This window comes from Balaenoptera borealis (assembly GCF_965194805.1).
Source record: "Balaenoptera borealis genome assembly, chromosome: 10".
NCBI classification, from domain to species: Eukaryota; Metazoa; Chordata; class Mammalia; order Artiodactyla; family Balaenopteridae; genus Balaenoptera; species Balaenoptera borealis.
This window is the reverse complement of record NC_138874.1, coordinates 31,515,142-31,657,762: the sequence shown is the minus strand read 5'-3', so window position 1 is coordinate 31,657,762 and position 142,621 is coordinate 31,515,142. Positions and strand designations below refer to the sequence as shown.

Sequence of the window (142,621 nt, the reverse complement as noted above, 5' to 3'; positions counted from 1 at the left end):
CTTATGTCTCAATCAGCTGTGGGTCTAGATATGGTCAATCCAGGTGGCATCGCAGCCCCTGAACGAATTTTGTAAGAATTTCTCTCTCTTTCACTGTCTTTGGTTCATGGGTTTTTAAAAGTAATTGATTTTTAGAATGGGGTTTAGCTGCTTTACACTGCTGTGTTTATGCCGCTTTACACCCACTTGACTCACTTACAGAGAGATAGCAATACATAGGTTTTAAGATTCTTACTAGTCAAATATATTCTTGGGTGGTGAATAGGGGGTGTTGAGTCCAGTAAACTGAGCAAGGAGTAGGTCTTGTCTATTACATATTGGGTTTATGGAACGGTATCTGAGCTAATTTGAAACCCTTGTTTTATGCATCACCCCACCTCACCTTTCCCGTTAAGCAGCCATAGTGTGTTTTCTAAACGTGCGACTCTGTTCTGTTTTGTAATTCAGTTCAAGGGTAGCGGTTTTTACATTCCCTCTATAAGTGATATCTTATGATAAGTGTCTTTTTCTGTGTGACTTATTTCACTTAGAATCGTCGTACCTAAATCCACTCATCATGCTGCTCCTAGCCTTATGACGTTGATTTCATGGCTGAGTGATATTCCATTGTACATAAGGACCACAACTTCTTTATCCATTCTTCTCTTTCTTGGGATGTTTCAGGTGTAACGAAGTGGAGGTTCTTGTCAACAGAGCAGCCCTAAACTTTGGGGTGCCTGTGTCTTGCTGATTTTTAGTTTTCCCAATTTATACGCCCATGAGTGGAAGTCCCCTATGCTCTCTAAGCTGAGTTTTTTAGATGTTTCAGGACACACCGTACACTTCTCCAGAGTGGCTGTTGGCCATTTACAGCCCGCCCATCAGCGTAGCAAGGCTCCCATTTCTCCATGGCCTGTCCTGCATTTCTGGTTTTGACACTTTATTCAGCATGGCCCTTTTGACCGATGGGAAGCGAGACTTCTTTGTAGCGCTGATTTGCCTTTCCAGGTTGCTTGGTTGGCCAAAAAGGGCGTATGCGTTTTTTCCTGAATATATTCAGGAAAAAACGCATACGCCCTTTTTGGCCAAGGGCATCATAGTCGAGGTTTTGCCGCTTTTCCTGTGCTTTAAAGGCGATTCGAATCTACCTCCTGAAATCTGTTTCCTGCAATTCTGCCTTGCTTTCAAATTCTCTTCGTTGCCTTCCCTCAATATATTTGTGGACGAGAGTTATCATTTCTAACTGTGCAGGTCTGTGAATTGCACTGACCCTGAGCTCCATTTCTCAACTCGCTTTCTTGGGAGCTGGCCGCAAAAGCGCAGGATTGCTTCAGGCCCTCTTCTGGCTCCGGGCGGCAGGCTGAGCCTGTGGTTAATTCATCTTCCTGATGGGAAAATAGAGTGACCTGTGCCTGTCCCAACACCTAGAGCTAGTCTCTCATTGGTTCCCCCTCTTCCCGTTCATCCTCAGGACAAATTGCAACCTGTACGGATCAGGAGGTTAAAGGTGTTGATTCTCCAAGGAGGGAGATTGCTAGTAAAGCGGCTGGAATGGCGAACCGGAGCACAAGGAGATGAGAAATGAGGTGCGTTTTAGAAACCTTTCCCGATCACACGGTGTACCATCTTCTGGGTTTCTCATGCATGTTTTCGATGTAGGAAGATGCCCTTGAACCTGGAGATTTGGGACCCAATGGATGGGTACCACGCCGTATTACTTTACAGGGTCTGCGTTAGCTCACCCAACCTCACCAAACCTCTCAGCCCCAAGAGTGTCCACCCTTATGTCTCAGTCAGCTGTGGGTCTAGATATGGTCAATCCAGGTGGCATCGCAGCCCCTGAACGAATTTTGTAAGAATTTCTCTCTCTTTCACTTTTTTTGTTTCACGGGTCTTTAAAAGTAATTGATTTTTAGAATGGGGTTTAGCTGCTTTGCACTGCTGTGTTTATGCCGCTTTACACCCACTTGACTCACTTACAGAGAGATAGCAATACATAGGTTTTAAGATTCTTACTAGTCAAATATATTCTTGGGCGGTGAATAGGGGGTGTTGAGTCCAGTAAACTGAGCAAGGAGTAGGTCTTGTCTATTACATATTGGGTTTATGGAACGGTATCTGAGCTAATTTGAAACCCTTGTTTTATGCATCACCCCACCTCACCTTTCCCGTTAAGCAGCCATAGTGTGTTTTCTAAACGTGCGACTCTGTTCTGTTTTGTAATTCAGTTCAAGGGTACCGGTTTTTACATTCCCTCTATAAGTGATATCTTATGATAAGTGTCTTTTTCTGTGTGACTTATTTCACTTAGAATCGTCGTACCTAAATCCACTCATCATGCTGCTCCTAGCCTTATGACGTTGATTTCATGGCTGAGTGATATTCCATTGTACATAAGGACCACAACTTCTTTATCCATTCTTCTCTTTCCTGGGATGTTTCAGGTGTAACGAAGTGGAGGTTCTTGTCAACAGAGCAGCCCTAAACTTTGGGGTGCCTGTGTCTTGCTGATTTTTAGTTTTCCCAATTTATACGCCCATGAGTGGAAGTGCCCTATGCTCTCTAAGCTGAGTTTTTTAGATGTTTCAGGACACACCGTACACTTCTCCAGAGTGGCTGTTGGCCATTTACAGCCCGCCCATCAGCGTAGCAAAGCTCCCATTTCTCCATGGCCTGTCCTGCATTTCTGGTTTTGACCCTTTATTCAGCATGGCCCTTTTGACCGATGGGAAGCGAGACTTCTTTGTAGCGCTGATTTGCCTTTCCAGGTTGCTTGGTTGGCCAAAAAGGGCGTATGCGTTTTTTCCTGAATATATTCAGGAAAAAACGCATACGCCCTTTTTGGCCAAGGGCATCATTGTCGAGGTTTTGCCGCTTTTCCTGTGCTTTAAAGGCGATTCGAATCTACCTCCTGAAATCTGTTTCCTGCAATTCTGCCTTGCTTTCAAATTCTCTTCGTTGCCTTCCCTCAATATATTTGTGGACGAGAGTTATCATTTCTAACTGTGCAGGTCTGTGAATTGCAGTGCCCCTGAGCTCCATTTCTCAACTCGCTTTCTTGGGAGCTGGCCGCAAAAGCGCAGGATTGCTTCAGGCCCTATTCTGGCTCCGGGCGGCAGGCTGAGCCTGTGGTTAATTCTTCTTCCTGATGGGAAAATAGAGTGACCTGTGCCTGTCCCAACACCTAGAGCTAGTCTCTCATTGGTTCCCCCTCTTCCCGTTCATCCTCAGGACAAATTGCAACCTGTACGGAACAGGAGGTTAAAGGTGCTGATTCTCCAAGGAGGGAGATTGCTAGTAAAGCGGCTGGAATGGCGAACCGGAGCACAAGGAGATGAGAAATGAGGTGCGTTTTAGAAACCTTTCCCAATCACACGGTGTACCATCTTCTGGGTTTCTCATGCATGTTTTCGATGTAGGAAGATGCCCTTGAACCTGGAGATTTGGGACCCATGGGATGGGTACCACGCCGTATTACTTTACAGGGTCTGCATTAGCTCACCCAACCTCACCAAACCTTTCAGCACCAAGAGTGTCCACCCTTATGTCTCAATCAGCTGTGGGTCTAGATATGGTCAATCCAGGTGGCATCGCAGCCCCTGAACGAATTTTGTAAGAATTTCTCTCTCTTTCACTGTCTTTGGTTCATGGGTTTTTAAAAGTAATTGATTTTTAGAATGGGGTTTAGCTGCTTTACACTGCTGTGTTTATGCCGCTTTACACCCACTTGACTCACTTACAGAGAGATAGCAATACATAGGTTTTAAGATTCTTACTAGTCAAATATATTCTTGGGTGGTGAATAGGGGGTGTTGAGTCCAGTAAACTGAGCAAGGAGTAGGTCTTGTCTATTACATATTGGGTTTATGGAACGGTATCTGAGCTAATTTGAAACCCTTGTTTTATGCATCACCCCACCTCACCTTTCCCGTTAAGCAGCCATAGTGTGTTTTCTAAACGTGCGACTCTGTTCTGTTTTGTAATTCAGTTCAAGGGTAGCGGTTTTTACATTCCCTCTATAAGTGATATCTTATGATAAGTGTCTTTTTCTGTGTGACTTATTTCACTTAGAATCGTCGTACCTAAATCCACTCATCATGCTGCTCCTAGCCTTATGACGTTGATTTCATGGCTGAGTGATATTCCATTGTACATAAGGACCACAACTTCTTTATCCATTCTTCTCTTTCTTGGGATGTTTCAGGTGTAACGAAGTGGAGGTTCTTGTCAACAGAGCAGCCCTAAACTTTGGGGTGCCTGTGTCTTGCTGATTTTTAGTTTTCCCAATTTATACGCCCATGAGTGGAAGTCCCCTATGCTCTCTAAGCTGAGTTTTTTAGATGTTTCAGGACACACCGTACACTTCTCCAGAGTGGCTGTTGGCCATTTACAGCCCGCCCATCAGCGTAGCAAGGCTCCCATTTCTCCATGGCCTGTCCTGCATTTCTGGTTTTGACACTTTATTCAGCATGGCCCTTTTGACCGATGGGAAGCGAGACTTCTTTGTAGCGCTGATTTGCCTTTCCAGGTTGCTTGGTTGGCCAAAAAGGGCGTATGCGTTTTTTCCTGAATATATTCAGGAAAAAACGCATACGCCCTTTTTGGCCAAGGGCATCATAGTCGAGGTTTTGCCGCTTTTCCTGTGCTTTAAAGGCGATTCGAATCTACCTCCTGAAATCTGTTTCCTGCAATTCTGCCTTGCTTTCAAATTCTCTTCGTTGCCTTCCCTCAATATATTTGTGGACGAGAGTTATCATTTCTAACTGTGCAGGTCTGTGAATTGCACTGACCCTGAGCTCCATTTCTCAACTCGCTTTCTTGGGAGCTGGCCGCAAAAGCGCAGGATTGCTTCAGGCCCTCTTCTGGCTCCGGGCGGCAGGCTGAGCCTGTGGTTAATTCATCTTCCTGATGGGAAAATAGAGTGACCTGTGCCTGTCCCAACACCTAGAGCTAGTCTCTCATTGGTTCCCCCTCTTCCCGTTCATCCTCAGGACAAATTGCAACCTGTACGGATCAGGAGGTTAAAGGTGTTGATTCTCCAAGGAGGGAGATTGCTAGTAAAGCGGCTGGAATGGCGAACCGGAGCACAAGGAGATGAGAAATGAGGTGCGTTTTAGAAACCTTTCCCGATCACACGGTGTACCATCTTCTGGGTTTCTCATGCATGTTTTCGATGTAGGAAGATGCCCTTGAACCTGGAGATTTGGGACCCAATGGATGGGTACCACGCCGTATTACTTTACAGGGTCTGCGTTAGCTCACCCAACCTCACCAAAACTCTCAGCCCCAAGAGTGTCCACCCTTATGTCTCAGTCAGCTGTGGGTCTAGATATGGTCAATCCAGGTGGCATCGCAGCCCCTGAACGAATTTTGTAAGAATTTCTCTCTCTTTCACTTTTTTTGTTTCACGGGTCTTTAAAAGTAATTGATTTTTAGAATGGGGTTTAGCTGCTTTGCACTGCTGTGTTTATGCCGCTTTACACCCACTTGACTCACTTACAGAGAGATAGCAATACATAGGTTTTAAGATTCTTACTAGTCAAATATATTCTTGGGCGGTGAATAGGGGGTGTTGAGTCCAGTAAACTGAGCAAGGAGTAGGTCTTGTCTATTACATATTGGGTTTATGGAACGGTATCTGAGCTAATTTGAAACCCTTGTTTTATGCATCACCCCACCTCACCTTTCCCGTTAAGCAGCCATAGTGTGTTTTCTAAACGTGCGACTCTGTTCTGTTTTGTAATTCAGTTCAAGGGTAGCGGTTTTTACATTCCCTCTATAAGTGATATCTTATGATAAGTGTCTTTTTCTGTGTGACTTATTTCACTTAGAATCGTCGTACCTAAATCCACTCATCATGCTGCTCCTAGCCTTATGACGTTGATTTCATGGCTGAGTGATATTCCATTGTACATAAGGACCACAACTTCTTTATCCATTCTTCTCTTTCCTGGGATATTTCAGGTGGAACGAAGTGGAGTTTCTTGTCAACAGAGCAGCCCTAAACTTTGGGGTGCCTGTGTCTTGCTGATTTTTAGTTTTCCCAATTTATACGCCCATGAGTGGAAGTGCCCTTTGCTCTCTAAGCTGAGTTTTTTAGATGTTTCAGGACACACCGTACACTTCTCCAGAGTGGCTGTTGGCCATTTACAGCCCGCCCATCAGTGTAGCAAGGCTCCCATTTCTCCATGGCCTGTCCTGCATTTCTGGTTTTGACCCTTTATTCAGCATGGCCCTTTTGACCGATGGGAAGCGAGACTTCTTTGTAGCGCTGATTTGCCTTTCCAGGTTGCTTGGTTGGCCAAAAAGGGCGTATGCGTTTTTTCCTGAATATATTCAGGAAAAAACGCATACGCCCTTTTTGGCCAAGGGCATCATTGTCGAGGTTTTGCCGCTTTTCCTGTGCTTTAAAGGCGATTCGAATCTACCTCCTGAAATCTGTTTCCTGCAATTCTTCCTTGCTTTCAAATCCTCTTCGTTGCCTTCCCTCAATATATTTGTGGACGAGAGTTATCATTTCTAACTCTGCAGGTTTGTGAATTGCAGTGCCCCTGAGGTCCATTTTTCAACTCGCTTTCTTGGGAGCTGGCTGCAAAAGCGCAGGATTGCTTCAGGCCCTATTCTGGCTCCGGGCGGCAGGCTGATCCTGTGCTTGGTTCTTCTTCCTGATAGGAAAATAGAGTGACCTGTGCCTGTCCCAACACCTAGAGCTAGTCTCTCATTGGTTCCCCCTCTTCCTGTTCATCCTCAGGACAAATTGCAACCTGTACGGAACAGGAGGTTAAAGGTGCTGATTCTCCAAGGAGGGAGATTGCTAGTAAAGCGGCTGGAATGGCGAACCGGAGCACAAGGAGATGAGAAATGAGGTGCGTTTTAGAAACCTTTCCCGATCACACGGTGTACCATCTTCTGGGTTTCTCATGCATGTTTTCGATGTAGGAAGATGCCCTTGAACCTGGAGATTTGGGACCCATGGGATGGGTACCACGCCGTATTACTTTACAGGGTCTGCGTTAGCTCACCCAACCTCACCAAACCTCTCAGCCCCAAGAGTGTCCACCCTTATGTCTCAGTCAGCTGTGGGTCTAGATATGGTCAATCCAGGTGGCATCGCAGCCCCTGAACGAATTTTGTAAGAATTTCTCTCTCTTTCACTGTCTTTGGTTCATGGGTTTTTAAAAGTAATTGATTTTTAGAATGGGGTTTAGCTGCTTTGCACTGCTGTGTTTATGCCGCTTTACACCCACTTGACTCACTTACAGAGAGATAGCAATACATAGGTTTTAAGATTCTTACTAGTCAAATATATTCTTGGGCGGTGAATAGGGGGTGTTGAGTCCAGTAAACTGAGCAAGGAGTAGGTCTTGTCTATTACATATTGGGTTTATGGAACGGTATCTGAGCTAATTTGAAACCCTTGTTTTATGCATCACCCCACCTCACCTTTCCCGTTAAGCAGCCATAGTGTGTTTTCTAAACGTGCGACTCTGTTCTGTTTTGTAATTCAGTTCAAGGGTAGCGGTTTTTACATTCCCTCTATAAGTGATATCTTATGATAAGTGTCTTTTTCTGTGTGACTTATTTCACTTAGAATCGTCGTACCTAAATCCACTCATCATGCTGCTCCTAGCCTTATGACGTTGATTTCATGGCTGAGTGATATTCCATTGTACATAAGGACCACAACTTCTTTATCCATTCTTCTCTTTCTTGGGATGTTTCAGGTGTAACGAAGTGGAGGTTCTTGTCAACAGAGCAGCCCTAAACTTTGGGGTGCCTGTGTCTTGCTGATTTTTAGTTTTCCCAATTTATACGCCCATGAGTGGAAGTCCCCTATGCTCTCTAAGCTGAGTTTTTTAGATGTTTCAGGACACACCGTACACTTCTCCAGAGTGGCTGTTGGCCATTTACAGCCCGCCCATCAGCGTAGCAAGGCTCCCATTTCTCCATGGCCTGTCCTGCATTTCTGGTTTTGACACTTTATTCAGCATGGCCCTTTTGACCGATGGGAAGCGAGACTTCTTTGTAGCGCTGATTTGCCTTTCCAGGTTGCTTGGTTGGCCAAAAAGGGCGTATGCGTTTTTTCCTGAAAATATTCAGGAAAAAACGCATACGCCCTTTTTGGCCAAGGGCATCATTGTCGAGGTTTTGCCGCTTTTCCTGTGCTTTAAAGGCGATTCGAATCTACCTCCTGAAATCTGTTTCCTGCAATTCTGCCTTGCTTTCAAATTCTCTTCGTTGCCTTCCCTCAATATATTTGTGGACGAGAGTTATCATTTCTAACTGTGCAGGTCTGTGAATTGCAGTGCCCCTGAGCTCCATTTCTCAACTCGCTTTCTTGGGAGCTGGCCGCAAAAGCGCAGGATTGCTTCAGGCCCTATTCTGGCTCCGGGCGGCAGGCTGAGCCTGTGGTTAATTCTTCTTCCTGATGGGAAAATAGAGTGACCTGTGCCTGTCCCAACACCTAGAGCTAGTCTCTCATTGGTTCCCCCTCTTCCCGTTCATCCTCAGGACAAATTGCAACCTGTACGGAACAGGAGGTTAAAGGTGCTGATTCTCCAAGGAGGGAGATTGCTAGTAAAGCGGCTGGAATGGCGAACCGGAGCACAAGGAGATGAGAAATGAGGTGCGTTTTAGAAACCTTTCCCAATCACACGGTGTACCATCTTCTGGGTTTCTCATGCATGTTTTCGATGTAGGAAGATGCCCTTGAACCTGGAGATTTGGGACCCATGGGATGGGTACCACGCCGTATTACTTTACAGGGTCTGCATTAGCTCACCCAACCTCACCAAACCTTTCAGCACCAAGAGTGTCCACCCTTATGTCTCAATCAGCTGTGGGTCTAGATATGGTCAATCCAGGTGGCATCGCAGCCCCTGAACGAATTTTGTAAGAATTTCTCTCTCTTTCACTGTCTTTGGTTCATGGGTTTTTAAAAGTAACTGATTTTTAGAATGGGGTTTAGCTGCTTTGCACTGCTGTGTTTATGCCGCTTTACACCCACTTGACTCACTTACAGAGAGATAGCAATACATAGGTTTTAAGATTCTTACTAGTCAAATATATTCTTGGGTGGTGAATAGGGGGTGTTGAGTCCAGTAAACTGAGCAAGGAGTAGGTCTTGTCTATTACATATTGGGTTTATGGAACGGTATCTGAGCTAATTTGAAACCCTTGTTTTATGCATCACCCCACCTCACCTTTCCCGTTAAGCAGCCATAGTGTGTTTTCTAAACGTGCGACTCTGTTCTGTTTTGTAATTCAGTTCAAGGGTAGCGGTTTTTACATTCCCTCTATAAGTGATATCTTATGATAAGTGTCTTTTTCTGTGTGACTTATTTCACTTAGAATCGTCGTACCTAAATCCACTCATCATGCTGCTCCTAGCCTTATGACGTTGATTTCATGGCTGAGTGATATTCCATTGTACATAAGGACCACAACTTCTTTATCCATTCTTCTCTTTCTTGGGATGTTTCAGGTGTAACGAAGTGGAGGTTCTTGTCAACAGAGCAGCCCTAAACTTTGGGGTGCCTGTGTCTTGCTGATTTTTAGTTTTCCCAATTTATACGCCCATGAGTGGAAGTCCCCTATGCTCTCTAAGCTGAGTTTTTTAGATGTTTCAGGACACACCGTACACTTCTCCAGAGTGGCTGTTGGCCATTTACAGCCCGCCCATCAGCGTAGCAAGGCTCCCATTTCTCCATGGCCTGTCCTGCATTTCTGGTTTTGACACTTTATTCAGCATGGCCCTTTTGACCGATGGGAAGCGAGACTTCTTTGTAGCGCTGATTTGCCTTTCCAGGTTGCTTGGTTGGCCAAAAAGGGCGTATGCGTTTTTTCCTGAATATATTCAGGAAAAAACGCATACGCCCTTTTTGGCCAAGGGCATCATAGTCGAGGTTTTGCCGCTTTTCCTGTGCTTTAAAGGCGATTCGAATCTACCTCCTGAAATCTGTTTCCTGCAATTCTGCCTTGCTTTCAAATTCTCTTCGTTGCCTTCCCTCAATATATTTGTGGACGAGAGTTATCATTTCTAACTGTGTAGGTCTGTGAATTGCACTGCCCCTGAGCTCCATTTCTCAACTCGCTTTCTTGGGAGCTGGCCGCAAAAGCGCAGGATTGCTTCAGGCCCTCTTCTGGCTCCGGGCGGCAGGCTGAGCCTGTGGTTAATTCATCTTCCTGATGGGAAAATAGAGTGACCTGTGCCTGTCCCAACACCTAGAGCTAGTCTCTCATTGGTTCCCCCTCTTCCCGTTCATCCTCAGGACAAATTGCAACCTGTACGGATCAGGAGGTTAAAGGTGTTGATTCTCCAAGGAGGGAGATTGCTAGTAAAGCGGCTGGAATGGCGAACCGGAGCACAAGGAGATGAGAAATGAGGTGCGTTTTAGAAACCTTTCCCGATCACACGGTGTACCATCTTCTGGGTTTCTCATGCATGTTTTCGATGTAGGAAGATGCCCTTGAACCTGGAGATTTGGGACCCATGGGATGGGTACCACGCCGTATTACTTTACAGGGTCTGCGTTAGCTCACCCAACCTCACCAAACCTCTCAGCCCCAAGAGTGTCCACCCTTATGTCTCAGTCAGCTGTGGGTCTAGATATGGTCAATCCAGGTGGCATCGCAGCCCCTGAACGAATTTTGTAAGAATTTCTCTCTCTTTCACTTTTTTTGTTTCACGGGTCTTTAAAAGTAATTGATTTTTAGAATGGGGTTTAGCTGCTTTGCACTGCTGTGTTTATGCCGCTTTACACCCACTTGACTCACTTACAGAGAGATAGCAATACATAGGTTTTAAGATTCTTACTAGTCAAATATATTCTTGGGCGGTGAATAGGGGGTGTTGAGTCCAGTAAACTGAGCAAGGAGTAGGTCTTGTCTATTACATATTGGGTTTATGGAACGGTATCTGAGCTAATTTGAAACCCTTGTTTTATGCATCACCCCACCTCACCTTTCCCGTTAAGCAGCCATAGTGTGTTTTCTAAACGTGCGACTCTGTTCTGTTTTGTAATTCAGTTCAAGGGTAGCGGTTTTTACATTCCCTCTATAAGTGATATCTTATGATAAGTGTCTTTTTCTGTGTGACTTATTTCACTTAGAATCGTCGTACCTAAATCCACTCATCATGCTGCTCCTAGCCTTATGACGTTGATTTCATGGCTGAGTGATATTCCATTGTACATAAGGACCACAACTTCTTTATCCATTCTTCTCTTTCCTGGGATATTTCAGGTGGAACGAAGTGGAGTTTCTTGTCAACACAGCAGCCCTAAACTTTGGGGTGCCTGTGTCTTGCTGATTTTTAGTTTTCCCAATTTATACGCCCATGAGTGGAAGTGCCCTTTGCTCTCTAAGCTGAGTTTTTTAGATGTTTCAGGACACACCGTACACTTCTCCAGAGTGGCTGTTGGCCATTTACAGCCCGCCCATCAGTGTAGCAAGGCTCCCATTTCTCCATGGCCTGTCCTGCATTTCTGGTTTTGACCCTTTATTCAGCATGGCCCTTTTGACCGATGGGAAGCGAGACTTCTTTGTAGCGCTGATTTGCCTTTCCAGGTTGCTTGGTTGGCCAAAAAGGGCGTATGCGTTTTTTCCTGAATATATTCAGGAAAAAACGCATACGCCCTTTTTGGCCAAGGGCATCATTGTCGAGGTTTTGCCGCTTTTCCTGTGCTTTAAAGGCGATTCGAATCTACCTCCTGAAATCTGTTTCCTGCAATTCTTCCTTGCTTTCAAATCCTCTTCGTTGCCTTCCCTCAATATATTTGTGGACGAGAGTTATCATTTCTAACTCTGCAGGTTTGTGAATTGCAGTGCCCCTGAGGTCCATTTTTCAACTCGCTTTCTTGGGAGCTGGCTGCAAAAGCGCAGGATTGCTTCAGGCCCTATTCTGGCTCCGGGCGGCAGGCTGAGCCTGTGGTTAATTCTTCTTCCTGATGGGAAAATAGAGTGACCTGTGCCTGTCCCAACACCTAGAGCTAGTCTCTCATTGGTTCCCCCTCTTCCCGTTCATCCTCAGGACAAATTGCAACCTGTATGGATCAGGAGGTTAAAGGTGTTGATTCTCCAAGGAGGGAGATTGCTAGTAAAGCGGCTGGAATGGCGAACCGGAGCACAAGGAGATGAGAAATGAGGTGCGTTTTAGAAACCTTTCCCGATCACACGGTGTACCATCTTCTGGGTTTCTCATGCATGTTTTCGATGTAGGAAGATGCCCTTGAACCTGGAGATTTGGGACCCATGGGATGGGTACCACGCCGTATTACTTTACAGGGTCTGCGTTAGCTCACCCAACCTCACCAAAACTCTCAGCCCCAAGAGTGTCCACCCTTATGTCTCAGTCAGCTGTGGGTCTAGATATGTTCAATCCAGGTGGCATCGCAGCCCCTGAACGAATTTTGTAAGAATTTCTCTCTCTTTCACTTTTTTTGTTTCGCGGGTCTTTAAAAGTAATTGATTTTTTTAATGGGGTTTAGCTGCTTTGCACTGCTGTGTTTATGCCGCTTTACACCCACTTACAGAGAGATAGCAATACATAGGTTTTAAGATTCTTACTAGTCAAATATATTCTTGGGCGGTGAATAGGGGGTGTTGAGTCCAGTAAACTGAGCAAGGAGTAGGTCTTGTCTATTACATATTGGGTTTATGGAACGGTATCTGAGCTAATTTGAAACCCTTGTTTTATGCATCACCCCACCTCACCTTTCCCGTTAAGCAGCCATAGTGTGTTTTCTAAACGTGCGACTCTGTTCTGTTTTGTAATTCAGTTCAAGGGTAGCGGTTTTTACATTCCCTCTATAAGTGATATCTTATGATAAGTGTCTTTTTCTGTGTGACTTATTTCACTTAGAATCGTCGTACCTAAATCCACTCATCATGCTGCTCCTAGCCTTATGACGTTGATTTCATGGCTGAGTGATATTCCATTGTACATAAGGACCACAACTTCTTTATCCATTCTTCTCTTTCCTGGGATATTTCAGGTGGAACAAAGTGGAGTTTCTTGTCAACACAGCAGCCCTAAACTTTGGGGTGCCTGTGTCTTGCTGATTTTTAGTTTTCCCAATTTATACGCCCATGAGTGGAAGTGCCCTTTGCTCTCTAAGCTGAGTTTTTTAGATGTTTCAGGACACACCATACACTTCTCCAGAGTGGCTGTTGGCCATTTACAGCCCGCCCATCAGTGTAGCAAGGCTCCCATTTCTCCATGGCCTGTCCTGCATTTCTGGTTTTGACCCTTTATTCAGCATGGCCCTTTTGACCGATGGGAAGCGAGACTTCTTTGTAGCGCTGATTTGCCTTTCCAGGTTGCTTGGTTGGCCAAAAAGGGCGTATGCGTTTTTTCCTGAATATATTCAGGAAAAAACGCATACGCCCTTTTTGGCCAAGGGCATCATTGTCGAGGTTTTGCCGCTTTTCCTGTGCTTTAAAGGCGATTCGAATCTACCTCCTGAAATCTGTTTCCTGCAATTCTTCCTTGCTTTCAAATCCTCTTCGTTGCCTTCCCTCAATATATTTGTGGACGAGAGTTATCATTTCTAACTCTGCAGGTTTGTGAATTGCAGTGCCCCTGAGGTCCATTTTTCAACTCGCTTTCTTGGGAGCTGGCTGCAAAAGCGCAGGATTGCTTCAGGCCCTATTCTGGCTCCGGGCGGCAGGCTGATCCTGTGCTTGGTTCTTCTTCCTGATAGGAAAATAGAGTGACCTGTGCCTGTCCCAACACCTAGAGCTAGTCTCTCATTGGTTCCCCCTCTTCCTGTTCATCCTCAGGACAAATTGCAACCTGTACGGAACAGGAGGTTAAAGGTGCTGATTCTCCAAGGAGGGAGATTGCTAGTAAAGCGGCTGGAATGGCGAACCGGAGCACAAGGAGATGAGAAATGAGGTGCGTTTTAGAAACCTTTCCCGATCACACGGTGTACCATCTTCTGGGTTTCTCATGCATGTTTTCGATGTAGGAAGATGCCCTTGAACCTGGAGATTTGGGACCCATGGGATGGGTACCACGCCGTATTACTTTACAGGGTCTGCGTTAGCTCACCCAACCTCACCAAAACTCTCAGCCCCAAGAGTGTCCACCCTTATGTCTCAGTCAGCTGTGGGTCTAGATATGTTCAATCCAGGTGGCATCGCAGCCCCTGAACGAATTTTGTAAGAATTTCTCTCTCTTTCACTTTTTTTGTTTCGCGGGTCTTTAAAAGTAATTGATTTTTTTAATGGGGTTTAGCTGCTTTGCACTGCTGTGTTTATGCCGCTTTACACCCACTTACAGAGAGATAGCAATACATAGGTTTTAAGATTCTTACTAGTCAAATATATTCTTGGGCGGTGAATAGGGGGTGTTGAGTCCAGTAAACTGAGCAAGGAGTAGGTCTTGTCTATTACATATTGGGTTTATGGAACGGTATCTGAGCTAATTTGAAACCCTTGTTTTATGCATCACCCCACCTCACCTTTCCCGTTAAGCAGCCATAGTGTGTTTTCTAAACGTGCGACTCTGTTCTGTTTTGTAATTCAGTTCAAGGGTAGCGGTTTTTACATTCCCTCTATAAGTGATATCTTATGATAAGTGTCTTTTTCTGTGTGACTTATTTCACTTAGAATCGTCGTACCTAAATCCACTCATCATGCTGCTCCTAGCCTTATGACGTTGATTTCATGGCTGAGTGATATTCCATTGTACATAAGGACCACAACTTCTTTATCCATTCTTCTCTTTCCTGGGATATTTCAGGTGGAACAAAGTGGAGTTTCTTGTCAACACAGCAGCCCTAAACTTTGGGGTGCCTGTGTCTTGCTGATTTTTAGTTTTCCCAATTTATACGCCCATGAGTGGAAGTGCCCTTTGCTCTCTAAGCTGAGTTTTTTAGATGTTTCAGGACACACCATACACTTCTCCAGAGTGGCTGTTGGCCATTTACAGCCCGCCCATCAGTGTAGCAAGGCTCCCATTTCTCCATGGCCTGTCCTGCATTTCTGGTTTTGACCCTTTATTCAGCATGGCCCTTTTGACCGATGGGAAGCGAGACTTCTTTGTAGCGCTGATTTGCCTTTCCAGGTTGCTTGGTTGGCCAAAAAGGGCGTATGCGTTTTTTCCTGAATATATTCAGGAAAAAACGCATACGCCCTTTTTGGCCAAGGGCATCATTGTCGAGGTTTTGCCGCTTTTCCTGTGCTTTAAAGGCGATTCGAATCTACCTCCTGAAATCTGTTTCCTGCAATTCTTCCTTGCTTTCAAATCCTCTTCGTTGCCTTCCCTCAATATATTTGTGGACGAGAGTTATCATTTCTAACTCTGCAGGTTTGTGAATTGCAGTGCCCCTGAGGTCCATTTTTCAACTCGCTTTCTTGGGAGCTGGCTGCAAAAGCGCAGGATTGCTTCAGGCCCTATTCTGGCTCCGGGCGGCAGGCTGATCCTGTGCTTGGTTCTTCTTCCTGATAGGAAAATAGAGTGACCTGTGCCTGTCCCAACACCTAGAGCTAGTCTCTCATTGGTTCCCCCTCTTCCTGTTCATCCTCAGGACAAATTGCAACCTGTACGGAACAGGAGGTTAAAGGTGCTGATTCTCCAAGGAGGGAGATTGCTAGTAAAGCGGCTGGAATGGCGAACCGGAGCACAAGGAGATGAGAAATGAGGTGCGTTTTAGAAACCTTTCCCGATCACACGGTGTACCATCTTCTGGGTTTCTCATGCATGTTTTCGATGTAGGAAGATGCCCTTGAACCTGGAGATTTGGGACCCATGGGATGGGTACCACGCCGTATTACTTTACAGGGTCTGCGTTAGCTCACCCAACCTCACCAAACCTCTCAGCCCCAAGAGTGTCCACCCTTATGTCTCAATCAGCTGTGGGTCTAGATATGGTCAATCCAGGTGGCATCGCAGCCCCTGAACGAATTTTGTAAGAATTTCTCTCTCTTTCACTGTCTTTGGTTCATGGGTTTTTAAAAGTAATTGATTTTTAGAATGGGGTTTAGCTGCTTTGCACTGCTGTGTTTATACCGCTTTACACCCACTTGACTCACTTACAGAGAGATAGCAATACATAGGTTTTAAGATTCTTACTAGTCAAATATATTCTTGGGCGGTGAATATGGGGTGTTGAGTCCAGTAAACTGAGCAAGGAGTAGGTCTTGTCTATTACATATTGGGTTTATGGAACGGTATCTGAGCTAATTTGAAACCCTTGTTTTATGCATCACCCCACCTCACCTTTCCCGTTAAGCAGCCATAGTGTGTTTTCTAAACGTGCGACTCTGTTCTGTTTTGTAATTCAGTTCAAGGGTAGCGGTTTTTACATTCCCTCTATAAGTGATATCTTATGATAAGTGTCTTTTTCTGTGTGACTTATTTCACTTAGAATCGTCGTACCTAAATCCACTCATCATGCTGCTCCTAGCCTTATGACGTTGATTTCATGGCTGAGTGATATTCCATTGTACATAAGGACCACAACTTCTTTATCCATTCTTCTCTTTCTTGGGATGTTTCAGGTGGAACGAAGTGGAGGTTCTTGTCAACAGAGCAGCCCTAAACTTTGGGGTGCCTGTGTCTTGCTGATTTTTAGTTTTCCCAATTTATACGCCCATGAGTGGAAGTCCCCTATGCTCTCTAAGCTGAGTTTTTTAGATGTTTCAGGACACACCGTACACTTCTCCAGAGTGGCTGTTGGCCATTTACAGCCCGCCCATCAGCGTAGCAAGGCTCCCATTTCTCCATGGCCTGTCCTGCATTTCTGGTTTTGACACTTTATTCAGCATGGCCCTTTTGACCGATGGGAAGCGAGACTTCTTTGTAGCGCTGATTTGCCTTTCCAGGTTGCTTGGTTGGCCAAAAAGGGCGTATGCGTTTTTTCCTGAATATATTCAGGAAAAAACGCATACGCCCTTTTTGGCAAAGGGCATCATAGTCGAGGTTTTGCCGCTTTTCCTGTGCTTTAAAGGCGATTCGAATCTACCTCCTGAAATCTGTTTCCTGCAATTCTGCCTTGCTTTCAAATTCTCTTCGTTGCCTTCCCTCAATATATTTGTGGACGAGAGTTATCATTTCTAACTGTGCAGGTCTGTGAATTGCACTGCCCCTGAGCTCCATTTCTCAACTCGCTTTCTTGGGAGCTGGCCGCAAAAGCGCAGGATTGCTTCAGGCCCTCTTCTGGCTCCGGGCGGCAGGCTGAGCCTGTGGTTAATTCTTCTTCCTGATGGGAAAATAGAGTGACCTGTGCCTGTCCCAACACCTAGAGCTAGTCTCTCATTGGTTCCCCCTCTTCCCGTTCATCCTCAGGACAAATTGCAACCTGTATGGATCAGGAGGTTAAAGGTGTTGATTCTCCAAGGAGGGAGATTGCTAGTAAAGCGGCTGGAATGGCGAACCGGAGCACAAGGAGATGAGAAATGAGGTGCGTTTTAGAAACCTTTCCCGATCACACGGTGTACCATCTTCTGGGTTTCTCATGCATGTTTTCGATGTAGGAAGATGCCCTTGAACCTGGAGATTTGGGACCCATGGGATGGGTACCACGCCGTATTACTTTACAGGGTCTGCGTTAGCTCACCCAACCTCACCAAAACTCTCAGCCCCAAGAGTGTCCACCCTTATGTCTCAGTCAGCTGTGGGTCTAGATATGTTCAATCCAGGTGGCATCGCAGCCCCTGAACGAATTTTGTAAGAATTTCTCTCTCTTTCACTTTTTTTGTTTCGCGGGTCTTTAAAAGTAATTGATTTTTTTAATGGGGTTTAGCTGCTTTGCACTGCTGTGTTTATGCCGCTTTACACCCACTTACAGAGAGATAGCAATACATAGGTTTTAAGATTCTTACTAGTCAAATATATTCTTGGGCGGTGAATAGGGGGTGTTGAGTCCAGTAAACTGAGCAAGGAGTAGGTCTTGTCTATTACATATTGGGTTTATGGAACGGTATCTGAGCTAATTTGAAACCCTTGTTTTATGCATCACCCCACCTCACCTTTCCCGTTAAGCAGCCATAGTGTGTTTTCTAAACGTGCGACTCTGTTCTGTTTTGTAATTCAGTTCAAGGGTAGCGGTTTTTACATTCCCTCTATAAGTGATATCTTATGATAAGTGTCTTTTTCTGTGTGACTTATTTCACTTAGAATCGTCGTACCTAAATCCACTCATCATGCTGCTCCTAGCCTTATGACGTTGATTTCATGGCTGAGTGATATTCCATTGTACATAAGGACCACAACTTCTTTATCCATTCTTCTCTTTCCTGGGATATTTCAGGTGGAACAAAGTGGAGTTTCTTGTCAACACAGCAGCCCTAAACTTTGGGGTGCCTGTGTCTTGCTGATTTTTAGTTTTCCCAATTTATACGCCCATGAGTGGAAGTCCCCTATGCTCTCTAAGCTGAGTTTTTTAGATGTTTCAGGACACACCGTACACTTCTCCAGAGTGGCTGTTGGCCATTTACAGCCCGCCCATCAGCGTAGCAAGGCTCCCATTTCTCCATGGCCTGTCCTGCATTTCTGGTTTTGACACTTTATTCAGCATGGCCCTTTTGACCGATGGGAAGCGAGACTTCTTTGTAGCGCTGATTTGCCTTTCCAGGTTGCTTGGTTGGCCAAAAAGGGCGTATGCGTTTTTTCCTGAATATATTCAGGAAAAAACGCATACGCCCTTTTTGGCAAAGGGCATCATAGTCGAGGTTTTGCCGCTTTTCCTGTGCTTTAAAGGCGATTCGAATCTACCTCCTGAAATCTGTTTCCTGCAATTCTGCCTTGCTTTCAAATTCTCTTCGTTGCCTTCCCTCAATATATTTGTGGACGAGAGTTATCATTTCTAACTGTGCAGGTCTGTGAATTGCACTGCCCCTGAGCTCCATTTCTCAACTCGCTTTCTTGGGAGCTGGCCGCAAAAGCGCAGGATTGCTTCAGGCCCTCTTCTGGCTCCGGGCGGCAGGCTGAGCCTGTGGTTAATTCTTCTTCCTGATGGGAAAATAGAGTGACCTGTGCCTGTCCCAACACCTAGAGCTAGTCTCTCATTGGTTCCCCCTCTTCCTGTTCATCCTCAGGACAAATTGCAACCTGTACGGAACAGGAGGTTAAAGGTGCTGATTCTCCAAGGAGGGAGATTGCTAGTAAAGCGGCTGGAATGGCGAACCGGAGCACAAGGAGATGAGAAATGAGGTGCGTTTTAGAAACCTTTCCCGATCACACGGTGTACCATCTTCTGGGTTTCTCATGCATGTTTTCGATGTAGGAAGATGCCCTTGAACCTGGAGATTTGGGACCCATGGGATGGGTACCACGCCGTATTACTTTACAGGGTCTGCGTTAGCTCACCCAACCTCACCAAACCTCTCAGCCCCAAGAGTGTCCACCCTTATGTCTCAATCAGCTGTGGGTCTAGATATGGTCAATCCAGGTGGCATCGCAGCCCCTGAACGAATTTTGTAAGAATTTCTCTCTCTTTCACTGTCTTTGGTTCATGGGTTTTTAAAAGTAATTGATTTTTAGAATGGGGTTTAGCTGCTTTGCACTGCTGTGTTTATACCGCTTTACACCCACTTGACTCACTTACAGAGAGATAGCAATACATAGGTTTTAAGATTCTTACTAGTCAAATATATTCTTGGGCGGTGAATATGGGGTGTTGAGTCCAGTAAACTGAGCAAGGAGTAGGTCTTGTCTATTACATATTGGGTTTATGGAACGGTATCTGAGCTAATTTGAAACCCTTGTTTTATGCATCACCCCACCTCACCTTTCCCGTTAAGCAGCCATAGTGTGTTTTCTAAACGTGCGACTCTGTTCTGTTTTGTAATTCAGTTCAAGGGTAGCGGTTTTTACATTCCCTCTATAAGTGATATCTTATGATAAGTGTCTTTTTCTGTGTGACTTATTTCACTTAGAATCGTCGTACCTAAATCCACTCATCATGCTGCTCCTAGCCTTATGACGTTGATTTCATGGCTGAGTGATATTCCATTGTACATAAGGACCACAACTTCTTTATCCATTCTTCTCTTTCTTGGGATGTTTCAGGTGGAACGAAGTGGAGGTTCTTGTCAACAGAGCAGCCCTAAACTTTGGGGTGCCTGTGTCTTGCTGATTTTTAGTTTTCCCAATTTATACGCCCATGAGTGGAAGTCCCCTATGCTCTCTAAGCTGAGTTTTTTAGATGTTTCAGGACACACCGTACACTTCTCCAGAGTGGCTGTTGGCCATTTACAGCCTGCCCATCAGCGTAGCAAGGCTCCCATTTCTCCATGGCCTGTCCTGCATTTCTGGTTTTGACACTTTATTCAGCATGGCCCTTTTGACCGATGGGAAGCGAGACTTCTTTGTAGCGCTGATTTGCCTTTCCAGGTTGCTTGGTTGGCCAAAAAGGGCGTATGCGTTTTTTCCTGAATATATTCAGGAAAAAACGCATACGCCCTTTTTGGCAAAGGGCATCATAGTCGAGGTTTTGCCGCTTTTCCTGTGCTTTAAAGGCGATTCGAATCTACCTCCTGAAATCTGTTTCCTGCAATTCTGCCTTGCTTTCAAATTCTCTTCGTTGCCTTCCCTCAATATATTTGTGGACGAGAGTTATCATTTCTAACTGTGCAGGTCTGTGAATTGCACTGCCCCTGAGCTCCATTTCTCAACTCGCTTTCTTGGGAGCTGGCCGCAAAAGCGCAGGATTGCTTCAGGCCCTCTTCTGGCTCCGGGCGGCAGGCTGAGCCTGTGGTTAATTCTTCTTCCTGATGGGAAAATAGAGTGACCTGTGCCTGTCCCAACACCTAGAGCTAGTCTCTCATTGGTTCCCCCTCTTCCCGTTCATCCTCAGGACAAATTGCAACCTGTATGGATCAGGAGGTTAAAGGTGTTGATTCTCCAAGGAGGGAGATTGCTAGTAAAGCGGCTGGAATGGCGAACCGGAGCACAAGGAGATGAGAAATGAGGTGCGTTTTAGAAACCTTTCCCGATCACACGGTGTACCATCTTCTGGGTTTCTCATGCATGTTTTCGATGTAGGAAGATGCCCTTGAACCTGGAGATTTGGGACCCATGGGATGGGTACCACGCCGTATTACTTTACAGGGTCTGCGTTAGCTCACCCAACCTCACCAAAACTCTCAGCCCCAAGAGTGTCCACCCTTATGTCTCAGTCAGCTGTGGGTCTAGATATGTTCAATCCAGGTGGCATCGCAGCCCCTGAACGAATTTTGTAAGAATTTCTCTCTCTTTCACTTTTTTTGTTTCGCGGGTCTTTAAAAGTAATTGATTTTTTTAATGGGGTTTAGCTGCTTTGCACTGCTGTGTTTATGCCGCTTTACACCCACTTACAGAGAGATAGCAATACATAGGTTTTAAGATTCTTACTAGTCAAATATATTCTTGGGCGGTGAATAGGGGGTGTTGAGTCCAGTAAACTGAGCAAGGAGTAGGTCTTGTCTATTACATATTGGGTTTATGGAACGGTATCTGAGCTAATTTGAAACCCTTGTTTTATGCATCACCCCACCTCACCTTTCCCGTTAAGCAGCCATAGTGTGTTTTCTAAACGTGCGACTCTGTTCTGTTTTGTAATTCAGTTCAAGGGTAGCGGTTTTTACATTCCCTCTATAAGTGATATCTTATGATAAGTGTCTTTTTCTGTGTGACTTATTTCACTTAGAATCGTCGTACCTAAATCCACTCATCATGCTGCTCCTAGCCTTATGACGTTGATTTCATGGCTGAGTGATATTCCATTGTACATAAGGACCACAACTTCTTTATCCATTCTTCTCTTTCCTGGGATATTTCAGGTGGAACGAAGTGGAGTTTCTTGTCAACACAGCAGCCCTAAACTTTGGGGTGCCTGTGTCTTGCTGATTTTTAGTTTTCCCAATTTATACGCCCATGAGTGGAAGTGCCCTTTGCTCTCTAAGCTGAGTTTTTTAGATGTTTCAGGACACACCGTACACTTCTCCAGAGTGGCTGTTGGCCATTTACAGCCCGCCCATCAGTGTAGCAAGGCTCCCATTTCTCCATGGCCTGTCCTGCATTTCTGGTTTTGACCCTTTATTCAGCATGGCCCTTTTGACCGATGGGAAGCGAGACTTCTTTGTAGCGCTGATTTGCCTTTCCAGGTTGCTTGGTTGGCCAAAAAGGGCGTATGCGTTTTTTCCTGAATATATTCAGGAAAAAACGCATACGCCCTTTTTGGCCAAGGGCATCATTGTCGAGGTTTTGCCGCTTTTCCTGTGCTTTAAAGGCGATTCGAATCTACCTCCTGAAATCTGTTTCCTGCAATTCTTCCTTGCTTTCAAATCCTCTTCGTTGCCTTCCCTCAATATATTTGTGGACGAGAGTTATCATTTCTAACTCTGCAGGTTTGTGAATTGCAGTGCCCCTGAGGTCCATTTTTCAACTCGCTTTCTTGGGAGCTGGCTGCAAAAGCGCAGGATTGCTTCAGGCCCTATTCTGGCTCCGGGCGGCAGGCTGAGCCTGTGCTTGGTTCTTCTTCCTGATAGGAAAATAGAGTGACCTGTGCCTGTCCCAACACCTAGAGCTAGTCTCTCATTGGTTCCCCCTCTTCCTGTTCATCCTCAGGACAAATTGCAACCTGTACGGAACAGGAGGTTAAAGGTGCTGATTCTCCAAGGAGGGAGATTGCTAGTAAAGCGGCTGGAATGGCGAACCGGAGCACAAGGAGATGAGAAATGAGGTGCGTTTTAGAAACCTTTCCCGATCACACGGTGTACCATCTTCTGGGTTTCTCATGCATGTTTTCGATGTAGGAAGATGCCCTTGAACCTGGAGATTTGGGACCCATGGGATGGGTACCACGCCGTATTACTTTACAGGGTCTGCGTTAGCTCACCCAACCTCACCAAACCTCTCAGCCCCAAGAGTGTCCACCCTTATGTCTCAGTCAGCTGTGGGTCTAGATACGGTCAATCCAGGTGGCATCGCAGCCCCTGAACGAATTTTGTAAGAATTTCTCTCTCTTTCACTGTCTTTGTTTCACGGGTCTTTAAAAGTAATTGATTTTTATAATGGGGTTTAGCTGCTTTGCACTGCTGTGTTTATGCCGCTTTACACCCACTTGACTCACTTACAGAGAGATAGCAATACATAGGTTTTAAGATTCTTACTAGTCAAATATATTCTTGGGCGGTGAATAGGGGGTGTTGAGTCCAGTTCACTGAGCAAGGAGTAGGTCTTGTCTATTACATATTGGGTTTACGGAACGGTATCTGAGCTAATTTGAAACCCTTGTTTTATGCATCACCCCACCTCACCTTTCCCGTTAAGCAGCCATAGTGTGTTTTCTAAACGTGCGACTCTGTTCTGTTTTGTAATTCAGTTCAAGGGTAGCGGTTTTTACATTCCCTCTATAAGTGATATCTTATGATAAGTGTCTTTTTCTGTGTGACTTATTTCACTTAGAATCGTCGTACCTAAATCCACTCATCATGCTGCTCCTAGCCTTATGACGTTGATTTCATGGCTGAGTGATATTCCATTGTACATAAGGACCACAACTTCTTTATCCATTCTTCTCTTTCCTGGGATATTTCAGGTGGAACGAAGTGGAGTTTCTTGTCAACACAGCAGCCCTAAACTTTGGGGTGCCTGTGTCTTGCTGATTTTTAGTTTTCCCAATTTATACGCCCATGAGTGGAAGTGCCCTTTGCTCTCTAAGCTGAGTTTTTTAGATGTTTCAGGACACACCGTACACTTCTCCAGAGTGGCTGTTGGCCATTTACAGCCCGCCCATCAGCGTAGCAAGGCTCCCATTTCTCCATGGCCTGTCCTGCATTTCTGGTTTTGACACTTTATTCAGCATGGCCCTTTTGACCGATGGGAAGCGAGACTTCTTTGTAGCGCTGATTTGCCTTTCCAGGTTGCTTGGTTGGCCAAAAAGGGCGTATGCGTTTTTTCCTGAATATATTCAGGAAAAAACGCATACGCCCTTTTTGGCCAAGGGCATCATTGTCGAGGTTTTGCCGCTTTTCCTGTGCTTTAAAGGCGATTCGAATCTACCTCCTGAAATCTGTTTCCTGCAATTCTACCTTTCTTTCAAATTCTCTTGGTTGCCTTCCCTCAATATATTGTGGACGAGAGTTATCATTTCTAACTGTGCAGGTCTGTGAATTGCAGTGCCCCTGAGCTCCATTTCTCAACTCGCTTTCTTGGGAGCTGGCCGCAAAAGCGCAGGATTGCTTCAGGCCCTATCTGGCTCCGGGCGGCAGGCTGAGCCTGTGGTTAATTCTTCTTCCTGATGGGAAAATAGAGTGACCTGTGCCTGTCCCAACACCTAGAGCTAGTCTCTCATTGGTTCCCCCTCTTCCCGTTCATCCTCAGGACAAATTGCAACCTGTACGGAACAGGAGGTTAAAGGTGCTGATTCTCCAAGGAGGGAGATTGCTAGTAAAGCGGCTGGAATGGCGAACCGGAGCACAAGGAGATGAGAAATGAGGTGCGTTTTAGAAACCTTTCCCGATCACACAGTGTACCATCTTCTGGGTTTCTCATGCATGTTTTCGATGTAGGAAGATGCCCTTGAACCTGGAGATTTGGGACCCATGGGATGGGTACCACGCTGTATTACTTTACAGGGTCTGCGTTAGCTCACCCAACCTCACCAAAACTCTCAGCCCCAAGAGTGTCCACCCTTATGTCTCAGTCAGCTGTGGGTCTAGATATGGTCAATCCAGGTGGCATCGCAGCCCCTGAACGAATTTTGTAAGAATTTCTCTCTCTTTCACTTTTTTTGTTTCACGGGTCTTTAAAAGTAATTGATTTTTAGAATGGGGTTTAGCTGCTTTGCACTGCTGTGTTTATGCCGCTTTACACCCACTTACAGAGAGATAGCAATACATAGGTTTTAAGATTCTTACTAGTCAAATATATTCTTGGGCGGTGAATAGGGGGTGTTGAGTCCAGTAAACTGAGCAAGGAGTAGGTCTTGTCTATTACATATTGGGTTTATGGAACGGTATCTGAGCTAATTTGAAACCCTTGTTTTATGCATCACCCCACCTCACCTTTCCCGTTAAGCAGCCATAGTGTGTTTTCTAAACGTGCGACTCTGTTCTGTTTTGTAATTCAGTTCAAGGGTAGCGGTTTTTACATTCCCTCTATAAGTGATATCTTATGATAAGTGTCTTTTTCTGTGTGACTTATTTCACTTAGAATCGTCGTACCTAAATCCACTCATCATGCTGCTCCTAGCCTTATGACGTTGATTTCATGGCTGAGTGATATTCCATTGTACATAAGGACCACAACTTCTTTATCCATTCTTCTCTTTCCTGGGATATTTCAGGTGGAACGAAGTGGAGTTTCTTGTCAACAGAGCAGCCCTAAACTTTGGGGTGCCTGTGTCTTGCTGATTTTTAGTTTTCCCAATTTATACGCCCATGAGTGGAAGTGCCCTTTGCTCTCTAAGCTGAGTTTTTTAGATGTTTCAGGACACACCGTACACTTCTCCAGAGTGGCTGTTGGCCATTTACAGCCCGCCCATCAGTGTAGCAAGGCTCCCATTTCTCCATGGCCTGTCCTGCATTTCTGGTTTTGACCCTTTATTCAGCATGGCCCTTTTGACCGATGGGAAGCGAGACTTCTTTGTAGCGCTGATTTGCCTTTCCAGGTTGCTTGGTTGGCCAAAAAGGGCGTATGCGTTTTTTCCTGAATATATTCAGGAAAAAACGCATACGCCCTTTTTGGCCAAGGGCATCATTGTCGAGGTTTTGCCGCTTTTCCTGTGCTTTAAAGGCGATTCGAATCTACCTCCTGAAATCTGTTTCCTGCAATTCTTCCTTGCTTTCAAATCCTCTTCGTTGCCTTCCCTCAATATATTTGTGGACGAGAGTTATCATTTCTAACTCTGCAGGTTTGTGAATTGCAGTGCCCCTGAGGTCCATTTTTCAACTCGCTTTCTTGGGAGCTGGCTGCAAAAGCGCAGGATTGCTTCAGGCCCTATTCTGGCTCCGGGCGGCAGGCTGATCCTGTGCTTGGTTCTTCTTCCTGATAGGAAAATAGAGTGACCTGTGCCTGTCCCAACACCTAGAGCTAGTCTCTCATTGGTTCCCCCTCTTCCTGTTCATCCTCAGGACAAATTGCAACCTGTACGGAACAGGAGGTTAAAGGTGCTGATTCTCCAAGGAGGGAGATTGCTAGTAAAGCGGCTGGAATGGCGAACCGGAGCACAAGGAGATGAGAAATGAGGTGCGTTTTAGAAACCTTTCCCGATCACACGGTGTACCATCTTCTGGGTTTCTCATGCATGTTTTCGATGTAGGAAGATGCCCTTGAACCTGGAGATTTGGGACCCATGGGATGGGTACCACGCCGTATTACTTTACAGGGTCTGCGTTAGCTCACCCAACCTCACCAAACCTCTCAGCCCCAAGAGTGTCCACCCTTATGTCTCAGTCAGCTGTGGGTCTAGATACGGTCAATCCAGGTGGCATCGCAGCCCCTGAACGAATTTTGTAAGAATTTCTCTCTCTTTCACTGTCTTTGTTTCACGGGTCTTTAAAAGTAATTGATTTTTATAATGGGGTTTAGCTGCTTTGCACTGCTGTGTTTATGCCGCTTTACACCCACTTGACTCACTTACAGAGAGATAGCAATACATAGGTTTTAAGATTCTTACTAGTCAAATATATTCTTGGGCGGTGAATAGGGGGTGTTGAGTCCAGTTCACTGAGCAAGGAGTAGGTCTTGTCTATTACATATTGGGTTTATGGAACGGTATCTGAGCTAATTTGAAACCCTTGTTTTATGCATCACCCCACCTCACCTTTCCCGTTAAGCAGCCATAGTGTGTTTTCTAAACGTGCGACTCTGTTCTGTTTTGTAATTCAGTTCAAGGGTAGCGGTTTTTACATTCCCTCTATAAGTGATATCTTATGATAAGTGTCTTTTTCTGTGTGACTTATTTCACTTAGAATCGTCGTACCTAAATCCACTCATCATGCTGCTCCTAGCCTTATGACGCTGATTTCATGGCTGAGTGATATTCCATTGTACATAAGGACCACAACTTCTTTATCCATTCTTCTCTTTCCTGGGATATTTCAGGTGGAACGAAGTGGTGTTTCTTGTCAACACAGCAGCCCTAAACTTTGGGGTGCCTGTGTCTTGCTGATTTTTAGTTTTCCCAATTTATACGCCCATGAGTGGAAGTGCCCTTTGCTCTCTAAGCTGAGTTTTTTAGATGTTTCAGGACACACCGTACACTTCTCCAGAGTGGCTGTTGGCCATTTACAGCCAGCCCATCAGCGTAGCAAGGCTCCCATTTCTCCATGGCCTGTCCTGCATTTCTGGTTTTGACACTTTATTCAGCATGGCCCTTTTGACCGATGGGAAGCGAGACTTCTTTGTAGCGCTGATTTGCCTTTCCAGGTTGCTTGGTTGGCCAAAAAGGGCGTATGCGTTTTTTCCTGAATATATTCAGGAAAAAACGCATACGCCCTTTTTGGCCAAGGGCATCATTGTCGAGGTTTTGCCGCTTTTCCTGTGCTTTAAAGGCGATTCGAATCTACCTCCTGAAATCTGTTTCCTGCAATTCTACCTTGCTTTCAAATTCTCTTTGTTGCCTTCCCTCAATATATTGTGGACGAGAGTTATCATTTCTAACTGTGCAGGTCTGTGAATTGCAGTGCCCCTGAGCTCCATTTCTCAACTCGCTTTCTTGGGAGCTGGCCGCAAAAGCGCAGGATTGCTTCAGGCCCTATCTGGCTCCGGGCGGCAGGCTGAGCCTGTGGTTAATTCTTCTTCCTGCTGGGAAAATAGAGTGACCTGTGCCTGTCCCAACACCTAGAGCTAGTCTCTCATTGGTTCCCCCTCTTCCCGTTCATCCTCAGGACAAATTGCAACCTGTACGGAACAGGAGGTTAAAGGTGCTGATTCTCCAAGGAGGGAGATTGCTAGTAAAGCGGCTGGAATGGCGAACCGGAGCACAAGGAGATGAGAAATGAGGTGCGTTTTAGAAACCTTTCCCGATCACACAGTGTACCATCTTCTGGGTTTCTCATGCATGTTTTCGATGTAGGAAGATGCCCTTGAACCTGGAGATTTGGGACCCATGGGATGGGTACCACGCCGTATTACTTTACAGGGTCTGCGTTAGCTCACTCAACCTCACCAAAACTCTCAGCCCCAAGAGTGTCCACTCTTATGTCTCAGTCAGCTGTGGGTCTAGATATGGTCAATCCAGGTGGCATCGCAGCCCCTGAACGAATTTTGTAAGAATTTCTCTCTCTTTCACTGTCTTTGTTTCACGGGTCTTTAAAAGTAATTGATTTTTAGAATGGGGTTTAGCTGCTTTGCACTGCTGTGTTTATGCCGCTTTACACCCACTTACAGAGAGATATCAATACATAGGTTTTAAGATTCTTACTAGTCAAATATATTCTTGGGCGGTGAATAGGGGGTGTTGAGTCCAGTAAACTGAGCAAGGAGTAGGTCTTGTCTATTACATATTGGGTTTATGGAACGGTATCTGAGCTAATTTGAAACCCTTGTTTTATGCATCACCCCACCTCACCTTTCCCGTTAAGCAGCCATAGTGTGTTTTCTAAACGTGCGACTCTGTTCTGTTTTGTAATTCAGTTCAAGGGTAGCGGTTTTTACATTCCCTCTATAAGTGATATCTTATGATAAGTGTCTTTTTCTGTGTGACTTATTTCACTTAGAATCGTCGTACCTAAATCCACTCATCATGCTGCTCCTAGCCTTATGACGTTGATTTCATGGCTGAGTGATATTCCATAGTACATAAGGACCACAACTTCTTTATCCATTCTTCTCTTTCCTGGGATATTTCAGGTGGAACGAAGTGGAGTTTCTTGTCAACACAGCAGCCCTAAACTTTGGGGTGCCTGTGTCTTGCTGATTTTTAGTTTTCCCAATTTATACGCCCATGAGTGGAAGTGCCCTTTGCTCTCTGAGCTGAGTTTTTTAGATGTTTCAGGACACACCGTACACTTCTCCAGAGTGGCTGCTGGCCATTTACAGCCCGCCCATCAGCGTAGCAAGGCTCCCATTTCTCCATGGCCTGTCCTGCATTTCTGGTTTTGACACTTTATTCAGCATGGCCCTTTTGACCGATGGGAAGCGAGACTTCTTTGTAGCGCTGATTTGCCTTTCCAGGTTGTTTGGTTGGCCAAAAAGGGCGTATGCGTTTTTTCCTGAATATATTCAGGAAAAAACGCATACGCCCTTTTTGGCCAAGGGCATCATTGTCGAGGTTTTGCCGCTTTTCCTGTGCTTTAAAGGCGATTCGAATCTACCTCCTGAAATCTGTTTCCTCAATTCTTCCTTGCTTTCAAATCCTCTTCGTTGCCTTCCCTCCATATATTTGTGGACGAGAGTTATCATTTCTAACTCTGCAGGTTTGTGAATTGCAGTGCCCCTGAGCTCCATTTTTCAACTCGCTTTCTTGGGAGCTGGCCGCAAAAGCGCAGGATTGCTTCAGGCCCTCTTCTGGCTCCAGGCGGCAGGCTGAGCCTGTGGTTAATTCTTCTTCCTGATGGGAAAATAGAGTGACCTGTGCCTGTCCCAACACCTAGAGCTAGTCTCTCATTGGTTCCCCCTCTTCCCGTTCATCCTCAGGACAAATTGCAACCTGTACGGAACAGGAGGTTAAAGGTGCTGATTCTCCAAGGAGGGAGATTGCTAGTAAAGCGGCTGGAATGGCGAACCGGAGCACAAGGAGATGAGAAATGAGGTGCGTTTTAGAAACCTTTCCCGATCACACGGTGTACCATCTTCTGGGTTTCTCATGCATGTTTTCAATGTAGGAAGATGCCCTTGAACCTGGAGATTTGGGACCCATGGGATGGGTACCACGCCGTATTACTTTAAAGGGTCTGCGTTAGCTCACCCAACCTCAACAAACCTCTCAGCCCCAAGAGTGTCCACCCTTATGTCTCAGTCAGCTGTGGGCCTAGATATGGTCAATCCAGGTCGCATCGCAGCCCCTGAACGAATTTTGTAAGAATTTCTCTCTCTTTCACTGTCTTTGTTTCACGGGTTTTTAAAAGTAATTGATTTTTATAATAATGGTTTAGCTGCTTTGCACTGCTGTGTTTAGGCCGCTTTACACCCACTTGACTCACTTACAGAGAGATAGCAATACATAGGTTTTAAGATTCTTACTAGTCAAATATATTCTTGGGCGGTGAATAGGGGGTGTTCAGTCCAGTAAACTGAGCAAGGAGTAGGTCTTGTCTATTACATATTGGGTTTATGGAACGGTATCTGAGCTAATTTGAAACCCTTGTTTTATGCATCACCCCACCTCTCCTTTCCCGTTAAGCAGCCATAGTGTGTTTTCTAAACGTGCGACTCTGTTCTGTTTTGTAATTCAGTTCAAGGGTAGCGGTTTTTACATTCCCTCTATAAGTGATATCTTATGATAAGTGTCTTTTTCTGTGTGACTTATTTCACTTAGAATCGTCGTACCTAAATCCACTCATCATGCTGCTCCTAGCCTTATGACGTTGATTTCATGGCTGAGTGATATTCCATAGTACATAAGGACCACAACTTCTTTATCCATTCTTCTCTTTCCTGGGATATTTCAGGTGGAACGAAGTGGAGTTTCTTGTCAACACAGCAGCCCTAAACTTTGGGGTGCCTGTGTCTTGCTGATTTTTAGTTTTCCCAATTTATACGCCCATGAGTGGAAGTGCCCTTTGCTCTCTGAGCTGAGTTTTTTAGATGTTTCAGGACACACCGTACACTTCTCCAGAGTGGCTGCTGGCCATTTACAGCCCGCCCATCAGCGTAGCAAGGCTCCCATTTCTCCATGGCCTGTCCTGCATTTCTGGTTTTGACACTTTATTCAGCATGGCCCTTTTGACCGATGGGAAGCGAGACTTCTTTGTAGCGCTGATTTGCCTTTCCAGGTTGTTTGGTTGGCCAAAAAGGGCGTATGCGTTTTTTCCTGAATATATTCAGGAAAAAACGCATACGCCCTTTTTGGCCAAGGGCATCATTGTCGAGGTTTTGCCGCTTTTCCTGTGCTTTAAAGGCGATTCGAATCTACCTCCTGAAATCTGTTTCCTCAATTCTTCCTTGCTTTCAAATCCTCTTCGTTGCCTTCCCTCCATATATTTGTGGACGAGAGTTATCATTTCTAACTCTGCAGGTTTGTGAATTGCAGTGCCCCTGAGCTCCATTTTTCAACTCGCTTTCTTGGGAGCTGGCCGCAAAAGCGCAGGATTGCTTCAGGCCCTCTTCTGGCTCCAGGCGGCAGGCTGAGCCTGTGGTTAATTCTTCTTCCTGATGGGAAAATAGAGTGACCTGTGCCTGTCCCAACACCTAGAGCTAGTCTCTCATTGGTTCCCCCTCTTCCCGTTCATCCTCAGGACAAATTGCAACCTGTACGGAACAGGAGGTTAAAGGTGCTGATTCTCCAAGGAGGGAGATTGCTAGTAAAGCGGCTGGAATGGCGAACCGGAGCACAAGGAGATGAGAAATGAGGTGCGTTTTAGAAACCTTTCCCGATCACACGGTGTACCATCTTCTGGGTTTCTCATGCATGTTTTCAATGTAGGAAGATGCCCTTGAACCTGGAGATTTGGGACCCATGGGATGGGTACCACGCCGTATTACTTTAAAGGGTCTGCGTTAGCTCACCCAACCTCAACAAACCTCTCAGCCCCAAGAGTGTCCACCCTTATGTCTCAGTCAGCTGTGGGCCTAGATATGGTCAATCCAGGTCGCATCGCAGCCCCTGAACGAATTTTGTAAGAATTTCTCTCTCTTTCACTGTCTTTGTTTCACGGGTTTTTAAAAGTAATTGATTTTTATAATAATGGTTTAGCTGCTTTGCACTGCTGTGTTTAGGCCGCTTTACACCCACTTGACTCACTTACAGAGAGATAGCAATACATAGGTTTTAAGATTCTTACTAGTCAAATATATTCTTGGGCGGTGAATAGGGGGTGTTCAGTCCAGTAAACTGAGCAAGGAGTAGGTCTTGTCTATTACATATTGGGTTTATGGAACGGTATCTGAGCTAATTTGAAACCCTTGTTTTATGCATCACCCCACCTCTCCTTTCCCGTTAAGCAGCCATAGTGTGTTTTCTAAACGTGCGACTCTGTTCTGTTTTGTAATTCAGTTCAAGGGTAGCGGTTTTTACATTCCCTCTATAAGTGATATCTTATGATAAGTGTCTTTTTCTGTGTGACTTATTTCACTTAGAATCGTCGTACCTAAATCCACTCATCATGCTGCTCCTAGCCTTATGACGTTGATTTCATGGCTGAGTGATATTCCATAGTACATAAGGACCACAACTTCTTTATCCATTCTTCTCTTTCCTGGGATATTTCAGGTGGAACGAAGTGGAGTTTCTTGTCAACACAGCAGCCCTAAACTTTGGGGTGCCTGTGTCTTGCTGATTTTTAGTTTTCCCAATTTATACGCCCATGAGTGGAAGTGCCCTTTGCTCTCTGAGCTGAGTTTTTTAGATGTTTCAGGACACACCGTACACTTCTCCAGAGTGGCTGCTGGCCATTTACAGCCCGCCCATCAGCGTAGCAAGGCTCCCATTTCTCCATGGCCTGTCCTGCATTTCTGGTTTTGACACTTTATTCAGCATGGCCCTTTTGACCGATGGGAAGCGAGACTTCTTTGTAGCGCTGATTTGCCTTTCCAGGTTGTTTGGTTGGCCAAAAAGGGCGTATGCGTTTTTTCCTGAATATATTCAGGAAAAAACGCATACGCCCTTTTTGGCCAAGGGCATCATTGTCGAGGTTTTGCCGCTTTTCCTGTGCTTTAAAGGCGATTCGAATCTACCTCCTGAAATCTGTTTCCTCAATTCTTCCTTGCTTTCAAATCCTCTTCGTTGCCTTCCCTCCATATATTTGTGGACGAGAGTTATCATTTCTAACTCTGCAGGTTTGTGAATTGCAGTGCCCCTGAGCTCCATTTTTCAACTCGCTTTCTTGGGAGCTGGCCGCAAAAGCGCAGGATTGCTTCAGGCCCTCTTCTGGCTCCAGGCGGCAGGCTGAGCCTGTGGTTAATTCTTCTTCCTGATGGGAAAATAGAGTGACCTGTGCCTGTCCCAACACCTAGAGCTAGTCTCTCATTGGTTCCCCCTCTTCCCGTTCATCCTCAGGACAAATTGCAACCTGTACGGAACAGGAGGTTAAAGGTGCTGATTCTCCAAGGAGGGAGATTGCTAGTAAAGCGGCTGGAATGGCGAACCGGAGCACAAGGAGATGAGAAATGAGGTGCGTTTTAGAAACCTTTCCCGATCACACGGTGTACCATCTTCTGGGTTTCTCATGCATGTTTTCAATGTAGGAAGATGCCCTTGAAGCTGGAGATTTGGGACCCATGGGATGGGTACCACGCCGTATTACTTTAAAGGGTCTGCGTTAGCTCACCCAACCTCAACAAACCTCTCAGCCCCAAGAGTGTCCACCCTTATGTCTCAGTCAGCTGTGGGCCTAGATATGGTCAATCCAGGTCGCATCGCAGCCCCTGAACGAATTTTGTAAGAATTTCTCTCTCTTTCACTGTCTTTGTTTCACGGGTTTTTAAAAGTAATTGATTTTTATAATAATGGTTTAGCTGCTTTGCACTGCTGTGTTTAGGCCGCTTTACACCCACTTGACTCACTTACAGAGAGATAGCAATACATAGGTTTTAAGATTCTTACTAGTCAAATATATTCTTGGGCGGTGAATAGGGGGTGTTGAGTCCAGTAAACTGAGCAAGGAGTAGGTCTTGTCTATTACATATTGGGTTTATGGCACGGTATCTGAGCTAATTTGAAACCCTTGTTTTATGCATCACCCCACCTCTCCTTTCCCGTTAAGCAGCCATAGTGTGTTTTCTAAACGTGCGACTCTGTTCTGTTTTGTAATTCAGTTCAAGGGTAGCGGTTTTTACATTCCCTCTATAAGTGATATCTTATGATAAGTGTCTTTTTCTGTGTGACTTATTTCACTTAGAATCGTCGTACCTAAATCCACTCATCATGCTGCTCCTAGCCTTATGACGTTGATTTCATGGCTGAGTGATATTCCATTGTACATAAGGACCACAACTTCTTTATCCATTCTTCTCTTTCCTGGGATGTTTCATGTGTAACGAAGTGGAGGTTCTTGTCAACAGAGCAGCCCTAAACTTTGGGGTGCCTGTGTCTTGCTGATTTTTAGTTTTCCCAATTTATACGCCCATGAGTGGAAGTGCCCTTTGCTCTCTAAGCTGAGTTTTTTAGATGTTTCAGGACACACCGTACACTTCTCCAGAGTGGCTGTTGGCAATTTACAGCCCGCCCATCAGCGTAGCAAGGCTCCCATTTCTCCATGGCCTGTCCTGCATTTCTGGTTTTGACACTTTATTCAGCATGGCCCTTTTGACCGATGGGAAGCGAGACTTCTTTGTAGCGCTGATTTGCCTTTCCAGGTTGCTTGGTTGGCCAAAAAGGGCGTATGCGTTTTTTCCTGAATATATTCAGGAAAAAACGCATACGCCCTTTTTGGCCAAGGGCATCATTGTCGAGGTTTTGCCGCTTTTCCTGTGCTTGAAAGGCGATTCGAATCTACCTCCTGAAATCGGTTTCCTGCAATTCTGCCTTGCTTTCAAATCCTCTTCGTTGCCTTCCCTCAATATATTTGTGGACGAGAGTTATCATTTCTAACTGTGCAGGTCTGTGAATTGCAGTGCCCCTGAGCTCCATTTTTCAACTCGCTTTCTTGGGAGCTGGCTGCAAAAGTGCAGGATTGCTTCAGGCCCTCTTCTGGCTCCGGGCGGCAGGCTGATCCTGTGCTTGATTCTTCTTCCTGCTGGGAAAATAGAGTGACCTGTGCCTGTCCCAACACCTAGAGCTAGTCTCTCATTGGTTCCCCCTCTTCCCGTTCATCCTCAGGACAAATTGCAACCTGTACGGAACAGGAGGTTAAAGGTGCTGATTCTCCAAGGAGGGAGATTGCTAGTAAAGCGGCTGGAATGGCGAACCGGAGCACAAGGAGCTGAGAAATGAGGTGCGTTTTAGAAACCTTTCCCGATCACACGGTGTACCATCTTCTGGGTTTCTCATGCATGTTTTCGATGTAGGAAGATGCCCTTGAACCTGGAGATTTGGGACCCATGGGATGGGTACCACGCCGTATTACTTTACAGGGTCTGCGTTAGCTCACCCAACCTCACCAAACCTCTCAGCCCCAAGAGTGTCCACCCTTATGGCTCAGTCAGCTGTGGGTCTAGATATGGTCAATCCAGGTGGCATCGCAGCCCCTGAACGAATTTTGTAAGAATTTCTCTCTCTTTCACTGTCTTTGTTTCACGGGTCTTTAAAAGTAATTGATTTTTATAATAATGGTTTAGCTGCTTTGCACTGCTGTGTTTAGGCCGCTTTACACCCACTTGACTCACTTACAGAGAGATAGCAATACATAGGTTTTAAGATTCTTACTAGTCAAATATATTCTTGGGCGGTGAATAGGGGGTGTTCAGTCCAGTAAACTGAGCAAGGAGTAGGTCTTGTCTATTACATATTGGGTTTATGGAACAGTATCTGAGCTAATTTGAAACCCTTGTTTTATGCATCACCCCACCTCTCCTTTCCCGTTAAGCAGCCATAGTGTGTTTTCTAAACGTGCGACTCTGTTCTGTTTTGTAATTCAGTTCAAGGGTAGCGGTTTTTACATTCCCTCTATAAGTGATATCTTATGATAAGTGTCTTTTTCTGTGTGACTTATTTCACTTAGAATCGTCGTACCTAAATCCACTCATCATGCTGTTCCTAGCCTTATGACGTTGATTTCATGGCTGAGTGATATTCCATTGTACATAAGGACCACAACTTCTTTATCCATTCTTCTCTTTCCTGGGATGTTTCATGTGTAACGAAGTGGAGGTTCTTGTCAACAGAGCAGCCCTAAACTTTGGGGTGCCTGTGTCTTGCTGATTTTTAGTTTTCCCAATTTATACGCCCATGAGTGGAAGTGCCCTATGCTCTCTAAGCTGAGTTTTTTAGATGTTTCAGGACACACCGTACACTTCTCCAGAGTGGCTGTTGGCAATTTACAGCCCGCCCATCAGCGTAGCAAGGCTCCCATTTCTCCATGGCCTGTCCTGCATTTCTGGTTTTGACACTTTATTCAGCATGGCCCTTTTGACCGATGGGAAGCGAGACTTCTTTGTAGCGCTGATTTGCCTTTCCAGGTTGCTTGGTTGGCCAAAAAGGGCGTATGCGTTTTTTCCTGAATATATTCAGGAAAAAACGCATACGCCCTTTTTGGCCAAGGGCATCATTGTCGAGGTTTTGCCGCTTTTCCTGTGCTTGAAAGGCGATTCGAATCTACCTCCTGAAATCTGTTTCCTGCAATTCTGCCTTGCTTTCAAATCCTCTTCGTTGCCTTCCCTCAATATATTTGTGGACGAGAGTTATCATTTCTAACTCTGCAGGTTTGTGAATTGCAGTGCCCCTGAGGTCCATTTTTCAACTCGCTTTCTTGGGAGCTGGCTGCAAAAGCGCAGGATTGTTTCAGGCCCTATTCTGGCTCCGGGCGGCAGGCTGATCCTGTGCTTGATTCTTCTTCCTGCTGGGAAAATAGAGTGACCTGTGCCTGTCCCAACACCTAGAGCTAGTCTCTCATTGGTTCCCCCTCTTCCCATTCATCCTCAGGACAAATTGCAACGTGTACGGAACAGGAGGTTAAAGGTGCTGATTCTCCAAGGAGGGAGATTGCTAGTAAAGCGGCTGGAATGGCGAACCGGAGCACAAGGAGATGAGAAATGAGGTGCGTTTTAGAAACCTTTCCCGATCACACGGTGTACCATCTTCTGGGTTTCTCATGCATGTTTTCGATGTAGGAAGATGCCCTTGAACCTGGAGATTTGGGACCCATGGGATGGGTACCACGCCGTATTACTTTACAGGGTCTGCGTTAGCTCACCCAACCTCACCAAACCTCTCAGCCCCAAGAGTGTCCACCCTTATGTCTCAGTCAGCTGTGGGTCTAGATATGGTCAATCCAGGTGGCATCGCAGCCCCTGAACGAATTTTGTAAGAATTTCTCTCTCTTTCACTGTCTTTGTTTCACGGGTCTTTAAAAGTAATTGATTTTTATAATGGGGTTTAGCTGCTTTGCACTGCTGTGTTTATGCCGCTTTACACCCACTTGACTCACTTACAGAGAGATAGCAATACATAGGTTTTAAGATTCTTACTAGTCAAATATATTCTTGGGCGGTGAATAGGGGGTGTTGAGTCCAGTAAACTGAGCAAGGAGTAGGTCTTGTCTATTACATATTGGGTTTATGGAACGGTATCTGAGCTAATTTGAAACCCTTGTTTTATGCATCACCCCACCTCACCTTTCCCGTTAAGCAGCCATAGTGTGTTTTCTAAACGTGCGACTCTGTTCTGTTTTGTAATTCAGTTCAAGGGTAGCGGTTTTTACATTCCCTCTATAAGTGATATCTTATGATAAGTGTCTTTTTCTGTGTGACTTATTTCACTTAGAATCGTCGTACCTAAATCCACTCATCATGCTGCTCCTAGCCTTATGACGTTGATTTCATGGCTGAGTGATATTCCATAGTACATAAGGACCACAACTTCTTTATCCATTCTTCTCTTTCCTGGGATATTTCAGGTGGAACGAAGTGGAGTTTCTTGTCAACACAGCAGCCCTAAACTTTGGGGTGCCTGTGTCTTGCTGATTTTTAGTTTTCCCAATTTATACGCCCATGAGTGGAAGTGCCCTTTGCTCTCTGAGCTGAGTTTTTTAGATGTTTCAGGACACACCGTACACTTCTCCAGAGTGGCTGCTGGCCATTTACAGCCCGCCCATCAGCGTAGCAAGGCTCCCATTTCTCCATGGCCTGTCCTGCATTTCTGGTTTTGACACTTTATTCAGCATGGCCCTTTTGACCGATGGGAAGCGAGACTTCTTTGTAGCGCTGATTTGCCTTTCCAGGTTGTTTGGTTGGCCAAAAAGGGCGTATGCGTTTTTTCCTGAATATATTCAGGAAAAAACGCATACGCCGTTTTTGGCCAAGGGCATCATTGTCGAGGTTTTGCCGCTTTTCCTGTGCTTTAAAGGCGATTCGAATCTACCTCCTGAAATCTGTTTCCTCAATTCTTCCTTGCTTTCAAATCCTCTTCGTTGCCTTCCCTCCATATATTTGTGGACGAGAGTTATCATTTCTAACTCTGCAGGTTTGTGAATTGCAGTGCCCCTGAGCTCCATTTTTCAACTCGCTTTCTTGGGAGCTGGCCGCAAAAGCGCAGGATTGCTTCAGGCCCTCTTCTGGCTCCAGGCGGCAGGCTGAGCCTGTGGTTAATTCTTCTTCCTGATGGGAAAATAGAGTGACCTGTGCCTGTCCCAACACCTAGAGCTAGTCTCTCATTGGTTCCCCCTCTTCCCGTTCATCCTCAGGACAAATTGCAACCTGTACGGAACAGGAGGTTAAAGGTGCTGATTCTCCAAGGAGGGAGATTGCTAGTAAAGCGGCTGGAATGGCGAACCGGAGCACAAGGAGATGAGAAATGAGGTGCGTTTTAGAAACCTTTCCCGGTCACACGGTGTACCATCTTCTGGGTTTCTTATGCATGTTTTCGATGTAGGAAGATGCCCTTGAACCTGGAGATTTGGGACCCATGGGGTGGGTACCACGCCGTATTAATTTAAAGGGTCTGCGTTAGCTCACCCAACCTCACCAAACCTCTCAGCCCCAAGAGTGTCCACCCTTATTTCTCAGTCAGCTGTGGGTCAAGATATGGTCAATCCAGGTGGCATCGCAGCCCCTGAACGAATTTTGTAAGAATTTCTCTCTCTTTCACTGTCTTTGTTTCACGGGTCTTTAAAAGTAATTGATTTTTAGAATGGGGTTTAGCTGCTTTGCACTGCTGTGTTTATGCCGCTTTACACCCACTTGACTCACTTACAGAGAGATAGCAATACATAGGTTTTAAGATTCTTACTAGTCAGATATATTCTTGGGCGGTGAATAGGGGGTGTTGAGTCCAGTAAACTGAGCAAGGAGTAGGTTTTGTCTATTACATATTGGGTTTATGGAACGGTATCTGAGCTAATTTGAAACCCTTGTTTTATTCATCACCCCACCTCACCTTTCCCGTTAAGCAGCCATAGTGTGTTTTCTAAACGTGCGACTCTGTTCTGTTTTGTAATTCAGTTCAAGGGTAGCGGTTTTTACATTCCCTCTATAAGTGATATCTTATGATAAGTGTCTTTTTCTGTGTGACTTATTTCACTTAGAATCGTCGTACCTAAATCCACTCATCATGCTGCTCCTAGCCTTATGACGTTGATTTCATGGCTGAGTGATATTCCATTGTACATAAGGACCACAACTTCTTTATCCATTCTTCTCTTTCCTGGGATATTTCAGGTGGAACGAAGTGGAGTTTCTTGTCAACACAGCAGCCCTAAACTTTGGGGTGCCTGTGTCTTGCTGATTTTTAGTTTTCCCAATTTATACGCCCATGAGTGGAAGTGCCCTTTGCTCTCTAAGCTGAGTTTTTTAGATGTTTCAGGACACACCGTACACTTCTCCAGAGTGGCTGTTGGCCATTTACAGCCCGCCCATCAGCGTAGCAAGGCTCCCATTTCTCCATGGCCTGTCCTGCATTTCTGGTTTTGACACTTTATTCAGCATGGCCCTTTTGACCGATGGGAAGCGAGACTTCTTTGTAGCGCTGATTTGCCTTTCCAGGTTGCTTGGTTGGCCAAAAAGGGCGTATGCGTTTTTTCCTGAATATATTCAGGAAAAAACGCATACGCCCTTTTTGGCCAAGGGCATCATTGTCGAGGTTTTGCCGCTTTTCCTGTGCTTTAAAGGCGATTCGAATCTACCTCCTGAAATCTGTTTCCTGCAATTCTGCCTTGCTTTCAAATTCTTTTCGTTGCCTTCCCTCAATATATTTGTTGACGAGAGTTATCATTTCTAACTGTGCAGGTCTGTGAATTGCAGTGCCCCTGAGCTCCATTTCTCAACTCGCTTTCTTGGGAGCTGGCCGCAAAAGCGCAGGATTGCTTCAGGCCCTATTCTGGCTCCGGGCGGCAGGCTGAGCCTGTGGTTAATTCTTCTTCCTGATGGGAAAATAGATTGACCTGTGCCTGTCCCAACACCTAGAGCTAGTCTCTCATTGGTTCCCCCTCTTCCCGTTCATCCTCAGGACAAATTGCAACGTGTACGGAACAGGAGGTTAAAGGTGCTGATTCTCCAAGGAGGGAGATTGCTAGTAAAGCGGCTGGAATGGCGAACCGGAGCACAAGGAGATGAGAAATGAGGTGCGTTTTAGAAACCTTTCCCGATCACACGGTGTACCATCTTCTGGGTTTCTCATGCATGTTTTCGATGTAGGAAGATGCCCTTGAACCTGGAGATTTGGGACCCATGGGATGGGTACCACGCCGTATTACTTTACAGGGTCTGCGTTAGCTCACCCAACCTCACCAAACCTCTCAGCCCCAAGAGTGTCCACCCTTATGTCTCAATCAGCTGTGGGTCTAGATATGGTCAATCCAGGTGGCATCGCAGCCCCTGAACGAATTTTGTAAGAATTTCTCTCTCTTTCACTGTCTTTGGTTCACGGGTTTTTAAAAGTAATTGATTTTTAGAATGGGGTTTAGCTGCTTTGCACTGCTGTGTTTATGCCGCTTTACACCCACTTGACTCACTTACAGAGAGATAGCAATACATAGGTTTTAAGATTCTTACTAGTCAAATATATTCTTGGGCGGTGAATAGGGGGTGTTGAGTCCAGTAAACTGAGCAAGGAGTAGGTCTTGTCTATTACATATTGGGTTTATGGAACGGTATCTGAGCTAATTTGAAACCCTTGTTTTATGCATCACCCCACCTCACCTTTCCCGTTTTGCAGCCATAGTGTGTTTTCTAAACGTGCGACTCTGTTCTGTTTTGTAATTCAGTTCAAGGGTAGCGGTTTTTACATTCCCTCTATAAGTGATATCTTATGATAAGTGTCTTTTTCTGTGTGACTTATTTCACTTAGAATCGTCGTACCTAAATCCACTCATCATGCTGCTCCTAGCCTTATGACGTTGATTTCATGGCTGAGTGATATTCCATTGTACATAAGGACCACAACTTCTTTATCCATTCTTCTCTTTCCTGGGATGTTTCAGGTGTAACGAAGTGGAGGTTCTTGTCAACAGAGCAGCCCTAAATTTTGGGGTGCCTGTGTCTTGCTGATTTTTAGTTTTCCCAATTTATACGCCCATGAGTGGAAGTGCCCTATGCTCTCTAAGCTGAGTTTTTTAGATGTTTCAGGACACACCGTACACTTCTCCAGAGTGGCTGTTGGCCATTTACAGCCCGCCCATCAGCGTAGCAAGGCTCCCATTTCTCCATGGCCTGTCCTGCATTTCTGGTTTTGACACTTTATTCAGCATGGCCCTTTTGACCGATGGGAAGCGAGACTTCTTTGTAGCGCTGATTTGCCTTTCCAGGTTGCTTGGTTGGCCAAAAAGGGCGTATGCGTTTTTTCCTGAATATATTCAGGAAAAAACGCATACGCCCTTTTTGGCCAAGGGCATCATTGTCGAGGTTTTGCCGCTTTTCCTGTGCTTTAAAGGCGATTCGAATCTACCTCCTGAAATCTGTTTCCTGCAATTCTGCCTTGCTTTCAAATTCTCTTCGTTGCCTTCCCTCAATATATTTGTGGACGAGAGTTATCATTTCTAACTGTGCAGGTCTGTGAATTGCAGTGCCCCTGAGCTCCATTTCTCAACTCGCTTTCTTGGGAGCTGGCCGCAAAAGCACAGGATTGCTTCAGGCCCTATTCTGGCTCCGGGCGGCAGGCTGAGCCTGTGGTTAATTCTTCTTCCTGATGGGAAAATAGAGTGACCTGTGCCTGTCCCAACACCTAGAGCTAGTCTCTCATTGGTTCCCCCTCTTCCCGTTCATCCTCAGGACAAATTGCAACCTGTACGGAACAGGAGGTTAAAGGTGCTGATTCTCCAAGGAGGGAGATTGCTAGTAAAGCGGCTGGAATGGCGAACCGGAGCACAAGGAGATGAGAAATGAGGTGCGTTTTAGAAACCTTTCCCGATCACACGGTGTACCATCTTCTGGGTTTCTCATGCATGTTTTCGATGAAGGAAGATGCCCTTGAACCTGGAGATTTGGGACCCATGGGATGGGTACCACGCCGTATTACTTTACAGGGTCTGCGTTAGCTCACCCAACCTCACCAAACCTCTCAGCCCCAAGAGTGTCCACCCTTATGTCTCAATCAGCTGTGGGTCTAGATATGGTCAATCCAGGTGGCATCGCAGCCCCTGAACGAATTTTGTAAGAATTTCTCTCTCTTTCACTGTCTTTGGTTCATGGGTTTTTAAAAGTAATTGATTTTTAGAATGGGGTTTAGCTGCTTTGCACTGCTGTGTTTATGCCGCTTTACACCCACTTGACTCACTTACAGAGAGATAGCAATACATAGGTTTTAAGATTCTTACTAGTCAAATATATTCTTGGGCGGTGAATAGGGGGTGTTGAGTCCAGTAAACTGAGCAAGGAGTAGGTCTTGTCTATTACATATTGGGTTTATGGCACGGTATCTGAGCTAATTTGAAACCCTTGTTTTATGCATCACCCCACCTCACCTTTCCCGTTAAGCAGCCATAGTGTGTTTTCTAAACGTGCGACTCTGTTCTGTTTTGTAATTCAGTTCAAGGGTAGCGGTTTTTACATTCCCTCTATAAGTGATATCTTATGATAAGTGTCTTTTTCTGTGTGACTTATTTCACTTAGAATCATCGTACCTAAATCCACTCATCATGCTGCTCCTAGCCTTATGACGTTGATTTCATGGCTGAGTGATATTCCATTGTACATAAGGACCACAACTTCTTTATCCATTCTTCCCTTTCCTGGGATATTTCAGGTGTAACGAAGTGGAGGTTCTTGTCAACAGAGCAGCCCTAAACTTTGGGGTGCCTGTGTCTTGCTGATTTTTAGTTTTCCCAATTTATACGCCCATGAGTGGAAGTGCCCTATGCTCTCTAAGCTGAGTTTTTTAGATGTTTCAGGACACACCGTACACTTCTCCAGAGTGGTTGTTGGCCATTTACAGCCCGCCCATCAGCGTAGCAAGGCTCCCATTTCTCCATGGCCTGTCCTGCATTTCTGGTTTTGACACTTTATTCAGCATGGCCCTTTTGACCGATGGGAAGCGAGACTTCTTTGTAGCGCTGATTTGCCTTTCCAGGTTGCTTGGTTGGCCAAAAAGGGCGTATGCGTTTTTTCCTGAATATATTCAGGAAAAAACGCATACGCCCTTTTTGGCCAAGGGCATCATTGTCGAGGTTTTGCCGCTTTTCCTGTGCTTTAAAGGCGATTCGAATCTACCTCCTGAAATCTGTTTCCTGCAATTCTGCCTTGCTTTCAAATTCTCTTCGTTGCCTTCCCTCAATATATTTGTGGACGAGAGTTATCATTTCTAACTGTGCAGGTCTGTGAATTGCAGTGCCCCTGAGCTCCATTTCTCAATTCGCTTTCTTGGGAGCTGGCCGCAAAAGCGCAGGATTGCTTCAGGCCCTCTTCTGGCTCCGGGCGGCAGGCTGAGCCTGTGGTTAATTCTTCTTCCTGATGGGAAAATAGAGTGACCTGTGTCTGTCCCAACACCTAGAGCTAGTCTCTCATTGGTTCCCCCTCTTCCCGTTCATCCTCAGGACAAATTGCAACCTGTACGGAACAGGAGGTTAAAGGTGCTGATTCTCCAAGCAGGTAGATTGCTAGTAAAGCGGCTGGAATGGCGAACCGGAGCACAAGGAGATGAGAAATGAGGTGCGTTTTAGAAACCTTTCCCGATCACACGGTGTACCATCTTCTGGGTTTCTCATGCATGTTTTCGATGTAGGAAGATGCCCTTGAACCTGGAGATTTGGGACCCATGGGATGGGTACCATGCCGTATTACTTTACAGGGTCTGCGTTAGCTCACCCAACCTCACCAAACCTCTCAGCCCCAAGAGTGTCCACTCTTATGTCTCAATCAGCTGTGGGTCTAGATATGGTCAATCCAGGTGGCATCGCAGCCCCTGAACGAATTTTGTAAGAATTTCTCTCTCTTTCACTGTCTTTGTTTCACGGGTTTTTAAAAGTAATTGATTTTTATAATGGGGTTTAGCTGCTTTGCACTGCTGTGTTTATGCCGCTTTACACCCTCTTGACTCACTTACAGAGAGATAGCAATACATAGGTTTTAAGATTCTTACTAGTCAAATATATTCTTGGGCGGTGAATAGGGGGTGTTGAGTCCAGTAAACTGAGCAAGGAGTAGGTCTTGTCTATTACATATTGGGTTTATGGAACGGTATCTGAGCTAATTTGAAACCCTTGTTTTATGCATCACCCCACCTCACCTTTCCCGTTAAGCAGCCATAGTGTGTTTTCTAAACGTGCGACTCTGTTCTGTTTTGTAATTCAGTTCAAGGGTAGCGGTTTTTACATTCCCTCTATAAGTGATATCTTATGGTAAGTGTCTTTTTCTGTGTGACTTATTTCACTTAGAATCGTCGTACCTAAATCCACTCATCATGCTGCTCCTAGCCTTATGACGTTGATTTCATGGCTGAGTGATATTCCATTGTACATAAGGACCACAACTTCTTTATCCATTCTTCTCTTTCCTGGGATGTTTCAGGTGTAACGAAGTGGAGGTTCTTTTCAGCAGAGCAGCCCTAAACTTTGGGGTGCCTGTGTCTTGCTGATTTTTAGTTTTCCCAATTTATTCGCCCATGAGTGGAAGTGCCCTATGCTCTCTAAGCTGAGTTTTTTAGATGTTTCAGGACACACCGTACACTTCTCCAGAGTGGCTGTTGGCCATTTACAGCCCGCCCATCAGCGTAGCAAGGCTCCCATTTCTCCACGGCCTGTCCTGCATTTCTGGTTTTGACCCTTTATTCAGCATGGCCCTTTTGACCGATGGGAAGCGAGACTTCTTTGTAGCGCTGATTTGCCTTTCCAGGTTGCTTGGTTGGCCAAAAAGGGCGTATGCGTTTTTTCCTGAATATATTCAGGAAAAAACGCATACGCCCTTTTTGGCCAAGGACATCATTGTCGAGGTTTTGCCGCTTTTCCTGTGCTTTAAAGGCGATTCGAATCTACCTCCTGAAATCTGTTTCCTGCAATTCTGCCTTGCTTTCAAATTCTCTTCGTTGCCTTCCCTCAATATATTTGTGGACGAGAGTTATCATTTCTAACTGTGCAGGTCTGTGAATTGCAGTGCCCCTGAGCTCCATTTCTCAACTCGCTTTCTTGGGAGCTGGCCGCAAAAGCGCAGGATTGCTTCAGGCCCTATACTGGCTCCGGGCAGCAGGCTGAGCCTGTGGTTAACTCTTCTTCCTGCTGGGAAAATAGAGTGACCTGTGTCTGGCCAACACCTAGAGCTAGTCTCTCATTGGTTCCCCCTCTTCCCGTTCATCCTCAGGACAAATTGCAACCTGTACGGAACAGGAGGTTAAAGGTGCTGATTCTCCAAGCAGGGAGATTGCTAGTAAAGCGGCTGGAATGGCGAACCGGAGCACAAGGAGATGAGAAATGAGGTGCGTTTTAGAAACCTTTCCCGATCACACGGTGTACCATCTTCTGGGTTTCTCATGCATGTTTTCGATGTAGGAAGATGCCCTTGAACCTGGAGATTTGGGACCCATGGGATGGGTACCACGCCGTATTACTTTACAGGGTCTGCGTTATCTCACCCAACCTCACCAAAACTCTCAGCCCCAAGAGTGTCCACTCTTATGTCTCAATCAGCTGTGGGTCTAGATATGGTCAATCCAGGTGGCATCGCAGCCCCTGAACGAATTTTGTAAGAATTTCTCTCTCTTTCACTGTCTTTGGTTCACGGGTTTTTAAAAGTAATTGATTTTTAGAATGGGGTTTAGCTGCTTTGCACTGCTGTGTTTATGCCGCTTTACACCCACTTGACTCACTTACAGAGAGATAGCAATACATAGGTTTTAAGATTCTTACTAGTCAAATATATTCTTGGGCGGTGAATAGGGGGTGTTGAGTCCAGTAAACTGAGCAAGGAGTAGGTCTTGTCTATTACATATTGGGTTTATGGAACGGTATCTGAGCTAATTTGAAACCCTTGTTTTATGCATCACCCCACCTCACCTTTCCCGTTAAGCAGCCATAGTGTGTTTTCTAAACGTGCGACTCTGTTCTGTTTTGTAATTCAGTTCAAGGGTAGCGGTTTTTACATTCCCTGTATAAGTGATATCTTATGGTAAGTGTCTTTTTCTGTGTGACTTATTTCACTTAGAATCGTCGTACCTAAATCCACTCATCATGCTGCTCCTAGCCTTATGACGTTGATTTCATGGCTGAGTGATATTCCATTGTACATAAGGACCACAACTTCTTTATCCATTCTTCTCTTTCCTGGGATGTTTCAGGTGTAACGAAGTGGAGGTTCTTGTCAGCAGAGCAGCCCTAAACTTTGGGGTGCCTGTGGCTTGCTGATTTTTAGTTTTCCCAATTTATTCGCCCATGAGTGGCAGTGCCCTATGCTCTCTAAGCTGAGTTTTTTAGATGTTTCAGGACACACCGTACACTTCTCCAGAGTGGCTGTTGGCCATTTACAGCCCGCCCATCAGCGTAGCAAGGCTCCCATTTCTCCATGGCCTGTCCTGCATTTCTGGTTTTGACCCTTTATTCAGCATGGCCCTTTTGACCGATGGGAAGCGAGACTTCTTTGTAGCGCTGATTTGCCTTTCCAGGTTGCTTGGTTGGCCAAAAAGGGCGTATGCGTTTTTTCCTGAATATATTCAGGAAAAAACGCATACGCCCTTTTTGGCCAAGGGCATCATTGTCGAGGTTTTGCCGCTTTTCCTGTGCTTTAAAGGCGATTCGAATCTACCTCCTGAAATCTGTTTCCTGCAATTCTACCTTGCTTTCAAATTCTCTTCGTTGCCTTCCCTCAATATATTTGTGGACGAGAGTTATCATTTCTAACTGTGCAGGTCTGTGAATTGCAGTGCCCCTGAGCTCCATTTCTCAACTCGCTTTCTTGGGAGCTGGCCGCAAAAGCGCAGGATTGCTTCAGGCCCTATTCTGGCTCCGGGCGGCAGGCTGAGCCTGTGGTTAATTCTTCTTCCTGATGGGAAAATAGAGTGACCTGTGCCTGTCCCAACACCTAGAGCTAGTCTCTCATTGGTTCCCCCTCTTCCCGTTCATCCTCAGGACAAATTGCAACCTGTACGGAACAGGAGGTTAAAGGTGCTGATTCTCCAAGGAGGGAGATTGCTAGTAAAGCGCCTGGAATGGCGAACCGGAGCACAAGGAGATGAGAAATGAGGTGCGTTTTAGAAACCTTTCCCGATCACACAGTGTACCATCTTCTGGGTTTCTCATGCATGTTTTCGATGTAGGAAGATGCCCTTGAACCTGGAGATTTGGGACCCATGGGATGGGTACCACGCCGTATTACTTTACAGGGTCTGCGTTAGCTCACCCAACCTCACCAAAACTCTCAGCCCCAAGAGTGTCCACTCTTATGTCTCAGTCAGCTGTGGGTCTAGATATGGTCAATCCAGGTGGCATCGCAGCCCCTGAACGAATTTTGTAAGAATTTCTCTCTCTTTCACTGTCTTTGTTTCACGGGTCTTTAAAAGTAATTGATTTTTATAATGGGGTTTAGCTGCTTTGCACTGCTGTGTTTATGCCGCTTTACACCCACTTACAGAGAGATAGCAATACATAGGTTTTAAGATTCTTACTAGTCAAATATATTCTTGGGCGGTGAATAGGGGGTGTTGAGTCCAGTAAACTGAGCAAGGAGTAGGTCTTGTCTATTACATATTGGGTTTATGGAACGGTATCTGAGCTAATTTGAAACCCTTGTTTTATGCATCACCCCACCTCACCTTTCCCGTTAAGCAGCCATAGTGTGTTTTCTAAACGTGCGACTCTGTTCTGTTTTGTAATTCAGTTCAAGGGTAGCGGTTTTTACATTCCCTCTATAAGTGATATCTTATGATAAGTGTCTTTTTCTGTGTGACTTATTTCACTTAGAATCGTCGTACCTAAATCCACTCATCATGCTGCTCCTAGCCTTATGACGTTGATTTCATGGCTGAGTGATATTCCATTGTACATAAGGACCACAACTTCTTTATCCATTCTTCTCTTTCCTGGGATATTTCAGGTGGAACGAAGTGGAGTTTCTTGTCAACACAGCAGCCCTAAACGTTGGGGTGCCTGTGTCTTGCTGATTTTTAGTTTTCCCAATTTATACGCCCATGAGTGGAAGTGCCCTTTGCTCTCTAAGCTGAGTTTTTTAGATGTTTCAGGACACACCGTACACTTCTCCAGAGTGGCTGCTGGCCATTTACAGCCCGCCCATCAGTGTAGCAAGGCTCCCATTTCTCCATGGCCTGTCCTGCATTTCTGGTTTTGACACTTTATTCAGCATGGCCCTTTTGACCGATGGGAAGCGAGACTTCTTTGTAGCGCTGATTTGCCTTTCCAGGTTGCTTCGTTGGCCAAAAAGGGCGTATGCGTTTTTTCCTGAATATATTCAGGAAAAAACGCATACGCCCTTTTTGGCCAAGGGCATCATTGTCGAGGTTTTGCCGCTTTTCCTGTGCTTTAAAGGCGATTCGAATCTACCTCCTGAAATCTGTTTCCTGCAATTCTTCCTTGCTTTCAAATCCTCTTCGTTGCCTTCCCTCAATATATTTGTGGACGAGAGTTATCATTTCTAACTCTGCAGGTTTGTGAATTGCAGTGCCCCTGAGGTCCATTTTTCAACTCGCTTTCTTGGGAGCTGGCCGCAAAAGCGCAGGATTGCTTCAGGCCCTATTCTGGCTCCGGGCGGCAGGCTGATCCTGTGCTTGATTCTTCTTCCTGCTGGGAAAATAGAGTGACCTGTGCCTGTCCCAACACCTAGAGCTAGTCTCTCATTGGTTCCCCCTCTTCCCATTCATCCTCAGGACAAATTGCAACGTGTACGGAACAGGAGGTTAAAGGTGCTGATTCTCCAAGGAGGGAGATTGCTAGTAAAGCGGCTGGAATGGCGAACCGGAGCACAAGGAGATGAGAAATGAGGTGCGTTTTAGAAACCTTTCCCGATCACACGGTGTACCATCTTCTGGGTTTCTCATGCATGTTTTCGATGTAGGAAGATGCCCTTGAACCTGGAGATTTGGGACCCATGGGATGGGTACCACGCCGTATTACTTTACAGGGTCTGCGTTAGCTCACCCAACCTCACCAAACCTCTCAGCCCCAAGAGTGTCCACCCTTATGTCTCAGTCAGCTGTGGGTCTAGATATGGTCAATCCAGGTGGCATCGCAGCCCCTGAACGAATTTTGTAAGAATTTCTCTCTCTTTCACTGTCTTTGTTTCACGGGTCTTTAAAAGTAATTGATTTTTATAATGGGGTTTAGCTGCTTTGCACTGCTGTGTTTATGCCGCTTTACACCCACTTACAGAGAGATATCAATACATAGGTTTTAAGATTCTTACTAGTCAAATATATTCTTGGGCGGTGAATAGGGGGTGTTGAGTCCAGTAAACTGAGCAAGGAGTAGGTCTTGTCTATTACATATTGGGTTTATGGAACGGTATCTGAGCTAATTTGAAACCCTTGTTTTATTCATCACCCCACCTCACCTTTCCCGTTAAGCAGCCATAGTGTGTTTTCTAAACGTGCGACTCTGTTCTGTTTTGTAATTCAGTTCAAGGGTAGCGGTTTTTACATTCCCTCTGTAAGTGATATCTTATGATAAGTGTCTTTTTCTGTGTGACTTATTTCACTTAGAATCGTCGTACCTAAATCCACTCATCATGCTGCTCCTAGCCTTATGACGTTGATTTCATGGCTGAGTGATATTCCATTGTACATAAGGACCACAACTTCTTTATCCATTCTTCTCTTTCCTGGGATATTTCAGGTGGAACGAAGTGGAGTTTCTTGTCAACACAGCAGCCCTAAACTTTGGGATGCCTGTGTCTTGCTGATTTTTAGTTTTCCCAATTTATACGCCCATGAGTGGAAGTGCCCTTTGCTCTCTAAGCTGAGTTTTTTAGATGTTTCAGGACACACCGTACACTTCTCCAGAGTGGCTGTTGGCCATTTACAGCCCGCCCATCAGTGTAGCAAGGCTCCCATTTCTCCATGGCCTGTCCTGCATTTCTGGTTTTGACACTTTATTCAGCATGGCCCTTTTGACCGATGGGAAGCGAGACTTCTTTGTAGCGCTGATTTGCCTTTCCAGGTTGCTTCGTTGGCCAAAAAGGGCGTATGCGTTTTTTCCTGAATATATTCAGGAAAAAACGCATACGCCCTTTTTGGCCAAGGGCATCATTGTCGAGGTTTTGCCGCTTTTCCTGTGCTTTAAAGGCGATTCGAATCTACCTCCTGAAATCTGTTTCCTGCAATTCTTCCTTGCTTTCAAATCCTCTTCGTTGCCTTCCCTCAATATATTTGTGGACGGGAGTTATCATTTCTAACTCTGCAGGTTTGTGAATTGCAGTGCCCCTGAGGTCCATTTTTCAACTCGCTTTCTTGGGAGCTGGCCGCAAAAGCGCAGGATTGCTTCAGGCCCTATTCTGGCTCCGGGCGGCAGGCTGATCCTGTGCTTGATTCTTCTTCCTGCTGGGAAAATAGAGTGACCTGTGCCTGTCCCAACACCTAGAGCTAGTCTCTCATTGGTTCCCCCTCTTCCCATTCATCCTCAGGACAAATTGCAACGTGTACGGAACAGGAGGTTAAAGGTGCTGATTCTCCAAGGAGGGAGATTGCTAGTAAAGCGGCTGGAATGGCGAACCGGAGCACAAGGAGATGAGAAATGAGGTGCGTTTTAGAAACCTTTCCCGATCACACGGTGTACCATCTTCTGGGTTTCTCATGCATGTTTTCGATGTAGGAAGATGCCCTTGAACCTGGAGATTTGGGACCCATGGGATGGGTACCACGCCGTATTACTTTACAGGGTCTGCGTTAGCTCACCCAACCTCACCAAACCTCTCAGCCCCAAGAGTGTCCACCCTTATGTCTCAGTCAGCTGTGGGTCTAGATATGGTCAATCCAGGTGGCATCGCAGCCCCTGAACGAATTTTGTAAGAATTTCTCTCTCTTTCACTGTCTTTGTTTCACGGGTCTTTAAAAGTAATTGATTTTTATAATGGGGTTTAGCTGCTTTGCACTGCTGTGTTTATGCCGCTTTACACCCACTTGACTCACTTACAGAGAGATAGCAATACATAGGTTTTAAGATTCTTACTAGTCAAATATATTCTTGGGCGGTGAATAGGGGGTGTTGAGTCCAGTAAACTGAGCAAGGAGTAGGTCTTGTCTATTACATATTGGGTTTATGGAACGGTATCTGAGCTAATTTGAAACCCTTGTTTTATGCATCACCCCACCTCACCTTTCCCGTTAAGCAGCCATAGTGTGTTTTCTAAACGTGCGACTCTGTTCTGTTTTGTAATTCAGTTCAAGGGTAGCGGTTTTTACATTCCCTCTATAAGTGATATCTTATGATAAGTGTCTTTTTCTGTGTGACTTATTTCACTTAGAATCGTCGTACCTAAATCCACTCATCATGCTGCTCCTAGCCTTATGACGTTGATTTCATGGCTGAGTGATATTCCATAGTACATAAGGACCACAACTTCTTTATCCATTCTTCTCTTTCCTGGGATATTTCAGGTGGAACGAAGTGGAGTTTCTTGTCAACACAGCAGCCCTAAACTTTGGGGTGCCTGTGTCTTGCTGATTTTTAGTTTTCCCAATTTATACGCCCATGAGTGGAAGTGCCCTTTGCTCTCTGAGCTGAGGTTTTTAGATGTTTCAGGACACACCGTACACTTCTCCAGAGTGGCTGTTGGCCATTTACAGCCCGCCCATCAGCGTAGCAAGGCTCCCATTTCTCCATGGCCTGTCCTGCATTTCTGGTTTTGACCCTTTATTCAGCATGGCCCTTTTGACCGATGGGAAGCGAGACTTCTTTGTAGCGCTGATTTGCCTTTCCAGGTTGCTTGGTTGGCCAAAAAGGGCGTATGCGTTTTTTCCTGAATATATTCAGGAAAAAACGCATACGCCCTTTTTGGCCAAGGGCATCATTGTCGAGGTTTTGCCGCTTTTCCTGTGCTTTAAAGGCGATTCGAATCTACCTCCTGAAATCTGTTTCCTGCAATTCTGCCTTGCTTTCAAATCCTCTTCGTTGCCTTCCCTCCATATATTTGTGGACGAGAGTTATCATTTCTAACTCTGCAGGTTTGTGAATTGCAGTGCCCCTGAGCTCCATTTTTCAACTCGCTTTCTTGGGAGCTGGCCGCAAAAGCGCAGGATTGCTTCAGGCCCTCTTCTGGCTCCGGGCGGCAGGCTGAGCCTGTGGTTAATTCTTCTTCCTGATGGGAAAATAGAGTGACCTGTGCCTGTCCCAACACCTAGAGCTAGTCTCTCATTGGTTCCCCCTCTTCCCGTTCATCCTCAGGACAAATTGCAACCTGTACGGAACAGGAGGTTAAAGGTGCTGATTCTCCAAGGAGGGAGATTGCTAGTAAAGCGGCTGGAATGGCGAACCGGAGCACAAGGAGATGAGAAATGAGGTGCGTTTTAGAAACCTTTCCCGATCACACAGTGTACCATCTTCTGGGTTTCTCATGCATGTTTTCGATGTAGGAAGATGCCCTTGAACCTGGAGATTTGGGACCCATGGGATGGGTACCACGCCGTATTACTTTACAGGGTCTGCGTTAGCTCACCCAACCTCACCAAAACTCTCAGCCCCAAGAGTGTCCACTCTTATGTCTCAGTCAGCTGTGGGTCTAGATATGGTCAATCCAGGTGGCATCGCAGCCCCTGAACGAATTTTGTAAGAATTTCTCTCTCTTTCACTGTCTTTGTTTCACGGGTCTTTAAAAGTAATTGATTTTTATAATGGGGTTTAGCTGCTTTGCACTGCTGTGTTTATGCCGCTTTACACCCACTTACAGAGAGATATCAATACATAGGTTTTAAGATTCTTACTAGTCAAATATATTCTTGGGCGGTGAATAGGGGGTGTTGAGTCCAGTAAACTGAGCAAGGAGTAGGTCTTGTCTATTACATATTGGGTTTATGGAACGGTATCTGAGCTAATTTGAAACCCTTGTTTTATTCATCACCCCACCTCACCTTTCCCGTTAAGCAGCCATAGTGTGTTTTCTAAACGTGCGACTCTGTTGTGTTTTGTAATTCAGTTCAAGGGTAGCGGTTTTTACATTCCCTCTATAAGTGATATCTTATGATAAGTGTCTTTTTCTGTGTGACTTATTTCACTTAGAATCGTCGTACCTAAATCCACTCATCATGCTGCTCCTAGCCTTATGACGTTGATTTCATGGCTGAGTGATATTCCATTGTACATAAGGACCACAACTTCTTTATCCATTCTTCTCTTTCCTGGGATATTTCAGGTGGAACGAAGTGGAGTTTCTTGTCAACACAGCAGCCCTAAACTTTGGGGTGCCTGTGTCTTGCTGATTTTTAGTTTTCCCAATTTATACGCCCATGAGTGGAAGTGCCCTTTGCTCTCTAAGCTGAGTTTTTTAGATGTTTCAGGACACACCGTACACTTCTCCAGAGTGGCTGTTGGCCATTTACAGCCCGCCCATCAGTGTAGCAAGGCTCCCATTTCTCCATGGCCTGTCCTGCATTTCTGGTTTTGACACTTTATTCAGCATGGCCCTTTTGACCGATGGGAAGCGAGACTTCTTTGTAGCGCTGATTTGCCTTTCCAGGTTGCTTGGTTGGCCAAAAAGGGCGTATGCGTTTTTTCCTGAATATATTCAGGAAAAAACGCATACGCCCTTTTTGGCCAAGGGCATCATTGTCGAGGTTTTGCCGCTTTTCCTGTGCTTTAAAGGCGATTCGAATCTACCTCCTGAAATCTGTTTCCTGCAATTCTGCCTTGCTTTCAAATTCTCTTCGTTGCCTTCCCTCAATATATTTGTGGACGAGAGTTATCATTTCTAACTGTGCAGGTCTGTGAATTGCAGTGCCCCTGAGCTCCATTTCTCAACTCGCTTTCTTGGGAGCTGGCCGCAAAAGCGCAGGATTGCTTCAGGCCCTCTTCTGGCTCCGGGCGGCAGGCTGAGCCTGTGGTTAATTCTTCTTCCTGATGGGAAAATAGAGTGACCTGTGTCTGTCCCAACACCTAGAGCTAGTCTCTCATTGGTTCCCCCTCTTCCCGTTCATCCTCAGGACAAATTGCAACCTGTATGGAACAGGAGGTTAAAGGTGCTGATTCTCCAAGCAGGGAGATTGCTAGTAAAGCGGCTGGAATGGCGAACCGGAGCACAAGGAGATGAGAAATGAGGTGCGTTTTAGAAACCTTTCCCGATCACACGGTGTACCATCTTCTGGGTTTCTCATGCATGTTTTCGATGTAGGAAGATGCCCTTGAACCTGGAGATTTGGGACCCATGGGATGGGTACCACGCCGTATTACTTTACAGGGTCTGCGTTAGCTCACCCAACCTCACCAAACCTCTCAGCCCCAAGAGTGTCCACCCTTATGTCTCAGTCAGCTGTGGGTCTAGATATGGTCAATCCAGGTGGCATCGCAGCCCCTGAACGAATTTTGTAAGAATTTCTCTCTCTTTCACTGTCTTTGTTTCACGGGTCTTTAAAAGTAATTGATTTTTATAATGGGGTTTAGCTGCTTTGCACTGCTGTGTTTATGCCGCTTTACACCCACTTGACTCACTTACAGAGAGATAGCAATACATAGGTTTTAAGATTCTTACTAGTCAAATATATTCTTGGGCGGTGAATAGGGGGTGTTGAGTCCAGTAAACTGAGCAAGGAGTAGGTCTTGTCTATTACATATTGGGTTTATGGAACGGTATCTGAGCTAATTTGAAACCCTTGTTTTATGCATCACCCCACCTCACCTTTCCCGTTAAGCAGCCATAGTGTGTTTTCTAAACGTGCGACTCTGTTCTGTTTTGTAATTCAGTTCAAGGGTAGCGGTTTTTACATTCCCTCTATAAGTGATATCTTATGATAAGTGTCTTTTTCTGTGTGACTTATTTCACTTAGAATCGTCGTACCTAAATCCACTCATCATGCTGCTCCTAGCCTTATGACGTTGATTTCATGGCTGAGTGATAGTCCATAGTACATAAGGACCACAACTTCTTTATCCATTCTTCTCTTTCCTGGGATATTTCAGGTGGAACGAAGTGGAGTTTCTTGTCAACACAGCAGCCCTAAACTTTGGGGTGCCTGTGTCTTGCTGATTTTTAGTTTTCCCAATTTATACGCCCATGAGTGGAAGTGCCCTTTGCTCTCTGAGCTGAGGTTTTTAGATGTTTCAGGACACACCGTACACTTCTCCAGAGTGGCTGTTGGCCATTTACAGCCCGCCCATCAGCGTAGCAAGGCTCCCATTTCTCCATGGCCTGTCCTGCATTTCTGGTTTTGACCCTTTATTCAGCATGGCCCTTTTGACCGATGGGAAGCGAGACTTCTTTGTAGCGCTGATTTGCCTTTCCAGGTTGCTTGGTTGGCCAAAAAGGGCGTATGCGTTTTTTCCTGAATATATTCAGGAAAAAACGCATACGCCCTTTTTGGCCAAGGGCATCATTGTCGAGGTTTTGCCGCTTTTCCTGTGCTTTAAAGGCGATTCGAATCTACCTCCTGAAATCTGTTTCCTGCAATTCTGCCTTGCTTTCAAATCCTCTTCGTTGCCTTCCCTCCATATATTTGTGGACGAGAGTTATCATTTCTAACTCTGCAGGTTTGTGAATTGCAGTGCCCCTGAGCTCCATTTTTCAACTCGCTTTCTTGGGAGCTGGCCGCAAAAGCGCAGGATTGCTTCAGGCCCTCTTCTGGCTCCGGGCGGCAGGCTGAGCCTGTGGTTAATTCTTCTTCCTGATGGGAAAATAGAGTGACCTGTGCCTGTCCCAACACCTAGAGCTAGTCTCTCATTGGTTCCCCCTCTTCCCGTTCATCCTCAGGACAAATTGCAACCTGTACGGAACAGGAGGTTAAAGGTGCTGATTCTCCAAGGAGGGAGATTGCTAGTAAAGCGGCTGGAATGGCGAACCGGAGCACAAGGAGATGAGAAATGAGGTGCGTTTTAGAAACCTTTCCCGATCACACAGTGTACCATCTTCTGGGTTTCTCATGCATGTTTTCGATGTAGGAAGATGCCCTTGAACCTGGAGATTTGGGACCCATGGGATGGGTACCACGCCGTATTACTTTACAGGGTCTGCGTTAGCTCACCCAACCTCACCAAAACTCTCAGCCCCAAGAGTGTCCACTCTTATGTCTCAGTCAGCTGTGGGTCTAGATATGGTCAATCCAGGTGGCATCGCAGCCCCTGAACGAATTTTGTAAGAATTTCTCTCTATTTCACTGTCTTTGTTTCACGGGTCTTTAAAAGTAATTGATTTTTATAATGGGGTTTAGCTGCTTTGCACTGCTGTGTTTATGCCGCTTTACACCCACTTACAGAGAGATATCAATACATAGGTTTTAAGATTCTTACTAGTCAAATATATTCTTGGGCGGTGAATAGGGGGTGTTGAGTCCAGTAAACTGAGCAAGGAGTAGGTCTTGTCTATTACATATTGGGTTTATGGAACGGTATCTGAGCTAATTTGAAACCCTTGTTTTATGCATCACCCCACCTCACCTTTCCCGTTTTGCAGCCATAGTGTGTTTTATAAACGTGCGACTCTGTTCTGTTTTGTAATTCAGTTCAAGGGTAGCGGTTTTTACATTCCCTCTATAAGTGATATCTTATGATAAGTGTCTTTTTCTGTGTGACTTATTTCACTTAGAATCGTCGTACCTAAATCCACTCATCATGCTGCTCCTAGCCTTATGACGTTGATTTCATGGCTGAGTGATATTCCATTGTACATAAGGACCACAACTTCTTTATCCATTCTTCTCTTCCCTGGGATGTTTCAGGTGTAACGAAGTGGAGGTTCTTGTCAACAGAGCAGCCCTAAACTTTGGGGTGCCTGTGTCTTGCTGATTTTTAGTTTTCCCAATTTATACGCCCATGAGTGGAAGTGCCCTATGCTCTCTAAGCTGAGTTTTTTAGATGTTTCAGGACACACCGTACACTTCTCCAGAGTGGCTGTTGGCCATTTACAGCCCGCCCATCAGCGTAGCAAGGCTCCCATTTCTCCATGGCCTGTCCTGCATTTCTGGTTTTGACACTTTATTCAGCATGGCCCTTTTGACCGATGGGAAGCGAGACTTCTTTGTAGCGCTGATTTGCCTTTCCAGGTTGCTTGGTTGGCCAAAAAGGGCGTATGCGTTTTTTCCTGAATATATTCAGGAAAAAACGCATACGCCCTTTTTGGCCAAGGGCATCATTGTCGAGGTTTTGCCGCTTTTCCTGTGCTTTAAAGGCGATTCTAATCTACCTCCTGAAATCTGTTTCCTGCAATTCTGCCTTGCTTTCAAATTCTCTTCGTTGCCTTCCCTCAATATATTTGTGGACGAGAGTTTTCATTTCTAACTGTGCAGGTCTGTGAATTGCAGTGCCCCTGAGCTCCATTTCTCAACTCGCTTTCTTGGGAGCTGGCCGCAAAAGCGCAGGATTGCTTCAGGCCCTCTTCTGGCTCCGGGCGGCAGGCTGAGCCTGTGGTTAATTCTTCTTCCTGATGGGAAAATAGAGTGACCTGTGTCTGTCCCAACACCTAGAGCTAGTCTCTCATTGGTTCCCCCTCTTCCCGTTCATCCTCAGGACAAATTGCAACCTGTACGGAACAGGAGGTTAAAGGTGCTGATTCTCCAAGCAGGGAGATTGCTAGTAAAGCGGCTGGAATGGCGAACCGGAGCACAAGGAGATGAGAAATGAGGTGCGTTTTAGAAACCTTTCCCGATCACACGGTGTACCATATTCTGGGTTTCTCATGCATGTTTTCGATGTAGAAAGATGCCCTTGAACCTGGAGATTTGGGACCCATGGGATGGGTACCACGCCGTATTACTTTACAGGGTCTGCGTTAGCTCACCCAACCTCACCAAACCTCTCAGCCCCAAGAGTGTCCACTCTTATGTCTCAATCAGCTGTGGGTCTAGATATGGTCAATCCAGGTGGCATCGCAGCCCCTGAACGAATTTTGTAAGAATTTCTCTCTCTTTCACTGTCTTTGGTTCACGGGTTTTTAAAAGTAATTGATTTTTAGAATGGGGTTTAGCTGCTTTGCACTGCTGTGTTTATGCCGCTTTACACCCACTTGACTCACTTACAGAGAGATAGCAATACATAGGTTTTAAGATTCTTACTAGTCAAATATATTCTTGGGCGGTGAATAGGGGGTGTTGAGTCCAGTAAACTGAGCAAGGAGTAGGTCTTGTCTATTACATATTGGGTTTATGGAACGGTATCTGAGCTAATTTGAAACCCTTGTTTTATGCATCACCCCACCTCACCTTTCCCGTTAAGCAGCCATAGTGTGTTTTCTAAACGTGCGACTCTGTTCTGTTTTGTAATTCAGTTCAAGGGTAGCGGTTTTTACATTCCCTCTATAAGTGATATCTTATGGTAAGTGTCTTTTTCTGTGTGACTTATTTCACTTAGAATCGTCGTACCTAAATCCACTCATCATGCTGCTCCTAGCCTTATGACGTTGATTTCATGGCTGAGTGATATTCCATTGTACATAAGGACCACAACTTCTTTATCCATTCTTCTCTTTCCTGGGATGTTTCAGGTGTAACGAAGTGGAGGTTCTTGTCAGCAGAGCAGCCCTAAACTTTGGGGTGCCTGTGTCTTGCTGATTTTTAGTTTTCCCAATTTATTCGCCCATGAGTGGAAGTGCCCTATGCTCTCTAAGCTGAGATTTTTAGATGTTTCAGGACACACCGTACACTTCTCCAGAGTGGCTGTTGGCCATTTACAGCCCGCCCATCAGCGTAGCAAGGCTCCCATTTCTCCATGGCCTGTCCTGCATTTCTGGTTTTGACCCTTTATTCAGCATGGCCCTTTTGACCGATGGGAAGCGAGACTTCTTTGTAGCGCTGATTTGCCTTTCCAGGTTGCTTGGTTGGCCAAAAAGGGCGTATGCGTTTTTTCCTGAATATATTCAGGAAAAAACGCATACGCCCTTTTTGGCCAAGGGCATCATTGTCGAGGTTTTGCCGCTTTTCCTGTGCTTTAAAGGCGATTCGAATCTACCTCCTGAAATCTGTTTCCTGCAATTCTGCCTTGGTTTCAAATCCTCTTCGTTGCCTTCCCTCAATATATTTGTGGACGAGAGTTATCATTTCTAACTGTGCAGGTCTGTGAATTGCAGTGCCCCTGAGCTCCATTTCTCAACTCGCTTTCTTGGGAGCTGGCCGCAAAAGCGCAGGATTGCTTCAGGCCCTATTCTGGCTCCGGGCGGCAGGCTGAGCCTGTGGTTGATTCTTCTTCCTGATGGGAAAATAGAGTGACCTGTGCCTGTCCCAACACCTAGAGCTAGTCTCTCATTGGTTCCCCCTCTTCCCGTTCATCCTCAGGACAAATTGCAACCTGTACGGAACAGGAGGTTAAAGGTGCTGATTCTCCAAGGAGGGAGATTGCTAGTAAAGCGGCTGGAATGGTGAACCGGAGCACAAGGAGATGAGAAATGAGGTGCGTTTTAGAAACCTTTCCCGATCACACGGTGTACCATCTTCTGGGTTTCTCATGCATGTTTTCGATGTAGGAAGATGCCCTTGAACCTGGAGATTTGGGACCCATGGGATGGGTACCACGCCGTATTACTTTAAAGGGTCTGCGTTAGCTCACCCAACCTCACCAAAACTCTCAGCCCCAAGAGTGTCCACCCTTATGTCTCAGTCAGCTGTGGGTCTAGATATGGTCAATCCAGGTGGCATCGCAGCCCCTGAACGAATTTTGTAAGAATTTCTCTCTCTTTCACTGTCTTTGTTTCACGGGTTTTTAAAAGTAATTGATTTTTATAATGGGGTTTAGCTGCTTTGCACTGCTGTGTTTATGCCGCTTTACACCCACTTGACTCACTTACAGAGAGATAGCAATACATAGGTTTTAAGATTCTTACTAGTCAGATATATTCTTGGGCGGTGAATAGGGGGTGTTGAGTCCAGTTCACTGAGCAAGGAGTAGGTCTTGTCTATTACATATTGGGTTTATGGAACGGTATCTGAGCTAATTTGAAACCCTTGTTTTATGCATCACCCCACCTCACCTTTCCCGTTAAGCAGCCATAGTGTGTTTTCTAAACGTGCGACTCTGTTGTGTTTTGTAATTCAGTTCAAGGGTAGCGGTTTTTACATTCCCTCTATAAGTGATATCTTATGATAAGTGTCTTTTTCTGTGTGACTTATTTCACTTAGAATCGTCGTACCTAAATCCACTCATCATGCTGCTCCTAGCCTTATGACGTTGATTTCATGGCTGAGTGATATTCCATTGTACATAAGGACCACAACTTCTTTATCCATTCTTCTCTTTCCTGGGATGTTTCAGGTGTAACGAAGTGTAGGTTCTTGTCAACAGAGCAGCCCTAAACTTTGGGGTGCCTGTGTCTTGCTGATTTTTAGTTTTCCCAATTTATACGCCCATGAGTGGAAGTGCCCTATGCTCTCTAAGCTGAGTTTTTTAGATGTTTCAGGACACATTGTACTCTTATCCAGAGTGGCTGTTGGCAATTTACATCCCGCCCATCAGCGTAGCAAGGCTCCCGTTTCTCCATGGCCTGTCCTGCCTTTCTGGTTTTGAAACTTTATTCAGCACGGCCCTTTTGACCGAAGGGAAGCGAGACTTCTTTGTAGCGCTGATTTGCCTTTCCAGGTTGCTTGGTTGGCCAAAAAGGGCGTATGCGTTTTTTCCTGAATATATTCAGGAAAAAACGCATACGCCCTTTTTGGCCAAGGGCATCATTGTCGAGGTTTTGCAGCTTTTCCTGTGCTTTAAAGGCGATTCGAATCTACCTCCTGAAATCTGTTTCCTGCAATTCTGCCTTGCTTTCAAATCCTCCTCGTTTCCTTGCCTCAATATATTTGTGGACGAGAGTTATCATTTCTAACTGTGCAGGTCTGTGAATTGCAGTGCCCCTGAGCTCCATTTCTCAACTCGCTTTCTTGGGAGCTGGCCGCAAAAGCGCAGGATTGCTTCAGGCCCTATTCTGGCTCCGGGCGGCAGGCTGAGCCTGTGGTTAATTCTTCTTCCTGATGGGAAATTAGAGTGACCTGTGCCTGTACCAACACCTAGAGCTAGTCTCTCATTGGTTCCCCCTCTTCCCGTTCATCTTCAGGAGAAATTGCAACCTGTACGGAACAGGAGGATAAAGGTGCTGATTCTCCAAGGAGGGAGATTGCTAGTAAAGTGGCTGGAATGGCGAACCGGAGCACAAGGAGATGAGAAATGAGGTGCGTTTTAGAAACCTTTCCCGATCACACGGTGTCCCATCTTCGGGGTTTCTCATGCATGTTTTCGATGTAGGAAGATGCCCTTGAACCTGGAGATTTGGGACCCATGGGATGGGTACCTCGCCGTATTACTTTAAAGGGTCTGCGTTTGCTCACCCAACCTCACCAAACCTCTCAGCCCCAAGAGTGTCCACCCTTATGTCTGAATCAGCTGTGGGTCTAGATATGGTCAATCCAGCTGGCATCACAGCCCCTGAACGAATTTTGTAAGAATTTCTCTCTCTTTCACTGTCTTTGTTTCACGGGTTTTTAAAAGTAATTGATTTTTATAATGGGGTTTAGCTGCTTTGCACTGCTGTGTTTATGCCGCTTTACACCCACTTGACTCACTTACAGAGAGATAGCAATACATAGGTTTTAAGATTCTTACTAGTCAGATATATTCTTGGGCGGTGAATAGGGGGTGTTGAGTCCAGTTCACTGAGCAAGGAGTAGGTCTTGTCTATTACATATTGGGTTTATGGAACGGTATCTGAGGTAATTTGAAACCCTTGTTTTATGCATCACCCCACCTCACCTTTCCCGTTAAGCAGCCATAGTGTGTTTTCTAAACGTGCGACTCTGTTCTGTTTTGTAATTCAGTTCAAGGGTAGCGGTTTTTACATTCCCTCTATAAGTGATATCTTATGATAAGTGTCTTTTTCTCTGTGACTTTTTTCACTTAGGATCGTCGTACCTAAATCCACTCATCATGCTGCTACTAGCCTTATGACGTTGATTTCATGGCTGAGTGATATTCCATTGTACATAAGGACCACATCTTCGTTATCCATTCTTCTCTTTCCTGGGATATTTAAGGTGTAACGAAGTGGAGGTTCTTGTCAACAGAGCAGCCCTAAACTTTGGGGTGCCTGTGTCTTGCTGATTTTTAGTTTTCCCAATTTATACGCCCATGAGTGGAAGTGCCCTATGCTCTCTAAGCTGAGTTTTTTAGATGTTTCAGGACACACCGTACACTTCTCCAGAGTGGCTGTTGGCAATTTTCAGCCCGCCCCGCAGCGTAGCAGGCCTCCTATTTCTCCATGGCCTGTCCTGCATTTCTGGTTTTCACAGTTTTTTCAGCATGGCCCTTTTGACCGATGGGAAGTGAGACTTCTTTGTAGCGCTGATTTGCCTTTCCAGGTTGCTTTGTTTGCCAAAAAGGGCGTATTCGTGTTTTCCTGAATATATTCAGAAAAAATGTATACACCCTCTTTGGCCAAGGACATCATTGTCGACGTTTTACCGCTTTTCATGTGCTTTAAAGGCGATTCGAATCTACCTCCTGAAATTTGTTTCCTGCAATTCTGCCTTGCATTCAAATCGTCTTCGTTGCCTTCCCTCAATATATTTTTGGACGAGAGTGATCATTTATAACTCTGCCTGTTTGTGAATTGCAGTACCCCTGAGCTCCATTTTTCAACTCGCTTTTTTTTGAGCTGGCTGCAAAACCGCAGGATTGCTTTAGGGCCTATACTGGTTCCGTGGCGCACGCTGAGCCTGTGGTTAATTCTTCTTCTTGATGGGAAATTAGAGTGACCTGTGCCTGTCCGAACATCTAGGGCTTGCCTCTCATTGTTTCTCCTCCTTCCCCTTCATCCTCTGGACAAATTCCAAACTCTGTGCAATAGCATGTTGAAGGTGCTGACATCCTCACGTTTGGATAAGGCTAGGAAAGAGGCTGGAGGTGTGATCCCGACAACCAGGGGATTAGGAGATGAGGTGCCTTTTCCAAAATCTTCCTGATCCAACCGTGTACCATCTTCTGTGTGTCACAGGCATGTTTTAGCTGTAGGAAAGGTCCCATGTATGTTAGGAGAACACCAGGGATTTTTTCAAATCACTGTCTCCCCGAACCCCAATCTGGGGAGTTTTTAAGCTACTGGTACATGTATGTTCATTAAGGGACTGGGCTGTAGGCAGAGTCCGAACTTTAGAGGATTGAAGTCTTCATGGTCAGAAACGCTCACCATCGGCCTCCTTTAGGTTCCATTTTATCTGTAGTTGATAGATGATGTCAATATAGATATCTATTGTTTTTCAGATTATTTCCCCTTAGGGGTTATTACAAAATATTGAGTATAGTTCCCTGTGCTATACAGCAGTTCCTTGTTGATGATATATTTTATACATAGCAGTGTGTATATGTTAATCCGAAACTGTTAATTTATCCCTCCTCCCACCTTTCCCCTTTGGTAATAAAAAAATACAAGATTTTATACTTCTCAGAAATCTAGGAGCTGAAAGAGAGGTATCATTTTCAATGGAAAATCATTCAAAACAAGATTGAAACTTCAGCCAAGATTAGTAGATCCACATCCTTGGAAAGAAATTACTGCATTTCTCTACTGTTGACCTGACAAATACGACAAACCCCTCCACTGAACTTGCTTATAATAAAGTGATGGAAATATGAAATGGAAGTGTTAGAAATACCTTATTTTACATGAGCCTTATACACTGCTCTATGTTAATTACAGTTTGGCTCACACATCTGTTCATTGAAGTTACAATATTTGGCTCACACATCTGTTCATTGATGTTACAATATTTGGCTCACACATCTGTTCATTGAAGTTACAATGTTCTCAAATTCTGTTACTGATCCTGCAGAGTCGGCCCCAACAAGGGTCCCCCTGCCCAGTGTCATTGGAGCCAACAGATCGAGACTGAGTTTGGTTCAGAAGCAAAGGAAAACTTTATATTTTGATCAGAGAATGGAGAGGTGAGAGCGTGCGCTCCCCCGCGGGCTGTGGGCCGGGCTGCTGTGTAGGGATCCCGTCAGCGTCAGCGGGAGGGACGAGGCGGAGCTCTCGAGGGCCGGGTTGGCTGGAGCTCAGGCTCTATGTGGCGGAGTCTGCACGGGGCCCCGAGAGCTGAGGTGTCGGCCCAGCCATTTTGCACTAGGAAATCGGGTCTGAAGTGCCAGGTGTGGGACCTCTGCCTGTGGAAACCTAGGAACAAGTGAAATTAGAAAAAGCACAAAGGAAAAAATGGTTAGACTTTATTTTATTGCCCAGATTCTATTTTTATCTCCCAGGAATTTTTAATGGGTTTTGCCAGTGACAAACCCCTCCTCTGCCTCTTGTCCCATTCCACATTCTTGGGGCGCTGAGGGTGCAGACACCTCTTCTGTAAATGCTTCGTGCTGAGTTGGGTGTCCTCATACCCGGGGGAGGGGCAGGACTTCTCCCCAGCAGCCTCCAGGTGAGGTTGATTGTCCCCAGGCCTCCTCCTTCACTGCTCGTCTGCCTGAGCACCAGCGTTGGAAGTTTTATAGATTCTAATGACCTTTAAGGGTCCAGGAAAGAGATGCGCAGGGACGCTGGGGGGGCCGGTTTTACCCTGCTCCACATTGGTTCGGCCCCCTTAGGCTGACGGTTTCTGCCAGCCTAGATGCTCTGACCAGTAGTCTGTGCTTTCTTCAGTTAGGCCACTGAATTAACGTACAAACAGCACCAGGTGTCAGAGCCCTGCCTGCTCAACTCCCAGACAGTCCAGGGCCGGTGGTGATCCAGGACCATGACGGCCACTCAGTCACCGCCCTTTTGAAATAACCAGGAGTACATCTGGTCTCATTGGCCGCCGTCACCGTGGTGTCTGTAGGCTTTTCTATGGTGGCAGCGTTATTTAGGGTTCCCCTGCCAAGTTTATTAGCTCCGCTCTGGGTGCAGTAAGTCCTGCAAGCAATAGTCTGTTCTTTTGGGGCACACTCTTGTGGTTTTCTGAGAGAAGCTCCAGGTCAAGTGATGGTCACACGAGTCGTCATGGGGGCCTGTTGCCCCAGGTTGTCTCTCTGGAGGTTGGGGTTGGAGGGCCTCCTCACTCGAGGTCATTGTGCCCACGGAGCGATCCCTGCAACTTCAGGGCATGGTGGGTGGTTAGGAACACCAAGTGACGTCCTTTTCCCTTAGGAGGGAGCTGGCCTTGCGGGCTGCTCATTTCCAGGTTTTTAGATACCCCCAGTATCCTGGTCGGATGGGGTGGCTGGCCAATGCCTGGAGGGCATTCTTGCGTTGTTCCATTTCAAGTGGTCCCAGTTTTTGCACTAAAACTCCAAGGGCGATTCGCCTTCGACCAGGAATATAAAGGTCAAAGGGTTTAGCTAAATTAGGGAGGTCCAGGACAAGGGTCTGAATTGACTGCTCTTTCCTTTCTTGAAAGGCCGCTTCTGGATGCTATTCAAAAGGATCATCATCTTTTCCTTTCAGTGTTTCATATAGAGGCCCAGGTATTAGACTGTAGTTAGGGATCCAGATGCAGCAAACCCCGGTCTCCCCAGGAACCCCTAAGCTGTCTTCTAGTTTTAGGAAGGGTGAGGCTGCAAATGGCTTCTTCCCTTTCCTGGGATGGGCTTCTCCGATCTTCTGTGAGAATGAAGCCCAGGCAGGTCACCTTAGTCTGTGATATTTGAGCCTTTTTCTTGGACACCTTCTATCTTTTATTGGCTAGGTAGTCCAGAGGCCTCCTTAGTAGGGCTGGCGATCAGAATGTCGTCTGCATTTTTTTTAAAATTTATTTATTTATTATTTATGGCTGTGTTGGGTCTTCGTTTCTGTGCGAGGTCTTTCTCTAGTTGCGGCAAGCGGGGGCCACTCTTCATCGCGGTGTGCGGGCCTCTCACTATCGCAGCCTCTCTTATTGTGGAGCACAGGCTCCAGACGCGCAGGCTCAGTAATTGTGGCTCACGGGCCTAGTTGCTCCGCGGCATATGGGATCTTCTCAGACCAGGGCTCGAACCTGTGTCCCCTGCATTGGTAGGCAGATTCTCAACCACTGTGCCACCAGGGAAGCCCAGAATGTCGTCTGCATATTGAAGGAGGGTTCACTTCTCCAGAGGTAGATCTTTTAGGGTTTTAGCTAACGTTTCCCCAAAGATGGTGTGGGAATTTTTGAACCCCTGGGGCAGGACGGCCAAGCAGTATTGTTTTTGTTGTATGTTGAGTCGTGCCACTCACAGCCAAAATTTCTTGTGACTCTGGGACTAATGGAATACAGAAGAAGGCATCATTGAAGTCTAATACAGAATACCATATCCTGGTGGATGGTAGAATGACCAGCAGGGTGTAGGAATTAGGAACTACTGGATGTATATCCTCTGTGGCTTCACTGACTGTCCTGGCGTCCTTTACCTTTACGGGGCTCTCATGGTCAGGCCCCTCCCAGGATATGGAGCTCACCTGTGCAGGTAGCCAGCAGCCCACGGGGCTCTCGTGGTTAGGCCCCTCCCAGGATATGGAGCTCACCTGGGCAGGTACCCAGCAGCCCATGGGGCTCTCGTGGTTAGGCCCCTCCCAGGATATGGAGCTCACCTGGGCAGGTACCCAGCAGCTCATGGGGCTCTCGTGGGCAGGCCTCTCCCTGGATATGGAGCTCCCTTGGACAGGTACCCCGGCAGAGCTGGGCACACAGGAACCGTGCACATAGTCCTCATTGCAGAGCACCCCCAGCACACCTGTCGCTCAGAGCTGACACAGAGCACCTCAGAGCAGGGCTTGAACTAACAAACATCAGCTCCGACAGGTCTGTGACCCTAGGCTTCTCTCTGTGTGGCCTCCCTCCGCCTGGTCTTCCAGGGGCTTCCACTGCAGCCGGGGCACCAGGCCTCTGTCTCCACCCACCAACCCTCCTCTCCCTGACTCCTGGGTTCCTCTCATTAGGAGAGGGTCTTCTTGAAGTTGTCTTCCACTCATGGACCAGATAAAATGATTAGAAAACAAACCAGGGCTGCCGCCCCTTGTCTATCCTGACTCTCGGGACCCTACACCTGTTCCTTGGATCTGGCCGGTGCAGCAAGGCCCATTATCTGCAACTCTGAGCCCCTGAGGGGCGAGGATTGGCTGACCTGGGCAGCCTGACCTGGCCGGCCAGCTCTTCCCAGGTGTGCCTGGGTTGAGGTCAATATAAACACCCCTCCAGGCAGCAAAAGCCTCTGCAGCTGTGCCTGACGCCATATTCTCTGCCCCGTCAGCAGTCTCGGGGTTGTGCTGGTGGGAGGGAGTAGGGCCCAGGGCTCTATGAGTGGCCCCGTGTGAGTGGGGCTCTGCTGGACTTTCTGCAGGAGTTGCTGGGCTGCCACCTGCTAAAGAAGAGGATGTGTCACCCATACCTGCTGCTGGAGTTTATCCCCAGGCAGAGGTGAGGAAGGAAAAAAGCAGTGGGGACCGGGACAGGAGGGGTACCTCAGGCAGGGAAATGGAAAGATTCCAGAAGAGCGCCCGGGGCCAGGACCGTCCTGGCTGGCCTGCAGGCACCAAGTTGTCCTGCGTGCTGTCGCTGGTGTGACTCCAAGCCCCTTCCTCTAGGCTTTAAAGTCTTTGCACACATTCAGGTGTTTTACCTGGGAAGGGTGGGAAAAGTTCAGCAGCAGCTGGCCTGAGGCTCAGCTCACGTTTACTCAGAGACGCCTCCTCACGGTCCCCCAGCTTTGCAATGAGGACGCTCCTTGCGGGGGAGCTGCTGGCTGCATGGGAGATGATTCCCCACCTCTGACCAACTTCAGAATTGTGTACCACTGGAGCAAGTGCCCTGATAGGGATTTCCTCTGTATGACCAGTGGGTTCTGTTTTTTTTTTTTCTTTTTTGGTTCAAGGTAGGTTTTATTCCTCTTTTTGTATTTATAGATATAAGCATGGAAATAATTCATTCATATAAATACGTCTATGGGAAGGACAGAACTTTTTTTTCTGTTTTCTGTTTTTAAATATTTTTAAATTTTTAAATTTTATTTTATTCATTTTTTTATACAGCAGGTTCTTATTGGTTATCTATTTTATACATATAAGTGTATATCTGTCAATCCCAGGCTCGCAATTCATCCCACCACCACCACCCTGCCACTTTCCCCCCTTGGTGACCATACATTTGTTCTCTACGTCTGTGTCTCTATTTCTGCCTTGCAAACCGGTTCATCTGTACCATTTTTCTAGGTTCCACATGTATGCATTAATATACGATATATGTTTTTCTTTTTCTGACTTACTTCACTCTGTATGACAGTCTCTAGATCTATCCACGTCTCTACAAATGACCCAATTTCATTCCTTTTTATGGCTGAGTAATATTCCATTTTATATATGTACCACATATTTTCCATTTGTCTATCTATGGGCATTTAGGTTGCTTCCATGACCTGGCTATTGTAAATAGTGCTGCAATGAACATTGTGGTGAATGTGTCTTTTTGAATTATGGTTTTCTCTGGGTATATGCCCAGTAGTGGGATTGCTGGGTCATATGGTAATTCTATTTTTAGTTTTTTAAGGAACCTCCATACTGTTCTCCATCGTGACTGTATCAATTTACATTCCCACAAATAGTGTAAGAGGGTTCCCTTTTCTCCACACCCTCTCCAGCATTTGTTGTCTGTAGATTTTCTGATGATGCCCATTCTAACTTGTGTGAGGTGATACCTCATTGTAGTTTTGGTTTATATTTCTCAATAATTAGTGATGTTGAGCAGCTTTTCATGTGCTTCTTGGCCATCTGTATGTCTTCTCGGGACAAATGTCTATTTACGTCATCTGCCCATTTTTGGATTGGGTTGTTTGTTTTTTTACTGTTGAGCTGCATGAGCTGTTTATATATATTGGAGATTAATCCTTTGTCCATTGATTCGTTTGCAAATATTTTCTCCCATTCTGAGGGTTGTCTTTTCGTCGTCTTTGTAGTTTCCTTTGCTTTCCAAAAGCTTTTAGGTTTCATTTGCTCCCATTTGTTTATTTTTGTTTTTTATTCCATTACTCTAGGAGGTGGATCAAAAAAGATCTTGCTGTGATTTATGTCAAAGAGTATTCTTCCTATGTTTTCCTCTAAGAGTTTTATAGTGTCCAGTCTAACATTTCGGTCTCTAATCCATTTTGAGTTTATTTTTTGTGTATGGTGTTAGGGAGTGTTCTAATTTCATTCTTTTACATGTAGCTGTCCAGTTTTCCCAGCACCACTTATTGAAGAGACTGTCTTTTCTCCATTGTATATCCTTGCCTCCTTTGTCATAGATTAGTGGACCATAGGTGTGTAGGTTTGTCTCTGGGCTTTCTTTTGTTTTTCTTTTACATCTTTATTGGAGTATAATTGTTTTACAATTGTGTGTTAGTTTCTGCTGTATGAAAAAGTGAATCAGCTATACGTATACATATAACACCATATCCCCTCCCTCTTGCACTTCCCTCTCACTCCCTTATCCCACCCCTGTAGGTGGTCACAAAGCACCGAGCTGATCTCCCTGTGCTATGTGGCTGCTTCCCAGTAGCTATCAATTTTACATTTGGTAGTGTATATATGTCCATACCACTCTCTCACTTTGTCCCAGCTTACCCTTCCCCCTCCCCGTGTCCTCAAGTCCTTTCTCTACGTCTGTGTCCTTAATCCTTTCCTGCCCCTAGGTTCTTCATAAACTTTTTTCTTTTAGATTCCATATATATGTGTTAGCATACGGTATTTGTTTTTCTCTTTCTGACTTACTTCACTCTGTAAGACAGACTCTAGATCCATCCACCTCACTACAAATAACTCAATTTCGTTTCTTTTTATGGCTGAATAATGTTCCATTGTATATATGTGCCACATCTTCTTTATCCAGTTATCTGTTGATGGACACTTAGGTTGCTTCCATGTCCTGGCTATTGTAAATAGAGCTACCATGAACATTGTGGTACATGACTCTTTTTGAATTATGGTTTTCTCAGGGTAAATGTCCAGTAGTGGGATTGCTGGGTTGTACGGTTGTTCTATTTTTAGTTTTTAAGGAACCCCCATACCGTTCTCCCTAGTAGCTATATCAATTTACATTCCCACCAACAGTGCAAGAGGGTTCCCTTTTTTCCAATAAATGCCTCTCCAGCATTTATTGTTTGTAGATTTTTTGATGATGGCCATTCTGACTGGTGTGAGGTGATATCTCACTGTAGTTTTGATTTGCATTTCTCTAATGATTAGTGATGTTCAGCATCCTTTCATGTGTTTGTTGGCAAACTGTATATCTTCTTTGGAGAAATGTCTATTTAGGTCTTCTGCCCATTTTTGGATTGGGTTGTTTGGTTTTGTGATATTGAGCTACATGAGCTGCTTTTTGGAGATTAATCCTTTGCCATTTGCTTCATTTGAAAATATTTTCTCCCATTCTGATGGTTGTCTTTTCATCTTGCTTATGTTTTCCTTTGCTGTGCAAAAGATTTTAAGTTTCATTAGGTCCCACTTTTTTTATTTTTGTTTTTATTTCCATTTCCCTAGGAGGTGGGTCAAAAAGGATCTTGCTGTGATTTATGTCATAGACTGTTCTGCTTATGTTTTCCTCTAAGAGTTTTATAGTGGCTGGTCTTACATTTAGGCCTCTAATCCATTTTGAGTTTATTTTTGTGTATGGTGTTAGGGAGTGTTCTAATTTCATTCTTTTACATGTAGCTGTCCAGTTTTCCCAGCACCACCTACTGAAGACACTGTCTTTTCTCCATTGTATACCCTTGCCTCCTTTGTCATAGATTAGTGGACCATAGGTACGTGGGTTTATCTCTGTGCTTTCTATCCTGTTCTATTGATCTATATTTCTGTTTTTGTGTCAGTACCATAACATCTTGATTACTGTAGCTTTGTAATATAGTCTGAAGTCTGGAAGTCTGATTCCTCCAGCTCTTTTTTTTTTCCCCTCAAGGCTGCTTTGGCTATCTGGGGTCTTTTGTGTCTCCCTACAAATTTTAAGATTTTTTTTTCTAGTTCTGTAGAAAATGCCAAAGGTATTTTGATAGGGATTGCATTGAATCTGTAGATTGCTTTGGGTAGTATAGTCATTTTCACAATATTGATTCTTCTAATCCAAGAACATGGTATATGTCTCCATCTATTTGTATCATCTTTAATTTCTTTCATCAGTGTCTTATAGTTTTCTGCATACAGGTCTTTTGTCTCCTTAGGTAGGTTTATTCCTAGATATTTTATTCTTTTTGTTTTTGCCTCCATTCTTTTGCCAAGGTCTTGGATCATCTTCACTATCTTTATTCTGATTCTTTTTCTGGAAGGTTCCCTATCTCCACCTCATTTCGTTTTTTTTCTGGGGTTTTATCTTGTTCCTTGATCTGGTATAAAGTCCTCTGCCTTTTCATTTTGTCTATCTTTCTGTGAATGTGGTTTTCCTTCCACAGGCTTCAGAATTGTAGTTCTTCTTCCTTCTGCTGTCTGCTCTCCAGTGGATGAGTCTATCTTAGAGGCTTGTGCAAGCTTCCTGATGGGAGGGACTGGTGGTGGGTAGAGCTGGGTGTTGCTTTGGTGGGCAGAGCTTTAATCCGCTTGTCTGCAGATTAAATAAAACTTTAATAAAAAGTTTAATCTGCTTGTCTGCTGATCCATGGGGCTGGGTTCCCTCCCTGTTGGTTGTTTGGCCTGAGGCAACCCAGCACTGGAGTCTACCTTGCTCTTGGTGGGGCTAATGGCGGACTCTGGGAGGGCTCACACCAAGGAGTATTTCCCAGAACTTCTGCTGCCAGTGTCGTTGTCCTCACGGTGAGCCACAGCCACAGCCACCACCTGCCTCTGCAGGAGACCCTCTAAAACTATCAGGTAGTTCTGGTCATTCTCCTACGGGGTCACTGCTCTTTCCCCTGGGCGCTGATGTGCACATTACTTTGTGTGTGCCCTCCAAGAGTGGAGTATCTGAGTGGAGTTGAGACTCTGAGACTCTGCGTGGAGTCGCACAGACTCTGGGTCCTGTGAAGCTTTGATGTTTGGTGGTTCTAGAAATCCTATAGGAGACGGTCCACAGCAGGTGAAGCTAATGCTGTCAGTAGAGGTGATGAAGCCAAAGATCTGCAGTTCCGACTAGAGGTGCCAATGTACATACAGGACAAAATCATCTCGTGTGAATGTAGTTCAGGCATGTTTAAGATGAATGGAGCCATGTTAATGCCTACCATATTCTATCTTGAGCCTCTCCTCAGGGACCCCCTCCTCAGTTCCTGAGGCTCCTGTAAGTCATGTACAGGGGACTGGAGAGTGGGCTCTGTCCCATCTGAGCCCTGAGTTACCCTGTGTGTATCTTAGGATACTTTGTATTTCTGTGGTGTCTGTTGTAACATCACCTCTTTCATTTCAGATTTATTTCGGCCCTTTCTTTTTTAAAAAAAAACATACTATTGTTGTCTTTTATTCTTTACAGAAGTGTAATAAGTGTTTGATCTACTATCCTCACTCTATGTATACTTTTTGCAGTGAGATTTTTACTTTACTTTGTTTTCTTGCTACTATCAATAATTAGTGAGACTTCTTTTAAGCTATCTTCAACATTGCTTATAAAGCTGCTTTATTAGTGATGACAGAGCCTTAATGGAAGTCATGTTCTGGTTGTAAAGTAGAATGCAATGTGCCAGCAAAAAGCCCCTTAAGTTTACGTCTCATTACTTCTTGTTCTTTTTTAATTTAATTTTTATTTTTTATCAGAGCAAATTTGATTAAAATGTTTTGTTTCTTCTAGATGTGCAAGATGTGGTTCTTTTAAACATATACATATATCTATTCTTCTTTGGATCATTTCCCCATGTAGGTTATGACACAATGTTGAGTAATCTTCTCTTGGTATTACGTAGGTCTTTGGTGATTACATATTTCACATGTGTTTCTATATCTATGTTAAGCCCAATATCCTAATGTATCCAATCCGCACACCTTTCCATTTGATGAAACATAAGTTTCTTTTATGAATCTGTGATTGCATTTCTCTGTGGAAATATCTTCATTGGTATCAATTTTTAGCTAAGACCTATAAGTGATATTATAGGATATGTGTCTTTTGTTTTCTGACTTAGTACAATTTGCCTGATTACCTCAAGAATCATACATGGTGTTGCAAATGGCCTTGTTTCATTTTTTTCCCTGGCTAATATTCCATCTGTACATGAACCAGTTCTTCTTTGGCAACGCAACTCTTGATGGACTTTTTGGTTGCATCCATGTCTTGGCTATTGTAATACTGCTGCAATGCACATTTGCTTGCCTGTGTCTTTGCAGATCTATCTTCCTATGTTATAGGCCAAGGAGTGGGCTTGCTGTATAATATGGTAGCTCAGTGTGTACGTTTTAAAGGCACCACCATTCAGTTCTCATTAGTGGCTCTTTCCAGGTTACGTCCAACTTAAAGTTGAGGGTATGCATTTCTCCAAAACACCTTCAGTATATATTGTTTGTAGTTTTATTGCTGATGGTTATTCTGACAGGTACGAGCTGAGACCTCTTTGTTGTTGAACTTGCATGTGTCCCATAATCTGTTGAAATTGAGCTTTAAAGCATGTCCTTTTCATTTATCAAACTGTGATTACAGCTTAGTTCTTCAAAGTGTTTACTTAAAGTATGTGTCACATTTTGAAATTTTTTGGCCATTACCTCCCTCAAGACATTTTGAGGGCAGGTTTCATTTACAGCCCTACAGTACTTGTTCATATGAAGTGACCATTAGCACAGGCTTTAAAGCTGCTTTTGCAGGTAACGGCCAGAAGGCGGCAGCCTTTCTATGTTCCCCACTCTGGTAACTAGGGAAACACACCTTCTGGCCACTGGTGGCCCTCGGTTATAAATTAGAGTGCAATGTGCCCGGATAAATCCACAAATGCTGATGTCTCCTTACTTTTGCTTTGTTTTTTAGATTTAATTTATATTTATTATTGGAGTAATATTCCATTGTGTACATGGAACACTTCCTCTTGGTGCATTCCTCGGTTGATGGACATTTTTGTTGCTTCCAAGTGTTGCCTATGGTAAATAGTGCTGGAGTGCGGGATTGCCAGCCTGTGACTTTTTGATTCTCATTTTCTCAGGTGATAGGCCCAGAAGTGGTTGTGATTGATTGACTGGTAGCACAATGTTTCCCTTTTCAAAGCACCTACACTGTGTTTTCATTAGTGGCTCTTTACATGCCCCCCCTTACAACCGAGGGTACGCATTTCTCAACACTCCCTTCACCGTTTATTTTTTGCAGCATTTTTCCTAATGGCCATTCTGACTGCTGTGAGCTGTTAGGTTTTTGTAATATGGGTATGCATGTCATTAAATTTTTTTAAATGCATCATATACCTACGCCTTTTTCTTTTCTCTTAAAAGAAAAAACCGTGAGTACAATATAGCTCTTGAAATTGTCTTCTTCGAAGGTTGCCCTCTTTTGAATTTTTTGGTCGATTTTTGACCCCAGAAATTTTCTGGAGGGCAGGTGTCATTTACAGAACTGCAAGTTGGTGAAAATTTAGTGACCTTTCGCAGTGGGTTCAAACCTGCTGTTGTGGGAAACGGCCACAAGGAGGTAGCATTTCTCCATTCCCCAATCTGGGTACTAGGGCAGCAGAGCCTTTCTGGAAGTCATTGTCCTAGGTTGTAAATTAGAATGGAATTTGCCAGGAGAAATCCCCATAAGTTTATGTCTCATTACTTCTTCTTGGTTTTTAAAAGTTTTTTAATCTGGGTAAAGTTTAGAATATTGTTTATCCTAGGTGTACACAATCTGGTTCATTTGTACATTATGTATGTCTATTAATGTACAGATCCTCTTCCCATGTAAAATATTACAGTGTTCCGTCAACCTCCCTTGCTATATGTTCGGTCTTTTTGATACATGTACAAAATATGTATTTGTATATGTATAGTAACACTAATCTTCATTTCTCAATTTCCCCCCTCCTTTCCTTTCAGATGAGCATAGTTTGTTTTCTCAGCCTGTGAGTGTCTTTCTCTTTGGAAATACGTTCATCTGTGCCAGTTATTAGATAATGCCATAAGTGATAATATAGGATATAGGTGTTTTGCTTTCCGACCTACTTCATGTTTTGTGATTATCTCCAGGCTCATCTATGGTGCCTCAAAGAGCAGTGCTTCAATGTTTTCCATGGCTAATATTCCATGTGTACATGGACCACTTCTTCTTGGTGCATTCCTCTGTTGATGGACATTTTCGTTGCTTCCAAGTGTTGCCTATGGTAAATATTGCTGGAGTGCAGGATTGCCAGCCTGTGATTTTTGATTTTCCTTTTCTCAGGGGATAGACCCAGCAGTGGGTATGATTGATTGACTGGTATGGTAGCTCAACGTTTACCTTTTCAAGGCACCTCAATTGTGCTTTCATTAGTGGCTCTTACCACGTCCCCCTTAGAATCGAGGGTACGCATTTCTCCACAATCACGTCAGCATTTCTAGTTTGCAGCATTTTTGTTGATGGCCATTCTGACTGGTGTGAGCTGACAGGTTTTTGTAATTTGGGTTTACATGTCTGTAAAAATTCCTACAATTCATCATTTTTCCACGCCTTTTACTTTTCTGTTAAAAGAAAAAAGAAAGAAAGTGTGAGTGTAATATACCTCTTCAAATTTTCTTTTTGGAAGGTTGCACTCTAGAATTTTTTGGTCGATTTTCGACCTCAGTATTTTTTGGAGGGCCGGTGTCATTTACAGACCTGCAATTGGTGAATAATTAGTGACCTTTTGCAGTGGGTTCAAAGCTGCTGTTGTGGGAAACGGCCACAAGGATGCAGCATTTCTCGATTCCCAAATCTGGGTACTAGGGCAGCAGAGCCGTTCTGGAAGTTGTCTGCCTAGGTTTTCAATTTGGATGGAATGTGCCAGGAAAACCCCCCATAAGTTTATGTCTCATTACTCCTAGTTCGTTGTTTTAATTTTTTCAATTGGGGTAATGGTTAGAATGTTGCTTGTCCAAGGTGTACACACTCTGGTTCATCTACATATCATATATACCTATTTATGTAGAGATCCTCTTCCCGTGTAAATTATTACAGAGTGTTCCGTAATCCTTCCTTGCTATATGGTCGGTCTTTTTGATATATGTATATAATATGTATTTGTATACATATGGTAACGCTAATCTTCATGTATCCATTCCCCCCACCTTTCCTTTTAGATAAGCATAGTTTTTTTTTTTAATAAGTCTGTGATTGCCTTTCTCTGTGGAAATATGTTCATTTGTGTCAGTTATTAGATAACGCCTATAAGTGATATCATAGGTTATAGGACTTTTCCTTTCCGACTTACCTCATGTTCTGTGATTATCTCCAAGATCATCTATGGTGCCTCAAAGAGCAGTGTTTCATTGTTTTCCATGGCTAGTATTCATTGTGTACATGGACCACTTCTTCTTTATCCTTTCGTCTGTTGATGGACATTTTGGTTGCTTCACTGTCTTGTCTATTGTGAATAAGGCTGCAGTGCAGCTTTTGCAGCCCGGGTCTTCTTCATTCTGGTCTTCTCAGGTGAGAGGCCCTTTGGTGCGCCTGCTGGATTGAATGGTACCTCAATTTTTCTTTTCAACGCAGCTTCTTTCTGTTCTCATTATTAGCGTTTAACCCTTTTACATCTCACCAGCAGCTAGAGGGTACACAGTTCTCTTAAACCTCTTCAGCATTTATTGTTTGTAGACTTTTTGCCAATGGTCAGTCGACTGGTGTGAGTTGAAAACTTTTTGTAGATTAGATTGCATGAGTCTAATACTTCCTGAGGCTGAGCTTTTATCCATTTTCCTTTTTTTAAAAAGAGAGTGAGTAAAACTTACCTCTTCATACTATCTTCGTGAACATTTTGCCTGTTTTGAATTTTTTTATCCATTCCCTACCTCAGCACAATTTTGAGGGCAGGTGTCCTTTACAGCCCTGAGTCCTTGTGAATGGTAAGTGACCATTAGCTGGGGGTTAAAAGCTGCTCTTGCGGGAATCGGCCACAAGGCGGCAGCATTTCTCCTTTACCAAATCTGGTTACTAGGGCAACAGAGCCTTACTGGAAGTGGTGTTCTAGGTTGTAAATTAGAATGGAATGTGCGAGGAAAAAGCCCTTTAAGTTTATGTCTCCTTACTTCTTGTTGGTATTTTTAACTTAATTTTTATTTTTTCTCACAGCAAACTTGATTACAATGTTTTGTTTGTTCTAGGTGTGCAAGATGTGGTTCTTTCACACATATACATATATCTATTCTTCTTCGGATCCTTTTCCCATGTAGGTTATGACACAATGTTGAGTAGTCTTCTCTTGGTATTGCGTAGGTCTTTGGTGATTCTATATTTCACATGTGTTTGTATCTCTCTGTTAACCTCAATATGGTAATGTATCCAATCCTCACACCTGTCCATTTGGTGAACCATAAGTTTTTTAATGAATCTATGAAAGTGTTTCTCTGTGGAAATATCTTTGTTTGTATCATTTTTTAGGTAACACCTATATGTGATACGATAGGATATGTGTTTTTCGCTTTCTCACTTACTCCAAGTTGCGTGATTACTTCTAGACTCATCTATGGTGCTGGAAATGGCATCGTTTCATTTTTTTCACTAGCTCATATTCCATCTGTACAGGTAGCAGTTCTTCTTTGTCCACCCATCTGTCGGTGGACTTTTTGGTTACTTCCATATCTTGGCTACTGTAATACTATGCAATGCAGATTTGCGTGCCTGTGTCCTTCCAATTCTGTCTTCTTAGTTTATAGGTCCAGGAATAGGTCTGCTGGAACATATGGTAGCTCAATGTTTACCTTTTAAAGGCACCTCTATTCTGTTCTCCTTAGTGGCTCTTTCCAGGTTACGTCCCACTTAAAGTGGAGGGTATGTATTTCTTCCCAGCTCCTTCAGGATTTATTCTTTGTAGTTTTTGCTGATGGTTATTCTGAGTGGTGTGAGCTGATACCTCTTTGTGGTTGAATTTGCATGTGTCTCATAATGCGTTGAAATTGATCTTTAAGACATGTCCTTTTTATTTTTCCAGCTGTGATTAGAGCTTATTTCTTCAAAGTGTTTTCTTAAAGTATGTGTCACCATTTGAAATATTTTGTCCATTATCTCCCTCAAGACATTTTGAGGGCAGGTTTCATTTACAGCCCTGCAGTACTTGTTCATATGAAGTGACCATTAGCTCAGGCTTTAAACCTGCTTTTGCAGGTAACGGCCAGAGAGCGGCAGCCTTTCTACGTTCCCCTTGCTGGTACTAGGGAAACAGACCTACCGGCCAGTGGTGTTCTTCGGTTATAAGTTAGAGTGCCATGTGCCCGGATAAACCCACAAATGTTGATGTCTCCTTGCTTTTGTTTGTTTTTAAATTTCATTTATATTTATTATTAGAGTAATATTCCATTGTGTACGTGGACCACTTCTTCTTGGTGCATTCCTCGGTTGATGGACATTTTCATTGCTTCCAAGTGCTGGCTATGGTAAATCTTGCTGGCGTACAGGTTTGCCAGCCTGTGACTTTTTGATTCTCATTTTCTCAGGTGATAGGCCAAGCAGTGGTTGTGATTGATTGACTGGTAGCTCAGTGTTTCCCTTTTCAAAGCACCTACACTGTGTTTTCATTAGTGGCTCTTTACATGCCCCCCCTTACAACCGAGGGTACGCATTTCTCCACACTCCCTTCACCGTTTATTTTTTGCAGCATTTTTCCTAATGGCCATTCTGACTGCTGTGAGCTGATAGGTTTTTGTAATATGGGTATGCCTGTCATTAAATTTTTTAAAATTCATCATATTCCTACATCGTTCTCTTTTCTCTTAAAAGAAAAAACCGTGAGTACAATGTAGCTCTTGAAATTGTCTTCTTCGAAGGTTGCCCTCTTTTGAATTTTTTGGTCGATTTTGGACCCCAGAAATTTTCTGGAGGGCAGGTGTCATTTACAGAACTGCAAGTTGGTGAAAATTTAGTGACCTTTCGCAGTGGGTTCAAACCTGCTGTTGTGGGAAACGGCCACAAGGAGGTAGCATTTCTCCATTCCCCAATCTGGGTACTAGGGCAGCAGAGCCTTTCTGGAAGTCATTGTCCTAGGTTGTAAATTAGAATGGAATTTGCCAGGAGAAATCCCCATAAGTTTATGTCTCATTACTTCTTCTTGGTTTTTAAAAGTTTTTTAATCTGGGTAAAGTTTAGAATATTGTTTATCCTAGGTGTACACAATCTGGTTCATTTGTACATTATGTATGCCTATTAATGTACAGATCCTCTTCCCATGTAAAATATTACAGTGTTCCGTCGACCTCCCTTGCTATATGTTCGGTCTTTTTGATACATGTACAAAATATGTATTTGTATATGTATAGTAACACTAATCTTCATTTCTCAATTTCCCCCCCTCCTTTCCTTTCAGATGAGCATAGTTTGTTTTCTCAGCCTGTGAGTGTCTTTCTCTTTGGAAATACGTTCATCTGTGCCAGTTATTAGATAATGCCATAAGTGATAATATAGGATATAGGTGTTTTGCTTTCCGACCTACTTCATGTTTTGTGATTATCTCCAGGCTCATCTATGGTGCCTCAAAGAGCAGTGCTTCAATGTTTTCCATGGCTAATATTCCATGTGTACATGGACCACTTCTTCTTGGTGCATTCCTCTGTTGATGGACATTTTCGTTGCTTCCAAGTGTTGCCTATGGTAAATATTGCTGGAGTGCAGGATTGCCAGCCTGTGATTTTTGATTTTCCTTTTCTCAGGGGATAGACCCAGCAGTGGGTATGATTGATTGACTGGTATGGTAGCTCAACGTTTACCTTTTCAAGGCACCTCAATTGTGCTTTCATTAGTGGCTCTTACCACGTCCCCCTTAGAATCGAGGGTACGCATTTCTCCACAATCACGTCAGCATTTCTAGTTTGCAGCATTTTTGTTGATGGCCATTCTGACTGGTGTGAGCTGACAGGTTTTTGTAATTTGGGTTTACATGTCTGTAAAAATTCCTACAATTCATCATTTTTCCACGCCTTTTACTTTTCTGTTAAAAGAAAAAAGAAAGAAAGTGTGAGTGTAATATACCTCTTCAAATTTTCTTTTTGGAAGGTTGCACTCTAGAATTTTTTGGTCGATTTTCGACCTCAGTATTTTTTGGAGGGCCGGTGTCATTTACAGACCTGCAATTGGTGAATAATTAGTGACCTTTTGCAGTGGGTTCAAAGCTGCTGTTGTGGGAAACGGCCACAAGGATGCAGCATTTCTCGATTCCCAAATCTGGGTACTAGGGCAGCAGAGCCGTTCTGGAAGTTGTCTGCCTAGGTTTTCAATTTGGATGGAATGTGCCAGGAAAACCCCCCATAAGTTTATGTCTCATTACTCCTAGTTCGTTGTTTTAATTTTTTCAATTGGGGTAATGGTTAGAATGTTGCTTGTCCAAGGTGTACACACTCTGGTTCATCTACATATCATATATACCTATTTATGTAGAGATCCTCTTCCCGTGTAAATTATTACAGAGTGTTCCGTAATCCTTCCTTGCTATATGGTCGGTCTTTTTGATATATGTATATAATATGTATTTGTATACATATGGTAACGCTAATCTTCATGTATCCATTCCCCCCACCTTTCCTTTTAGATAAGCATAGTTTTTTTTTTTTTTAATAAGTCTGTGATTGCCTTTCTCTGTGGAAATATGTTCATTTGTGTCAGTTATTAGATAACGCCTATAAGTGATATCATAGGTTATAGGACTTTTCCTTTCCGACTTACCTCATGGTCTGTGATTATCTCCAAGATCATCTATGGTGCCTCAAAGAGCAGTGTTTCATTGTTTTCCATGGCTAGTATTCATTGTGTACATGGACCACTTCTTCTTTATCCTTTCGTCTGTTGATGGACATTTTGGTTGCTTCACTGTCTTGTCTATTGTGAATAAGGCTGCAGTGCAGCTTTTGCAGCCCGGGTCTTCTTCATTCTGGTCTTCTCAGGTGAGAGGCCCTTTGGTGCGCCTGCTGGATTGAATGGTACCTCAATTTTTCTTTTCAACGCAGCTTCTTTCTGTTCTCATTATTAGCGTTTAACCCTTTTACATCTCACCAGCAGCTAGAGGGTACACAGTTCTCTTAAACCTCTTCAGCATTTATTGTTTGTAGACTTTTTGCCAATGGTCAGTCGACTGGTGTGAGTTGAAAACTTTTTGTAGATTAGATTGCATGAGTCTAATACTTCCTGAGGCTGAGCTTTTATCCATTTTCCTTTTTTTAAAAAGAGAGTGAGTAAAACTTACCTCTTCATACTATCTTCGTGAACATTTTGCCTGTTTTGAATTTTTTTATCCATTCCCTACCTCAGCACAATTTTGAGGGCAGGTGTCCTTTACAGCCCTGAGTCCTTGTGAATGGTAAGTGACCATTAGCTGGGGGTTAAAAGCTGCTCTTGCGGGAATCGGCCACAAGGCGGCAGCATTTCTCCTTTACCAAATCTGGTTACTAGGGCAACAGAGCCTTACTGGAAGTGGTGTTCTAGGTTGTAAATTAGAATGGAATGTGCGAGGAAAAAGCCCTTTAAGTTTATGTCTCCTTACTTCTTGTTGGTATTTTTAACTTAATTTTTATTTTTTCTCACAGCAAACTTGATTACAATGTTTTGTTTGTTCTAGGTGTGCAAGATGTGGTTCTTTCACACATATACATATATCTATTCTTCTTCGGATCCTTTTCCCATGTAGGTTATGACACAATGTTGAGTAGTCTTCTCTTGGTATTGCGTAGGTCTTTGGTGATTCTATATTTCACATGTGTTTGTATCTCTCTGTTAACCTCAATATGGTAATGTATCCAATCCTCACACCTGTCCATTTGGTGAACCATAAGTTTTTTAATGAATCTATGAAAGTGTTTCTCTGTGGAAATATCTTTGTTTGTATCATTTTTTAGGTAACACCTATATGTGATACGATAGGATATGTGTTTTTCGCTTTCTCACTTACTCCAAGTTGCGTGATTACTTCTAGACTCATCTATGGTGCTGGAAATGGCATCGTTTCATTTTTTTCACTAGCTCATATTCCATCTGTACAGGTAGCAGTTCTTCTTTGTCCACCCATCTGTCGGTGGACTTTTTGGTTACTTCCATATCTTGGCTACTGTAATACTATGCAATGCAGATTTGCGTGCCTGTGTCCTTCCAATTCTGTCTTCTTAGTTTATAGGTCCAGGAATAGGTCTGCTGGAACATATGGTAGCTCAATGTTTACCTTTTAAAGGCACCTCTATTCTGTTCTCCTTAGTGGCTCTTTCCAGGTTACGTCCCACTTAAAGTGGAGGGTATGTATTTCTTCCCAGCTCCTTCAGGATTTATTCTTTGTAGTTTTTGCTGATGGTTATTCTGAGTGGTGTGAGCTGATACCTCTTTGTGGTTGAATTTGCATGTGTCTCATAATGCGTTGAAATTGATCTTTAAGACATGTCCTTTTTATTTTTCCAGCTGTGATTAGAGCTTATTTCTTCAAAGTGTTTTCTTAAAGTATGTGTCACCATTTGAAATATTTTGGCCATTATCTCCCTCAAGACATTTTGAGGGCAGGTTTCATTTACAGCCCTGCAGTACTTGTTCATATGAAGTGACCATTAGCTCAGGCTTTAAACCTGCTTTTGCAGGTAACGGCCAGAGAGCGGCAGCCTTTCTACGTTCCCCTTGCTGGTACTAGGGAAACAGACCTACCGGCCAGTGGTGTTCTTCGGTTATAAGTTAGAGTGCCATGTGCCCGGATAAACCCACAAATGTTGATGTCTCCTTGCTTTTGTTTGTTTTTAAATTTCATTTATATTTATTATTAGAGTAATATTCCATTGTGTACGTGGACCACTTCTTCTTGGTGCATTCCTCGGTTGATGGACATTTTCATTGCTTCCAAGTGCTGGCTATGGTAAATCTTGCTGGCGTACAGGTTTGCCAGCCTGTGACTTTTTGATTCTCATTTTCTCAGGTGATAGGCCAAGCAGTGGTTGTGATTGATTGACTGGTAGCTCAATGTTTCCCTTTTCAAAGCACCTACACTGTGTTTTCATTAGTGGCTCTTTACATGCCCCCCCTTACAACCGAGGGTACGCATTTCTCCACACTCCCTTCACCGTTTATTTTTTGCAGCATTTTTCCTAATGGCCATTCTGACTGCTGTGAGCTGATAGGTTTTTGTAATATGGGTATGCCTGTCATTAAATTTTTTAAAATTCATCATATTCCTACATCGTTCTCTTTTCTCTTAAAAGAAAAAACCGTGAGTACAATGTAGCTCTTGAAATTGTCTTCTTCGAAGGTTGCCCTCTTTTGAATTTTTTGGTCGATTTTGGACCCCAGAAATTTTCTGGAGGGCAGGTGTCATTTACAGAACTGCAAGTTGGTGAAAATTTAGTGACCTTTCGCAGTGGGTTCAAACCTGCTGTTGTGGGAAACGGCCACAAGGAGGTAGCATTTCTCCATTCCCCAATCTGGGTACTAGGGCAGCAGAGCCTTTCTGGAAGTCATTGTCCTAGGTTGTAAATTAGAATGGAATTTGCCAGGAGAAATCCCCATAAGTTTATGTCTCATTACTTCTTCTTGGTTTTTAAAAGTTTTTTAATCTGGGTAAAGTTTAGAATATTGTTTATCCTAGGTGTACACAATCTGGTTCATTTGTACATTATGTATGTCTATTAATGTACAGATCCTCTTCCCATGTAAAATATTACAGTGTTCCGTCGACCTCCCTTGCTATATGTTCGGTCTTTTTGATACATGTACAAAATATGTATTTGTATATGTATAGTAACACTAATCTTCATTTCTCAATTTCCCCCCTCCTTTCCTTTCAGATGAGCATAGTTTGTTTTCTCAGCCTGTGAGTGTCTTTCTCTTTGGAAATACGTTCATCTGTGCCAGTTATTAGATAATGCCATAAGTGATAATATAGGATATAGGTGTTTTGCTTTCCGACCTACTTCATGTTTTGTGATTATCTCCAGGCTCATCTATGGTGCCTCAAAGAGCAGTGCTTCAATGTTTTCCATGGCTAATATTCCATGTGTACATGGACCACTTCTTCTTGGTGCATTCCTCTGTTGATGGACATTTTCGTTGCTTCCAAGTGTTGCCTATGGTAAATATTGCTGGAGTGCAGGATTGCCAGCCTGTGATTTTTGATTTTCCTTTTCTCAGGGGATAGACCCAGCAGTGGGTATGATTGATTGACTGGTATGGTAGCTCAACGTTTACCTTTTCAAGGCACCTCAATTGTGCTTTCATTAGTGGCTCTTACCACGTCCCCCTTAGAATCGAGGGTACGCATTTCTCCACAATCACGTCAGCATTTCTAGTTTGCAGCATTTTTGTTGATGGCCATTCTGACTGGTGTGAGCTGACAGGTTTTTGTAATTTGGGTTTACATGTCTGTAAAAATTCCTACAATTCATCATTTTTCCATGCCTTTTACTTTTCTGTTAAAAGAAAAAAGAAAGAAAGTGTGAGTGTAATATACCTCTTCAAATTTTCTTTTTGGAAGGTTGCACTCTAGAATTTTTTGGTCGATTTTCGACCTCAGTATTTTTTGGAGGGCCGGTGTCATTTACAGACCTGCAATTGGTGAATAATTAGTGACCTTTTGCAGTGGGTTCAAAGCTGCTGTTGTGGGAAACGGCCACAAGGATGCAGCATTTCTCGATTCCCAAATCTGGGTACTAGGGCAGCAGAGCCGTTCTGGAAGTTGTCTGCCTAGGTTTTCAATTTGGATGGAATGTGCCAGGAAAACCCCCCATAAGTTTATGTCTCATTACTCCTAGTTCGTTGTTTTAATTTTTTCAATTGGGGTAATGGTTAGAATGTTGCTTGTCCAAGGTGTACACACTCTGGTTCATCTACATATCATATATACCTATTTATGTAGAGATCCTCTTCCCGTGTAAATTATTACAGAGTGTTCCGTAATCCTTCCTTGCTATATGGTCGGTCTTTTTGATATATGTATATAATATGTATTTGTATACATATGGTAACGCTAATCTTCATGTATCCATTCCCCCCACCTTTCCTTTTAGATAAGCATAGTTTTTTTTTTTAATAAGTCTGTGATTGCCTTTCTCTGTGGAAATATGTTCATTTGTGTCAGTTATTAGATAACGCCTATAAGTGATATCATAGGTTATAGGACTTTTCCTTTCCGACTTACCTCATGTTCTGTGATTATCTCCAAGATCATCTATGGTGCCTCAAAGAGCAGTGTTTCATTGTTTTCCATGGCTAGTATTCATTGTGTACATGGACCACTTCTTCTTTATCCTTTCGTCTGTTGATGGACATTTTGGTTGCTTCACTGTCTTGTCTATTGTGAATAAGGCTGCAGTGCAGCTTTTGCAGCCCGGGTCTTCTTCATTCTGGTCTTCTCAGGTGAGAGGCCCTTTGGTGCGCCTGCTGGATTGAATGGTACCTCAATTTTTCTTTTCAACGCAGCTTCTTTCTGTTCTCATTATTAGCGTTTAACCCTTTTACATCTCACCAGCAGCTAGAGGGTACACAGTTCTCTTAAACCTCTTCAGCATTTATTGTTTGTAGACTTTTTGCCAATGGTCAGTCGACTGGTGTGAGTTGAAAACTTTTTGTAGATTAGATTGCATGAGTCTAATACTTCCTGAGGCTGAGCTTTTATCCATTTTCCTTTTTTTAAAAAGAGAGTGAGTAAAACTTACCTCTTCATACTATCTTCGTGAACATTTTGCCTGTTTTGAATTTTTTTATCCATTCCCTACCTCAGCACAATTTTGAGGGCAGGTGTCCTTTACAGCCCTGAGTCCTTGTGAATGGTAAGTGACCATTAGCTGGGGGTTAAAAGCTGCTCTTGCGGGAATCGGCCACAAGGCGGCAGCATTTCTCCTTTACCAAATCTGGTTACTAGGGCAACAGAGCCTTACTGGAAGTGGTGTTCTAGGTTGTAAATTAGAATGGAATGTGCGAGGAAAAAGCCCTTTAAGTTTATGTCTCCTTACTTCTTGTTGGTATTTTTAACTTAATTTTTATTTTTTCTCACAGCAAACTTGATTACAATGTTTTGTTTGTTCTAGGTGTGCAAGATGTGGTTCTTTCACACATATACATATATCTATTCTTCTTCGGATCCTTTTCCCATGTAGGTTATGACACAATGTTGAGTAGTCTTCTCTTGGTATTGCGTAGGTCTTTGGTGATTCTATATTTCACATGTGTTTGTATCTCTCTGTTAACCTCAATATGGTAATGTATCCAATCCTCACACCTGTCCATTTGGTGAACCATAAGTTTTTTAATGAATCTATGAAAGTGTTTCTCTGTGGAAATATCTTTGTTTGTATCATTTTTTAGGTAACACCTATATGTGATACGATAGGATATGTGTTTTTCGCTTTCTCACTTACTCCAAGTTGCGTGATTACTTCTAGACTCATCTATGGTGCTGGAAATGGCATCGTTTCATTTTTTTCACTAGCTCATATTCCATCTGTACAGGTAGCAGTTCTTCTTTGTCCACCCATCTGTCGGTGGACTTTTTGGTTACTTCCATATCTTGGCTACTGTAATACTATGCAATGCAGATTTGCGTGCCTGTGTCCTTCCAATTCTGTCTTCTTAGTTTATAGGTCCAGGAATAGGTCTGCTGGAACATATGGTAGCTCAATGTTTACCTTTTAAAGGCACCTCTATTCTGTTCTCCTTAGTGGCTCTTTCCAGGTTACGTCCCACTTAAAGTGGAGGGTATGTATTTCTTCCCAGCTCCTTCAGGATTTATTCTTTGTAGTTTTTGCTGATGGTTATTCTGAGTGGTGTGAGCTGATACCTCTTTGTGGTTGAATTTGCATGTGTCTCATAATGCGTTGAAATTGATCTTTAAGACATGTCCTTTTTATTTTTCCAGCTGTGATTAGAGCTTATTTCTTCAAAGTGTTTTCTTAAAGTATGTGTCACCATTTGAAATATTTTGGCCATTATCTCCCTCAAGACATTTTGAGGGCAGGTTTCATTTACAGCCCTGCAGTACTTGTTCATATGAAGTGACCATTAGCTCAGGCTTTAAACCTGCTTTTGCAGGTAACGGCCAGAGAGCGGCAGCCTTTCTACGTTCCCCTTGCTGGTACTAGGGAAACAGACCTACCGGCCAGTGGTGTTCTTCGGTTATAAGTTAGAGTGCCATGTGCCCGGATAAACCCACAAATGTTGATGTCTCCTTGCTTTTGTTTGTTTTTAAATTTCATTTATATTTATTATTAGAGTAATATTCCATTGTGTACGTGGACCACTTCTTCTTGGTGCATTCCTCGGTTGATGGACATTTTCATTGCTTCCAAGTGCTGGCTATGGTAAATCTTGCTGGCGTACAGGTTTGCCAGCCTGTGACTTTTTGATTCTCATTTTCTCAGGTGATAGGCCAAGCAGTGGTTGTGATTGATTGACTGGTAGCTCAATGTTTCCCTTTTCAAAGCACCTACACTGTGTTTTCATTAGTGGCTCTTTACATGCCCCCCCTTACAACCGAGGGTACGCATTTCTCCACACTCCCTTCACCGTTTATTTTTTGCAGCATTTTTCCTAATGGCCATTCTGACTGCTGTGAGCTGATAGGTTTTTGTAATATGGGTATGCCTGTCATTAAATTTTTTAAAATTCATCATATTCCTACATCGTTCTCTTTTCTCTTAAAAGAAAAAACCGTGAGTACAATGTAGCTCTTGAAATTGTCTTCTTCGAAGGTTGCCCTCTTTTGAATTTTTTGGTCGATTTTGGACCCCAGAAATTTTCTGGAGGGCAGGTGTCATTTACAGAACTGCAAGTTGGTGAAAATTTAGTGACCTTTCGCAGTGGGTTCAAACCTGCTGTTGTGGGAAACGGCCACAAGGAGGTAGCATTTCTCCATTCCCCAATCTGGGTACTAGGGCAGCAGAGCCTTTCTGGAAGTCATTGTCCTAGGTTGTAAATTAGAATGGAATTTGCCAGGAGAAATCCCCATAAGTTTATGTCTCATTACTTCTTCTTGGTTTTTAAAAGTTTTTTAATCTGGGTAAAGTTTAGAATATTGTTTATCCTAGGTGTACACAATCTGGTTCATTTGTACATTATGTATGTCTATTAATGTACAGATCCTCTTCCCATGTAAAATATTACAGTGTTCCGTCGACCTCCCTTGCTATATGTTCGGTCTTTTTGATACATGTACAAAATATGTATTTGTATATGTATAGTAACACTAATCTTCATTTCTCAATTTCCCCCCCTCCTTTCCTTTCAGATGAGCATAGTTTGTTTTCTCAGCCTGTGAGTGTCTTTCTCTTTGGAAATACGTTCATCTGTGCCAGTTATTAGATAATGCCATAAGTGATAATATAGGATATAGGTGTTTTGCTTTCCGACCTACTTCATGTTTTGTGATTATCTCCAGGCTCATCTATGGTGCCTCAAAGAGCAGTGCTTCAATGTTTTCCATGGCTAATATTCCATGTGTACATGGACCACTTCTTCTTGGTGCATTCCTCTGTTGATGGACATTTTCGTTGCTTCCAAGTGTTGCCTATGGTAAATATTGCTGGAGTGCAGGATTGCCAGCCTGTGATTTTTGATTTTCCTTTTCTCAGGGGATAGACCCAGCAGTGGGTATGATTGATTGACTGGTATGGTAGCTCAACGTTTACCTTTTCAAGGCACCTCAATTGTGCTTTCATTAGTGGCTCTTACCACGTCCCCCTTAGAATCGAGGGTACGCATTTCTCCACAATCACGTCAGCATTTCTAGTTTGCAGCATTTTTGTTGATGGCCATTCTGACTGGTGTGAGCTGACAGGTTTTTGTAATTTGGGTTTACATGTCTGTAAAAATTCCTACAATTCATCATTTTTCCACGCCTTTTACTTTTCTGTTAAAAGAAAAAAGAAAGAAAGTGTGAGTGTAATATACCTCTTCAAATTTTCTTTTTGGAAGGTTGCACTCTAGAATTTTTTGGTCGATTTTCGACCTCAGTATTTTTTGGAGGGCCGGTGTCATTTACAGACCTGCAATTGGTGAATAATTAGTGACCTTTTGCAGTGGGTTCAAAGCTGCTGTTGTGGGAAACGGCCACAAGGATGCAGCATTTCTCGATTCCCAAATCTGGGTACTAGGGCAGCAGAGCCGTTCTGGAAGTTGTCTGCCTAGGTTTTCAATTTGGATGGAATGTGCCAGGAAAACCCCCCATAAGTTTATGTCTCATTACTCCTAGTTCGTTGTTTTAATTTTTTCAATTGGGGTAATGGTTAGAATGTTGCTTGTCCAAGGTGTACACACTCTGGTTCATCTACATATCATATATACCTATTTATGTAGAGATCCTCTTCCCGTGTAAATTATTACAGAGTGTTCCGTAATCCTTCCTTGCTATATGGTCGGTCTTTTTGATATATGTATATAATATGTATTTGTATACATATGGTAACGCTAATCTTCATGTATCCATTCCCCCCACCTTTCCTTTTAGATAAGCATAGTTTTTTTTTTTTTAATAAGTCTGTGATTGCCTTTCTCTGTGGAAATATGTTCATTTGTGTCAGTTATTAGATAACGCCTATAAGTGATATCATAGGTTATAGGACTTTTCCTTTCCGACTTACCTCATGTTCTGTGATTATCTCCAAGATCATCTATGGTGCCTCAAAGAGCAGTGTTTCATTGTTTTCCATGGCTAGTATTCATTGTGTACATGGACCACTTCTTCTTTATCCTTTCGTCTGTTGATGGACATTTTGGTTGCTTCACTGTCTTGTCTATTGTGAATAAGGCTGCAGTGCAGCTTTTGCAGCCCGGGTCTTCTTCATTCTGGTCTTCTCAGGTGAGAGGCCCTTTGGTGCGCCTGCTGGATTGAATGGTACCTCAATTTTTCTTTTCAACGCAGCTTCTTTCTGTTCTCATTATTAGCGTTTAACCCTTTTACATCTCACCAGCAGCTAGAGGGTACACAGTTCTCTTAAACCTCTTCAGCATTTATTGTTTGTAGACTTTTTGCCAATGGTCAGTCGACTGGTGTGAGTTGAAAACTTTTTGTAGATTAGATTGCATGAGTCTAATACTTCCTGAGGCTGAGCTTTTATCCATTTTCCTTTTTTTAAAAAGAGAGTGAGTAAAACTTACCTCTTCATACTATCTTCGTGAACATTTTGCCTGTTTTGAATTTTTTTATCCATTCCCTACCTCAGCACAATTTTGAGGGCAGGTGTCCTTTACAGCCCTGAGTCCTTGTGAATGGTAAGTGACCATTAGCTGGGGGTTAAAAGCTGCTCTTGCGGGAATCGGCCACAAGGCGGCAGCATTTCTCCTTTACCAAATCTGGTTACTAGGGCAACAGAGCCTTACTGGAAGTGGTGTTCTAGGTTGTAAATTAGAATGGAATGTGCGAGGAAAAAGCCCTTTAAGTTTATGTCTCCTTACTTCTTGTTGGTATTTTTAACTTAATTTTTATTTTTTCTCACAGCAAACTTGATTACAATGTTTTGTTTGTTCTAGGTGTGCAAGATGTGGTTCTTTCACACATATACATATATCTATTCTTCTTCGGATCCTTTTCCCATGTAGGTTATGACACAATGTTGAGTAGTCTTCTCTTGGTATTGCGTAGGTCTTTGGTGATTCTATATTTCACATGTGTTTGTATCTCTCTGTTAACCTCAATATGGTAATGTATCCAATCCTCACACCTGTCCATTTGGTGAACCATAAGTTTTTTAATGAATCTATGAAAGTGTTTCTCTGTGGAAATATCTTTGTTTGTATCATTTTTTAGGTAACACCTATATGTGATACGATAGGATATGTGTTTTTCGCTTTCTCACTTACTCCAAGTTGCGTGATTACTTCTAGACTCATCTGTGGTGCTGGAAATGGCATCGTTTCATTTTTTTCACTAGCTCATATTCCATCTGTACAGGTAGCAGTTCTTCTTTGTCCACCCATCTGTCGGTGGACTTTTTGGTTACTTCCATATCTTGGCTACTGTAATACTATGCAATGCAGATTTGCGTGCCTGTGTCCTTCCAATTCTGTCTTCTTAGTTTATAGGTCCAGGAATAGGTCTGCTGGAACATATGGTAGCTCAATGTTTACCTTTTAAAGGCACCTCTATTCTGTTCTCCTTAGTGGCTCTTTCCAGGTTACGTCCCACTTAAAGTGGAGGGTATGTATTTCTTCCCAGCTCCTTCAGGATTTATTCTTTGTAGTTTTTGCTGATGGTTATTCTGAGTGGTGTGAGCTGATACCTCTTTGTGGTTGAATTTGCATGTGTCTCATAATGCGTTGAAATTGATCTTTAAGACATGTCCTTTTTATTTTTCCAGCTGTGATTAGAGCTTATTTCTTCAAAGTGTTTTCTTAAAGTATGTGTCACCATTTGAAATATTTTGGCCATTATCTCCCTCAAGACATTTTGAGGGCAGGTTTCATTTACAGCCCTGCAGTACTTGTTCATATGAAGTGACCATTAGCTCAGGCTTTAAACCTGCTTTTGCAGGTAACGGCCAGAGAGCGGCAGCCTTTCTACGTTCCCCTTGCTGGTACTAGGGAAACAGACCTACCGGCCAGTGGTGTTCTTCGGTTATAAGTTAGAGTGCCATGTGCCCGGATAAACCCACAAATGTTGATGTCTCCTTGCTTTTGTTTGTTTTTAAATTTCATTTATATTTATTATTAGAGTAATATTCCATTGTGTACGTGGACCACTTCTTCTTGGTGCATTCCTCGGTTGATGGACATTTTCATTGCTTCCAAGTGCTGGCTATGGTAAATCTTGCTGGCGTACAGGTTTGCCAGCCTGTGACTTTTTGATTCTCATTTTCTCAGGTGATAGGCCAAGCAGTGGTTGTGATTGATTGACTGGTAGCTCAATGTTTCCCTTTTCAAAGCACCTACACTGTGTTTTCATTAGTGGCTCTTTACATGCCCCCCCTTACAACCGAGGGTACGCATTTCTCCACACTCCCTTCACCGTTTATTTTTTGCAGCATTTTTCCTAATGGCCATTCTGACTGCTGTGAGCTGATAGGTTTTTGTAATATGGGTATGCCTGTCATTAAATTTTTTAAAATTCATCATATTCCTACATCGTTCTCTTTTCTCTTAAAAGAAAAAACCGTGAGTACAATGTAGCTCTTGAAATTGTCTTCTTCGAAGGTTGCCCTCTTTTGAATTTTTTGGTCGATTTTTGACCCCAGAAATTTTCTGGAGGGCAGGTGTCATTTACAGAACTGCAAGTTGGTGAAAATTTAGTGACCTTTCGCAGTGGGTTCAAACCTGCTGTTGTGGGAAACGGCCACAAGGAGGTAGCATTTCTCCATTCCCCAATCTGGGTACTAGGGCAGCAGAGCCTTTCTGGAAGTCATTGTCCTAGGTTGTAAATTAGAATGGAATTTGCCAGGAGAAATCCCCATAAGTTTATGTCTCATTACTTCTTCTTGGTTTTTAAAAGTTTTTTAATCTGGGTAAAGTTTAGAATATTGTTTATCCTAGGTGTACACAATCTGGTTCATTTGTACATTATGTATGTCTATTAATGTACAGATCCTCTTCCCATGTAAAATATTACAGTGTTCCGTCGACCTCCCTTGCTATATGTTCGGTCTTTTTGATACATGTACAAAATATGTATTTGTATATGTATAGTAACACTAATCTTCATTTCTCAATTTCCCCCCCTCCTTTCCTTTCAGATGAGCATAGTTTGTTTTCTCAGCCTGTGAGTGTCTTTCTCTTTGGAAATACGTTCATCTGTGCCAGTTATTAGATAATGCCATAAGTGATAATATAGGATATAGGTGTTTTGCTTTCCGACCTACTTCATGTTTTGTGATTATCTCCAGGCTCATCTATGGTGCCTCAAAGAGCAGTGCTTCAATGTTTTCCATGGCTAATATTCCATGTGTACATGGACCACTTCTTCTTGGTGCATTCCTCTGTTGATGGACATTTTCGTTGCTTCCAAGTGTTGCCTATGGTAAATATTGCTGGAGTGCAGGATTGCCAGCCTGTGATTTTTGATTTTCCTTTTCTCAGGGGATAGACCCAGCAGTGGGTATGATTGATTGACTGGTATGGTAGCTCAACGTTTACCTTTTCAAGGCACCTCAATTGTGCTTTCATTAGTGGCTCTTACCACGTCCCCCTTAGAATCGAGGGTACGCATTTCTCCACAATCACGTCAGCATTTCTAGTTTGCAGCATTTTTGTTGATGGCCATTCTGACTGGTGTGAGCTGACAGGTTTTTGTAATTTGGGTTTACATGTCTGTAAAAATTCCTACAATTCATCATTTTTCCACGCCTTTTACTTTTCTGTTAAAAGAAAAAAGAAAGAAAGTGTGAGTGTAATATACCTCTTCAAATTTTCTTTTTGGAAGGTTGCACTCTAGAATTTTTTGGTCGATTTTCGACCTCAGTATTTTTTGGAGGGCCGGTGTCATTTACAGACCTGCAATTGGTGAATAATTAGTGACCTTTTGCAGTGGGTTCAAAGCTGCTGTTGTGGGAAACGGCCACAAGGATGCAGCATTTCTCGATTCCCAAATCTGGGTACTAGGGCAGCAGAGCCGTTCTGGAAGTTGTCTGCCTAGGTTTTCAATTTGGATGGAATGTGCCAGGAAAACCCCCCATAAGTTTATGTCTCATTACTCCTAGTTCGTTGTTTTAATTTTTTCAATTGGGGTAATGGTTAGAATGTTGCTTGTCCAAGGTGTACACACTCTGGTTCATCTACATATCATATATACCTATTTATGTAGAGATCCTCTTCCCGTGTAAATTATTACAGAGTGTTCCGTAATCCTTCCTTGCTATATGGTCGGTCTTTTTGATATATGTATATAATATGTATTTGTATACATATGGTAACGCTAATCTTCATGTATCCATTCCCCCCACCTTTCCTTTTAGATAAGCATAGTTTTTTTTTTTTAATAAGTCTGTGATTGCCTTTCTCTGTGGAAATATGTTCATTTGTGTCAGTTATTAGATAACGCCTATAAGTGATATCATAGGTTATAGGACTTTTCCTTTCCGACTTACCTCATGGTCTGTGATTATCTCCAAGATCATCTATGGTGCCTCAAAGAGCAGTGTTTCATTGTTTTCCATGGCTAGTATTCATTGTGTACATGGACCACTTCTTCTTTATCCTTTCGTCTGTTGATGGACATTTTGGTTGCTTCACTGTCTTGTCTATTGTGAATAAGGCTGCAGTGCAGCTTTTGCAGCCCGGGTCTTCTTCATTCTGGTCTTCTCAGGTGAGAGGCCCTTTGGTGCGCCTGCTGGATTGAATGGTACCTCAATTTTTCTTTTCAACGCAGCTTCTTTCTGTTCTCATTATTAGCGTTTAACCCTTTTACATCTCACCAGCAGCTAGAGGGTACACAGTTCTCTTAAACCTCTTCAGCATTTATTGTTTGTAGACTTTTTGCCAATGGTCAGTCGACTGGTGTGAGTTGAAAACTTTTTGTAGATTAGATTGCATGAGTCTAATACTTCCTGAGGCTGAGCTTTTATCCATTTTCCTTTTTTTAAAAAGAGAGTGAGTAAAACTTACCTCTTCATACTATCTTCGTGAACATTTTGCCTGTTTTGAATTTTTTTATCCATTCCCTACCTCAGCACAATTTTGAGGGCAGGTGTCCTTTACAGCCCTGAGTCCTTGTGAATGGTAAGTGACCATTAGCTGGGGGTTAAAAGCTGCTCTTGCGGGAATCGGCCACAAGGCGGCAGCATTTCTCCTTTACCAAATCTGGTTACTAGGGCAACAGAGCCTTACTGGAAGTGGTGTTCTAGGTTGTAAATTAGAATGGAATGTGCGAGGAAAAAGCCCTTTAAGTTTATGTCTCCTTACTTCTTGTTGGTATTTTTAACTTAATTTTTATTTTTTCTCACAGCAAACTTGATTACAATGTTTTGTTTGTTCTAGGTGTGCAAGATGTGGTTCTTTCACACATATACATATATCTATTCTTCTTCGGATCCTTTTCCCATGTAGGTTATGACACAATGTTGAGTAGTCTTCTCTTGGTATTGCGTAGGTCTTTGGTGATTCTATATTTCACATGTGTTTGTATCTCTCTGTTAACCTCAATATGGTAATGTATCCAATCCTCACACCTGTCCATTTGGTGAACCATAAGTTTTTTAATGAATCTATGAAAGTGTTTCTCTGTGGAAATATCTTTGTTTGTATCATTTTTTAGGTAACACCTATATGTGATACGATAGGATATGTGTTTTTCGCTTTCTCACTTACTCCAAGTTGCGTGATTACTTCTAGACTCATCTATGGTGCTGGAAATGGCATCGTTTCATTTTTTTCACTAGCTCATATTCCATCTGTACAGGTAGCAGTTCTTCTTTGTCCACCCATCTGTCGGTGGACTTTTTGGTTACTTCCATATCTTGGCTACTGTAATACTATGCAATGCAGATTTGCGTGCCTGTGTCCTTCCAATTCTGTCTTCTTAGTTTATAGGTCCAGGAATAGGTCTGCTGGAACATATGGTAGCTCAATGTTTACCTTTTAAAGGCACCTCTATTCTGTTCTCCTTAGTGGCTCTTTCCAGGTTACGTCCCACTTAAAGTGGAGGGTATGTATTTCTTCCCAGCTCCTTCAGGATTTATTCTTTGTAGTTTTTGCTGATGGTTATTCTGAGTGGTGTGAGCTGATACCTCTTTGTGGTTGAATTTGCATGTGTCTCATAATGCGTTGAAATTGATCTTTAAGACATGTCCTTTTTATTTTTCCAGCTGTGATTAGAGCTTATTTCTTCAAAGTGTTTTCTTAAAGTATGTGTCACCATTTGAAATATTTTGGCCATTATCTCCCTCAAGACATTTTGAGGGCAGGTTTCATTTACAGCCCTGCAGTACTTGTTCATATGAAGTGACCATTAGCTCAGGCTTTAAACCTGCTTTTGCAGGTAACGGCCAGAGAGCGGCAGCCTTTCTACGTTCCCCTTGCTGGTACTAGGGAAACAGACCTACCGGCCAGTGGTGTTCTTCGGTTATAAGTTAGAGTGCCATGTGCCCGGATAAACCCACAAATGTTGATGTCTCCTTGCTTTTGTTTGTTTTTAAATTTCATTTATATTTATTATTAGAGTAATATTCCATTGTGTACGTGGACCACTTCTTCTTGGTGCATTCCTCGGTTGATGGACATTTTCATTGCTTCCAAGTGCTGGCTATGGTAAATCTTGCTGGCGTACAGGTTTGCCAGCCTGTGACTTTTTGATTCTCATTTTCTCAGGTGATAGGCCAAGCAGTGGTTGTGATTGATTGACTGGTAGCTCAGTGTTTCCCTTTTCAAAGCACCTACACTGTGTTTTCATTAGTGGCTCTTTACATGCCCCCCCTTACAACCGAGGGTACGCATTTCTCCACACTCCCTTCACCGTTTATTTTTTGCAGCATTTTTCCTAATGGCCATTCTGACTGCTGTGAGCTGATAGGTTTTTGTAATATGGGTATGCCTGTCATTAAATTTTTTAAAATTCATCATATTCCTACATCGTTCTCTTTTCTCTTAAAAGAAAAAACCGTGAGTACAATGTAGCTCTTGAAATTGTCTTCTTCGAAGGTTGCCCTCTTTTGAATTTTTTGGTCGATTTTGGACCCCAGAAATTTTCTGGAGGGCAGGTGTCATTTACAGAACTGCAAGTTGGTGAAAATTTAGTGACCTTTCGCAGTGGGTTCAAACCTGCTGTTGTGGGAAACGGCCACAAGGAGGTAGCATTTCTCCATTCCCCAATCTGGGTACTAGGGCAGCAGAGCCTTTCTGGAAGTCATTGTCCTAGGTTGTAAATTAGAATGGAATTTGCCAGGAGAAATCCCCATAAGTTTATGTCTCATTACTTCTTCTTGGTTTTTAAAAGTTTTTTAATCTGGGTAAAGTTTAGAATATTGTTTATCCTAGGTGTACACAATCTGGTTCATTTGTACATTATGTATGCCTATTAATGTACAGATCCTCTTCCCATGTAAAATATTACAGTGTTCCGTCGACCTCCCTTGCTATATGTTCGGTCTTTTTGATACATGTACAAAATATGTATTTGTATATGTATAGTAACACTAATCTTCATTTCTCAATTTCCCCCCCTCCTTTCCTTTCAGATGAGCATAGTTTGTTTTCTCAGCCTGTGAGTGTCTTTCTCTTTGGAAATACGTTCATCTGTGCCAGTTATTAGATAATGCCATAAGTGATAATATAGGATATAGGTGTTTTGCTTTCCGACCTACTTCATGTTTTGTGATTATCTCCAGGCTCATCTATGGTGCCTCAAAGAGCAGTGCTTCAATGTTTTCCATGGCTAATATTCCATGTGTACATGGACCACTTCTTCTTGGTGCATTCCTCTGTTGATGGACATTTTCGTTGCTTCCAAGTGTTGCCTATGGTAAATATTGCTGGAGTGCAGGATTGCCAGCCTGTGATTTTTGATTTTCCTTTTCTCAGGGGATAGACCCAGCAGTGGGTATGATTGATTGACTGGTATGGTAGCTCAACGTTTACCTTTTCAAGGCACCTCAATTGTGCTTTCATTAGTGGCTCTTACCACGTCCCCCTTAGAATCGAGGGTACGCATTTCTCCACAATCACGTCAGCATTTCTAGTTTGCAGCATTTTTGTTGATGGCCATTCTGACTGGTGTGAGCTGACAGGTTTTTGTAATTTGGGTTTACATGTCTGTAAAAATTCCTACAATTCATCATTTTTCCACGCCTTTTACTTTTCTGTTAAAAGAAAAAAGAAAGAAAGTGTGAGTGTAATATACCTCTTCAAATTTTCTTTTTGGAAGGTTGCACTCTAGAATTTTTTGGTCGATTTTCGACCTCAGTATTTTTTGGAGGGCCGGTGTCATTTACAGACCTGCAATTGGTGAATAATTAGTGACCTTTTGCAGTGGGTTCAAAGCTGCTGTTGTGGGAAACGGCCACAAGGATGCAGCATTTCTCGATTCCCAAATCTGGGTACTAGGGCAGCAGAGCCGTTCTGGAAGTTGTCTGCCTAGGTTTTCAATTTGGATGGAATGTGCCAGGAAAACCCCCCATAAGTTTATGTCTCATTACTCCTAGTTCGTTGTTTTAATTTTTTCAATTGGGGTAATGGTTAGAATGTTGCTTGTCCAAGGTGTACACACTCTGGTTCATCTACATATCATATATACCTATTTATGTAGAGATCCTCTTCCCGTGTAAATTATTACAGAGTGTTCCGTAATCCTTCCTTGCTATATGGTCGGTCTTTTTGATATATGTATATAATATGTATTTGTATACATATGGTAACGCTAATCTTCATGTATCCATTCCCCCCACCTTTCCTTTTAGATAAGCATAGTTTTTTTTTTTTAATAAGTCTGTGATTGCCTTTCTCTGTGGAAATATGTTCATTTGTGTCAGTTATTAGATAACGCCTATAAGTGATATCATAGGTTATAGGACTTTTCCTTTCCGACTTACCTCATGTTCTGTGATTATCTCCAAGATCATCTATGGTGCCTCAAAGAGCAGTGTTTCATTGTTTTCCATGGCTAGTATTCATTGTGTACATGGACCACTTCTTCTTTATCCTTTCGTCTGTTGATGGACATTTTGGTTGCTTCACTGTCTTGTCTATTGTGAATAAGGCTGCAGTGCAGCTTTTGCAGCCCGGGTCTTCTTCATTCTGGTCTTCTCAGGTGAGAGGCCCTTTGGTGCGCCTGCTGGATTGAATGGTACCTCAATTTTTCTTTTCAACGCAGCTTCTTTCTGTTCTCATTATTAGCGTTTAACCCTTTTACATCTCACCAGCAGCTAGAGGGTACACAGTTCTCTTAAACCTCTTCAGCATTTATTGTTTGTAGACTTTTTGCCAATGGTCAGTCGACTGGTGTGAGTTGAAAACTTTTTGTAGATTAGATTGCATGAGTCTAATACTTCCTGAGGCTGAGCTTTTATCCATTTTCCTTTTTTTAAAAAGAGAGTGAGTAAAACTTACCTCTTCATACTATCTTCGTGAACATTTTGCCTGTTTTGAATTTTTTTATCCATTCCCTACCTCAGCACAATTTTGAGGGCAGGTGTCCTTTACAGCCCTGAGTCCTTGTGAATGGTAAGTGACCATTAGCTGGGGGTTAAAAGCTGCTCTTGCGGGAATCGGCCACAAGGCGGCAGCATTTCTCCTTTACCAAATCTGGTTACTAGGGCAACAGAGCCTTACTGGAAGTGGTGTTCTAGGTTGTAAATTAGAATGGAATGTGCGAGGAAAAAGCCCTTTAAGTTTATGTCTCCTTACTTCTTGTTGGTATTTTTAACTTAATTTTTATTTTTTCTCACAGCAAACTTGATTACAATGTTTTGTTTGTTCTAGGTGTGCAAGATGTGGTTCTTTCACACATATACATATATCTATTCTTCTTCGGATCCTTTTCCCATGTAGGTTATGACACAATGTTGAGTAGTCTTCTCTTGGTATTGCGTAGGTCTTTGGTGATTCTATATTTCACATGTGTTTGTATCTCTCTGTTAACCTCAATATGGTAATGTATCCAATCCTCACACCTGTCCATTTGGTGAACCATAAGTTTTTTAATGAATCTATGAAAGTGTTTCTCTGTGGAAATATCTTTGTTTGTATCATTTTTTAGGTAACACCTATATGTGATACGATAGGATATGTGTTTTTCGCTTTCTCACTTACTCCAAGTTGCGTGATTACTTCTAGACTCATCTATGGTGCTGGAAATGGCATCGTTTCATTTTTTTCACTAGCTCATATTCCATCTGTACAGGTAGCAGTTCTTCTTTGTCCACCCATCTGTCGGTGGACTTTTTGGTTACTTCCATATCTTGGCTACTGTAATACTATGCAATGCAGATTTGCGTGCCTGTGTCCTTCCAATTCTGTCTTCTTAGTTTATAGGTCCAGGAATAGGTCTGCTGGAACATATGGTAGCTCAATGTTTACCTTTTAAAGGCACCTCTATTCTGTTCTCCTTAGTGGCTCTTTCCAGGTTACGTCCCACTTAAAGTGGAGGGTATGTATTTCTTCCCAGCTCCTTCAGGATTTATTCTTTGTAGTTTTTGCTGATGGTTATTCTGAGTGGTGTGAGCTGATACCTCTTTGTGGTTGAATTTGCATGTGTCTCATAATGCGTTGAAATTGATCTTTAAGACATGTCCTTTTTATTTTTCCAGCTGTGATTAGAGCTTATTTCTTCAAAGTGTTTTCTTAAAGTATGTGTCACCATTTGAAATATTTTGGCCATTATCTCCCTCAAGACATTTTGAGGGCAGGTTTCATTTACAGCCCTGCAGTACTTGTTCATATGAAGTGACCATTAGCTCAGGCTTTAAACCTGCTTTTGCAGGTAACGGCCAGAGAGCGGCAGCCTTTCTACGTTCCCCTTGCTGGTACTAGGGAAACAGACCTACCGGCCAGTGGTGTTCTTCGGTTATAAGTTAGAGTGCCATGTGCCCGGATAAACCCACAAATGTTGATGTCTCCTTGCTTTTGTTTGTTTTTAAATTTCATTTATATTTATTATTAGAGTAATATTCCATTGTGTACGTGGACCACTTCTTCTTGGTGCATTCCTCGGTTGATGGACATTTTCATTGCTTCCAAGTGCTGGCTATGGTAAATCTTGCTGGCGTACAGGTTTGCCAGCCTGTGACTTTTTGATTCTCATTTTCTCAGGTGATAGGCCAAGCAGTGGTTGTGATTGATTGACTGGTAGCTCAATGTTTCCCTTTTCAAAGCACCTACACTGTGTTTTCATTAGTGGCTCTTTACATGCCCCCCCTTACAACCGAGGGTACGCATTTCTCCACACTCCCTTCACCGTTTATTTTTTGCAGCATTTTTCCTAATGGCCATTCTGACTGCTGTGAGCTGATAGGTTTTTGTAATATGGGTATGCCTGTCATTAAATTTTTTAAAATTCATCATATTCCTACATCGTTCTCTTTTCTCTTAAAAGAAAAAACCGTGAGTACAATGTAGCTCTTGAAATTGTCTTCTTCGAAGGTTGCCCTCTTTTGAATTTTTTGGTCGATTTTGGACCCCAGAAATTTTCTGGAGGGCAGGTGTCATTTACAGAACTGCAAGTTGGTGAAAATTTAGTGACCTTTCGCAGTGGGTTCAAACCTGCTGTTGTGGGAAACGGCCACAAGGAGGTAGCATTTCTCCATTCCCCAATCTGGGTACTAGGGCAGCAGAGCCTTTCTGGAAGTCATTGTCCTAGGTTGTAAATTAGAATGGAATTTGCCAGGAGAAATCCCCATAAGTTTATGTCTCATTACTTCTTCTTGGTTTTTAAAAGTTTTTTAATCTGGGTAAAGTTTAGAATATTGTTTATCCTAGGTGTACACAATCTGGTTCATTTGTACATTATGTATGTCTATTAATGTACAGATCCTCTTCCCATGTAAAATATTACAGTGTTCCGTCGACCTCCCTTGCTATATGTTCGGTCTTTTTGATACATGTACAAAATATGTATTTGTATATGTATAGTAACACTAATCTTCATTTCTCAATTTCCCCCCCTCCTTTCCTTTCAGATGAGCATAGTTTGTTTTCTCAGCCTGTGAGTGTCTTTCTCTTTGGAAATACGTTCATCTGTGCCAGTTATTAGATAATGCCATAAGTGATAATATAGGATATAGGTGTTTTGCTTTCCGACCTACTTCATGTTTTGTGATTATCTCCAGGCTCATCTATGGTGCCTCAAAGAGCAGTGCTTCAATGTTTTCCATGGCTAATATTCCATGTGTACATGGACCACTTCTTCTTGGTGCATTCCTCTGTTGATGGACATTTTCGTTGCTTCCAAGTGTTGCCTATGGTAAATATTGCTGGAGTGCAGGATTGCCAGCCTGTGATTTTTGATTTTCCTTTTCTCAGGGGATAGACCCAGCAGTGGGTATGATTGATTGACTGGTATGGTAGCTCAACGTTTACCTTTTCAAGGCACCTCAATTGTGCTTTCATTAGTGGCTCTTACCACGTCCCCCTTAGAATCGAGGGTACGCATTTCTCCACAATCACGTCAGCATTTCTAGTTTGCAGCATTTTTGTTGATGGCCATTCTGACTGGTGTGAGCTGACAGGTTTTTGTAATTTGGGTTTACATGTCTGTAAAAATTCCTACAATTCATCATTTTTCCACGCCTTTTACTTTTCTGTTAAAAGAAAAAAGAAAGAAAGTGTGAGTGTAATATACCTCTTCAAATTTTCTTTTTGGAAGGTTGCACTCTAGAATTTTTTGGTCGATTTTCGACCTCAGTATTTTTTGGAGGGCCGGTGTCATTTACAGACCTGCAATTGGTGAATAATTAGTGACCTTTTGCAGTGGGTTCAAAGCTGCTGTTGTGGGAAACGGCCACAAGGATGCAGCATTTCTCGATTCCCAAATCTGGGTACTAGGGCAGCAGAGCCGTTCTGGAAGTTGTCTGCCTAGGTTTTCAATTTGGATGGAATGTGCCAGGAAAACCCCCCATAAGTTTATGTCTCATTACTCCTAGTTCGTTGTTTTAATTTTTTCAATTGGGGTAATGGTTAGAATGTTGCTTGTCCAAGGTGTACACACTCTGGTTCATCTACATATCATATATACCTATTTATGTAGAGATCCTCTTCCCGTGTAAATTATTACAGAGTGTTCCGTAATCCTTCCTTGCTATATGGTCGGTCTTTTTGATATATGTATATAATATGTATTTGTATACATATGGTAACGCTAATCTTCATGTATCCATTCCCCCCACCTTTCCTTTTAGATAAGCATAGTTTTTTTTTTTTTTAATAAGTCTGTGATTGCCTTTCTCTGTGGAAATATGTTCATTTGTGTCAGTTATTAGATAACGCCTATAAGTGATATCATAGGTTATAGGACTTTTCCTTTCCGACTTACCTCATGTTCTGTGATTATCTCCAAGATCATCTATGGTGCCTCAAAGAGCAGTGTTTCATTGTTTTCCATGGCTAGTATTCATTGTGTACATGGACCACTTCTTCTTTATCCTTTCGTCTGTTGATGGACATTTTGGTTGCTTCACTGTCTTGTCTATTGTGAATAAGGCTGCAGTGCAGCTTTTGCAGCCCGGGTCTTCTTCATTCTGGTCTTCTCAGGTGAGAGGCCCTTTGGTGCGCCTGCTGGATTGAATGGTACCTCAATTTTTCTTTTCAACGCAGCTTCTTTCTGTTCTCATTATTAGCGTTTAACCCTTTTACATCTCACCAGCAGCTAGAGGGTACACAGTTCTCTTAAACCTCTTCAGCATTTATTGTTTGTAGACTTTTTGCCAATGGTCAGTCGACTGGTGTGAGTTGAAAACTTTTTGTAGATTAGATTGCATGAGTCTAATACTTCCTGAGGCTGAGCTTTTATCCATTTTCCTTTTTTTAAAAAGAGAGTGAGTAAAACTTACCTCTTCATACTATCTTCGTGAACATTTTGCCTGTTTTGAATTTTTTTATCCATTCCCTACCTCAGCACAATTTTGAGGGCAGGTGTCCTTTACAGCCCTGAGTCCTTGTGAATGGTAAGTGACCATTAGCTGGGGGTTAAAAGCTGCTCTTGCGGGAATCGGCCACAAGGCGGCAGCATTTCTCCTTTACCAAATCTGGTTACTAGGGCAACAGAGCCTTACTGGAAGTGGTGTTCTAGGTTGTAAATTAGAATGGAATGTGCGAGGAAAAAGCCCTTTAAGTTTATGTCTCCTTACTTCTTGTTGGTATTTTTAACTTAATTTTTATTTTTTCTCACAGCAAACTTGATTACAATGTTTTGTTTGTTCTAGGTGTGCAAGATGTGGTTCTTTCACACATATACATATATCTATTCTTCTTCGGATCCTTTTCCCATGTAGGTTATGACACAATGTTGAGTAGTCTTCTCTTGGTATTGCGTAGGTCTTTGGTGATTCTATATTTCACATGTGTTTGTATCTCTCTGTTAACCTCAATATGGTAATGTATCCAATCCTCACACCTGTCCATTTGGTGAACCATAAGTTTTTTAATGAATCTATGAAAGTGTTTCTCTGTGGAAATATCTTTGTTTGTATCATTTTTTAGGTAACACCTATATGTGATACGATAGGATATGTGTTTTTCGCTTTCTCACTTACTCCAAGTTGCGTGATTACTTCTAGACTCATCTGTGGTGCTGGAAATGGCATCGTTTCATTTTTTTCACTAGCTCATATTCCATCTGTACAGGTAGCAGTTCTTCTTTGTCCACCCATCTGTCGGTGGACTTTTTGGTTACTTCCATATCTTGGCTACTGTAATACTATGCAATGCAGATTTGCGTGCCTGTGTCCTTCCAATTCTGTCTTCTTAGTTTATAGGTCCAGGAATAGGTCTGCTGGAACATATGGTAGCTCAATGTTTACCTTTTAAAGGCACCTCTATTCTGTTCTCCTTAGTGGCTCTTTCCAGGTTACGTCCCACTTAAAGTGGAGGGTATGTATTTCTTCCCAGCTCCTTCAGGATTTATTCTTTGTAGTTTTTGCTGATGGTTATTCTGAGTGGTGTGAGCTGATACCTCTTTGTGGTTGAATTTGCATGTGTCTCATAATGCGTTGAAATTGATCTTTAAGACATGTCCTTTTTATTTTTCCAGCTGTGATTAGAGCTTATTTCTTCAAAGTGTTTTCTTAAAGTATGTGTCACCATTTGAAATATTTTGGCCATTATCTCCCTCAAGACATTTTGAGGGCAGGTTTCATTTACAGCCCTGCAGTACTTGTTCATATGAAGTGACCATTAGCTCAGGCTTTAAACCTGCTTTTGCAGGTAACGGCCAGAGAGCGGCAGCCTTTCTACGTTCCCCTTGCTGGTACTAGGGAAACAGACCTACCGGCCAGTGGTGTTCTTCGGTTATAAGTTAGAGTGCCATGTGCCCGGATAAACCCACAAATGTTGATGTCTCCTTGCTTTTGTTTGTTTTTAAATTTCATTTATATTTATTATTAGAGTAATATTCCATTGTGTACGTGGACCACTTCTTCTTGGTGCATTCCTCGGTTGATGGACATTTTCATTGCTTCCAAGTGCTGGCTATGGTAAATCTTGCTGGCGTACAGGTTTGCCAGCCTGTGACTTTTTGATTCTCATTTTCTCAGGTGATAGGCCAAGCAGTGGTTGTGATTGATTGACTGGTAGCTCAATGTTTCCCTTTTCAAAGCACCTACACTGTGTTTTCATTAGTGGCTCTTTACATGCCCCCCCTTACAACCGAGGGTACGCATTTCTCCACACTCCCTTCACCGTTTATTTTTTGCAGCATTTTTCCTAATGGCCATTCTGACTGCTGTGAGCTGATAGGTTTTTGTAATATGGGTATGCCTGTCATTAAATTTTTTAAAATTCATCATATTCCTACATCGTTCTCTTTTCTCTTAAAAGAAAAAACCGTGAGTACAATGTAGCTCTTGAAATTGTCTTCTTCGAAGGTTGCCCTCTTTTGAATTTTTTGGTCGATTTTTGACCCCAGAAATTTTCTGGAGGGCAGGTGTCATTTACAGAACTGCAAGTTGGTGAAAATTTAGTGACCTTTCGCAGTGGGTTCAAACCTGCTGTTGTGGGAAACGGCCACAAGGAGGTAGCATTTCTCCATTCCCCAATCTGGGTACTAGGGCAGCAGAGCCTTTCTGGAAGTCATTGTCCTAGGTTGTAAATTAGAATGGAATTTGCCAGGAGAAATCCCCATAAGTTTATGTCTCATTACTTCTTCTTGGTTTTTAAAAGTTTTTTAATCTGGGTAAAGTTTAGAATATTGTTTATCCTAGGTGTACACAATCTGGTTCATTTGTACATTATGTATGTCTATTAATGTACAGATCCTCTTCCCATGTAAAATATTACAGTGTTCCGTCGACCTCCCTTGCTATATGTTCGGTCTTTTTGATACATGTACAAAATATGTATTTGTATATGTATAGTAACACTAATCTTCATTTCTCAATTTCCCCCCCTCCTTTCCTTTCAGATGAGCATAGTTTGTTTTCTCAGCCTGTGAGTGTCTTTCTCTTTGGAAATACGTTCATCTGTGCCAGTTATTAGATAATGCCATAAGTGATAATATAGGATATAGGTGTTTTGCTTTCCGACCTACTTCATGTTTTGTGATTATCTCCAGGCTCATCTATGGTGCCTCAAAGAGCAGTGCTTCAATGTTTTCCATGGCTAATATTCCATGTGTACATGGACCACTTCTTCTTGGTGCATTCCTCTGTTGATGGACATTTTCGTTGCTTCCAAGTGTTGCCTATGGTAAATATTGCTGGAGTGCAGGATTGCCAGCCTGTGATTTTTGATTTTCCTTTTCTCAGGGGATAGACCCAGCAGTGGGTATGATTGATTGACTGGTATGGTAGCTCAACGTTTACCTTTTCAAGGCACCTCAATTGTGCTTTCATTAGTGGCTCTTACCACGTCCCCCTTAGAATCGAGGGTACGCATTTCTCCACAATCACGTCAGCATTTCTAGTTTGCAGCATTTTTGTTGATGGCCATTCTGACTGGTGTGAGCTGACAGGTTTTTGTAATTTGGGTTTACATGTCTGTAAAAATTCCTACAATTCATCATTTTTCCACGCCTTTTACTTTTCTGTTAAAAGAAAAAAGAAAGAAAGTGTGAGTGTAATATACCTCTTCAAATTTTCTTTTTGGAAGGTTGCACTCTAGAATTTTTTGGTCGATTTTCGACCTCAGTATTTTTTGGAGGGCCGGTGTCATTTACAGACCTGCAATTGGTGAATAATTAGTGACCTTTTGCAGTGGGTTCAAAGCTGCTGTTGTGGGAAACGGCCACAAGGATGCAGCATTTCTCGATTCCCAAATCTGGGTACTAGGGCAGCAGAGCCGTTCTGGAAGTTGTCTGCCTAGGTTTTCAATTTGGATGGAATGTGCCAGGAAAACCCCCCATAAGTTTATGTCTCATTACTCCTAGTTCGTTGTTTTAATTTTTTCAATTCGGGTAATGGTTAGAATGTTGCTTGTCCAAGGTGTACACACTCTGGTTCATCTACATATCATATATACCTATTTATGTAGAGATCCTCTTCCCGTGTAAATTATTACAGAGTGTTCCGTAATCCTTCCTTGCTATATGGTCGGTCTTTTTGATATATGTATATAATATGTATTTGTATACATATGGTAACGCTAATCTTCATGTATCCATTCCCCCCACCTTTCCTTTTAGATAAGCATAGTTTTTTTTTTTTAATAAGTCTGTGATTGCCTTTCTCTGTGGAAATATGTTCATTTGTGTCAGTTATTAGATAACGCCTATAAGTGATATCATAGGTTATAGGACTTTTCCTTTCCGACTTACCTCATGGTCTGTGATTATCTCCAAGATCATCTATGGTGCCTCAAAGAGCAGTGTTTCATTGTTTTCCATGGCTAGTATTCATTGTGTACATGGACCACTTCTTCTTTATCCTTTCGTCTGTTGATGGACATTTTGGTTGCTTCACTGTCTTGTCTATTGTGAATAAGGCTGCAGTGCAGCTTTTGCAGCCCGGGTCTTCTTCATTCTGGTCTTCTCAGGTGAGAGGCCCTTTGGTGCGCCTGCTGGATTGAATGGTACCTCAATTTTTCTTTTCAACGCAGCTTCTTTCTGTTCTCATTATTAGCGTTTAACCCTTTTACATCTCACCAGCAGCTAGAGGGTACACAGTTCTCTTAAACCTCTTCAGCATTTATTGTTTGTAGACTTTTTGCCAATGGTCAGTCGACTGGTGTGAGTTGAAAACTTTTTGTAGATTAGATTGCATGAGTCTAATACTTCCTGAGGCTGAGCTTTTATCCATTTTCCTTTTTTTAAAAAGAGAGTGAGTAAAACTTACCTCTTCATACTATCTTCGTGAACATTTTGCCTGTTTTGAATTTTTTTATCCATTCCCTACCTCAGCACAATTTTGAGGGCAGGTGTCCTTTACAGCCCTGAGTCCTTGTGAATGGTAAGTGACCATTAGCTGGGGGTTAAAAGCTGCTCTTGCGGGAATCGGCCACAAGGCGGCAGCATTTCTCCTTTACCAAATCTGGTTACTAGGGCAACAGAGCCTTACTGGAAGTGGTGTTCTAGGTTGTAAATTAGAATGGAATGTGCGAGGAAAAAGCCCTTTAAGTTTATGTCTCCTTACTTCTTGTTGGTATTTTTAACTTAATTTTTATTTTTTCTCACAGCAAACTTGATTACAGTGTTTTGTTTGTTCTAGGTGTGCAAGATGTGGTTCTTTCACACATATACATATATCTATTCTTCTTCGGATCCTTTTCCCATGTAGGTTATGACACAATGTTGAGTAGTCTTCTCTTGGTATTGCGTAGGTCTTTGGTGATTCTATATTTCACATGTGTTTGTATCTCTCTGTTAACCTCAATATGGTAATGTATCCAATCCTCACACCTGTCCATTTGGTGAACCATAAGTTTTTTAATGAATCTATGAAAGTGTTTCTCTGTGGAAATATCTTTGTTTGTATCATTTTTTAGGTAACACCTATATGTGATACGATAGGATATGTGTTTTTCGCTTTCTCACTTACTCCAAGTTGCGTGATTACTTCTAGACTCATCTGTGGTGCTGGAAATGGCATCGTTTCATTTTTTTCACTAGCTCATATTCCATCTGTACAGGTAGCAGTTCTTCTTTGTCCACCCATCTGTCGGTGGACTTTTTGGTTACTTCCATATCTTGGCTACTGTAATACTATGCAATGCAGATTTGCGTGCCTGTGTCCTTCCAATTCTGTCTTCTTAGTTTATAGGTCCAGGAATAGGTCTGCTGGAACATATGGTAGCTCAATGTTTACCTTTTAAAGGCACCTCTATTCTGTTCTCCTTAGTGGCTCTTTCCAGGTTACGTCCCACTTAAAGTGGAGGGTATGTATTTCTTCCCAGCTCCTTCAGGATTTATTCTTTGTAGTTTTTGCTGATGGTTATTCTGAGTGGTGTGAGCTGATACCTCTTTGTGGTTGAATTTGCATGTGTCTCATAATGCGTTGAAATTGATCTTTAAGACATGTCCTTTTTATTTTTCCAGCTGTGATTAGAGCTTATTTCTTCAAAGTGTTTTCTTAAAGTATGTGTCACCATTTGAAATATTTTGTCCATTATCTCCCTCAAGACATTTTGAGGGCAGGTTTCATTTACAGCCCTGCAGTACTTGTTCATATGAAGTGACCATTAGCTCAGGCTTTAAACCTGCTTTTGCAGGTAACGGCCAGAGAGCGGCAGCCTTTCTACGTTCCCCTTGCTGGTACTAGGGAAACAGACCTACCGGCCAGTGGTGTTCTTCGGTTATAAGTTAGAGTGCCATGTGCCCGGATAAACCCACAAATGTTGATGTCTCCTTGCTTTTGTTTGTTTTTAAATTTCATTTATATTTATTATTAGAGTAATATTCCATTGTGTACGTGGACCACTTCTTCTTGGTGCATTCCTCGGTTGATGGACATTTTCATTGCTTCCAAGTGCTGGCTATGGTAAATCTTGCTGGCGTACAGGTTTGCCAGCCTGTGACTTTTTGATTCTCATTTTCTCAGGTGATAGGCCAAGCAGTGGTTGTGATTGATTGACTGGTAGCTCAATGTTTCCCTTTTCAAAGCACCTACACTGTGTTTTCATTAGTGGCTCTTTACATGCCCCCCCTTACAACCGAGGGTACGCATTTCTCCACACTCCCTTCACCGTTTATTTTTTGCAGCATTTTTCCTAATGGCCATTCTGACTGCTGTGAGCTGATAGGTTTTTGTAATATGGGTATGCCTGTCATTAAATTTTTTAAAATTCATCATATTCCTACATCGTTCTCTTTTCTCTTAAAAGAAAAAACCGTGAGTACAATATAGCTCTTGAAATTGTCTTCTTCGAAGGTTGCCCTCTTTTGAATTTTTTGGTCGATTTTGGACCCCAGAAATTTTCTGGAGGGCAGGTGTCATTTACAGAACTGCAAGTTGGTGAAAATTTAGTGACCTTTCGCAGTGGGTTCAAACCTGCTGTTGTGGGAAACGGCCACAAGGATGCAGCATTTCTCGATTCCCAAATCTGGGCACTAGGGCAGCAGAGCCGTTCTGGAAGTTGTCTGCCTAGGTTTTCAATTTGGATGGAATGTGCCAGGAAAACCCCCCATAAGTTTATGTCTCATTACTCCTAGTTCGTTGTTTTAATTTTTTCAATTGGGGTAATGGTTAGAATGTTGCTTGTCCAAGGTGTACACACTCTGGTTCATCTACATATCATATATACCTATTTATGTAGAGATCCTCTTCCCGTGTAAATTATTACAGAGTGTTCCGTAATCCTTCCTTGCTATATGGTCGGTCTTTTTGATATATGTATATAATATGTATTTGTATACATATGGTAACGCTAATCTTCATGTATCCATTCCCCCCACCTTTCCTTTTAGATAAGCATAGTTTTTTGTTTTTAATAAGTCTGTGATTGCCTTTCTCTGTGGAAATATGTTCATTTGTGTCAGTTATTAGATAACGCCTATAAGTGATATCATAAGTTATAGGACTTTTCCTTTCCGACTTACCTCATGGTCTGTGATTATCTCCAAGATCATCTATGGTGCCTCAAAGAGCAGTGTTTCATTGTTTTCCATGGCTAGTATTCATTGTGTACATGGACCACTTCTTCTTTATCCTTTCGTCTGTTGATGGACATTTTGGTTGCTTCACTGTCTTGTCTATTGTGAATAAGGCTGCAGTGCAGCTTTTGCAGCCCGGGTCTTCTTCATTCTGGTCTTCTCAGGTGAGAGGCCCTTTGGTGCGCCTGCTGGATTGAATGGTACCTCAATTTTTCTTTTCAACGCAGCTTCTTTCTGTTCTCATTATTAGCGTTTAACCCTTTTACATCTCACCAGCAGCTAGAGGGTACACAGTTCTCTTAAACCTCTTCAGCATTTATTGTTTGTAGACTTTTTGCCAATGGTCAGTCGACTGGTGTGAGTTGAAAACTTTTTGTAGATTAGATTGCATGAGTCTAATACTTCCTGAGGCTGAGCTTTTATCCATTTTCCTTTTTTTAAAAAGAGAGTGAGTAAAACTTACCTCTTCATACTATCTTCGTGAACATTTTGCCTGTTTTGAATTTTTTTATCCATTCCCTACCTCAGCACAATTTTGAGGGCAGGTGTCCTTTACAGCCCTGAGTCCTTGTGAATGGTAAGTGACCATTAGCTGGGGGTTAAAAGCTGCTCTTGCGGGAATCGGCCACAAGGCGGCAGCATTTCTCCTTTACCAAATCTGGTTACTAGGGCAACAGAGCCTTACTGGAAGTGGTGTTCTAGGTTGTAAATTAGAATGGAATGTGCGAGGAAAAAGCCCTTTAAGTTTATGTCTCCTTACTTCTTGTTGGTATTTTTAACTTAATTTTTATTTTTTCTCACAGCAAACTTGATTACAATGTTTTGTTTGTTCTAGGTGTGCAAGATGTGGTTCTTTCACACATATACATATATCTATTCTTCTTCGGATCCTTTTCCCATGTAGGTTATGACACAATGTTGAGTAGTCTTCTCTTGGTATTGCGTAGGTCTTTGGTGATTCTATATTTCACATGTGTTTGTATCTCTCTGTTAACCTCAATATGGTAATGTATCCAATCCTCACACCTGTCCATTTGGTGAACCATAAGTTTTTTAATGAATCTATGAAAGTGTTTCTCTGTGGAAATATCTTTGTTTGTATCATTTTTTAGGTAACACCTATATGTGATACGATAGGATATGTGTTTTTCGCTTTCTCACTTACTCCAAGTTGCGTGATTACTTCTAGACTCATCTGTGGTGCTGGAAATGGCATCGTTTCATTTTTTTCACTAGCTCATATTCCATCTGTACAGGTAGCAGTTCTTCTTTGTCCACCCATCTGTCGGTGGACTTTTTGGTTACTTCCATATCTTGGCTACTGTAATACTATGCAATGCAGATTTGCGTGCCTGTGTCCTTCCAATTCTGTCTTCTTAGTTTATAGGTCCAGGAATAGGTCTGCTGGAACATATGGTAGCTCAATGTTTACCTTTTAAAGGCACCTCTATTCTGTTCTCCTTAGTGGCTCTTTCCAGGTTACATCCCACTTAAAGTGGAGGGTATGTATTTCTTCCCAGCTCCTTCAGGATTTATTCTTTGTAGTTTTTGCTGATGGTTATTCTGAGTGGTGTGAGCTGATACCTCTTTGTGGTTGAATTTGCATGTGTCTCATAATGCGTTGAAATTGATCTTTAAGACATGTCCTTTTTATTTTTCCAGCTGTGATTAGAGCTTATTTCTTCAAAGTGTTTTCTTAAAGTATGTGTCACCATTTGAAATATTTTGGCCATTATCTCCCTCAAGACATTTTGAGGGCAGGTTTCATTTACAGCCCTGCAGTACTTGTTCATATGAAGTGACCATTAGCTCAGGCTTTAAACCTGCTTTTGCAGGTAACGGCCAGAGAGCGGCAGCCTTTCTACGTTCCCCTTGCTGGTACTAGGGAAACAGACCTACCGGCCAGTGGTGTTCTTCGGTTATAAGTTAGAGTGCCATGTGCCCGGATAAACCCACAAATGTTGATGTCTCCTTGCTTTTGTTTGTTTTTAAATTTCATTTATATTTATTATTAGAGTAATATTCCATTGTGTACGTGGACCACTTCTTCTTGGTGCATTCCTCGGTTGATGGACATTTTCATTGCTTCCAAGTGCTGGCTATGGTAAATCTTGCTGGCGTACAGGTTTGCCAGCCTGTGACTTTTTGATTCTCATTTTCTCAGGTGATAGGCCAAGCAGTGGTTGTGATTGATTGACTGGTAGCTCAATGTTTCCCTTTTCAAAGCACCTACACTGTGTTTTCATTAGTGGCTCTTTACATGCCCCCCCTTACAACCGAGGGTACGCATTTCTCCACACTCCCTTCACCGTTTATTTTTTGCAGCATTTTTCCTAATGGCCATTCTGACTGCTGTGAGCTGATAGGTTTTTGTAATATGGGTATGCCTGTCATTAAATTTTTTAAAATTCATCATATTCCTACATCGTTCTCTTTTCTCTTAAAAGAAAAAACCGTGAGTACAATATAGCTCTTGAAATTGTCTTCTTCGAAGGTTGCCCTCTTTTGAATTTTTTGGTCGATTTTGGACCCCAGAAATTTTCTGGAGGGCAGGTGTCATTTACAGAACTGCAAGTTGGTGAAAATTTAGTGACCTTTCGCAGTGGGTTCAAACCTGCTGTTGTGGGAAACGGCCACAAGGAGGTAGCATTTCTCCATTCCCCAATCTGGGTACTAGGGCAGCAGAGCCTTTCTGGAAGTCATTGTCCTAGGTTGTAAATTAGAATGGAATTTGCCAGGAGAAATCCCCATAAGTTTATGTCTCATTACTTCTTCTTGGTTTTTAAAAGTTTTTTAATCTGGGTAAAGTTTAGAATATTGTTTATCCTAGGTGTACACAATCTGGTTCATTTGTACATTATGTATGTCTATTAATGTACAGATCCTCTTCCCATGTAAAATATTACAGTGTTCCGTCGACCTCCCTTGCTATATGTTCGGTCTTTTTGATACATGTACAAAATATGTATTTGTATATGTATAGTAACACTAATCTTCATTTCTCAATTTCCCCCCCTCCTTTCCTTTCAGATGAGCATAGTTTGTTTTCTCAGCCTGTGAGTGTCTTTCTCTTTGGAAATACGTTCATCTGTGCCAGTTATTAGATAATGCCATAAGTGATAATATAGGATATAGGTGTTTTGCTTTCCGACCTACTTCATGTTTTGTGATTATCTCCAGGCTCATCTATGGTGCCTCAAAGAGCAGTGCTTCAATGTTTTCCATGGCTAATATTCCATGTGTACATGGACCACTTCTTCTTGGTGCATTCCTCTGTTGATGGACATTTTCGTTGCTTCCAAGTGTTGCCTATGGTAAATATTGCTGGAGTGCAGGATTGCCAGCCTGTGATTTTTGATTTTCCTTTTCTCAGGGGATAGACCCAGCAGTGGGTATGATTGATTGACTGGTATGGTAGCTCAACGTTTACCTTTTCAAGGCACCTCAATTGTGCTTTCATTAGTGGCTCTTACCACGTCCCCCTTAGAATCGAGGGTACGCATTTCTCCACAATCACGTCAGCATTTCTAGTTTGCAGCATTTTTGTTGATGGCCATTCTGACTGGTGTGAGCTGACAGGTTTTTGTAATTTGGGTTTACATGTCTGTAAAAATTCCTACAATTCATCATTTTTCCACGCCTTTTACTTTTCTGTTAAAAGAAAAAAGAAAGAAAGTGTGAGTGTAATATACCTCTTCAAATTTTCTTTTTGGAAGGTTGCACTCTAGAATTTTTTGGTCGATTTTCGACCTCAGTATTTTTTGGAGGGCCGGTGTCATTTACAGACCTGCAATTGGTGAATAATTAGTGACCTTTTGCAGTGGGTTCAAAGCTGCTGTTGTGGGAAACGGCCACAAGGATGCAGCATTTCTCGATTCCCAAATCTGGGTACTAGGGCAGCAGAGCCGTTCTGGAAGTTGTCTGCCTAGGTTTTCAATTTGGATGGAATGTGCCAGGAAAACCCCCCATAAGTTTATGTCTCATTACTCCTAGTTCGTTGTTTTAATTTTTTCAATTCGGGTAATGGTTAGAATGTTGCTTGTCCAAGGTGTACACACTCTGGTTCATCTACATATCATATATACCTATTTATGTAGAGATCCTCTTCCCGTGTAAATTATTACAGAGTGTTCCGTAATCCTTCCTTGCTATATGGTCGGTCTTTTTGATATATGTATATAATATGTATTTGTATACATATGGTAACGCTAATCTTCATGTATCCATTCCCCCCACCTTTCCTTTTAGATAAGCATAGTTTTTTTTTTTTAATAAGTCTGTGATTGCCTTTCTCTGTGGAAATATGTTCATTTGTGTCAGTTATTAGATAACGCCTATAAGTGATATCATAGGTTATAGGACTTTTCCTTTCCGACTTACCTCATGGTCTGTGATTATCTCCAAGATCATCTATGGTGCCTCAAAGAGCAGTGTTTCATTGTTTTCCATGGCTAGTATTCATTGTGTACATGGACCACTTCTTCTTTATCCTTTCGTCTGTTGATGGACATTTTGGTTGCTTCACTGTCTTGTCTATTGTGAATAAGGCTGCAGTGCAGCTTTTGCAGCCCGGGTCTTCTTCATTCTGGTCTTCTCAGGTGAGAGGCCCTTTGGTGCGCCTGCTGGATTGAATGGTACCTCAATTTTTCTTTTCAACGCAGCTTCTTTCTGTTCTCATTATTAGCGTTTAACCCTTTTACATCTCACCAGCAGCTAGAGGGTACACAGTTCTCTTAAACCTCTTCAGCATTTATTGTTTGTAGACTTTTTGCCAATGGTCAGTCGACTGGTGTGAGTTGAAAACTTTTTGTAGATTAGATTGCATGAGTCTAATACTTCCTGAGGCTGAGCTTTTATCCATTTTCCTTTTTTTAAAAAGAGAGTGAGTAAAACTTACCTCTTCATACTATCTTCGTGAACATTTTGCCTGTTTTGAATTTTTTTATCCATTCCCTACCTCAGCACAATTTTGAGGGCAGGTGTCCTTTACAGCCCTGAGTCCTTGTGAATGGTAAGTGACCATTAGCTGGGGGTTAAAAGCTGCTCTTGCGGGAATCGGCCACAAGGCGGCAGCATTTCTCCTTTACCAAATCTGGTTACTAGGGCAACAGAGCCTTACTGGAAGTGGTGTTCTAGGTTGTAAATTAGAATGGAATGTGCGAGGAAAAAGCCCTTTAAGTTTATGTCTCCTTACTTCTTGTTGGTATTTTTAACTTAATTTTTATTTTTTCTCACAGCAAACTTGATTACAGTGTTTTGTTTGTTCTAGGTGTGCAAGATGTGGTTCTTTCACACATATACATATATCTATTCTTCTTCGGATCCTTTTCCCATGTAGGTTATGACACAATGTTGAGTAGTCTTCTCTTGGTATTGCGTAGGTCTTTGGTGATTCTATATTTCACATGTGTTTGTATCTCTCTGTTAACCTCAATATGGTAATGTATCCAATCCTCACACCTGTCCATTTGGTGAACCATAAGTTTTTTAATGAATCTATGAAAGTGTTTCTCTGTGGAAATATCTTTGTTTGTATCATTTTTTAGGTAACACCTATATGTGATACGATAGGATATGTGTTTTTCGCTTTCTCACTTACTCCAAGTTGCGTGATTACTTCTAGACTCATCTGTGGTGCTGGAAATGGCATCGTTTCATTTTTTTCACTAGCTCATATTCCATCTGTACAGGTAGCAGTTCTTCTTTGTCCACCCATCTGTCGGTGGACTTTTTGGTTACTTCCATATCTTGGCTACTGTAATACTATGCAATGCAGATTTGCGTGCCTGTGTCCTTCCAATTCTGTCTTCTTAGTTTATAGGTCCAGGAATAGGTCTGCTGGAACATATGGTAGCTCAATGTTTACCTTTTAAAGGCACCTCTATTCTGTTCTCCTTAGTGGCTCTTTCCAGGTTACGTCCCACTTAAAGTGGAGGGTATGTATTTCTTCCCAGCTCCTTCAGGATTTATTCTTTGTAGTTTTTGCTGATGGTTATTCTGAGTGGTGTGAGCTGATACCTCTTTGTGGTTGAATTTGCATGTGTCTCATAATGCGTTGAAATTGATCTTTAAGACATGTCCTTTTTATTTTTCCAGCTGTGATTAGAGCTTATTTCTTCAAAGTGTTTTCTTAAAGTATGTGTCACCATTTGAAATATTTTGGCCATTATCTCCCTCAAGACATTTTGAGGGCAGGTTTCATTTACAGCCCTGCAGTACTTGTTCATATGAAGTGACCATTAGCTCAGGCTTTAAACCTGCTTTTGCAGGTAACGGCCAGAGAGCGGCAGCCTTTCTACGTTCCCCTTGCTGGTACTAGGGAAACAGACCTACCGGCCAGTGGTGTTCTTCGGTTATAAGTTAGAGTGCCATGTGCCCGGATAAACCCACAAATGTTGATGTCTCCTTGCTTTTGTTTGTTTTTAAATTTCATTTATATTTATTATTAGAGTAATATTCCATTGTGTACGTGGACCACTTCTTCTTGGTGCATTCCTCGGTTGATGGACATTTTCATTGCTTCCAAGTGCTGGCTATGGTAAATCTTGCTGGCGTACAGGTTTGCCAGCCTGTGACTTTTTGATTCTCATTTTCTCAGGTGATAGGCCAAGCAGTGGTTGTGATTGATTGACTGGTAGCTCAATGTTTCCCTTTTCAAAGCACCTACACTGTGTTTTCATTAGTGGCTCTTTACATGCCCCCCCTTACAACCGAGGGTACGCATTTCTCCACACTCCCTTCACCGTTTATTTTTTGCAGCATTTTTCCTAATGGCCATTCTGACTGCTGTGAGCTGATAGGTTTTTGTAATATGGGTATGCCTGTCATTAAATTTTTTAAAATTCATCATATTCCTACATCGTTCTCTTTTCTCTTAAAAGAAAAAACCGTGAGTACAATATAGCTCTTGAAATTGTCTTCTTCGAAGGTTGCCCTCTTTTGAATTTTTTGGTCGATTTTGGACCCCAGAAATTTTCTGGAGGGCAGGTGTCATTTACAGAACTGCAAGTTGGTGAAAATTTAGTGACCTTTCGCAGTGGGTTCAAACCTGCTGTTGTGGGAAACGGCCACAAGGAGGTAGCATTTCTCCATTCCCCAATCTGGGTACTAGGGCAGCAGAGCCTTTCTGGAAGTCATTGTCCTAGGTTGTAAATTAGAATGGAATTTGCCAGGAGAAATCCCCATAAGTTTATGTCTCATTACTTCTTCTTGGTTTTTAAAAGTTTTTTAATCTGGGTAAAGTTTAGAATATTGTTTATCCTAGGTGTACACAATCTGGTTCATTTGTACATTATGTATGTCTATTAATGTACAGATCCTCTTCCCATGTAAAATATTACAGTGTTCCGTCGACCTCCCTTGCTATATGTTCGGTCTTTTTGATACATGTACAAAATATGTATTTGTATATGTATAGTAACACTAATCTTCATTTCTCAATTTCCCCCCCTCCTTTCCTTTCAGATGAGCATAGTTTGTTTTCTCAGCCTGTGAGTGTCTTTCTCTTTGGAAATACGTTCATCTGTGCCAGTTATTAGATAATGCCATAAGTGATAATATAGGATATAGGTGTTTTGCTTTCCGACCTACTTCATGTTTTGTGATTATCTCCAGGCTCATCTATGGTGCCTCAAAGAGCAGTGCTTCAATGTTTTCCATGGCTAATATTCCATGTGTACATGGACCACTTCTTCTTGGTGCATTCCTCTGTTGATGGACATTTTCGTTGCTTCCAAGTGTTGCCTATGGTAAATATTGCTGGAGTGCAGGATTGCCAGCCTGTGATTTTTGATTTTCCTTTTCTCAGGGGATAGACCCAGCAGTGGGTATGATTGATTGACTGGTATGGTAGCTCAACGTTTACCTTTTCAAGGCACCTCAATTGTGCTTTCATTAGTGGCTCTTACCACGTCCCCCTTAGAATCGAGGGTACGCATTTCTCCACAATCACGTCAGCATTTCTAGTTTGCAGCATTTTTGTTGATGGCCATTCTGACTGGTGTGAGCTGACAGGTTTTTGTAATTTGGGTTTACATGTCTGTAAAAATTCCTACAATTCATCATTTTTCCACGCCTTTTACTTTTCTGTTAAAAGAAAAAAGAAAGAAAGTGTGAGTGTAATATACCTCTTCAAATTTTCTTTTTGGAAGGTTGCACTCTAGAATTTTTTGGTCGATTTTCGACCTCAGTATTTTTTGGAGGGCCGGTGTCATTTACAGACCTGCAATTGGTGAATAATTAGTGACCTTTTGCAGTGGGTTCAAAGCTGCTGTTGTGGGAAACGGCCACAAGGATGCAGCATTTCTCGATTCCCAAATCTGGGTACTAGGGCAGCAGAGCCGTTCTGGAAGTTGTCTGCCTAGGTTTTCAATTTGGATGGAATGTGCCAGGAAAACCCCCCATAAGTTTATGTCTCATTACTCCTAGTTCGTTGTTTTAATTTTTTCAATTCGGGTAATGGTTAGAATGTTGCTTGTCCAAGGTGTACACACTCTGGTTCATCTACATATCATATATACCTATTTATGTAGAGATCCTCTTCCCGTGTAAATTATTACAGAGTGTTCCGTAATCCTTCCTTGCTATATGGTCGGTCTTTTTGATATATGTATATAATATGTATTTGTATACATATGGTAACGCTAATCTTCATGTATCCATTCCCCCCACCTTTCCTTTTAGATAAGCATAGTTTTTTGTTTTTAATAAGTCTGTGATTGCCTTTCTCTGTGGAAATATGTTCATTTGTGTCAGTTATTAGATAACGCCTATAAGTGATATCATAGGTTATAGGACTTTTCCTTTCCGACTTACCTCATGGTCTGTGATTATCTCCAAGATCATCTATGGTGCCTCAAAGAGCAGTGTTTCATTGTTTTCCATGGCTAGTATTCATTGTGTACATGGACCACTTCTTCTTTATCCTTTCGTCTGTTGATGGACATTTTGGTTGCTTCACTGTCTTGTCTATTGTGAATAAGGCTGCAGTGCAGCTTTTGCAGCCCGGGTCTTCTTCATTCTGGTCTTCTCAGGTGAGAGGCCCTTTGGTGCGCCTGCTGGATTGAATGGTACCTCAATTTTTCTTTTCAACGCAGCTTCTTTCTGTTCTCATTATTAGCGTTTAACCCTTTTACATCTCACCAGCAGCTAGAGGGTACACAGTTCTCTTAAACCTCTTCAGCATTTATTGTTTGTAGACTTTTTGCCAATGGTCAGTCGACTGGTGTGAGTTGAAAACTTTTTGTAGATTAGATTGCATGAGTCTAATACTTCCTGAGGCTGAGCTTTTATCCATTTTCCTTTTTTTAAAAAGAGAGTGAGTAAAACTTACCTCTTCATACTATCTTCGTGAACATTTTGCCTGTTTTGAATTTTTTTATCCATTCCCTACCTCAGCACAATTTTGAGGGCAGGTGTCCTTTACAGCCCTGAGTCCTTGTGAATGGTAAGTGACCATTAGCTGGGGGTTAAAAGCTGCTCTTGCGGGAATCGGCCACAAGGCGGCAGCATTTCTCCTTTACCAAATCTGGTTACTAGGGCAACAGAGCCTTACTGGAAGTGGTGTTCTAGGTTGTAAATTAGAATGGAATGTGCGAGGAAAAAGCCCTTTAAGTTTATGTCTCCTTACTTCTTGTTGGTATTTTTAACTTAATTTTTATTTTTTCTCACAGCAAACTTGATTACAGTGTTTTGTTTGTTCTAGGTGTGCAAGATGTGGTTCTTTCACACATATACATATATCTATTCTTCTTCGGATCCTTTTCCCATGTAGGTTATGACACAATGTTGAGTAGTCTTCTCTTGGTATTGCGTAGGTCTTTGGTGATTCTATATTTCACATGTGTTTGTATCTCTCTGTTAACCTCAATATGGTAATGTATCCAATCCTCACACCTGTCCATTTGGTGAACCATAAGTTTTTTAATGAATCTATGAAAGTGTTTCTCTGTGGAAATATCTTTGTTTGTATCATTTTTTAGGTAACACCTATATGTGATACGATAGGATATGTGTTTTTCGCTTTCTCACTTACTCCAAGTTGCGTGATTACTTCTAGACTCATCTGTGGTGCTGGAAATGGCATCGTTTCATTTTTTTCACTAGCTCATATTCCATCTGTACAGGTAGCAGTTCTTCTTTGTCCACCCATCTGTCGGTGGACTTTTTGGTTACTTCCATATCTTGGCTACTGTAATACTATGCAATGCAGATTTGCGTGCCTGTGTCCTTCCAATTCTGTCTTCTTAGTTTATAGGTCCAGGAATAGGTCTGCTGGAACATATGGTAGCTCAATGTTTACCTTTTAAAGGCACCTCTATTCTGTTCTCCTTAGTGGCTCTTTCCAGGTTACGTCCCACTTAAAGTGGAGGGTATGTATTTCTTCCCAGCTCCTTCAGGATTTATTCTTTGTAGTTTTTGCTGATGGTTATTCTGAGTGGTGTGAGCTGATACCTCTTTGTGGTTGAATTTGCATGTGTCTCATAATGCGTTGAAATTGATCTTTAAGACATGTCCTTTTTATTTTTCCAGCTGTGATTAGAGCTTATTTCTTCAAAGTGTTTTCTTAAAGTATGTGTCACCATTTGAAATATTTTGGCCATTATCTCCCTCAAGACATTTTGAGGGCAGGTTTCATTTACAGCCCTGCAGTACTTGTTCATATGAAGTGACCATTAGCTCAGGCTTTAAACCTGCTTTTGCAGGTAACGGCCAGAGAGCGGCAGCCTTTCTACGTTCCCCTTGCTGGTACTAGGGAAACAGACCTACCGGCCAGTGGTGTTCTTCGGTTATAAGTTAGAGTGCCATGTGCCCGGATAAACCCACAAATGTTGATGTCTCCTTGCTTTTGTTTGTTTTTAAATTTCATTTATATTTATTATTAGAGTAATATTCCATTGTGTACGTGGACCACTTCTTCTTGGTGCATTCCTCGGTTGATGGACATTTTCATTGCTTCCAAGTGCTGGCTATGGTAAATCTTGCTGGCGTACAGGTTTGCCAGCCTGTGACTTTTTGATTCTCATTTTCTCAGGTGATAGGCCAAGCAGTGGTTGTGATTGATTGACTGGTAGCTCAATGTTTCCCTTTTCAAAGCACCTACACTGTGTTTTCATTAGTGGCTCTTTACATGCCCCCCCTTACAACCGAGGGTACGCATTTCTCCACACTCCCTTCACCGTTTATTTTTTGCAGCATTTTTCCTAATGGCCATTCTGACTGCTGTGAGCTGATAGGTTTTTGTAATATGGGTATGCCTGTCATTAAATTTTTTAAAATTCATCATATTCCTACATCGTTCTCTTTTCTCTTAAAAGAAAAAACCGTGAGTACAATATAGCTCTTGAAATTGTCTTCTTCGAAGGTTGCCCTCTTTTGAATTTTTTGGTCGATTTTGGACCCCAGAAATTTTCTGGAGGGCAGGTGTCATTTACAGAACTGCAAGTTGGTGAAAATTTAGTGACCTTTCGCAGTGGGTTCAAACCTGCTGTTGTGGGAAACGGCCACAAGGAGGTAGCATTTCTCCATTCCCCAATCTGGGTACTAGGGCAGCAGAGCCTTTCTGGAAGTCATTGTCCTAGGTTGTAAATTAGAATGGAATTTGCCAGGAGAAATCCCCATAAGTTTATGTCTCATTACTTCTTCTTGGTTTTTAAAAGTTTTTTAATCTGGGTAAAGTTTAGAATATTGTTTATCCTAGGTGTACACAATCTGGTTCATTTGTACATTATGTATGTCTATTAATGTACAGATCCTCTTCCCATGTAAAATATTACAGTGTTCCGTCGACCTCCCTTGCTATATGTTCGGTCTTTTTGATACATGTACAAAATATGTATTTGTATATGTATAGTAACACTAATCTTCATTTCTCAATTTCCCCCCCTCCTTTCCTTTCAGATGAGCATAGTTTGTTTTCTCAGCCTGTGAGTGTCTTTCTCTTTGGAAATACGTTCATCTGTGCCAGTTATTAGATAATGCCATAAGTGATAATATAGGATATAGGTGTTTTGCTTTCCGACCTACTTCATGTTTTGTGATTATCTCCAGGCTCATCTATGGTGCCTCAAAGAGCAGTGCTTCAATGTTTTCCATGGCTAATATTCCATGTGTACATGGACCACTTCTTCTTGGTGCATTCCTCTGTTGATGGACATTTTCGTTGCTTCCAAGTGTTGCCTATGGTAAATATTGCTGGAGTGCAGGATTGCCAGCCTGTGATTTTTGATTTTCCTTTTCTCAGGGGATAGACCCAGCAGTGGGTATGATTGATTGACTGGTATGGTAGCTCAACGTTTACCTTTTCAAGGCACCTCAATTGTGCTTTCATTAGTGGCTCTTACCACGTCCCCCTTAGAATCGAGGGTACGCATTTCTCCACAATCACGTCAGCATTTCTAGTTTGCAGCATTTTTGTTGATGGCCATTCTGACTGGTGTGAGCTGACAGGTTTTTGTAATTTGGGTTTACATGTCTGTAAAAATTCCTACAATTCATCATTTTTCCACGCCTTTTACTTTTCTGTTAAAAGAAAAAAGAAAGAAAGTGTGAGTGTAATATACCTCTTCAAATTTTCTTTTTGGAAGGTTGCACTCTAGAATTTTTTGGTCGATTTTCGACCTCAGTATTTTTTGGAGGGCCGGTGTCATTTACAGACCTGCAATTGGTGAATAATTAGTGACCTTTTGCAGTGGGTTCAAAGCTGCTGTTGTGGGAAACGGCCACAAGGATGCAGCATTTCTCGATTCCCAAATCTGGGTACTAGGGCAGCAGAGCCGTTCTGGAAGTTGTCTGCCTAGGTTTTCAATTTGGATGGAATGTGCCAGGAAAACCCCCCATAAGTTTATGTCTCATTACTCCTAGTTCGTTGTTTTAATTTTTTCAATTCGGGTAATGGTTAGAATGTTGCTTGTCCAAGGTGTACACACTCTGGTTCATCTACATATCATATATACCTATTTATGTAGAGATCCTCTTCCCGTGTAAATTATTACAGAGTGTTCCGTAATCCTTCCTTGCTATATGGTCGGTCTTTTTGATATATGTATATAATATGTATTTGTATACATATGGTAACGCTAATCTTCATGTATCCATTCCCCCCACCTTTCCTTTTAGATAAGCATAGTTTTTTTTTTTTTAATAAGTCTGTGATTGCCTTTCTCTGTGGAAATATGTTCATTTGTGTCAGTTATTAGATAACGCCTATAAGTGATATCATAGGTTATAGGACTTTTCCTTTCCGACTTACCTCATGTTCTGTGATTATCTCCAAGATCATCTATGGTGCCTCAAAGAGCAGTGTTTCATTGTTTTCCATGGCTAGTATTCATTGTGTACATGGACCACTTCTTCTTTATCCTTTCGTCTGTTGATGGACATTTTGGTTGCTTCACTGTCTTGTCTATTGTGAATAAGGCTGCAGTGCAGCTTTTGCAGCCCGGGTCTTCTTCATTCTGGTCTTCTCAGGTGAGAGGCCCTTTGGTGCGCCTGCTGGATTGAATGGTACCTCAATTTTTCTTTTCAACGCAGCTTCTTTCTGTTCTCATTATTAGCGTTTAACCCTTTTACATCTCACCAGCAGCTAGAGGGTACACAGTTCTCTTAAACCTCTTCAGCATTTATTGTTTGTAGACTTTTTGCCAATGGTCAGTCGACTGGTGTGAGTTGAAAACTTTTTGTAGATTAGATTGCATGAGTCTAATACTTCCTGAGGCTGAGCTTTTATCCATTTTCCTTTTTTTAAAAAGAGAGTGAGTAAAACTTACCTCTTCATACTATCTTCGTGAACATTTTGCCTGTTTTGAATTTTTTTATCCATTCCCTACCTCAGCACAATTTTGAGGGCAGGTGTCCTTTACAGCCCTGAGTCCTTGTGAATGGTAAGTGACCATTAGCTGGGGGTTAAAAGCTGCTCTTGCGGGAATCGGCCACAAGGCGGCAGCATTTCTCCTTTACCAAATCTGGTTACTAGGGCAACAGAGCCTTACTGGAAGTGGTGTTCTAGGTTGTAAATTAGAATGGAATGTGCGAGGAAAAAGCCCTTTAAGTTTATGTCTCCTTACTTCTTGTTGGTATTTTTAACTTAATTTTTATTTTTTCTCACAGCAAACTTGATTACAGTGTTTTGTTTGTTCTAGGTGTGCAAGATGTGGTTCTTTCACACATATACATATATCTATTCTTCTTCGGATCCTTTTCCCATGTAGGTTATGACACAATGTTGAGTAGTCTTCTCTTGGTATTGCGTAGGTCTTTGGTGATTCTATATTTCACATGTGTTTGTATCTCTCTGTTAACCTCAATATGGTAATGTATCCAATCCTCACACCTGTCCATTTGGTGAACCATAAGTTTTTTAATGAATCTATGAAAGTGTTTCTCTGTGGAAATATCTTTGTTTGTATCATTTTTTAGGTAACACCTATATGTGATACGATAGGATATGTGTTTTTCGCTTTCTCACTTACTCCAAGTTGCGTGATTACTTCTAGACTCATCTGTGGTGCTGGAAATGGCATCGTTTCATTTTTTTCACTAGCTCATATTCCATCTGTACAGGTAGCAGTTCTTCTTTGTCCACCCATCTGTCGGTGGACTTTTTGGTTACTTCCATATCTTGGCTACTGTAATACTATGCAATGCAGATTTGCGTGCCTGTGTCCTTCCAATTCTGTCTTCTTAGTTTATAGGTCCAGGAATAGGTCTGCTGGAACATATGGTAGCTCAATGTTTACCTTTTAAAGGCACCTCTATTCTGTTCTCCTTAGTGGCTCTTTCCAGGTTACGTCCCACTTAAAGTGGAGGGTATGTATTTCTTCCCAGCTCCTTCAGGATTTATTCTTTGTAGTTTTTGCTGATGGTTATTCTGAGTGGTGTGAGCTGATACCTCTTTGTGGTTGAATTTGCATGTGTCTCATAATGCGTTGAAATTGATCTTTAAGACATGTCCTTTTTATTTTTCCAGCTGTGATTAGAGCTTATTTCTTCAAAGTGTTTTCTTAAAGTATGTGTCACCATTTGAAATATTTTGGCCATTATCTCCCTCAAGACATTTTGAGGGCAGGTTTCATTTACAGCCCTGCAGTACTTGTTCATATGAAGTGACCATTAGCTCAGGCTTTAAACCTGCTTTTGCAGGTAACGGCCAGAGAGCGGCAGCCTTTCTACGTTCCCCTTGCTGGTACTAGGGAAACAGACCTACCGGCCAGTGGTGTTCTTCGGTTATAAGTTAGAGTGCCATGTGCCCGGATAAACCCACAAATGTTGATGTCTCCTTGCTTTTGTTTGTTTTTAAATTTCATTTATATTTATTATTAGAGTAATATTCCATTGTGTACGTGGACCACTTCTTCTTGGTGCATTCCTCGGTTGATGGACATTTTCATTGCTTCCAAGTGCTGGCTATGGTAAATCTTGCTGGCGTACAGGTTTGCCAGCCTGTGACTTTTTGATTCTCATTTTCTCAGGTGATAGGCCAAGCAGTGGTTGTGATTGATTGACTGGTAGCTCAATGTTTCCCTTTTCAAAGCACCTACACTGTGTTTTCATTAGTGGCTCTTTACATGCCCCCCCTTACAACCGAGGGTACGCATTTCTCCACACTCCCTTCACCGTTTATTTTTTGCAGCATTTTTCCTAATGGCCATTCTGACTGCTGTGAGCTGATAGGTTTTTGTAATATGGGTATGCCTGTCATTAAATTTTTTAAAATTCATCATATTCCTACATCGTTCTCTTTTCTCTTAAAAGAAAAAACCGTGAGTACAATATAGCTCTTGAAATTGTCTTCTTCGAAGGTTGCCCTCTTTTGAATTTTTTGGTCGATTTTGGACCCCAGAAATTTTCTGGAGGGCAGGTGTCATTTACAGAACTGCAAGTTGGTGAAAATTTAGTGACCTTTCGCAGTGGGTTCAAACCTGCTGTTGTGGGAAACGGCCACAAGGAGGTAGCATTTCTCCATTCCCCAATCTGGGTACTAGGGCAGCAGAGCCTTTCTGGAAGTCATTGTCCTAGGTTGTAAATTAGAATGGAATTTGCCAGGAGAAATCCCCATAAGTTTATGTCTCATTACTTCTTCTTGGTTTTTAAAAGTTTTTTAATCTGGGTAAAGTTTAGAATATTGTTTATCCTAGGTGTACACAATCTGGTTCATTTGTACATTATGTATGTCTATTAATGTACAGATCCTCTTCCCATGTAAAATATTACAGTGTTCCATCAACCTCCCTTGCTATATGTTCGGTCTTTTTGATACATGTACAAAATATGTATTTGTATATGTATAGTAACACTAATCTTCATTTCTCAATTTCCCCCCTCCTTTCCTTTCAGATGAGCATAGTTTGTTTTCTCAGCCTGTGAGTGTCTTTCTCTTTGGAAATACGTTCATCTGTGCCAGTTATTAGATAATGCCATAAGTGATAATATAGGATATAGGTGTTTTGCTTTCCGACCTACTTCATGTTTTGTGATTATCTCCAGGCTCATCTATGGTGCCTCAAAGAGCAGTGCTTCAATGTTTTCCATGGCTAATATTCCATGTGTACATGGACCACTTCTTCTTGGTGCATTCCTCTGTTGATGGACATTTTCGTTGCTTCCAAGTGTTGCCTATGGTAAATATTGCTGGAGTGCAGGATTGCCAGCCTGTGATTTTTGATTTTCCTTTTCTCAGGGGATAGACCCAGCAGTGGGTATGATTGATTGACTGGTATGGTAGCTCAACGTTTACCTTTTCAAGGCACCTCAATTGTGCTTTCATTAGTGGCTCTTACCACGTCCCCCTTAGAATCGAGGGTACGCATTTCTCCACAATCACGTCAGCATTTCTAGTTTGCAGCATTTTTGTTGATGGCCATTCTGACTGGTGTGAGCTGACAGGTTTTTGTAATTTGGGTTTACATGTCTGTAAAAATTCCTACAATTCATCATTTTTCCACGCCTTTTACTTTTCTGTTAAAAGAAAAAAGAAAGAAAGTGTGAGTGTAATATACCTCTTCAAATTTTCTTTTTGGAAGGTTGCACTCTAGAATTTTTTGGTCGATTTTCGACCTCAGTATTTTTTGGAGGGCCGGTGTCATTTACAGACCTGCAATTGGTGAATAATTAGTGACCTTTTGCAGTGGGTTCAAAGCTGCTGTTGTGGGAAACGGCCACAAGGATGCAGCATTTCTCGATTCCCAAATCTGGGTACTAGGGCAGCAGAGCCGTTCTGGAAGTTGTCTGCCTAGGTTTTCAATTTGGATGGAATGTGCCAGGAAAACCCCCCATAAGTTTATGTCTCATTACTCCTAGTTCGTTGTTTTAATTTTTTCAATTCGGGTAATGGTTAGAATGTTGCTTGTCCAAGGTGTACACACTCTGGTTCATCTACATATCATATATACCTATTTATGTAGAGATCCTCTTCCCGTGTAAATTATTACAGAGTGTTCCGTAATCCTTCCTTGCTATATGGTCGGTCTTTTTGATATATGTATATAATATGTATTTGTATACATATGGTAACGCTAATCTTCATGTATCCATTCCCCCCACCTTTCCTTTTAGATAAGCATAGTTTTTTTTTTTTTAATAAGTCTGTGATTGCCTTTCTCTGTGGAAATATGTTCATTTGTGTCAGTTATTAGATAACGCCTATAAGTGATATCATAGGTTATAGGACTTTTCCTTTCCGACTTACCTCATGTTCTGTGATTATCTCCAAGATCATCTATGGTGCCTCAAAGAGCAGTGTTTCATTGTTTTCCATGGCTAGTATTCATTGTGTACATGGACCACTTCTTCTTTATCCTTTCGTCTGTTGATGGACATTTTGGTTGCTTCACTGTCTTGTCTATTGTGAATAAGGCTGCAGTGCAGCTTTTGCAGCCCGGGTCTTCTTCATTCTGGTCTTCTCAGGTGAGAGGCCCTTTGGTGCGCCTGCTGGATTGAATGGTACCTCAATTTTTCTTTTCAACGCAGCTTCTTTCTGTTCTCATTATTAGCGTTTAACCCTTTTACATCTCACCAGCAGCTAGAGGGTACACAGTTCTCTTAAACCTCTTCAGCATTTATTGTTTGTAGACTTTTTGCCAATGGTCAGTCGACTGGTGTGAGTTGAAAACTTTTTGTAGATTAGATTGCATGAGTCTAATACTTCCTGAGGCTGAGCTTTTATCCATTTTCCTTTTTTTAAAAAGAGAGTGAGTAAAACTTACCTCTTCATACTATCTTCGTGAACATTTTGCCTGTTTTGAATTTTTTTATCCATTCCCTACCTCAGCACAATTTTGAGGGCAGGTGTCCTTTACAGCCCTGAGTCCTTGTGAATGGTAAGTGACCATTAGCTGGGGGTTAAAAGCTGCTCTTGCGGGAATCGGCCACAAGGCGGCAGCATTTCTCCTTTACCAAATCTGGTTACTAGGGCAACAGAGCCTTACTGGAAGTGGTGTTCTAGGTTGTAAATTAGAATGGAATGTGCGAGGAAAAAGCCCTTTAAGTTTATGTCTCCTTACTTCTTGTTGGTATTTTTAACTTAATTTTTATTTTTTCTCACAGCAAACTTGATTACAATGTTTTGTTTGTTCTAGGTGTGCAAGATGTGGTTCTTTCACACATATACATATATCTATTCTTCTTCGGATCCTTTTCCCATGTAGGTTATGACACAATGTTGAGTAGTCTTCTCTTGGTATTGCGTAGGTCTTTGGTGATTCTATATTTCACATGTGTTTGTATCTCTCTGTTAACCTCAATATGGTAATGTATCCAATCCTCACACCTGTCCATTTGGTGAACCATAAGTTTTTTAATGAATCTATGAAAGTGTTTCTCTGTGGAAATATCTTTGTTTGTATCATTTTTTAGGTAACACCTATATGTGATACGATAGGATATGTGTTTTTCGCTTTCTCACTTACTCCAAGTTGCGTGATTACTTCTAGACTCATCTGTGGTGCTGGAAATGGCATCGTTTCATTTTTTTCACTAGCTCATATTCCATCTGTACAGGTAGCAGTTCTTCTTTGTCCACCCATCTGTCGGTGGACTTTTTGGTTACTTCCATATCTTGGCTACTGTAATACTATGCAATGCAGATTTGCGTGCCTGTGTCCTTCCAATTCTGTCTTCTTAGTTTATAGGTCCAGGAATAGGTCTGCTGGAACATATGGTAGCTCAATGTTTACCTTTTAAAGGCACCTCTATTCTGTTCTCCTTAGTGGCTCTTTCCAGGTTACGTCCCACTTAAAGTGGAGGGTATGTATTTCTTCCCAGCTCCTTCAGGATTTATTCTTTGTAGTTTTTGCTGATGGTTATTCTGAGTGGTGTGAGCTGATACCTCTTTGTGGTTGAATTTGCATGTGTCTCATAATGCGTTGAAATTGATCTTTAAGACATGTCCTTTTTATTTTTCCAGCTGTGATTAGAGCTTATTTCTTCAAAGTGTTTTCTTAAAGTATGTGTCACCATTTGAAATATTTTGGCCATTATCTCCCTCAAGACATTTTGAGGGCAGGTTTCATTTACAGCCCTGCAGTACTTGTTCATATGAAGTGACCATTAGCTCAGGCTTTAAACCTGCTTTTGCAGGTAACGGCCAGAGAGCGGCAGCCTTTCTACGTTCCCCTTGCTGGTACTAGGGAAACAGACCTACCGGCCAGTGGTGTTCTTCGGTTATAAGTTAGAGTGCCATGTGCCCGGATAAACCCACAAATGTTGATGTCTCCTTGCTTTTGTTTGTTTTTAAATTTCATTTATATTTATTATTAGAGTAATATTCCATTGTGTACGTGGACCACTTCTTCTTGGTGCATTCCTCGGTTGATGGACATTTTCATTGCTTCCAAGTGCTGGCTATGGTAAATCTTGCTGGCGTACAGGTTTGCCAGCCTGTGACTTTTTGATTCTCATTTTCTCAGGTGATAGGCCAAGCAGTGGTTGTGATTGATTGACTGGTAGCTCAATGTTTCCCTTTTCAAAGCACCTACACTGTGTTTTCATTAGTGGCTCTTTACATGCCCCCCCTTACAACCGAGGGTACGCATTTCTCCACACTCCCTTCACCGTTTATTTTTTGCAGCATTTTTCCTAATGGCCATTCTGACTGCTGTGAGCTGATAGGTTTTTGTAATATGGGTATGCCTGTCATTAAATTTTTTAAAATTCATCATATTCCTACATCGTTCTCTTTTCTCTTAAAAGAAAAAACCGTGAGTACAATGTAGCTCTTGAAATTGTCTTCTTCGAAGGTTGCCCTCTTTTGAATTTTTTGGTCGATTTTGGACCCCAGAAATTTTCTGGAGGGCAGGTGTCATTTACAGAACTGCAAGTTGGTGAAAATTTAGTGACCTTTCGCAGTGGGTTCAAACCTGCTGTTGTGGGAAACGGCCACAAGGAGGTAGCATTTCTCCATTCCCCAATCTGGGTACTAGGGCAGCAGAGCCTTTCTGGAAGTCATTGTCCTAGGTTGTAAATTAGAATGGAATTTGCCAGGAGAAATCCCCATAAGTTTATGTCTCATTACTTCTTCTTGGTTTTTAAAAGTTTTTTAATCTGGGTAAAGTTTAGAATATTGTTTATCCTAGGTGTACACAATCTGGTTCATTTGTACATTATGTATGTCTATTAATGTACAGATCCTCTTCCCATGTAAAATATTACAGTGTTCCGTCGACCTCCCTTGCTATATGTTCGGTCTTTTTGATACATGTACAAAATATGTATTTGTATATGTATAGTAACACTAATCTTCATTTCTCAATTTCCCCCCTCCTTTCCTTTCAGATGAGCATAGTTTGTTTTCTCAGCCTGTGAGTGTCTTTCTCTTTGGAAATACGTTCATCTGTGCCAGTTATTAGATAATGCCATAAGTGATAATATAGGATATAGGTGTTTTGCTTTCCGACCTACTTCATGTTTTGTGATTATCTCCAGGCTCATCTATGGTGCCTCAAAGAGCAGTGCTTCAATGTTTTCCATGGCTAATATTCCATGTGTACATGGACCACTTCTTCTTGGTGCATTCCTCTGTTGATGGACATTTTCGTTGCTTCCAAGTGTTGCCTATGGTAAATATTGCTGGAGTGCAGGATTGCCAGCCTGTGATTTTTGATTTTCCTTTTCTCAGGGGATAGACCCAGCAGTGGGTATGATTGATTGACTGGTATGGTAGCTCAACGTTTACCTTTTCAAGGCACCTCAATTGTGCTTTCATTAGTGGCTCTTACCACGTCCCCCTTAGAATCGAGGGTACGCATTTCTCCACAATCACGTCAGCATTTCTAGTTTGCAGCATTTTTGTTGATGGCCATTCTGACTGGTGTGAGCTGACAGGTTTTTGTAATTTGGGTTTACATGTCTGTAAAAATTCCTACAATTCATCATTTTTCCACGCCTTTTACTTTTCTGTTAAAAGAAAAAAGAAAGAAAGTGTGAGTGTAATATACCTCTTCAAATTTTCTTTTTGGAACGTTGCACTCTAGAATTTTTTGGTCGATTTTCGACCTCAGTATTTTTTGGAGGGCCGGTGTCATTTACAGACCTGCAATTGGTGAATAATTAGTGACCTTTTGCAGTGGGTTCAAAGCTGCTGTTGTGGGAAACGGCCACAAGGATGCAGCATTTCTCGATTCCCAAATCTGGGTACTAGGGCAGCAGAGCCGTTCTGGAAGTTGTCTGCCTAGGTTTTCAATTTGGATGGAATGTGCCAGGAAAACCCCCCATAAGTTTATGTCTCATTACTCCTAGTTCGTTGTTTTAATTTTTTCAATTCGGGTAATGGTTAGAATGTTGCTTGTCCAAGGTGTACACACTCTGGTTCATCTACATATCATATATACCTATTTATGTAGAGATCCTCTTCCCGTGTAAATTATTACAGAGTGTTCCGTAATCCTTCCTTGCTATATGGTCGGTCTTTTTGATATATGTATATAATATGTATTTGTATACATATGGTAACGCTAATCTTCATGTATCCATTCCCCCCACCTTTCCTTTTAGATAAGCATAGTTTTTTTTTTTTTAATAAGTCTGTGATTGCCTTTCTCTGTGGAAATATGTTCATTTGTGTCAGTTATTAGATAACGCCTATAAGTGATATCATAGGTTATAGGACTTTTCCTTTCCGACTTACCTCATGTTCTGTGATTATCTCCAAGATCATCTATGGTGCCTCAAAGAGCAGTGTTTCATTGTTTTCCATGGCTAGTATTCATTGTGTACATGGACCACTTCTTCTTTATCCTTTCGTCTGTTGATGGACATTTTGGTTGCTTCACTGTCTTGTCTATTGTGAATAAGGCTGCAGTGCAGCTTTTGCAGCCCGGGTCTTCTTCATTCTGGTCTTCTCAGGTGAGAGGCCCTTTGGTGCGCCTGCTGGATTGAATGGTACCTCAATTTTTCTTTTCAACGCAGCTTCTTTCTGTTCTCATTATTAGCGTTTAACCCTTTTACATCTCACCAGCAGCTAGAGGGTACACAGTTCTCTTAAACCTCTTCAGCATTTATTGTTTGTAGACTTTTTGCCAATGGTCAGTCGACTGGTGTGAGTTGAAAACTTTTTGTAGATTAGATTGCATGAGTCTAATACTTCCTGAGGCTGAGCTTTTATCCATTTTCCTTTTTTTAAAAAGAGAGTGAGTAAAACTTACCTCTTCATACTATCTTCGTGAACATTTTGCCTGTTTTGAATTTTTTTATCCATTCCCTACCTCAGCACAATTTTGAGGGCAGGTGTCCTTTACAGCCCTGAGTCCTTGTGAATGGTAAGTGACCATTAGCTGGGGGTTAAAAGCTGCTCTTGCGGGAATCGGCCACAAGGCGGCAGCATTTCTCCTTTACCAAATCTGGTTACTAGGGCAACAGAGCCTTACTGGAAGTGGTGTTCTAGGTTGTAAATTAGAATGGAATGTGCGAGGAAAAAGCCCTTTAAGTTTATGTCTCCTTACTTCTTGTTGGTATTTTTAACTTAATTTTTATTTTTTCTCACAGCAAACTTGATTACAATGTTTTGTTTGTTCTAGGTGTGCAAGATGTGGTTCTTTCACACATATACATATATCTATTCTTCTTCGGATCCTTTTCCCATGTAGGTTATGACACAATGTTGAGTAGTCTTCTCTTGGTATTGCGTAGGTCTTTGGTGATTCTATATTTCACATGTGTTTGTATCTCTCTGTTAACCTCAATATGGTAATGTATCCAATCCTCACACCTGTCCATTTGGTGAACCATAAGTTTTTTAATGAATCTATGAAAGTGTTTCTCTGTGGAAATATCTTTGTTTGTATCATTTTTTAGGTAACACCTATATGTGATACGATAGGATATGTGTTTTTCGCTTTCTCACTTACTCCAAGTTGCGTGATTACTTCTAGACTCATCTGTGGTGCTGGAAATGGCATCGTTTCATTTTTTTCACTAGCTCATATTCCATCTGTACAGGTAGCAGTTCTTCTTTGTCCACCCATCTGTCGGTGGACTTTTTGGTTACTTCCATATCTTGGCTACTGTAATACTATGCAATGCAGATTTGCGTGCCTGTGTCCTTCCAATTCTGTCTTCTTAGTTTATAGGTCCAGGAATAGGTCTGCTGGAACATATGGTAGCTCAATGTTTACCTTTTAAAGGCACCTCTATTCTGTTCTCCTTAGTGGCTCTTTCCAGGTTACGTCCCACTTAAAGTGGAGGGTATGTATTTCTTCCCAGCTCCTTCAGGATTTATTCTTTGTAGTTTTTGCTGATGGTTATTCTGAGTGGTGTGAGCTGATACCTCTTTGTGGTTGAATTTGCATGTGTCTCATAATGCGTTGAAATTGATCTTTAAGACATGTCCTTTTTATTTTTCCAGCTGTGATTAGAGCTTATTTCTTCAAAGTGTTTTCTTAAAGTATGTGTCACCATTTGAAATATTTTGGCCATTATCTCCCTCAAGACATTTTGAGGGCAGGTTTCATTTACAGCCCTGCAGTACTTGTTCATATGAAGTGACCATTAGCTCAGGCTTTAAACCTGCTTTTGCAGGTAACGGCCAGAGAGCGGCAGCCTTTCTACGTTCCCCTTGCTGGTACTAGGGAAACAGACCTACCGGCCAGTGGTGTTCTTCGGTTATAAGTTAGAGTGCCATGTGCCCGGATAAACCCACAAATGTTGATGTCTCCTTGCTTTTGTTTGTTTTTAAATTTCATTTATATTTATTATTAGAGTAATATTCCATTGTGTACGTGGACCACTTCTTCTTGGTGCATTCCTCGGTTGATGGACATTTTCATTGCTTCCAAGTGCTGGCTATGGTAAATCTTGCTGGCGTACAGGTTTGCCAGCCTGTGACTTTTTGATTCTCATTTTCTCAGGTGATAGGCCAAGCAGTGGTTGTGATTGATTGACTGGTAGCTCAATGTTTCCCTTTTCAAAGCACCTACACTGTGTTTTCATTAGTGGCTCTTTACATGCCCCCCCTTACAACCGAGGGTACGCATTTCTCCACACTCCCTTCACCGTTTATTTTTTGCAGCATTTTTCCTAATGGCCATTCTGACTGCTGTGAGCTGATAGGTTTTTGTAATATGGGTATGCCTGTCATTAAATTTTTTAAAATTCATCATATTCCTACATCGTTCTCTTTTCTCTTAAAAGAAAAAACCGTGAGTACAATGTAGCTCTTGAAATTGTCTTCTTCGAAGGTTGCCCTCTTTTGAATTTTTTGGTCGATTTTGGACCCCAGAAATTTTCTGGAGGGCAGGTGTCATTTACAGAACTGCAAGTTGGTGAAAATTTAGTGACCTTTCGCAGTGGGTTCAAACCTGCTGTTGTGGGAAACGGCCACAAGGAGGTAGCATTTCTCCATTCCCCAATCTGGGTACTAGGGCAGCAGAGCCTTTCTGGAAGTCATTGTCCTAGGTTGTAAATTAGAATGGAATTTGCCAGGAGAAATCCCCATAAGTTTATGTCTCATTACTTCTTCTTGGTTTTTAAAAGTTTTTTAATCTGGGTAAAGTTTAGAATATTGTTTATCCTAGGTGTACACAATCTGGTTCATTTGTACATTATGTATGTCTATTAATGTACAGATCCTCTTCCCATGTAAAATATTACAGTGTTCCGTCGACCTCCCTTGCTATATGTTCGGTCTTTTTGATACATGTACAAAATATGTATTTGTATATGTATAGTAACACTAATCTTCATTTCTCAATTTCCCCCCTCCTTTCCTTTCAGATGAGCATAGTTTGTTTTCTCAGCCTGTGAGTGTCTTTCTCTTTGGAAATACGTTCATCTGTGCCAGTTATTAGATAATGCCATAAGTGATAATATAGGATATAGGTGTTTTGCTTTCCGACCTACTTCATGTTTTGTGATTATCTCCAGGCTCATCTATGGTGCCTCAAAGAGCAGTGCTTCAATGTTTTCCATGGCTAATATTCCATGTGTACATGGACCACTTCTTCTTGGTGCATTCCTCTGTTGATGGACATTTTCGTTGCTTCCAAGTGTTGCCTATGGTAAATATTGCTGGAGTGCAGGATTGCCAGCCTGTGATTTTTGATTTTCCTTTTCTCAGGGGATAGACCCAGCAGTGGGTATGATTGATTGACTGGTATGGTAGCTCAACGTTTACCTTTTCAAGGCACCTCAATTGTGCTTTCATTAGTGGCTCTTACCACGTCCCCCTTAGAATCGAGGGTACGCATTTCTCCACAATCACGTCAGCATTTCTAGTTTGCAGCATTTTTGTTGATGGCCATTCTGACTGGTGTGAGCTGACAGGTTTTTGTAATTTGGGTTTACATGTCTGTAAAAATTCCTACAATTCATCATTTTTCCACGCCTTTTACTTTTCTGTTAAAAGAAAAAAGAAAGAAAGTGTGAGTGTAATATACCTCTTCAAATTTTCTTTTTGGAAGGTTGCACTCTAGAATTTTTTGGTCGATTTTCGACCTCAGTATTTTTTGGAGGGCCGGTGTCATTTACAGACCTGCAATTGGTGAATAATTAGTGACCTTTTGCAGTGGGTTCAAAGCTGCTGTTGTGGGAAACGGCCACAAGGATGCAGCATTTCTCGATTCCCAAATCTGGGTACTAGGGCAGCAGAGCCGTTCTGGAAGTTGTCTGCCTAGGTTTTCAATTTGGATGGAATGTGCCAGGAAAACCCCCCATAAGTTTATGTCTCATTACTCCTAGTTCGTTGTTTTAATTTTTTCAATTGGGGTAATGGTTAGAATGTTGCTTGTCCAAGGTGTACACACTCTGGTTCATCTACATATCATATATACCTATTTATGTAGAGATCCTCTTCCCGTGTAAATTATTACAGAGTGTTCCGTAATCCTTCCTTGCTATATGGTCAGTCTTTTTGATATATGTATATAATATGTATTTGTATACATATGGTAACGCTAATCTTCATGTATCCATTCCCCCCACCTTTCCTTTTAGATAAGCATAGTTTTTTTTTTTTTTAATAAGTCTGTGATTGCCTTTCTCTGTGGAAATATGTTCATTTGTGTCAGTTATTAGATAACGCCTATAAGTGATATCATAGGTTATAGGACTTTTCCTTTCCGACTTACCTCATGTTCTGTGATTATCTCCAAGATCATCTATGGTGCCTCAAAGAGCAGTGTTTCATTGTTTTCCATGGCTAGTATTCATTGTGTACATGGACCACTTCTTCTTTATCCTTTCGTCTGTTGATGGACATTTTGGTTGCTTCACTGTCTTGTCTATTGTGAATAAGGCTGCAGTGCAGCTTTTGCAGCCCGGGTCTTCTTCATTCTGGTCTTCTCAGGTGAGAGGCCCTTTGGTGCGCCTGCTGGATTGAATGGTACCTCAATTTTTCTTTTCAACGCAGCTTCTTTCTGTTCTCATTATTAGCGTTTAACCCTTTTACATCTCACCAGCAGCTAGAGGGTACACAGTTCTCTTAAACCTCTTCAGCATTTATTGTTTGTAGACTTTTTGCCAATGGTCAGTCGACTGGTGTGAGTTGAAAACTTTTTGTAGATTAGATTGCATGAGTCTAATACTTCCTGAGGCTGAGCTTTTATCCATTTTCCTTTTTTTAAAAAGAGAGTGAGTAAAACTTACCTCTTCATACTATCTTCGTGAACATTTTGCCTGTTTTGAATTTTTTTATCCATTCCCTACCTCAGCACAATTTTGAGGGCAGGTGTCCTTTACAGCCCTGAGTCCTTGTGAATGGTAAGTGACCATTAGCTGGGGGTTAAAAGCTGCTCTTGCGGGAATCGGCCACAAGGCGGCAGCATTTCTCCTTTACCAAATCTGGTTACTAGGGCAACAGAGCCTTACTGGAAGTGGTGTTCTAGGTTGTAAATTAGAATGGAATGTGCGAGGAAAAAGCCCTTTAAGTTTATGTCTCCTTACTTCTTGTTGGTATTTTTAACTTAATTTTTATTTTTTCTCACAGCAAACTTGATTACAATGTTTTGTTTGTTCTAGGTGTGCAAGATGTGGTTCTTTCACACATATACATATATCTATTCTTCTTCGGATCCTTTTCCCATGTAGGTTATGACACAATGTTGAGTAGTCTTCTCTTGGTATTGCGTAGGTCTTTGGTGATTCTATATTTCACATGTGTTTGTATCTCTCTGTTAACCTCAATATGGTAATGTATCCAATCCTCACACCTGTCCATTTGGTGAACCATAAGTTTTTTAATGAATCTATGAAAGTGTTTCTCTGTGGAAATATCTTTGTTTGTATCATTTTTTAGGTAACACCTATATGTGATACGATAGGATATGTGTTTTTCGCTTTCTCACTTACTCCAAGTTGCGTGATTACTTCTAGACTCATCTGTGGTGCTGGAAATGGCATCGTTTCATTTTTTTCACTAGCTCATATTCCATCTGTACAGGTAGCAGTTCTTCTTTGTCCACCCATCTGTCGGTGGACTTTTTGGTTACTTCCATATCTTGGCTACTGTAATACTATGCAATGCAGATTTGCGTGCCTGTGTCCTTCCAATTCTGTCTTCTTAGTTTATAGGTCCAGGAATAGGTCTGCTGGAACATATGGTAGCTCAATGTTTACCTTTTAAAGGCACCTCTATTCTGTTCTCCTTAGTGGCTCTTTCCAGGTTACGTCCCACTTAAAGTGGAGGGTATGTATTTCTTCCCAGCTCCTTCAGGATTTATTCTTTGTAGTTTTTGCTGATGGTTATTCTGAGTGGTGTGAGCTGATACCTCTTTGTGGTTGAATTTGCATGTGTCTCATAATGCGTTGAAATTGATCTTTAAGACATGTCCTTTTTATTTTTCCAGCTGTGATTAGAGCTTATTTCTTCAAAGTGTTTTCTTAAAGTATGTGTCACCGTTTGAAATATTTTGGCCATTATCTCCCTCAAGACATTTTGAGGGCAGGTTTCATTTACAGCCCTGCAGTACTTGTTCATATGAAGTGACCATTAGCTCAGGCTTTAAACCTGCTTTTGCAGGTAACGGCCAGAGAGCGGCAGCCTTTCTACGTTCCCCTTGCTGGTACTAGGGAAACAGACCTACCGGCCAGTGGTGTTCTTCGGTTATAAGTTAGAGTGCCATGTGCCCGGATAAACCCACAAATGTTGATGTCTCCTTGCTTTTGTTTGTTTTTAAATTTCATTTATATTTATTATTAGAGTAATATTCCATTGTGTACGTGGACCACTTCTTCTTGGTGCATTCCTCGGTTGATGGACATTTTCATTGCTTCCAAGTGCTGGCTATGGTAAATCTTGCTGGCGTACAGGTTTGCCAGCCTGTGACTTTTTGATTCTCATTTTCTCAGGTGATAGGCCAAGCAGTGGTTGTGATTGATTGACTGGTAGCTCAATGTTTCCCTTTTCAAAGCACCTACACTGTGTTTTCATTAGTGGCTCTTTACATGCCCCCCCTTACAACCGAGGGTACGCATTTCTCCACACTCCCTTCACCGTTTATTTTTTGCAGCATTTTTCCTAATGGCCATTCTGACTGCTGTGAGCTGATAGGTTTTTGTAATATGGGTATGCCTGTCATTAAATTTTTTAAAATTCATCATATTCCTACATCGTTCTCTTTTCTCTTAAAAGAAAAAACCGTGAGTACAATGTAGCTCTTGAAATTGTCTTCTTCGAAGGTTGCCCTCTTTTGAATTTTTTGGTCGATTTTGGACCCCAGAAATTTTCTGGAGGGCAGGTGTCATTTACAGAACTGCAAGTTGGTGAAAATTTAGTGACCTTTCGCAGTGGGTTCAAACCTGCTGTTGTGGGAAACGGCCACAAGGAGGTAGCATTTCTCCATTCCCCAATCTGGGTACTAGGGCAGCAGAGCCTTTCTGGAAGTCATTGTCCTAGGTTGTAAATTAGAATGGAATTTGCCAGGAGAAATCCCCATAAGTTTATGTCTCATTACTTCTTCTTGGTTTTTAAAAGTTTTTTAATCTGGGTAAAGTTTAGAATATTGTTTATCCTAGGTGTACACAATCTGGTTCATTTGTACATTATGTATGTCTATTAATGTACAGATCCTCTTCCCATGTAAAATATTACAGTGTTCCGTCGACCTCCCTTGCTATATGTTCGGTCTTTTTGATACATGTACAAAATATGTATTTGTATATGTATAGTAACACTAATCTTCATTTCTCAATTTCCCCCCTCCTTTCCTTTCAGATGAGCATAGTTTGTTTTCTCAGCCTGTGAGTGTCTTTCTCTTTGGAAATACGTTCATCTGTGCCAGTTATTAGATAATGCCATAAGTGATAATATAGGATATAGGTGTTTTGCTTTCCGACCTACTTCATGTTTTGTGATTATCTCCAGGCTCATCTATGGTGCCTCAAAGAGCAGTGCTTCAATGTTTTCCATGGCTAATATTCCATGTGTACATGGACCACTTCTTCTTGGTGCATTCCTCTGTTGATGGACATTTTCGTTGCTTCCAAGTGTTGCCTATGGTAAATATTGCTGGAGTGCAGGATTGCCAGCCTGTGATTTTTGATTTTCCTTTTCTCAGGGGATAGACCCAGCAGTGGGTATGATTGATTGACTGGTATGGTAGCTCAACGTTTACCTTTTCAAGGCACCTCAATTGTGCTTTCATTAGTGGCTCTTACCACGTCCCCCTTAGAATCGAGGGTATGCATTTCTCCACAATCACGTCAGCATTTCTAGTTTGCAGCATTTTTGTTGATGGCCATTCTGACTGGTGTGAGCTGACAGGTTTTTGTAATTTGGGTTTACATGTCTGTAAAAATTCCTACAATTCATCATTTTTCCACGCCTTTTACTTTTCTGTTAAAAGAAAAAAGAAAGAAAGTGTGAGTGTAATATACCTCTTCAAATTTTCTTTTTGGAAGGTTGCACTCTAGAATTTTTTGGTCGATTTTCGACCTCAGTATTTTTTGGAGGGCCGGTGTCATTTACAGACCTGCAATTGGTGAATAATTAGTGACCTTTTGCAGTGGGTTCAAAGCTGCTGTTGTGGGAAACGGCCACAAGGATGCAGCATTTCTCGATTCCCAAATCTGGGTACTAGGGCAGCAGAGCCGTTCTGGAAGTTGTCTGCCTAGGTTTTCAATTTGGATGGAATGTGCCAGGAAAACCCCCCATAAGTTTATGTCTCATTACTCCTAGTTCGTTGTTTTAATTTTTTCAATTGGGGTAATGGTTAGAATGTTGCTTGTCCAAGGTGTACACACTCTGGTTCATCTACATATCATATATACCTATTTATGTAGAGATCCTCTTCCCGTGTAAATTATTACAGAGTGTTCCGTAATCCTTCCTTGCTATATGGTCAGTCTTTTTGATATATGTATATAATATGTATTTGTATACATATGGTAACGCTAATCTTCATGTATCCATTCCCCCCACCTTTCCTTTTAGATAAGCATAGTTTTTTTTTTTTTTAATAAGTCTGTGATTGCCTTTCTCTGTGGAAATATGTTCATTTGTGTCAGTTATTAGATAACGCCTATAAGTGATATCATAGGTTATAGGACTTTTCCTTTCCGACTTACCTCATGTTCTGTGATTATCTCCAAGATCATCTATGGTGCCTCAAAGAGCAGTGTTTCATTGTTTTCCATGGCTAGTATTCATTGTGTACATGGACCACTTCTTCTTTATCCTTTCGTCTGTTGATGGACATTTTGGTTGCTTCACTGTCTTGTCTATTGTGAATAAGGCTGCAGTGCAGCTTTTGCAGCCCGGGTCTTCTTCATTCTGGTCTTCTCAGGTGAGAGGCCCTTTGGTGCGCCTGCTGGATTGAATGGTACCTCAATTTTTCTTTTCAACGCAGCTTCTTTCTGTTCTCATTATTAGCGTTTAACCCTTTTACATCTCACCAGCAGCTAGAGGGTACACAGTTCTCTTAAACCTCTTCAGCATTTATTGTTTGTAGACTTTTTGCCAATGGTCAGTCGACTGGTGTGAGTTGAAAACTTTTTGTAGATTAGATTGCATGAGTCTAATACTTCCTGAGGCTGAGCTTTTATCCATTTTCCTTTTTTTAAAAAGAGAGTGAGTAAAACTTACCTCTTCATACTATCTTCGTGAACATTTTGCCTGTTTTGAATTTTTTTATCCATTCCCTACCTCAGCACAATTTTGAGGGCAGGTGTCCTTTACAGCCCTGAGTCCTTGTGAATGGTAAGTGACCATTAGCTGGGGGTTAAAAGCTGCTCTTGCGGGAATCGGCCACAAGGCGGCAGCATTTCTCCTTTACCAAATCTGGTTACTAGGGCAACAGAGCCTTACTGGAAGTGGTGTTCTAGGTTGTAAATTAGAATGGAATGTGCGAGGAAAAAGCCCTTTAAGTTTATGTCTCCTTACTTCTTGTTGGTATTTTTAACTTAATTTTTATTTTTTCTCACAGCAAACTTGATTACAATGTTTTGTTTGTTCTAGGTGTGCAAGATGTGGTTCTTTCACACATATACATATATCTATTCTTCTTCGGATCCTTTTCCCATGTAGGTTATG

General features: G+C 42.5%; 13 long non-coding RNA genes across 13 annotated transcripts; all 13 read right to left on the bottom strand.

Annotated features, from left to right (window-relative positions):
- Window positions 1-75,681: 75,681 nt before the first annotated feature.
- LOC309636281 lies at window positions 75,682-79,421 on the bottom strand. The gene is made up of 2 exons (XR_014249371.1): window positions 79,028-79,421; window positions 75,682-75,812 (listed from the first exon to the last, which is right to left on the bottom strand). It is a non-coding gene; the product is annotated as an uncharacterized lncRNA (long non-coding RNA).
- Window positions 79,422-80,114: 693 nt separating this feature from the next.
- On the bottom strand, window positions 80,115-84,046 carry LOC309636288. Its single transcript, XR_014249378.1, has 2 exons — window positions 83,464-84,046; window positions 80,115-80,245 (listed from the first exon to the last, which is right to left on the bottom strand). It is a non-coding gene; the product is annotated as an uncharacterized lncRNA (long non-coding RNA).
- A 503-nt stretch (window positions 84,047-84,549) lies between these two features.
- Window positions 84,550-88,289, bottom strand: LOC309636290. The gene is made up of 2 exons (XR_014249380.1): window positions 87,896-88,289; window positions 84,550-84,680 (listed from the first exon to the last, which is right to left on the bottom strand). It is a non-coding gene; the product is annotated as an uncharacterized lncRNA (long non-coding RNA).
- A 693-nt stretch (window positions 88,290-88,982) lies between these two features.
- LOC309636289 lies at window positions 88,983-92,724 on the bottom strand. Its single transcript, XR_014249379.1, has 2 exons — window positions 92,331-92,724; window positions 88,983-89,113 (listed from the first exon to the last, which is right to left on the bottom strand). It is a non-coding gene; the product is annotated as an uncharacterized lncRNA (long non-coding RNA).
- Window positions 92,725-93,417: 693 nt separating this feature from the next.
- On the bottom strand, window positions 93,418-97,158 carry LOC309636280. Its single transcript, XR_014249370.1, has 2 exons — window positions 96,765-97,158; window positions 93,418-93,548 (listed from the first exon to the last, which is right to left on the bottom strand). It is a non-coding gene; the product is annotated as an uncharacterized lncRNA (long non-coding RNA).
- Window positions 97,159-97,851: 693 nt separating this feature from the next.
- On the bottom strand, window positions 97,852-101,592 carry LOC309636286. Its single transcript, XR_014249376.1, has 2 exons — window positions 101,199-101,592; window positions 97,852-97,982 (listed from the first exon to the last, which is right to left on the bottom strand). It is a non-coding gene; the product is annotated as an uncharacterized lncRNA (long non-coding RNA).
- A 693-nt stretch (window positions 101,593-102,285) lies between these two features.
- On the bottom strand, window positions 102,286-106,028 carry LOC309636284. The gene is made up of 2 exons (XR_014249374.1): window positions 105,635-106,028; window positions 102,286-102,416 (listed from the first exon to the last, which is right to left on the bottom strand). It is a non-coding gene; the product is annotated as an uncharacterized lncRNA (long non-coding RNA).
- Window positions 106,029-106,721: 693 nt separating this feature from the next.
- LOC309636279 lies at window positions 106,722-113,678 on the bottom strand. Its single transcript, XR_014249369.1, has 2 exons — window positions 113,285-113,678; window positions 106,722-106,852 (listed from the first exon to the last, which is right to left on the bottom strand). It is a non-coding gene; the product is annotated as an uncharacterized lncRNA (long non-coding RNA).
- Window positions 113,679-114,371: 693 nt separating this feature from the next.
- Window positions 114,372-118,112, bottom strand: LOC309636287. The gene is made up of 2 exons (XR_014249377.1): window positions 117,719-118,112; window positions 114,372-114,502 (listed from the first exon to the last, which is right to left on the bottom strand). It is a non-coding gene; the product is annotated as an uncharacterized lncRNA (long non-coding RNA).
- Window positions 118,113-118,805: 693 nt separating this feature from the next.
- Window positions 118,806-122,546, bottom strand: LOC309636285. The gene is made up of 2 exons (XR_014249375.1): window positions 122,153-122,546; window positions 118,806-118,936 (listed from the first exon to the last, which is right to left on the bottom strand). It is a non-coding gene; the product is annotated as an uncharacterized lncRNA (long non-coding RNA).
- Window positions 122,547-123,239: 693 nt separating this feature from the next.
- On the bottom strand, window positions 123,240-127,168 carry LOC309636291. Its single transcript, XR_014249381.1, has 2 exons — window positions 126,588-127,168; window positions 123,240-123,370 (listed from the first exon to the last, which is right to left on the bottom strand). It is a non-coding gene; the product is annotated as an uncharacterized lncRNA (long non-coding RNA).
- A 505-nt stretch (window positions 127,169-127,673) lies between these two features.
- On the bottom strand, window positions 127,674-131,604 carry LOC309636282. Its single transcript, XR_014249372.1, has 2 exons — window positions 131,022-131,604; window positions 127,674-127,804 (listed from the first exon to the last, which is right to left on the bottom strand). It is a non-coding gene; the product is annotated as an uncharacterized lncRNA (long non-coding RNA).
- Window positions 131,605-136,541: 4,937 nt separating this feature from the next.
- On the bottom strand, window positions 136,542-140,473 carry LOC309636283. Its single transcript, XR_014249373.1, has 2 exons — window positions 139,891-140,473; window positions 136,542-136,672 (listed from the first exon to the last, which is right to left on the bottom strand). It is a non-coding gene; the product is annotated as an uncharacterized lncRNA (long non-coding RNA).
- Window positions 140,474-142,621: the final 2,148 nt, after the last annotated feature.